The sequence below is a fragment of the Lygodium microphyllum genome, unplaced genomic scaffold, assembly GCF_053477565.2.
Source record: "Lygodium microphyllum isolate KBCC unplaced genomic scaffold, Lygodium_microphyllum_v1.1.10 scaffold_107, whole genome shotgun sequence".
Taxonomy (NCBI): Eukaryota; Viridiplantae; Streptophyta; class Polypodiopsida; order Schizaeales; family Lygodiaceae; genus Lygodium; species Lygodium microphyllum.
In genome coordinates this window covers 145,695-289,873 of record NW_028229590.1, presented here as the reverse complement: position 1 = coordinate 289,873, position 144,179 = coordinate 145,695, and the positions used below count along the sequence as shown (strand labels likewise).

Here is a 144,179-nt window from a genome sequence, read left to right as displayed (position 1 = left end):
TTATTAAGATTAACCTTATTTTTAAATTCCATCCCCTCAAGGTCAGCTAACAAAACTGTGGATTTATTCTTTCCTATTCTAACGATCTTATAGGGCCCATCCCATTTGGGTTCTAGCTTGCCTGGGAATAATTCACGTCGTGCGTCATAATACAGAACAAGCTGTCCTTTCTTGAAGGTGTATTTCTTGGCTTTGAGGTCGTGTAGCTTCTTCATTCGGCGCTTCGCCACTTCTTGGTGCAATAAGCTCTGCAACTTAAGCTCATCTAAATGTGCCAGTGTCGTCAAACGCTCAAAAAGAGCGTCTTCATCGCTCAAAGAATGATTGATGGCAAACCGAATAGTCGGCAGCTCAATCTCTAAAGGCAAGACACACTCCTCCCCATATACTAACTTGAACGGGGTATGGCCAGTGGCTCGTTTGAAAGTCGTATTATAAGCCCACACTGCCACGTATGACTTTTTATCCCAATCCCGTTTCTTTTCCGACACAATTTTGGACAGGATGCCCACAAGCTGCTTGTTGGTGCTTTCGACTTGCCCATTGGCTTGCGGATTATATGGGGTTGTCTTGTTATGCTTGATGTTCCACAACTCTGTCAAACCTTTAATCACCTTATTCAGGAAATGAGTTCCGCGGTCTGACACTAATTCTTTCGGTGGACCAAACCTGCATATTATCTGCTCTAAAAGGAAACTAGCAGTTTCTTTAGCATCATCTTTCCTTGTTGCACGTGCTTCTGACCACTTTGTTAAGTAGTCAGTTGCTACAATGATGTACCTCTTTTGCGTAGTCGATGACGGAGTAATAGGACCCACAAAGTCTATTCCCCACTTCTCAAATGGAAGTATCGCCATAATAGGGGTGAGTGGTCGTTTCCTATTCTCTCGACTATCATGTCGTTGGCAAATATCGCATCGCTTAACATACGCAAACGCATCCTGGAAGATGGCAGGCCACCAATAACCTGCTCTTAAAGCCTTTTGTGCTGTAAGCCGTCCAGCAAAATGGCCACCGCAAGCAGAATCATGGCACTCTTCCAAAATGAATGGCACCTCGTCAGGCGTCACACATCGGCGATAGATATCATCAACCCCTTGCCGATATAATGTACCTGCGATCAAGGCAAACTTTAACGCTTGCTGCTTAATTTTCCTTTTCTCAGCCTTAGATAGTTCGGATCCCGCCTCTCCCGTTGATAAATAATGCGTTATTGCAGCATACCAGGAGGGAATAGATGCCGTATCTATTTTAAATATCATCTCCATGTCACTACCTTCAGCCACAGATTCTTTCGGCTCCCCAAAGTCCACTAGACATTCCACGATGCCTTGCAACCTTGGTGGCTTACTCTTAATTTCATAATCAAATTCCTGCAAGGTGATCAACCACTTTGCTAGACGATCAGGCGGCTGTAGCTTATTCATCAATAGTCGAAGTCCCTCCGCCTTCGTATAAAGCACGACTTTCTCATAGAGAATGTAATGCCTAAACTTCTTGGTCCCAAAGACCATCGCTAGACACAGCTTCTCCATGTAGGTGTAATTGATTTCGGATACCCCCAGCTTCCGACTAGCAAAAGCAATCGGGTGGTACCACTTCTCTTCCCAAATTTGGGCTAAACAGCAGCTGATACTATACATGGTGGCTGCTGAAAATATATAGAACACCTCACCTCTTTTAGGTGCTTTTAAAACGGGCGCTCTTGCTAGCTCTTGTTTCACATCCTCGAATGCTACCTTACAAGGGTCACCCCATACAAACGAACAGCTAAAGGACAATAAATTTGTAAGTGGCAACGTTCTTTCTGCTAAGGCGTTAATGATCTACGGTAGTAACCAACCGAAGACAGAAAGCTATGAACTTCTTTCGGAGTGCGTGGTGGACCCATGGCAACTATAACTTTGACCTTCTCGGGGTCTGTCGCAATTCCTACCGAACTGACCACATGACCCAGCAATAGCCCATAAGGTACTCCAAAAGCACACTTCCGTGGGTTTAGGGCGATGCAAAATTGTCTACAGCGCTCAAAGCATTTTCTCAAAATGATCAACTGCCTTTCTCTCACGGTGGCGGCCCCTAAGTCATCAATAAACACCCTCAACTCGTCAGGGGATATGTCACCGAATGTCTTATCGGCTGTTCGTTGCCACGAACCAGGCGCATTGCATAAACCAAAGGCCATCACGTGGTAAGCAAAAGTGCCAAATACAGTGATAAAAGTTGTTTTCAACTTGTCCTCTTCTACAATTGCCATTTGGTTGTATCCTGCAAAGCAATCCATAAACGAATATATCTCCCTACCCGCTAATTGATCCAAAATCTGGTCAATAAATGGCAATGGGTAGTAGTCCTTAACTGTCTGCTTATTCAGCTCCCTAAAGTCTACACATAAACGGATCTGATTATTCTTCTTCTTTCTAATCACAACTGGCGAACACCATTCCGTGTGTTGCACAGGAAAAATCAAACCCGCTTTTCGAAGCTTCTCTAACTCCTCAAACAGCCCGTCCCTCAATTCGAAAGGCATACGCCTTACTTTCTGCCGTACAGGACGACTGCCCTCTTTCAACGGAATTGTATGAACAGCAAGACTGGGAGGGATGCCTCTCAACTCATCATAACTCCAGGCAAAGATATCACGGAATTCCTGGATCAAGGCCACATAGTCCTCCCTTTCTGCTGAGCTGAGCATAGAGCCTAATTTGATTGGCGGCGAATCATCAAGCGTACCAAGGTCTAGCTCGATAACATCTGCATCTCTTATACGATCTTGGGCCTCTATCGGCTCGTTCAAAGTGATCTGATAGATGTCCTCCGTGGTGGATCCCTCTTTGGACTCATCGCTCGATGATGTCTCACTAACAGATGAATCTTCTAATGTCTCCAATTCTGTAGAAGATAGAGGAGCCCTCTCACTCTGCGGGGACTCAGGATAAGCATCAACCACCACACGCTGGGCACCTCTGCCGAATAACAGTCGACCGGCGGGTATATCCACTTGGCAATCTGCTTGCAAGATCCAAGGTCGTCCAAGTAATACTTGGTAACTTGGCCGCCCTGCAAAACGAATCACCCTAAAGTCCAACAGGCATTCTACATTTGCAACAGTGACATGGACCTTAGTAATGCAGCCTTCCGGCTGTCTCAAACTGTCATCTGCCATTCTGAGAATTGTGGAAGTATCTTTCTGAATCGCAAGACCCAACCTTTCCATCAGTTCAGAACTCATAATGTTAACAGATGATCCCGTGTCGACAATGGCATAATCTACTAATATCCCATCGACATAGGCTGCAACCCTTGGGCAATGCTTCTCAGCATGCTCAAACCAGTCATCACCAACTCGCGCAATACCCAAAGGTTCTACGATGTACCCGGTACGTAGGATCTTTCTAAATTCCTTGCGTACTCCTGGGGAAAGCTTAATAAGCTGCAAAAGGTTCACATCCGGTTTGACTTCGCAAAGAGAGCCCGCCAAATCGAATTCATGATAGTTCGATAGAGCTCGCTTTTCACGCCAAATCATCCGCTCTTTAGGTCGCTGAACTGGCTTTATTGCCTCTTTCTTAACTTTCACCTTCTTCTTTGGTGCTTCCTTATCGGCTTTACTTTCTACGGGCTTCAAAGGTCCCCCTTCTAGGGCAGGATCCAAAACTTGCGTTCCTTTGTCGCCTTGTTTAGGGTTTCCGTCGACAGGCTTATCCATGTCGGCTTCTCTACCCTTTTTACCTCTTGTAAGGACAGCTCGTATATTAGAGGTTTCAGCATCATTAACGCGTACAGCCTCAATCAAACTAACCCCACTACCACTTGGTAGCTCTTCCACTGTAGTCTTTGGTCGTTGAAGTATTTGTTTAGGCCCACTTTCTGGCTGGGAATCATTTCCTTGGCCACGATGATTGACAGGCCCTGGTTGCCGACTTCCTTGCTGGAGGGAACTAATCTTACTCCAGCAAGTAGCTGCTAAATGGCCAGATTTTCCACAAATGTCGCACTTAACATTTGGGCAATTCCTTGGATAGTGCTGCCCACCACACCATTTGCAACAAAACCTCGAAGGTGCCCCCTCCTCTCGGTATCTACTTCCTATTAAATTTTGTTGTTTTTTAAGGAAGTTGACATCAACGGCTATTTGTCGATACTGCTCCGTAATCATGTCGGTATAATGCTTCATCATGTCCTTAACCTCGCCAAGAACATTGGAAGAACTCGACTCATAACCTTGGTCATTACCGTGTCTTTCAATCGGCCTAACAATTCGATTAGGCACAGGCTGTTGAGTCACAGGCATGGTATTGGAATTGACCGCCTGGCCTCCACCACTTGGAGCCATTTGGCTGCCCGTAGGCATCGACATGCTAGGGGGAGCGGGTAATAAAGGGACACTCGGCATCATGTTCCCTCTCCCATTAGGGTTAGCCATCGCTATCCCTTGGCCACTACTGCCATTGGCTATTGCCATATTGTTTCCCAATACTAAACCCATGTTCGAATTGCCTCTAGAAGCATAGGCTGCTTGTAGTCGGGATTCCACCTCTTGTGCTCGTGTAATGGCAGTATCTATATCCCCCAAGGGAACACTACTCAACTGCAATTGGATATTAAAGTCCAAACCATGTAGGAAATATTGCAATTGGGCAGCTGCGGGGATAGGAATAGAGGTGTCCAACTTACGGAAGACCTCTTTTATCTTCTTCGCATAAGCACGAATATCCTCGTGTGGATCTTGGCGGGTCACGTTGAGTACACGCAACCAATATTGCCCACCCCTTTCAGGGGCAAACTCCCTTCGAAAAGCTCCATAAAATGCATCAATGTTCAATATGGTTCCGGCTTCTAAACCATGATACCATATAGCAGCTCTTCCTTTGAGAGTCATGTTGAAGAACATCATTAAATGTCCTTCTTCTTGGATGCGACAGTTAAACATCAGCTTTTGAAACTCCCTAATGTGGAGTTCCGCATCTTCCTCAACTAGCCCATTAAAAATAGGTAGTGGGTAACCTAGAGCCGGCAAATCCGTCGTTCCTGCTGGAATTGCAATAGGCTGCGCCATGACGCGGATTGGATTTGTACTAGGAATAGGGGACGGTGGGGTTACACCTCCCGTACTTGACGTGGACTGGCTTATAGAAGGAAGGGGAGCACTAGAGCTTCCACCTTCTCCTAACTTACTGCTTGGGGTCCTAAGACCACTAGATCCACTCCCTCGTAAGGGTTCAGCACCGCTACGCTTAGGGGAATATCTCCTAAAAATTTCAGCACGTCGCCTAGCTCTTTCGTCTCTTTCTTGCTTTTGGATTTCTGCTAGACGATGCTTATCAATAAATAACGGATCAAGCTCAGTATCCTCTGGCATAAACTGCTAGTTGGTCCTTAAACAACCAAGATTCGAGAACCGCCACTTTTAAGCAGCTCCCGGCAGACGCACCACTGATGGACCTAAAAACGGGCCGGCACTGGCTCATGCACTAGCCGGACCTCGTCACTATGCGCAAGACAACCCCCTCGGCCTCGCGGCCAGGAGCGTCTATCAAAATCTCTGCCTTCCTAAACATTGCGTTTGTAATACGTTGTAGTCCAACTGATCCTAACCCAATATTGCTCCTCAGAGGGAGTCCCTTTCACATAGCCAAAAGGCTCGAATCACATACACATGGGGTTCCTCCTACGGCTGAATGCCGTCAACCCTCTGCGACTCTCCTACACCTTGGGGATTGGCCCCTCGATGCGCCGCTCAACATTTAGACATTTCGCACAAACGTCACTCAAGGTACCAAATAAACGTATCCAGGAATGTACCATTGTCCTTACTTAATTTCCCCTTTAGGATCCCACGACTAGCCTACAGCATAGGAACCTCACACTCTCAACGGTGGGTCACAGGCCTACTGAAAACAATTGCTATGCATATCCAGGAGCTAACTCTGATACTTTTAATTTCCTCTAAATGATCATGCAAAGAGGTGGATGCCTAGTGCTCAAACATTTTAAAAACCACCAGCGTGCAAGTGCAAAACACCTCTTTCATGCTTTTCTTTCTAACCGCTTTGTGCTTCGTTGCAACACCTAGCACCGAAGTGATCTTCGTGCTACTAGGGTTTAATTTTTATCATTATTATTCCGTCCTAGATGCAATGCATATAAAATCAGCAAATTATTCCTCATGCTCAGCGGCATTTAACCATTTTTTCCACAACTCTACCCTTCCCCGCCGATAGTGCATCATTACATTCATTTCTTTTAGGGTTTCCTTGTCATTTTATGTGGAGAAAGGAAGCGAACACGCACTAAAACAAATAAACAAGGCTGAACTGAAGCACAACTTCATGCCCCAGCCTTGCCATACATCAACAAACATAAATCCTATTTTTCTATATTTTTCGTAGCCCCAAATGTATTTTTCCCCTATTTTTCATGGTGTTTTTATCATTTTTCCCCATTTTCTTCATTTTCTTGTATTTTTTAAATTGCTGAAAATTGAAACCAGTTTGTGGGCTGTGGCCCTTAGTTCATTTGCAACAAAATTGAAAGATTAGTTGATGTGTATCGACGGTTTTCCCCATTTATACGCCCAAAACCCTTGTTTTTCCCCATTTTTCACGGTTTTCGGGTTTCTTGACATTATTTCGAGCCATGAAATGCATGTTTTTCATAATTTCTGGTTATAAACAGTAAGAACTCAGAAGAATCAGCAACATAATCAAATCTCAGTCCATATGAACGGCATTCCATCAATCAAAAGCATAAAACACTAGATTTCCTTTGTAATTTTTAGTTTACCGCTTAAACGCGTGTTTCGGGTTTTGTGTCCATGGCTGTAGATTTGGAAAACAGCAACACTTCATGTCCAGCAACATCCCAAATCACCATTCTCAGCCCGTGTAGCAATCCGGTCCATGCCGGACAAGCCTCCATCATTCTTTCTTCATTGCTCCTTCCCACACATGAACTGCCTCTTAGAAGAGAGAGAGGGAGGAGAGAGAAAGACTAGAATCAGAGATTTCAAACCAGGCCATCATTCCACGGGCGAAGGGCGGCGATAGAGTCTGCATACAGGAGGGAATGAGGGGCAATCATCACTTGCAGGGGTTGTTTGCAGCAGCCATGCTCCATTGATCAACAATGGGGCGCATTTTTCGGCGCCATGTTGATCACGATTCCTTCATCCTCTCTCTCTCCACGTTTTCATGCTATCTTTTATGTTGCATAAAATTTCTTGGGCTCCCAAAGGTCACTTGCCCATTTGGCCAAACTTTGGTCCACCTCTTCGTATCTTGACCGGTTTCTTGGCCATTTCCCCGTCCGGACTCGGAATCGAGCTCTGAAAAATCCTGGGCGTCCGGCTTAGCATCCCGCATTGGCCAGTAGCTTATGTCAACCCGCACGACTGTCTGAAAAATTATGAAAAATCACCAAGTGTCGCTCGGGCGCCTTTAAAGCACTTTGGCGCTTAAAATCGTCTTAGATCGAGCCGCCGCCTTTGACGGTGAATATTTTTCCCTTGATATTCATAATTTTTAGCTATTTTTAAGCACTTCTCGTCACCTAAATTCCGCTCTCATTGGCGACCACGGGATAGGGCGACTCAGCCCGTCGAATCCACGAACATATCTGCACATAAACAACCAAAGAAGCATCAAACTGATACAAAACAATTATCATCATAAACCTCAGCACAATGCTCCCCCTACCCCTAGACAGAACCAAGGCATAACATCCACAAGGAGGAGGCCTAGCATCATCTAAGAGAAGATCCGAAGCAAGTCACTAACCAGCTGCTCCAACACAGCCAAACGAAAAAGAACTGTCAAAGAGGTTGCCCTAAGTGGTAGTCTGAACTACTTACCAACTAAAGACAACACCACTAGGAACTCCTACAAGGCGAGGACTCCTATAGCCTGAGCAAAGGATATTTTCTTTCAGTACATGTCTTCTTTGAAGATTTTTATTGGATGAACAGACTTGGGCATGTAAAAAGGAGGGAGCTGAGCGTTGTGACCCAAGGAGAACAGGGCATCGGTCTCAGGACCTGTCTCGGCACCCAAGAACCTACCAGGCCCTCGCAAGGCGACACTTAATCCTTTTCTAACGCTCACTTTTATTTTCGCTCCAACCTTCCTTGTTTTTATATTATTTTTCCAGCAAGAAGCCACCCCTAGGAAGACAAGGTATCGGCCCCGGGTCTGACTCGTCCCTAGGAACCTACCAGGCCTTCGCAAGGCGATGATCAACTGCTTATATATTTTCATTTCTTTTCTTTTCATTGATAGGGGTTAGAACCCCTTTTTACACACCTTCGTATTTATATTCATCTTTTAGGATATTCAGGATTTCTTGGCATCATTATTAGTATCGCCTAGCAGGCTTCTCTAACTGCCTCACTGCTAACAAGAACTCCTAGAACGGCTGCCTAGCAGGCTAGCAGAACAGAGCCACTAGGCTTCCTTCTAAAACAGATCTTTCAATGTCTAACAATGTCTTTACAGGAGGCAATGACTACTCCGACCTCCCTCAAACATACGTAGCCTAAACCTGGGACTTCATGCCTTGGTCGCCGGTCCCCAACAAAAAGTATCCCCTCAACAAGTACAAATACACATATAACAGGAAAGAGAGGTACTCGTAAAGGAGAAATATCACCTGGATTGGCCCAAAAAAAAGCTCCCATCGCAGCAAAGGCTCCTCCAGGCTCCACAAAATTCCACAACCCGCAAAACCTGTCCAGCACAACACTAAAACAAAAACCCAATTAAACGCACCCGCACTAGACAGGGAAATGGCCCTCTTGGCCTAATGAAATCAGACATGACTTTGCTACAAAACTGAATCGGCCCTCTTGGCCTAATGAAATCAAACAATACTATGCATAACATCCTCCTGGAAACAACCATGATAGACATCAAAGCATACTATTCCCAGGGGAACAAGGGCGCATAGCCCTAAACTAGGTGCATTAAATTATGACCTATCCCTCCTGCGTATATCGCAAGAGGTGTGCGCATCACATGTCGTCGAATCAGTCTGTGGGTCTGAGATAATAAAGGGAGATGAGTCTCGCTTACCCTCTGCATCACCCAAATCAACCATCGTCTGCCAAAGAGGGCATGTTCAGAAAGCATACCCCACAAACGACCAGGTCCTGTCTCACCATCAATAGATATATCGGGACAAGGGCCACAATTAAAGAAGAGGTCCTCTTCATACGCAAGATTAGCCAATGAATCGGCAAACTGATTCCAATTCCGTGGAATCAGCTGAAAAGACACTCTATCGAATTCGTCTAGCAGGGCTATGGCAGTATGATGGTACATACAAAGGATCGGGTTCCGCACCATGTACGTCCCATTGAGTTGATTTAAAACCAACTGAGAGTCCCCTTTCACCAACAACTGGCGGATACCACCCTTTTTTGCAATATTCAAACCCATGATCAGGGCTTTGTATTCTGCCATATTATTAGTAAAATTCGCCCCGAGATAAGCAGCTAACTTCATGACAATGCGTCGGCGGGGGTCTCGGATGACAACTCCTACGCTTCCTTTTTTGCATGGACCCCTGGACGCCCCATCAAAGTACAAGGTATACGTCCATAAAGGGTTTACATATCCCGCCATCCTGAACTCTACTCGTAATTATGGTAATCGAAATTCAGCATATTCAACGGGTGGACTATAGGCTCCATCCCTCCATCATCATTGAATTCAACAGGGATGCTCGTCAAAATTTGTAGGCAGTGATGGCAGAAGACCTTGATTTCCCAAATAAATGTCCCGCCTTCTTGCTCAATCACCTTGTATCCTTTGCTCCACCAAATGAGCTTTCCCTGATGATACCTCTGTTCCAAATATGGGTGTTCTAAATAAGGGATCAGACGACCCATCAACCTCTATCACGATTCCCTTGCAGATGTTTGATCAATCTTGCCTAGACCTGCAAGGCAGTTATAGCATTAGTACAATCAGAAGTAATAAGGTTTAATCTTATTAAGATTAACCTTATTTTTAAATTCCATCCCCTCAAGGTCAGCTAACAAAACTGTGGATTTATTCTTTCCTATTCTAACGATCTTATAGGGCCCATCCCATTTGGGTTCTAGCTTGCCTGGGAATAATTCACGTCGTGCGTCATAATACAGAACAAGCTGTCCTTTCTTGAAGGTGTATTTCTTGGCTTTGAGGTCGTGTAGCTTCTTCATTCGGCGCTTCGCCACTTCTTGGTGCAATAAGCTCTGCAACTTAAGCTCATCTAAATGTGCCAGTGTCGTCAAACGCTCAAAAAGAGCGTCTTCATCGCTCAAAGAATGATTGATGGCAAACCGAATAGTCGGCAGCTCAATCTCTAAAGGCAAGACACACTCCTCCCCATATACTAACTTGAACGGGGTATGGCCAGTGGCTCGTTTGAAAGTCGTATTATAAGCCCACACTGCCACGTATGACTTTTTATCCCAATCCCGTTTCTTTTCCGACACAATTTTGGACAGGATGCCCACAAGCTGCTTGTTGGTGCTTTCGACTTGCCCATTGGCTTGCGGATTATATGGGGTTGTCTTGTTATGCTTGATGTTCCACAACTCTGTCAAACCTTTAATCACCTTATTCAGGAAATGAGTTCCGCGGTCTGACACTAATTCTTTCGGTGGACCAAACCTGCATATTATCTGCTCTAAAAGGAAACTAGCAGTTTCTTTAGCATCATCTTTCCTTGTTGCACGTGCTTCTGACCACTTTGTTAAGTAGTCAGTTGCTACAATGATGTACCTCTTTTGCGTAGTCGATGACGGAGTAATAGGACCCACAAAGTCTATTCCCCACTTCTCAAATGGAAGTATCGCCATAATAGGGGTGAGTGGTCGTTTCCTATTCTCTCGACTATCATGTCGTTGGCAAATATCGCATCGCTTAACATACGCAAACGCATCCTGGAAGATGGCAGGCCACCAATAACCTGCTCTTAAAGCCTTTTGTGCTGTAAGCCGTCCAGCAAAATGGCCACCGCAAGCAGAATCATGGCACTCTTCCAAAATGAATGGCACCTCGTCAGGCGTCACACATCGGCGATAGATATCATCAACCCCTTGCCGATATAATGTACCTGCGATCAAGGCAAACTTTAACGCTTGCTGCTTAATTTTCCTTTTCTCAGCCTTAGATAGTTCGGATCCCGCCTCTCCCGTTGATAAATAATGCGTTATTGCAGCATACCAGGAGGGAATAGATGCCGTATCTATTTTAAATATCATCTCCATGTCACTACCTTCAGCCACAGATTCTTTCGGCTCCCCAAAGTCCACTAGACATTCCACGATGCCTTGCAACCTTGGTGGCTTACTCTTAATTTCATAATCAAATTCCTGCAAGGTGATCAACCACTTTGCTAGACGATCAGGCGGCTGTAGCTTATTCATCAATAGTCGAAGTCCCTCCGCCTTCGTATAAAGCACGACTTTCTCATAGAGAATGTAATGCCTAAACTTCTTGGTCCCAAAGACCATCGCTAGACACAGCTTCTCCATGTAGGTGTAATTGATTTCGGATACCCCCAGCTTCCGACTAGCAAAAGCAATCGGGTGGTACCACTTCTCTTCCCAAATTTGGGCTAAACAGCAGCTGATACTATACATGGTGGCTGCTGAAAATATATAGAACACCTCACCTCTTTTAGGTGCTTTTAAAACGGGCGCTCTTGCTAGCTCTTGTTTCACATCCTCGAATGCTACCTTACAAGGGTCACCCCATACAAACGAACAGCTAAAGGACAATAAATTTGTAAGTGGCAACGTTCTTTCTGCTAAGGCGTTAATGATCTACGGTAGTAACCAACCGAAGACAGAAAGCTATGAACTTCTTTCGGAGTGCGTGGTGGACCCATGGCAACTATAACTTTGACCTTCTCGGGGTCTGTCGCAATTCCTACCGAACTGACCACATGACCCAGCAATAGCCCATAAGGTACTCCAAAAGCACACTTCCGTGGGTTTAGGGCGATGCAAAATTGTCTACAGCGCTCAAAGCATTTTCTCAAAATGATCAACTGCCTTTCTCTCACGGTGGCGGCCCCTAAGTCATCAATAAACACCCTCAACTCGTCAGGGGATATGTCACCGAATGTCTTATCGGCTGTTCGTTGCCACGAACCAGGCGCATTGCATAAACCAAAGGCCATCACGTGGTAAGCAAAAGTGCCAAATACAGTGATAAAAGTTGTTTTCAACTTGTCCTCTTCTACAATTGCCATTTGGTTGTATCCTGCAAAGCAATCCATAAACGAATATATCTCCCTACCCGCTAATTGATCCAAAATCTGGTCAATAAATGGCAATGGGTAGTAGTCCTTAACTGTCTGCTTATTCAGCTCCCTAAAGTCTACACATAAACGGATCTGATTATTCTTCTTCTTTCTAATCACAACTGGCGAACACCATTCCGTGTGTTGCACAGGAAAAATCAAACCCGCTTTTCGAAGCTTCTCTAACTCCTCAAACAGCCCGTCCCTCAATTCGAAAGGCATACGCCTTACTTTCTGCCGTACAGGACGACTGCCCTCTTTCAACGGAATTGTATGAACAGCAAGACTGGGAGGGATGCCTCTCAACTCATCATAACTCCAGGCAAAGATATCACGGAATTCCTGGATCAAGGCCACATAGTCCTCCCTTTCTGCTGAGCTGAGCATAGAGCCTAATTTGATTGGCGGCGAATCATCAAGCGTACCAAGGTCTAGCTCGATAACATCTGCATCTCTTATACGATCTTGGGCCTCTATCGGCTCGTTCAAAGTGATCTGATAGATGTCCTCCGTGGTGGATCCCTCTTTGGACTCATCGCTCGATGATGTCTCACTAACAGATGAATCTTCTAATGTCTCCAATTCTGTAGAAGATAGAGGAGCCCTCTCACTCTGCGGGGACTCAGGATAAGCATCAACCACCACACGCTGGGCACCTCTGCCGAATAACAGTCGACCGGCGGGTATATCCACTTGGCAATCTGCTTGCAAGATCCAAGGTCGTCCAAGTAATACTTGGTAACTTGGCCGCCCTGCAAAACGAATCACCCTAAAGTCCAACAGGCATTCTACATTTGCAACAGTGACATGGACCTTAGTAATGCAGCCTTCCGGCTGTCTCAAACTGTCATCTGCCATTCTGAGAATTGTGGAAGTATCTTTCTGAATCGCAAGACCCAACCTTTCCATCAGTTCAGAACTCATAATGTTAACAGATGATCCCGTGTCGACAATGGCATAATCTACTAATATCCCATCGACATAGGCTGCAACCCTTGGGCAATGCTTCTCAGCATGCTCAAACCAGTCATCACCAACTCGCGCAATACCCAAAGGTTCTACGATGTACCCGGTACGTAGGATCTTTCTAAATTCCTTGCGTACTCCTGGGGAAAGCTTAATAAGCTGCAAAAGGTTCACATCCGGTTTGACTTCGCAAAGAGAGCCCGCCAAATCGAATTCATGATAGTTCGATAGAGCTCGCTTTTCACGCCAAATCATCCGCTCTTTAGGTCGCTGAACTGGCTTTATTGCCTCTTTCTTAACTTTCACCTTCTTCTTTGGTGCTTCCTTATCGGCTTTACTTTCTACGGGCTTCAAAGGTCCCCCTTCTAGGGCAGGATCCAAAACTTGCGTTCCTTTGTCGCCTTGTTTAGGGTTTCCGTCGACAGGCTTATCCATGTCGGCTTCTCTACCCTTTTTACCTCTTGTAAGGACAGCTCGTATATTAGAGGTTTCAGCATCATTAACGCGTACAGCCTCAATCAAACTAACCCCACTACCACTTGGTAGCTCTTCCACTGTAGTCTTTGGTCGTTGAAGTATTTGTTTAGGCCCACTTTCTGGCTGGGAATCATTTCCTTGGCCACGATGATTGACAGGCCCTGGTTGCCGACTTCCTTGCTGGAGGGAACTAATCTTACTCCAGCAAGTAGCTGCTAAATGGCCAGATTTTCCACAAATGTCGCACTTAACATTTGGGCAATTCCTTGGATAGTGCTGCCCACCACACCATTTGCAACAAAACCTCGAAGGTGCCCCCTCCTCTCGGTATCTACTTCCTATTAAATTTTGTTGTTTTTTAAGGAAGTTGACATCAACGGCTATTTGTCGATACTGCTCCGTAATCATGTCGGTATAATGCTTCATCATGTCCTTAACCTCGCCAAGAACATTGGAAGAACTCGACTCATAACCTTGGTCATTACCGTGTCTTTCAATCGGCCTAACAATTCGATTAGGCACAGGCTGTTGAGTCACAGGCATGGTATTGGAATTGACCGCCTGGCCTCCACCACTTGGAGCCATTTGGCTGCCCGTAGGCATCGACATGCTAGGGGGAGCGGGTAATAAAGGGACACTCGGCATCATGTTCCCTCTCCCATTAGGGTTAGCCATCGCTATCCCTTGGCCACTACTGCCATTGGCTATTGCCATATTGTTTCCCAATACTAAACCCATGTTCGAATTGCCTCTAGAAGCATAGGCTGCTTGTAGTCGGGATTCCACCTCTTGTGCTCGTGTAATGGCAGTATCTATATCCCCCAAGGGAACACTACTCAACTGCAATTGGATATTAAAGTCCAAACCATGTAGGAAATATTGCAATTGGGCAGCTGCGGGGATAGGAATAGAGGTGTCCAACTTACGGAAGACCTCTTTTATCTTCTTCGCATAAGCACGAATATCCTCGTGTGGATCTTGGCGGGTCACGTTGAGTACACGCAACCAATATTGCCCACCCCTTTCAGGGGCAAACTCCCTTCGAAAAGCTCCATAAAATGCATCAATGTTCAATATGGTTCCGGCTTCTAAACCATGATACCATATAGCAGCTCTTCCTTTGAGAGTCATGTTGAAGAACATCATTAAATGTCCTTCTTCTTGGATGCGACAGTTAAACATCAGCTTTTGAAACTCCCTAATGTGGAGTTCCGCATCTTCCTCAACTAGCCCATTAAAAATAGGTAGTGGGTAACCTAGAGCCGGCAAATCCGTCGTTCCTGCTGGAATTGCAATAGGCTGCGCCATGACGCGGATTGGATTTGTACTAGGAATAGGGGACGGTGGGGTTACACCTCCCGTACTTGACGTGGACTGGCTTATAGAAGGAAGGGGAGCACTAGAGCTTCCACCTTCTCCTAACTTACTGCTTGGGGTCCTAAGACCACTAGATCCACTCCCTCGTAAGGGTTCAGCACCGCTACGCTTAGGGGAATATCTCCTAAAAATTTCAGCACGTCGCCTAGCTCTTTCGTCTCTTTCTTGCTTTTGGATTTCTGCTAGACGATGCTTATCAATAAATAACGGATCAAGCTCAGTATCCTCTGGCATAAACTGCTAGTTGGTCCTTAAACAACCAAGATTCGAGAACCGCCACTTTTAAGCAGCTCCCGGCAGACGCACCACTGATGGACCTAAAAACGGGCCGGCACTGGCTCATGCACTAGCCGGACCTCGTCACTATGCGCAAGACAACCCCCTCGGCCTCGCGGCCAGGAGCGTCTATCAAAATCTCTGCCTTCCTAAACATTGCGTTTGTAATACGTTGTAGTCCAACTGATCCTAACCCAATATTGCTCCTCAGAGGGAGTCCCTTTCACATAGCCAAAAGGCTCGAATCACATACACATGGGGTTCCTCCTACGGCTGAATGCCGTCAACCCTCTGCGACTCTCCTACACCTTGGGGATTGGCCCCTCGATGCGCCGCTCAACATTTAGACATTTCGCACAAACGTCACTCAAGGTACCAAATAAACGTATCCAGGAATGTACCATTGTCCTTACTTAATTTCCCCTTTAGGATCCCACGACTAGCCTACAGCATAGGAACCTCACACTCTCAACGGTGGGTCACAGGCCTACTGAAAACAATTGCTATGCATATCCAGGAGCTAACTCTGATACTTTTAATTTCCTCTAAATGATCATGCAAAGAGGTGGATGCCTAGTGCTCAAACATTTTAAAAACCACCAGCGTGCAAGTGCAAAACACCTCTTTCATGCTTTTCTTTCTAACCGCTTTGTGCTTCGTTGCAACACCTAGCACCGAAGTGATCTTCGTGCTACTAGGGTTTAATTTTTATCATTATTATTCCGTCCTAGATGCAATGCATATAAAATCAGCAAATTATTCCTCATGCTCAGCGGCATTTAACCATTTTTTCCACAACTCTACCCTTCCCCGCCGATAGTGCATCATTACATTCATTTCTTTTAGGGTTTCCTTGTCATTTTATGTGGAGAAAGGAAGCGAACACGCACTAAAACAAATAAACAAGGCTGAACTGAAGCACAACTTCATGCCCCAGCCTTGCCATACATCAACAAACATAAATCCTATTTTTCTATATTTTTCGTAGCCCCAAATGTATTTTTCCCCTATTTTTCATGGTGTTTTTATCATTTTTCCCCATTTTCTTCATTTTCTTGTATTTTTTAAATTGCTGAAAATTGAAACCAGTTTGTGGGCTGTGGCCCTTAGTTCATTTGCAACAAAATTGAAAGATTAGTTGATGTGTATCGACGGTTTTCCCCATTTATACGCCCAAAACCCTTGTTTTTCCCCATTTTTCACGGTTTTCGGGTTTCTTGACATTATTTCGAGCCATGAAATGCATGTTTTTCATAATTTCTGGTTATAAACAGTAAGAACTCAGAAGAATCAGCAACATAATCAAATCTCAGTCCATATGAACGGCATTCCATCAATCAAAAGCATAAAACACTAGATTTCCTTTGTAATTTTTAGTTTACCGCTTAAACGCGTGTTTCGGGTTTTGTGTCCATGGCTGTAGATTTGGAAAACAGCAACACTTCATGTCCAGCAACATCCCAAATCACCATTCTCAGCCCGTGTAGCAATCCGGTCCATGCCGGACAAGCCTCCATCATTCTTTCTTCATTGCTCCTTCCCACACATGAACTGCCTCTTAGAAGAGAGAGAGGGAGGAGAGAGAAAGACTAGAATCAGAGATTTCAAACCAGGCCATCATTCCACGGGCGAAGGGCGGCGATAGAGTCTGCATACAGGAGGGAATGAGGGGCAATCATCACTTGCAGGGGTTGTTTGCAGCAGCCATGCTCCATTGATCAACAATGGGGCGCATTTTTCGGCGCCATGTTGATCACGATTCCTTCATCCTCTCTCTCTCCACGTTTTCATGCTATCTTTTATGTTGCATAAAATTTCTTGGGCTCCCAAAGGTCACTTGCCCATTTGGCCAAACTTTGGTCCACCTCTTCGTATCTTGACCGGTTTCTTGGCCATTTCCCCGTCCGGACTCGGAATCGAGCTCTGAAAAATCCTGGGCGTCCGGCTTAGCATCCCGCATTGGCCAGTAGCTTATGTCAACCCGCACGACTGTCTGAAAAATTATGAAAAATCACCAAGTGTCGCTCGGGCGCCTTTAAAGCACTTTGGCGCTTAAAATCGTCTTAGATCGAGCCGCCGCCTTTGACGGTGAATATTTTTCCCTTGATATTCATAATTTTTAGCTATTTTTAAGCACTTCTCGTCACCTAAATTCCGCTCTCATTGGCGACCACGGGATAGGGCGACTCAGCCCGTCGAATCCACGAACATATCTGCACATAAACAACCAAAGAAGCATCAAACTGATACAAAACAATTATCATCATAAACCTCAGCACAATGCTCCCCCTACCCCTAGACAGAACCAAGGCATAACATCCACAAGGAGGAGGCCTAGCATCATCTAAGAGAAGATCCGAAGCAAGTCACTAACCAGCTGCTCCAACACAGCCAAACGAAAAAGAACTGTCAAAGAGGTTGCCCTAAGTGGTAGTCTGAACTACTTACCAACTAAAGACAACACCACTAGGAACTCCTACAAGGCGAGGACTCCTATAGCCTGAGCAAAGGATATTTTCTTTCAGTACATGTCTTCTTTGAAGATTTTTATTGGATGAACAGACTTGGGCATGTAAAAAGGAGGGAGCTGAGCGTTGTGACCCAAGGAGAACAGGGCATCGGTCTCAGGACCTGTCTCGGCACCCAAGAACCTACCAGGCCCTCGCAAGGCGACACTTAATCCTTTTCTAACGCTCACTTTTATTTTCGCTCCAACCTTCCTTGTTTTTATATTATTTTTCCAGCAAGAAGCCACCCCTAGGAAGACAAGGTATCGGCCCCGGGTCTGACTCGTCCCTAGGAACCTACCAGGCCTTCGCAAGGCGATGATCAACTGCTTATATATTTTCATTTCTTTTCTTTTCATTGATAGGGGTTAGAACCCCTTTTTACACACCTTCGTATTTATATTCATCTTTTAGGATATTCAGGATTTCTTGGCATCATTATTAGTATCGCCTAGCAGGCTTCTCTAACTGCCTCACTGCTAACAAGAACTCCTAGAACGGCTGCCTAGCAGGCTAGCAGAACAGAGCCACTAGGCTTCCTTCTAAAACAGATCTTTCAATGTCTAACAATGTCTTTACAGGAGGCAATGACTACTCCGACCTCCCTCAAACATACGTAGCCTAAACCTGGGACTTCATGCCTTGGTCGCCGGTCCCCAACAAAAAGTATCCCCTCAACAAGTACAAATACACATATAACAGGAAAGAGAGGTACTCGTAAAGGAGAAATATCACCTGGATTGGCCCAAAAAAAAGCTCCCATCGCAGCAAAGGCTCCTCCAGGCTCCACAAAATTCCACAACCCGCAAAACCTGTCCAGCACAACACTAAAACAAAAACCCAATTAAACGCACCCGCACTAGACAGGGAAATGGCCCTCTTGGCCTAATGAAATCAGACATGACTTTGCTACAAAACTGAATCGGCCCTCTTGGCCTAATGAAATCAAACAATACTATGCATAACATCCTCCTGGAAACAACCATGATAGACATCAAAGCATACTATTCCCAGGGGAACAAGGGCGCATAGCCCTAAACTAGGTGCATTAAATTATGACCTATCCCTCCTGCGTATATCGCAAGAGGTGTGCGCATCACATGTCGTCGAATCAGTCTGTGGGTCTGAGATAATAAAGGGAGATGAGTCTCGCTTACCCTCTGCATCACCCAAATCAACCATCGTCTGCCAAAGAGGGCATGTTCAGAAAGCATACCCCACAAACGACCAGGTCCTGTCTCACCATCAATAGATATATCGGGACAAGGGCCACAATTAAAGAAGAGGTCCTCTTCATACGCAAGATTAGCCAATGAATCGGCAAACTGATTCCAATTCCGTGGAATCAGCTGAAAAGACACTCTATCGAATTCGTCTAGCAGGGCTATGGCAGTATGATGGTACATACAAAGGATCGGGTTCCGCACCATGTACGTCCCATTGAGTTGATTTAAAACCAACTGAGAGTCCCCTTTCACCAACAACTGGCGGATACCACCCTTTTTTGCAATATTCAAACCCATGATCAGGGCTTTGTATTCTGCCATATTATTAGTAAAATTCGCCCCGAGATAAGCAGCTAACTTCATGACAATGCGTCGGCGGGGGTCTCGGATGACAACTCCTACGCTTCCTTTTTTGCATGGACCCCTGGACGCCCCATCAAAGTACAAGGTATACGTCCATAAAGGGTTTACATATCCCGCCATCCTGAACTCTACTCGTAATTATGGTAATCGAAATTCAGCATATTCAACGGGTGGACTATAGGCTCCATCCCTCCATCATCATTGAATTCAACAGGGATGCTCGTCAAAATTTGTAGGCAGTGATGGCAGAAGACCTTGATTTCCCAAATAAATGTCCCGCCTTCTTGCTCAATCACCTTGTATCCTTTGCTCCACCAAATGAGCTTTCCCTGATGATACCTCTGTTCCAAATATGGGTGTTCTAAATAAGGGATCAGACGACCCATCAACCTCTATCACGATTCCCTTGCAGATGTTTGATCAATCTTGCCTAGACCTGCAAGGCAGTTATAGCATTAGTACAATCAGAAGTAATAAGGTTTAATCTTATTAAGATTAACCTTATTTTTAAATTCCATCCCCTCAAGGTCAGCTAACAAAACTGTGGATTTATTCTTTCCTATTCTAACGATCTTATAGGGCCCATCCCATTTGGGTTCTAGCTTGCCTGGGAATAATTCACGTCGTGCGTCATAATACAGAACAAGCTGTCCTTTCTTGAAGGTGTATTTCTTGGCTTTGAGGTCGTGTAGCTTCTTCATTCGGCGCTTCGCCACTTCTTGGTGCAATAAGCTCTGCAACTTAAGCTCATCTAAATGTGCCAGTGTCGTCAAACGCTCAAAAAGAGCGTCTTCATCGCTCAAAGAATGATTGATGGCAAACCGAATAGTCGGCAGCTCAATCTCTAAAGGCAAGACACACTCCTCCCCATATACTAACTTGAACGGGGTATGGCCAGTGGCTCGTTTGAAAGTCGTATTATAAGCCCACACTGCCACGTATGACTTTTTATCCCAATCCCGTTTCTTTTCCGACACAATTTTGGACAGGATGCCCACAAGCTGCTTGTTGGTGCTTTCGACTTGCCCATTGGCTTGCGGATTATATGGGGTTGTCTTGTTATGCTTGATGTTCCACAACTCTGTCAAACCTTTAATCACCTTATTCAGGAAATGAGTTCCGCGGTCTGACACTAATTCTTTCGGTGGACCAAACCTGCATATTATCTGCTCTAAAAGGAAACTAGCAGTTTCTTTAGCATCATCTTTCCTTGTTGCACGTGCTTCTGACCACTTTGTTAAGTAGTCAGTTGCTACAATGATGTACCTCTTTTGCGTAGTCGATGACGGAGTAATAGGACCCACAAAGTCTATTCCCCACTTCTCAAATGGAAGTATCGCCATAATAGGGGTGAGTGGTCGTTTCCTATTCTCTCGACTATCATGTCGTTGGCAAATATCGCATCGCTTAACATACGCAAACGCATCCTGGAAGATGGCAGGCCACCAATAACCTGCTCTTAAAGCCTTTTGTGCTGTAAGCCGTCCAGCAAAATGGCCACCGCAAGCAGAATCATGGCACTCTTCCAAAATGAATGGCACCTCGTCAGGCGTCACACATCGGCGATAGATATCATCAACCCCTTGCCGATATAATGTACCTGCGATCAAGGCAAACTTTAACGCTTGCTGCTTAATTTTCCTTTTCTCAGCCTTAGATAGTTCGGATCCCGCCTCTCCCGTTGATAAATAATGCGTTATTGCAGCATACCAGGAGGGAATAGATGCCGTATCTATTTTAAATATCATCTCCATGTCACTACCTTCAGCCACAGATTCTTTCGGCTCCCCAAAGTCCACTAGACATTCCACGATGCCTTGCAACCTTGGTGGCTTACTCTTAATTTCATAATCAAATTCCTGCAAGGTGATCAACCACTTTGCTAGACGATCAGGCGGCTGTAGCTTATTCATCAATAGTCGAAGTCCCTCCGCCTTCGTATAAAGCACGACTTTCTCATAGAGAATGTAATGCCTAAACTTCTTGGTCCCAAAGACCATCGCTAGACACAGCTTCTCCATGTAGGTGTAATTGATTTCGGATACCCCCAGCTTCCGACTAGCAAAAGCAATCGGGTGGTACCACTTCTCTTCCCAAATTTGGGCTAAACAGCAGCTGATACTATACATGGTGGCTGCTGAAAATATATAGAACACCTCACCTCTTTTAGGTGCTTTTAAAACGGGCGCTCTTGCTAGCTCTTGTTTCACATCCTCGAATGCTACCTTACAAGGGTCACCCCATACAAACGAACAGCTAAAGGACAATAAATTTGTAAGTGGCAACGTTCTTTCTGCTAAGGCGTTAATGATCTACGGTAGTAACCAACCGAAGACAGAAAGCTATGAACTTCTTTCGGAGTGCGTGGTGGACCCATGGCAACTATAACTTTGACCTTCTCGGGGTCTGTCGCAATTCCTACCGAACTGACCACATGACCCAGCAATAGCCCATAAGGTACTCCAAAAGCACACTTCCGTGGGTTTAGGGCGATGCAAAATTGTCTACAGCGCTCAAAGCATTTTCTCAAAATGATCAACTGCCTTTCTCTCACGGTGGCGGCCCCTAAGTCATCAATAAACACCCTCAACTCGTCAGGGGATATGTCACCGAATGTCTTATCGGCTGTTCGTTGCCACGAACCAGGCGCATTGCATAAACCAAAGGCCATCACGTGGTAAGCAAAAGTGCCAAATACAGTGATAAAAGTTGTTTTCAACTTGTCCTCTTCTACAATTGCCATTTGGTTGTATCCTGCAAAGCAATCCATAAACGAATATATCTCCCTACCCGCTAATTGATCCAAAATCTGGTCAATAAATGGCAATGGGTAGTAGTCCTTAACTGTCTGCTTATTCAGCTCCCTAAAGTCTACACATAAACGGATCTGATTATTCTTCTTCTTTCTAATCACAACTGGCGAACACCATTCCGTGTGTTGCACAGGAAAAATCAAACCCGCTTTTCGAAGCTTCTCTAACTCCTCAAACAGCCCGTCCCTCAATTCGAAAGGCATACGCCTTACTTTCTGCCGTACAGGACGACTGCCCTCTTTCAACGGAATTGTATGAACAGCAAGACTGGGAGGGATGCCTCTCAACTCATCATAACTCCAGGCAAAGATATCACGGAATTCCTGGATCAAGGCCACATAGTCCTCCCTTTCTGCTGAGCTGAGCATAGAGCCTAATTTGATTGGCGGCGAATCATCAAGCGTACCAAGGTCTAGCTCGATAACATCTGCATCTCTTATACGATCTTGGGCCTCTATCGGCTCGTTCAAAGTGATCTGATAGATGTCCTCCGTGGTGGATCCCTCTTTGGACTCATCGCTCGATGATGTCTCACTAACAGATGAATCTTCTAATGTCTCCAATTCTGTAGAAGATAGAGGAGCCCTCTCACTCTGCGGGGACTCAGGATAAGCATCAACCACCACACGCTGGGCACCTCTGCCGAATAACAGTCGACCGGCGGGTATATCCACTTGGCAATCTGCTTGCAAGATCCAAGGTCGTCCAAGTAATACTTGGTAACTTGGCCGCCCTGCAAAACGAATCACCCTAAAGTCCAACAGGCATTCTACATTTGCAACAGTGACATGGACCTTAGTAATGCAGCCTTCCGGCTGTCTCAAACTGTCATCTGCCATTCTGAGAATTGTGGAAGTATCTTTCTGAATCGCAAGACCCAACCTTTCCATCAGTTCAGAACTCATAATGTTAACAGATGATCCCGTGTCGACAATGGCATAATCTACTAATATCCCATCGACATAGGCTGCAACCCTTGGGCAATGCTTCTCAGCATGCTCAAACCAGTCATCACCAACTCGCGCAATACCCAAAGGTTCTACGATGTACCCGGTACGTAGGATCTTTCTAAATTCCTTGCGTACTCCTGGGGAAAGCTTAATAAGCTGCAAAAGGTTCACATCCGGTTTGACTTCGCAAAGAGAGCCCGCCAAATCGAATTCATGATAGTTCGATAGAGCTCGCTTTTCACGCCAAATCATCCGCTCTTTAGGTCGCTGAACTGGCTTTATTGCCTCTTTCTTAACTTTCACCTTCTTCTTTGGTGCTTCCTTATCGGCTTTACTTTCTACGGGCTTCAAAGGTCCCCCTTCTAGGGCAGGATCCAAAACTTGCGTTCCTTTGTCGCCTTGTTTAGGGTTTCCGTCGACAGGCTTATCCATGTCGGCTTCTCTACCCTTTTTACCTCTTGTAAGGACAGCTCGTATATTAGAGGTTTCAGCATCATTAACGCGTACAGCCTCAATCAAACTAACCCCACTACCACTTGGTAGCTCTTCCACTGTAGTCTTTGGTCGTTGAAGTATTTGTTTAGGCCCACTTTCTGGCTGGGAATCATTTCCTTGGCCACGATGATTGACAGGCCCTGGTTGCCGACTTCCTTGCTGGAGGGAACTAATCTTACTCCAGCAAGTAGCTGCTAAATGGCCAGATTTTCCACAAATGTCGCACTTAACATTTGGGCAATTCCTTGGATAGTGCTGCCCACCACACCATTTGCAACAAAACCTCGAAGGTGCCCCCTCCTCTCGGTATCTACTTCCTATTAAATTTTGTTGTTTTTTAAGGAAGTTGACATCAACGGCTATTTGTCGATACTGCTCCGTAATCATGTCGGTATAATGCTTCATCATGTCCTTAACCTCGCCAAGAACATTGGAAGAACTCGACTCATAACCTTGGTCATTACCGTGTCTTTCAATCGGCCTAACAATTCGATTAGGCACAGGCTGTTGAGTCACAGGCATGGTATTGGAATTGACCGCCTGGCCTCCACCACTTGGAGCCATTTGGCTGCCCGTAGGCATCGACATGCTAGGGGGAGCGGGTAATAAAGGGACACTCGGCATCATGTTCCCTCTCCCATTAGGGTTAGCCATCGCTATCCCTTGGCCACTACTGCCATTGGCTATTGCCATATTGTTTCCCAATACTAAACCCATGTTCGAATTGCCTCTAGAAGCATAGGCTGCTTGTAGTCGGGATTCCACCTCTTGTGCTCGTGTAATGGCAGTATCTATATCCCCCAAGGGAACACTACTCAACTGCAATTGGATATTAAAGTCCAAACCATGTAGGAAATATTGCAATTGGGCAGCTGCGGGGATAGGAATAGAGGTGTCCAACTTACGGAAGACCTCTTTTATCTTCTTCGCATAAGCACGAATATCCTCGTGTGGATCTTGGCGGGTCACGTTGAGTACACGCAACCAATATTGCCCACCCCTTTCAGGGGCAAACTCCCTTCGAAAAGCTCCATAAAATGCATCAATGTTCAATATGGTTCCGGCTTCTAAACCATGATACCATATAGCAGCTCTTCCTTTGAGAGTCATGTTGAAGAACATCATTAAATGTCCTTCTTCTTGGATGCGACAGTTAAACATCAGCTTTTGAAACTCCCTAATGTGGAGTTCCGCATCTTCCTCAACTAGCCCATTAAAAATAGGTAGTGGGTAACCTAGAGCCGGCAAATCCGTCGTTCCTGCTGGAATTGCAATAGGCTGCGCCATGACGCGGATTGGATTTGTACTAGGAATAGGGGACGGTGGGGTTACACCTCCCGTACTTGACGTGGACTGGCTTATAGAAGGAAGGGGAGCACTAGAGCTTCCACCTTCTCCTAACTTACTGCTTGGGGTCCTAAGACCACTAGATCCACTCCCTCGTAAGGGTTCAGCACCGCTACGCTTAGGGGAATATCTCCTAAAAATTTCAGCACGTCGCCTAGCTCTTTCGTCTCTTTCTTGCTTTTGGATTTCTGCTAGACGATGCTTATCAATAAATAACGGATCAAGCTCAGTATCCTCTGGCATAAACTGCTAGTTGGTCCTTAAACAACCAAGATTCGAGAACCGCCACTTTTAAGCAGCTCCCGGCAGACGCACCACTGATGGACCTAAAAACGGGCCGGCACTGGCTCATGCACTAGCCGGACCTCGTCACTATGCGCAAGACAACCCCCTCGGCCTCGCGGCCAGGAGCGTCTATCAAAATCTCTGCCTTCCTAAACATTGCGTTTGTAATACGTTGTAGTCCAACTGATCCTAACCCAATATTGCTCCTCAGAGGGAGTCCCTTTCACATAGCCAAAAGGCTCGAATCACATACACATGGGGTTCCTCCTACGGCTGAATGCCGTCAACCCTCTGCGACTCTCCTACACCTTGGGGATTGGCCCCTCGATGCGCCGCTCAACATTTAGACATTTCGCACAAACGTCACTCAAGGTACCAAATAAACGTATCCAGGAATGTACCATTGTCCTTACTTAATTTCCCCTTTAGGATCCCACGACTAGCCTACAGCATAGGAACCTCACACTCTCAACGGTGGGTCACAGGCCTACTGAAAACAATTGCTATGCATATCCAGGAGCTAACTCTGATACTTTTAATTTCCTCTAAATGATCATGCAAAGAGGTGGATGCCTAGTGCTCAAACATTTTAAAAACCACCAGCGTGCAAGTGCAAAACACCTCTTTCATGCTTTTCTTTCTAACCGCTTTGTGCTTCGTTGCAACACCTAGCACCGAAGTGATCTTCGTGCTACTAGGGTTTAATTTTTATCATTATTATTCCGTCCTAGATGCAATGCATATAAAATCAGCAAATTATTCCTCATGCTCAGCGGCATTTAACCATTTTTTCCACAACTCTACCCTTCCCCGCCGATAGTGCATCATTACATTCATTTCTTTTAGGGTTTCCTTGTCATTTTATGTGGAGAAAGGAAGCGAACACGCACTAAAACAAATAAACAAGGCTGAACTGAAGCACAACTTCATGCCCCAGCCTTGCCATACATCAACAAACATAAATCCTATTTTTCTATATTTTTCGTAGCCCCAAATGTATTTTTCCCCTATTTTTCATGGTGTTTTTATCATTTTTCCCCATTTTCTTCATTTTCTTGTATTTTTTAAATTGCTGAAAATTGAAACCAGTTTGTGGGCTGTGGCCCTTAGTTCATTTGCAACAAAATTGAAAGATTAGTTGATGTGTATCGACGGTTTTCCCCATTTATACGCCCAAAACCCTTGTTTTTCCCCATTTTTCACGGTTTTCGGGTTTCTTGACATTATTTCGAGCCATGAAATGCATGTTTTTCATAATTTCTGGTTATAAACAGTAAGAACTCAGAAGAATCAGCAACATAATCAAATCTCAGTCCATATGAACGGCATTCCATCAATCAAAAGCATAAAACACTAGATTTCCTTTGTAATTTTTAGTTTACCGCTTAAACGCGTGTTTCGGGTTTTGTGTCCATGGCTGTAGATTTGGAAAACAGCAACACTTCATGTCCAGCAACATCCCAAATCACCATTCTCAGCCCGTGTAGCAATCCGGTCCATGCCGGACAAGCCTCCATCATTCTTTCTTCATTGCTCCTTCCCACACATGAACTGCCTCTTAGAAGAGAGAGAGGGAGGAGAGAGAAAGACTAGAATCAGAGATTTCAAACCAGGCCATCATTCCACGGGCGAAGGGCGGCGATAGAGTCTGCATACAGGAGGGAATGAGGGGCAATCATCACTTGCAGGGGTTGTTTGCAGCAGCCATGCTCCATTGATCAACAATGGGGCGCATTTTTCGGCGCCATGTTGATCACGATTCCTTCATCCTCTCTCTCTCCACGTTTTCATGCTATCTTTTATGTTGCATAAAATTTCTTGGGCTCCCAAAGGTCACTTGCCCATTTGGCCAAACTTTGGTCCACCTCTTCGTATCTTGACCGGTTTCTTGGCCATTTCCCCGTCCGGACTCGGAATCGAGCTCTGAAAAATCCTGGGCGTCCGGCTTAGCATCCCGCATTGGCCAGTAGCTTATGTCAACCCGCACGACTGTCTGAAAAATTATGAAAAATCACCAAGTGTCGCTCGGGCGCCTTTAAAGCACTTTGGCGCTTAAAATCGTCTTAGATCGAGCCGCCGCCTTTGACGGTGAATATTTTTCCCTTGATATTCATAATTTTTAGCTATTTTTAAGCACTTCTCGTCACCTAAATTCCGCTCTCATTGGCGACCACGGGATAGGGCGACTCAGCCCGTCGAATCCACGAACATATCTGCACATAAACAACCAAAGAAGCATCAAACTGATACAAAACAATTATCATCATAAACCTCAGCACAATGCTCCCCCTACCCCTAGACAGAACCAAGGCATAACATCCACAAGGAGGAGGCCTAGCATCATCTAAGAGAAGATCCGAAGCAAGTCACTAACCAGCTGCTCCAACACAGCCAAATGAAAAAGAACTGTCAAAGAGGTTGCCCTAAGTGGTAGTCTGAACTACTTACCAACTAAAGACAACACCACTAGGAACTCCTACAAGGCGAGGACTCCTATAGCCTGAGCAAAGGATATTTTCTTTCAGTACATGTCTTCTTTGAAGATTTTTATTGGATGAACAGACTTGGGCATGTAAAAAGGAGGGAGCTGAGCGTTGTGACCCAAGGAGAACAGGGCATCGGTCTCAGGACCTGTCTCGGCACCCAAGAACCTACCAGGCCCTCGCAAGGCGACACTTAATCCTTTTCTAACGCTCACTTTTATTTTCGCTCCAACCTTCCTTGTTTTTATATTATTTTTCCAGCAAGAAGCCACCCCTAGGAAGACAAGGTATCGGCCCCGGGTCTGACTCGTCCCTAGGAACCTACCAGGCCTGTACCATTGGCATCCTCGAAGTGAGCAAGGACATCACAATCTTGGGTATTTCTCTTTTCATCTATACATTGAGTTCGAAGATGTTTACCCTCACACCAAAGTGCATTGAATAATGTGCACTAGTAGTAAAAGATAAAAGATCAAACATGTCAATTATTTATATAAAATAAAACTTATAGAAACAAATTAATTGATACTATGTCTCACCTTTGATAAGAAACCTCGTGCGTATTCCCACTCTTCTTGAGATATATTAATTTCCTCCTATTTTTCCATTCTCTCCATTTCCTCATGTAACCAATCTATATCAATATGACGTGGGAGCGCATTTAGATGATTTGGAAATGAGACATTACGTCCATATCTAGTTCGAAATTCTTATCTTTCGCTTTTTCTTCTTGCCCTTGCTTCATTATATAGTGTCACCCATTTGCTCATTACATCACTATTGAGCACACAAAAACTATTTAACTTACGAAGTTCTTCTTTTGTTAGCACTTTACTCATTCCTTTTCCTTGAGGTACTATAGAGGTCATCCTCAATTCTACATCATCTTTCCATAGTCGTGGTTGAGAGGGATCGACTTTAGCAAGATATTCAAAGATATAAACAAGGGATGATTGCACTAACCAACCCTCAGCCATGCTTTCCTCAGGCCGTGCTTTTTGCCTCACAAAATCTTTCAAGGTTTTCATGAAGCGTTCAAGAAAAAACATCCACCTTACATGAACTGCCCCATAAAGTGCGATCTCATCAATCAAATGTACAAGTAAATGTAATTGAGTAGTCAAAATGGATCGAGGAAAAATTTCCTCCACCAAACAAACCACCTCAACAGATAATACTCGAGCATCTTGCAATGTGTTTGGATCAATTTCCTTCGAGCTCATGTATCTGTCAAGATGTATTTGAGAATTGTTTATTTTTGTGTAGAAATTCAAAGATATATAATGAAAAAATACAATGTATACACACCTCACAAGCTCTCCCATCTTGTAAATGATATCACGTACATCTTTGGATACACAATGGGATATGCTAGTAAGAAGTACGAACTGAATGTAAACAATATTTATAGATCAAATGATTAGTTGAGGAAAAAGTCATCATACCCCAAAGTTTACACATAGTTACTCCACTAATTACTATATTCATGGTTAGAGATACCCTTACTTGAATCATTTTGTGCCAATCGTGGGACTTCAAACCAGATAGTTGCTCCACACCTCTTTTCTTTTTCTTTATGAAGGCTCCCTTGAGACATCTCATACATCCTGTGGGTGTTTGAAAGCTAGATATTTGTTCCTTCACTATTTTTTCCTCGTTCTTTGACAACATCCAAGGTGCATGGGGTAGCTCAATCTTTCCGCTGGGTCCAATGCGTGGCCAGGCTCGTCTCATGCGACCAATGTTACGTAAATCCTCCCTTACATTAACTGAATCACGAGCCCCTATCAAGTGATCCCATTATCTAGATACAACATTTTTGAATATGTGCATGGGGTCCAACAGATGATTGATCTTGAGTTCAGTCCAGTATGGTAGACAAAAAAATATAGAGAACCTAACAAACAAACAATATATTATGTAAACAATTCATCATGCTAAATACTTTAAAGTCAATCGAGAGAAATGCACTTCTTATCGACTCATGCCGAGTGGAGGGTGGCTGTCGGCATTAATCCATCTCTCCTTCCAATCTCGAATGGTTAGAGATTGTGGAGTCATTCCATTAGTAGGGAGAACATATTTGGGATGGTCAATAGGAAGAAATCGATGATGATTGTCATAGATAACCTTCTTTACATGTGTCGGCCTAGAGGAAACTAGAGAGGGACCGCAAATAGGACATGCATGATATCCTGACGTGGTTAAACCTGGAAAAAACAAGTGAATTAATAAAATGCAATTGATTCAAGTCTTGAATTTCAAATATAGAGTTATATACATGTACCTGAATACTCTCCGTATCTTGGAAAGTCGTGCATGGTCCACAACAACATGGCCTTCAATGTGAAATCTCTAGAGGATGCAGATGCACTTGTATCTTGCACCTCAATACCTTCCCATAACATTTCTAACTCTTCAATCAAAGGCTCTAAGTAAATGTCCATGTTTTTTACCTTGTGCTTTCCAGGAATCAGAAGGGACAACATCACACGTCCCTTTTTAATTTCCATGGATGGAGGAATATTATAGTTCACCAATACCACTGGCCATACACTGTATGATGTGCTTTTGATGCCAAATGGATTGATTCCATCCATACCTAAACCAAATCTCAAATTTCTTGGCTCTTCTTTGAAAATGGGCCACAAATTATCTATATGTTGCCATGTCGATGTGTCTGCAGGGATCCTCCATTTTCCATTACTTGAACGATGACTAGCATGCCATGACATGAGCTTTCCAATAGACTTACACTTGAACATAAGTTTTATATGTGGAACAATTGAAAAATGTCGCAAAGCCTTACGAGACACATCCATTGACTTCATCTCCACTTCGTATCTTGATTCGCCACAAATAGGACACTCTCGTGCGAACTCATGAATCCCATGAAATAAGACACAATCATTGACACATGCATGGATCTTGACATAATCGAGGCCTCCTAGAGATGTCAAATAATGTCTTGCTTGCTCTCTCTTAGTTGGCAGTTTGTTTCCTTTTGGAAGCATTTGTGATAATAACCTACATATGTTTTTAAAAGTGAGTTAAAAAACCACCAACATATATTTCTGTCTGATTTCAAAATAGAACAATTAATATTATGATTCATAAGCCAAACTTAATTGATACCTACTTCAATAACGCATCCAAACTAACATTACTCCATCCATAAATTGTTTTTAAGTTAAGTATCTCGAGGGACGAACGAAAAATGGAGTACGTACAACCTTCATACAACGGAGTAGATGATGCTACATATAGTGGATCATCTGGCTTCATAGAGTGACCTTCTCCCTGAACCGGTTGCGAAAATAGATGGTGTACCATGTTGTCCAAAATCTCATCCTCTACGACTTGATGGGGCATTTCATGAGGGCTACTATCATGGTCGTCAGTCTCTACTCTTCTTGAAGACTCTGCCTCCTCGTGTCGACGTTTTGCAGCCTCTCGACGCCCGGGAGGGAGCATCTGAGGATGTGGCACCGTATCCTGCTCAACCACAAAAGGGAGTTTCATGTATGTTGATATATAATTCCCGTAACATAGACATGCAATCTTAGTGGTAAAAAAATGCAATGAATACCGGTGATTTTTCTCGGTTCCATTCTCCATACAAGCTGAGGTGTGACATTGCAATTCGACATGCTCAAAAAATACACCCTTCACAATGATCACACATGCATTTAATTTTTCGTCGTAGCCATGTATCTCGATTATGAAGACGCAATGTTTCATCCTCACTTGAGGATATACTTATTGACTCATCAACTTGCACCGCACTAGGTGATGAGGACGCCGACATGATTAAACCTAATTCATGACAATATCAAAATATTTGTCATTCATATGTTTACATAAGATCTCAATTTTAAATATACAAAAATCATCATAAATACATTAAAACTTATGATAAGAATTCACTATCAAAACTTATCTTAAAAACAAAAAATTATGATAAAGCCCAAATGCGCGTCTATATCCACGTTTACCTATGCGTCTATATTGGTGTCTATATTCACGTCTATACTCGCGTCTATCTGAACAATAGATACATATATACACGCGAAAATAGACGCACACATCAAAATTCAAACCATACTTAAATCATTTCTTTTCAAACTGCACCTTTCCTTTCTTGCGTTTTTTGCGGTTCTGAAGCTTGAGTTTAGCCGACATGCAGTCTCTTCATGCCTCACCTAATCTCTTCCCTTACCCCTCATGACTCACCTCTTCTTTCATTTCAAACACACAAGAAGGGAAAAAGGAAAGCCAAGGAGAGGAAGAAAGAGAGAACAAGAAAGAGGAGAACAAGAAGAAGCAGCAAGCAAGCAAGCAAGCATCAAGGGAGGGTAACTTACCAAGGAGAGGAAGAAGGAGAAGGAAGAAGCACCACCACCCGCCACACCAAACACCCAAGGTGAGTCTCTCTCTCTCTCTCTCTCTCTCTTTGTATGTGTCTCTCTCTTTATTTCTCTCTTCCTCTCTCTGCATTATCTGTGTATTTAGGATTTGTGATTTCATTATGTATTGCATTTTGTAAATCATCAATGGCAGTCGTCAGCATAAAATCGGCCGACCGAGCGCGTCTGATAGCGCGTCTACATCTCAGTGTAGACACAGACATAGACGCGAAATTTTTTTCCTCTTAGAGCGTCTGAGAGCGCGTCTTAGTGCGTGTGTGCTGACGCATGTGCTCTACAGTGTACACGCGATGATACACGCGCTGCACAGAAGGTTGACTTGCAGTCTACATGCTATTATACATGCGCATTGACCTGGGATGCACGTCTGACAGCGCGTATGTGTTGCATCTTAGATGCATAGATAGACGCACTGGACAGAAGGTTCACTCTCGAGCACGTTTGAGGGTGCATCCAACATGCAATTTAGACGCGCGGATACACGCGTGAGGTCTCCCAGTTCTGATAATAAACAATATATTTTTGCAATGATAAATGTGACCAATCCCATGTTTGTGTTTATCAGTTTTCTTGTTTAAGAGAAGCATTAGCACTTAAGTGTTATGCTCAATGTTTAATAAAAGCTCTTTGAAAATGTAGGTAATATATGATTTTTTGTATGCAAATAAATTTATCTTTTTTCTGTGTTTTTTTTGCAGATGTCATATCCTGGTTCATCTAGCAGTGACCCGGATGTGGATCGATGAATGATACATTGGCCTGCTTTGGCAGGGGGGTCAATGCATTTTTTGGAGGTTTTCCTAGTAGAGAAGACTTCATGAAGAGATGACCAAACACCTTGGCCGCTCTCCCACAGTGGACGAGGTGTTCAGTGTCATGTCTGGGATGCCTCTGGCGTCTTTGCCTGGCACTACTTCCCAGACTCCACATGCAGGTACTCCATATGCAGGTACCCCATATGCAGGTACTCCACGTGCTCCACGTGCATCGGTTGAAGCACAAGCATCTATAGTAGTCGACAGAGAGGGAGGAGGGAGAGTCGAGGGGGAGGACGAGGCTTGTGTGGGGGTTGCCTAGGAGTTGGCGAGCGATCACCCTCACCAGTAGATCACGTAGAGGAGGTTGTACGCCAGTACTATAGAGTTACAGATGCTGGTGGCATCTTTCATGATGATGAGGGAAGGGATGTAATGGCGTACATGAGGAGCGTCGTGCATACGACGTATAAAGATTGTTTCATTGCCTTCAAAAAATAGAAAAGCAGCTTGTGGGCAGGAGGTGTTGAGGCCGGTAGTCCATAGGAGGTACCCAAATCCTGAGGATCAGTGATTCTCACATGATTGGGGATGTAATATTTCCATCATGAGAATATTTCTAAACCCACGTGATAGTCATGCAAGGAATTCCATCATCCAAAAATTACGCCAATGATGTGATTTTCGAATGTCACACTATGTATCTTAATCTCTGCTTGCATAAACGAGTTAATCAAATTTACATGGGAACCTCCTCCTAAAGCCAAAAGGATAACCTTTAGATTAAAGGAATTTTTTTTTATTACTTCCTTTTTTCTTTTCTTTTCCCCCAGCGACTGTCATGCTGGAGGGGAGGGAAATAGCAAGGATGACTAAGCATCCTTGCTGGGGATCATAGGATGGGTTAGGCCCATGCACGAGCCGCGTGGAGGAGGGAAGGCACCTCTCCCCCTCCCATATAAACCCTGTGCGATGAAGGGAAGGGGGCTTCTTGAGGGTAGTGTGACGCCTGTAACCCGAGGAAGGGAGAAAGAGTGAGTGACAACAGCCTTCGTTCTGTGGAAACCAGAGCCGCGAGAAGGGGACGAACTAAATTGGTTGCCGGGAAGATCAGGAAAGAGGGCAAGCAAGGCGTAAGGCCACGTCGTCCACCAAGAGTGGAGGGAGGAGACGCCAATTTCCTGGCGGCTGCTGTGGGCCAGGAAAGTCGCAGCCAGCTTCAGCTCGTCATTCGCCGCCTGACTAAGGAGACGCCAGGCTGGACGACAGCCGATTCGTCCTTTAATTTGCCCACCACGTACCTTAGCAAAACCTCTAGAAGGCCTTGGAAGCTTCCAAGGGACCTTGTTGAGGCCTTTCCCACACCTTTACTTATTAACCCCCGGGACTCTAAATTCCCCTCTAAGCCCTATCCTATTGCCCTCAAACGGGTTATAGAAAAACCCCCTTCCCTTTCCCGGAGTTTAGGCCTTTCCCAAACTTGTCCTACACCCTTTTTTCCGTCACAATTTAAGGCCTTTCCCCATTAAGACCCCTTTCCCTAGTGGAACCCAAACCCCGTGATTTAAAGCATTATATACTCTTCCCCATTGGGTTCGGAATCATTTCCCCCTTTACGTGTGTAAACCCTCATGAGCCTAAATTGCCTAAAGGTCCTTAGACCCTTACTTATAACCTTTACGGTTATTAATTTCCCTTAAAGCTCTCCTATACCTTGCGTCTTTTTCCACACCTTGATATTCCCGTTCGTGCAAGCTTAGTAAGGCCATTAAGCTTGTCCCATGGCTTTAATGTGTCTTAGTGGTAAAAGTTTCTAAAACACCCTTTTCAATTCCCGAATCCAAGGAGGGAGCCTTCCAAAACTACTTTTGACGAACGGTGCAAGGAGCGACGGTGGAGTTCTAAGGAGAAGTTATAAACCTGCTTCCACGTTCGACGGACACACTTGCGATGCCTCCTAAGAAAGTCCAAGGCGTAGCCGCGGGAGGGTCATCTCCCGGTATCCATGTGGATATCTCACCTCAAAGCCAGGTTTTCTTCTTGATGTTAATTTGGGTTTTAGTCAATCATGCAAAGAAAAATTATTAAGGAAATATATATATTTGTTCGAATCAATTCTAACGAAGGAGTTAGCTTATGAATGACAATGTATTCAAATTAGCTTCCATCAAATTGCATCAAGCATTATAAAATAATAGGCAATACTATCCATTTACTATAGTATTATAGTCCTAAAATGAAGAAATTATATCTTGCTCCATTAGTCTTATTCTTCTCGCAACGGATCATGGAAAAATGGCTAAATTCACGAAAAGTTTCCTTCAATGCTCAAATTATTAGAGAGTTATCTTTGCTAGTTGCAAGGCAACTGTTGTTAATTGGCATGAGTTTATCTTAAAGAAAACGGAAGTTAAAAGTTAGAAATTAACAAGTATAAAAATTAGACATACGAAATCATTTGGAAAGAAAATGTAATGGGGAATTGCTGGATGATACTTTATTAACACTTTTTCCCCTTCAAATTGAGGACTTGGAACAAATAAAGTGTGTATTCACCAATTCCTTAGCTAGGTATTTAGGAGTATCGTCACTCTTTGTATCATCATGGCATTATGCTATATGCCAAATCAAACTGTATTGATTGAGAAAGTAATCAAAGATAGTAAAAATCGTGACAAGACGAGTAAGATTACCTTCCTAAAGTTGACAAAACCAATCTTTCCAAAAGATAACCAGACCAATCTAAACATAGAAACATTCATACCCTAAAACACTGGACTACTTATCTTACCGCAAGGACAATAAACTCATAAAAATAAGAAATTAGGGTCGTCCCTAAGGCTCTCAAATAAAGAAACCCTAGGCCTGACATACGTCAGATTATGGAGTCTAAACAGACTATTCCATCATCTGACTTGCGCAACATATATGAAATCATTTTGTGATTAAGTCACAAAAAGAAAAGGGAAAAACCCTTTTCGAAGACGGCAGATCCTTACACAAGTTATCTTGCAAAAAGACGTAGTTTTTGGATATCCTTCAAAATAAGAAAAGTTGTAAAATAGAAACTAGCATATCTAAGGTACCTTAGGGTAAACCAAACTAGGTATACCCTACATCCGAATGTAAGGAATCTTGCCAAAGTTACAAGACATCTTAAAAAACGACTGCCGATACACTCAAAAAGGAAAGAACACTTCTTTAGCAGTTTGCCATACAACTGGGTTGGTTAATGGAAATGTTTGTGCTTGCTAGAGATTTTAGAGCTCTGTTTGATTTATGAATTACAAATTAAATAAGTATCTATACTTCAGGTTAAAAACCTGAAGGGAGAGGCAGCTTCAGTTACCCCCGACTGCCTGCCTGACCCTAACCAAGGGGGTTGTTTGACCGTGCCGGGAACGTGGACCGAACCCGCCGCGAGAGGTCTCTCCATTGAGTTCTACTTGGAGCAGAAGGACGCTTAGGTGCCAGGGGGGCTCTGGCCGTAAATCCCTCGCCTTCCGGGTCCTGCACAAGGGGCTAACGCGACTCGGGATTGGATCCCGAAGCCCGTATACTAGTTGACGGGTGGAAGCTTGGAATAGTGATCCTTGGAGATTACTTGTTAGCCTCCGGGCAGATTATGGATAAGCCTATGGGCGGAACTTCTTGTAATTCAAAGATAAAATGATGAGATGTTGAAAGAACTTGCTTGATATTGTTTTTATATGTCACGTGATAAAATTACGTGAAGGAACCAGTGCTTAAACAAGATTAATTAAAGATGTTGATTGTTATATGTCAAATTAATGTGTTAGATAATTACATAACTAAAACAAACCGAGGAAAGTGCGGAGGATGGACCATGGGTCCGTCCTATGGTTGCGTGGTCCCGGTTAGCCGAGAACTTTTCTCATAAATCTCGAAAGACAGCGGAATGATCATCGTCATAAAAAAGAATAACAAGAACGATGACCTAGAGTTACGTCTTACCCAATTTACGTTGTTTTAGGGGAACGGAATGGGACTATGCCTTATGGCAGAGAGGTTGAGCTTTGCATCCCTCTCATTTCCCATTCTCCTTGAACCAAGTGCAGCGTGAATCCGCTTCGGACCTGGCGTTTCTGCGTAAAGTAGTTCGCTCGGGTCTGACGCTAGTTGCTGTTAGCTAGTAACCTATTAGGAAAACCCTAATTCCAGTCGATCCTAAGTGGAAATGGCCAGGATACTTCCGCTACGTGGCAGACGCGGGAAGAACTAGATCACAAAACCCGTAACATTCCATGGAGTGTCGGGTGGAGCTTTCTAGACATCCTTTCCGATGGACTGCTAAGACGTGTCCTGGATGATACTAGGGGACACGTTATAGTTGGTATCAGAGCCGACCAACAACGGAATTGTTTTTATGAGATCTCAATAAAATGAAGTAAAGAAATTATTGTTGTCCAAACATTTCCTCATCTTCAATACTGTCTTGCAGAACTATGAAGCGTGGAACAAGTTTTTGATGTTCCGGGTCATGTTTATGACTGCAATGCATTCTTCGCATTATAGACAAAGAGTTGGGATGATGAACATCCTGGAGAAGATTTATAATCCATCACCTTTATATATAGAACGAAGATGGACTGGGTCTTCAGGAATCTACTACATAGCTACCCACCGGTTCGCTTATCTATAGACCAACCTAAAGAGGATCAAGTGGTTGGAAGACTTGAAAGTCGTGAAGCTATTCATTTTTATGGAAGCTCACGTAAATTCGACTTTACACATTTAAGGTCGGAGGGTTGAAATGAACTCATATGTATATGAGGAAGTAACCCGTGTAATCCCAGTCGACAGGATTAAGGTGTTGGGCCGTCATGAGAAGTATGGATTCCAACGAAAAGGATATCCTGAACTTCCAATGAATTATCGATTCCTAAAGATCCATGACCCAAAACCCTACTATTACACAGTTCCTGTAGACAAATGCAATACAACGTTGTTCTCCCCAAACTGAATGTAATGATTGGATTATCATCACACGAGATGTTGTATAAGGCTACGCCCATGTAAATACAAATAAGGACTTCTTTTATCAATATCCGACTGTGCACCAGAGTTGTTAAAAAAAGTTAAGTAGCTTCATGATTTACGAGATAGCTGAACTAAAGATAAGCTAATGTCAATTATCATATAATAACGTTAAGAAAACTTTTATCCAGGCACAACCCCAGGTACAGGTTCCAAATTCGCCCCCTACATCAAGTACTGCTGTGATCCAGGAGAAGAAGTTCCTTCTCAAACAGATAAAGCCACCCGAGTTTTACGGGAGAGGCAGATTCGTCCAATCTGATGCTGAAATTTGGATTGAATCTATGGAGGATTACTTTGAAGTAGTTGGTACTGCACCTACCAATCAGGCCATGCTCGCCAAATTAAAACTCACCGGCGAAGCTAGACTATGGTGGAAACAATGGTGCAGGGATCAAGGGACTTCAGAGGGGTCCGTTACTTGGGAGAAGTTAAAGAAAGCCGTGCAGGGGAGGTATTTGCCACCTGCATATCGTACACAGAAAATGAATGAGTTCTATGAGCTAAAACAGCTAGGACTCACCCTTGACGCATACTACTCTAAATTTGTCTCACTTTTAAAGTATGCACTACAAATGGACATGAGGCAGCAGGTGTCCAAATTTTGTGCGGGCTTAAATCCACCCGTAAATACCCGTCTCGAATCTATGCGTCCGTCAGATCTTCAGGATGCACTCATTCGAGCGGCGCCTATAATTCAGGAAGTGCAAGCTAGACCAAGGGTAACAAAAATTGGTCCTATAGCAAACCGAACAGAGGAGCATTCAGACCCCAAGTGAAGAGAGTTCAAGGTCACAATCAGGGACAAAGGAAGAAAGCAAGGACAAATAACGTCAACAACTTTGTTCCTACTCACAGTAATGGCCGAGACCTCCAATGTTTCCACTGCAACGAACTCGGTCACTTCAAAAGGCAATGTCCCAAGCTCAGCAAGGGACATCGTCAAGGTGCAGGCCGCGGTCAAGGAGCCGCCACCCGTGGAAGAGGAAGAACTGCCTGCATTACCAATAGGCAAAGATGCGAAGCAGTAGAAGAGGAAGATCCGACTATGGAAGCAGAATTCGAAAGAGCGACAGTCCATGCCGCTTTACACAAGAAGGGGCCGAATCGCCAGTTCTCAATGATTCAAACACCGTCGGACTATCAAGGTAAAGGTTTCAAAACCTTGATTGATTGTGGCAGTACACATTCCTTTATCTCACCAGCATGTGCAAAAAGATTAGGAATAGCCACAGTAGAAGCACCTACCCTACTTGTGGAATTGGCAAACGGTCATGAGGTAACTTGTACTAGGCAAACTGCTAAGGAAGAATTCTTTCTGGGAGGAAAGAAAACCTCAGTCAAATTCAGAGTCATGAATTTAGGTATCCATGAGTGTCTACTCGGGATGGACTGGGTTAAGCCTAATGACGCCCACATCCACTGCGGAAAGGGTCAAGTTTCCTTTCGAAACTCTGAAAGGGAGTTTGTTACAACTCAAGGTGAGGCAGGAGTGCCAAGAATCCAGTTAGCCAAAGTATCACGGATCATAAAAGGAGTCAGAAAAGGATTACCCGTTTACCTGATCAAACTCAACAAGTTAGATCAAAAGCAAGAGTCTCATGAAGGACCTTCTTGGCTAAAGGAATACGCTGACGTATTCCCTGAGGAATTGACTGAACTTCCGCCTCCAAGAGAAGTTGATCATGAAATAAGGCTAGTGCCTAGAGCTGCTCCAATTGCAAAGAGACCTTATAGAATGTCCATACCGGAAACTATTGAGTTGAAGGAACAACTCAAGCAACTGTTAGATCAGGGTTACATTCGGCCTAGCAACTCACCATGGGGAGCTCCAATACTATTCCAGAAAAAGAAAGATGGGACACTTCGACTATGTATTGATTACCGTGGGTTGAATCAATCAATAGTCAAGAACAAGTATCCTATTCCTAGAATAGATGAGCTTCTTGATCGCCTTCAAGGTGCAAAGATCTTCTCCAAGATTGATCTCAGATCAGATTACTATCAAATAAGGATCAAGGAAGAAGATATTCCAAAAACGGCCTTCAATACAAGATATGGGCACTTTGAGTTCTTGGTTATGTCATTTGGGCTTACTAATGCACCTCTCACCTTCAATAGATTAATGCAGGATATTTTTAGACCATATCTTGATGATTTCGTGCTTGTCTTCTTCGATGACACTTTAGTCTATTCTAAACAGGAAGAAGATCATGAACCTCAACTACGGATTGTCCTTGAGACAATGAGGTCTCATAAGCTGTAGGCAAAAATGAAGAAGTGTGCATTCTTCAAGTGTCAGATTGAATATCTGGGATTCATAGTATCATCAGAGGGAATATCAGTAGACCCAGCCAAAGTCAAGGATGTGCTTGAATGGCAATACCAATATCCGTTAAAGAAATACGTAGCTTTCTTGGCTTGACAGGATGGTATAGGGTCTTTATCAAAAACTATGCTTTGATTGCAGCACCTCTTACAGACTTACTAAAGAAGCAGACTTCTATTACATGGTCAACTCCTGAACAAAATAGTTTCGACAAATTAAAGCAAAGTTTGGTATCAGCACCTATTCTAAAACTCCCTGACCTCAATAAGGAGTTCGAGGTAGAAACTGATGCCAGCATTCTTGCTTTGGGGTGTGTACTTATGCAGGAAGTTCATCCAGTAGCATACTCTTCAAGGAAATTGAAGAGTCATGAAAAGAATTATGCCACGCATGATCTGGAATTATTAGCTGTCATCCATGCTCTAAAGCTTTGGAGACACTACCTGTTGGGTAACAAGTTTACTTTAGTAACCGATCATAAGAGTCTCAAATGGATTTTTACCCAAAACGAGCTCAACATGAGGCAACGTCGATGGATTGAAGTATTGGAGGAGTATGATTTTGAAATCAAGTATCGGCCAGGAAAAGAAAATGTAGTTGCCGATGCACTCAGTCGCAAGGCATTCCTAAATTCCCTAATCTTGCAGAATCCATCAACGGCCAGATCTCTGGCTACAAAGGTATCTATGCCAAGCAACCCTATACTGGAACTAGCTAGAGAGGAGGCATGCCATGATTTGGCCTACCAAACAATGATAAAAGAAATATCTACCAAGGAGCAGAATCTAAAGTCACAAGCTAAGTATCGGGAGTTTTCCATTGATAATGGACTTGTCTACTACAGAACAAGGCTGTGTATACCAACAAGCCAGTCACTTAAGTAGAAGATATTATGGGAAGCTCATGATTCCCCTTTCACAGGACATCCTGGCTATGCAAAAACTCTTAATGAAGTTAGGAAAAGTTACCACTGGGAGAGGCTCAAAGGTGACGTTCTCAAGTATGTCACTGAATGTTTGTCTTGCCAACATATCAAGGCCGAACATGTCATGATGCCAGGGAAACTGCAACCGCTTGACATTCCCCAAATGAAATGGGAATTCATCAGTATGGATTTTGTTGTGGGCTTACCCCAAGTCCAAGGAGGATACAATTCCATTATGGTTGTGGTTGACATGCTTACTAAGGTTGCACACCTGATTCCAGTAAAGACAAACTATAAAGCCTCTGACATTGCAAGATTGTTTATCAAGGAAATATTCAAGCTACATGGGTTACCTAAAAGAATCATTAGTGATCGAGATTCTCTCTTCACATCACACTTCTGGAGAGCTATCTTTGAAGCTATTGGGACTCAACTCTGTTTTAGCACCGCCTACCATCCCCAAACGGATGGACAAACAGAGCAAGTGAATCAAATCATTGAGGATATGCTTAGGGCATACTGCTGTCGAGAGCCGAAGAGGTGGATTCAATACTTGCCATAAGTAGAATTTGCCTACAATGCTTCTTACCAGCAGAGCACTCAAATGACCCCTTTCCAGGCATTGTATGGTCATGATTGTCGAAGTCCCCTAAACTTTTCTGATCCAACCCTAAGAGTTGAAGCTTCAAGACAAATGTTGGAGGACATGGATGACCAAATAAGGTCAATAAGACAAGACATACAAGCAGCCAAGGATAGAATAAAGGCATATGCGGATTTGAAACGTCAAGAGAGGGTCTTCGGAGAAGGAGACATGGTCTTCATTCGTGTACGCCCCAAAAGGAGTTCGCTATCTCTAGGAAAATGCAGGAAGCTAAGTCCAAGGTATTGTGGGCCATATAAAATCCTCAAATGCCTAGGACCCAATGCTTATAAATTGCAACTTCTTGATAACCTAAAAGTTCACAATGTATTCCATATTAGTCTCTTAAAAAAATATGTACCCAACCCTAATCATGTACTTGATGACCAACAAATTGTAATGCCTAGTCAAGGAGTCCTTGAACTAAGACCGGATAAGATTTTAGATGTTAGGGAGAGACAGTTAAGATCTAGAACCTTGAAAGAATGCCTCGTCCAGTGGAAAGATTATCCCGAAGAGGATGCTACCTGGATAGATGAAAGCTCTCTCAACCATTAATATCCCCAGCTTACTTCGAGATGAGGACATCTCGATTCTTCTAAGGGGGAGAGAATGTAATATTTCCATTATGAGAATATTTCTAAACCCACGTGATAGTCATGCAAGGAATTCCATCATCCAAAAATTACGCCAATGATGTGATTTTCGAATGTCACACTACGTATCTTAATCTCTGCTTGCATAAACGAGTTAATCAAATTTACATGGGAACCTCCTCCTAAAGCCAAAAGGATAACCTTTAGATTAAAGGAATTTTTTTTTATTACTTCCTTTTTTCTTTTCTTTTCCCCCAGCGACTGTCATGCTGGAGGGGAGGGAAATAGCAAGGATGACTAAGCATCCTTGCTGGGGATCATAGGATGGGTTAGGCCCATGCACGAGCCGCGTGGGGGAGGGAAGGCACCTCTCCCCCTCCCATATAAACCCTGTGCGATGAAGGGAAGGGGGCTTCTTGAGGGTAGTGTGACGCCTGTAACCCGAGGAAGGGAGAAAGAGTGAGTGACGGCAGCCTTCGTTCTGTGGAAACCAGAGCCGCGAGAAGGGGACGAACTAAATTGGTTGCCGGGAAGATCAGGAAAGAGGGCAAGCAAGGCGTAAGGCCACGTCGTCCACCAAGAGTGGAGGGAGGAGACGCCAATTTCCAGGCGGCTGCTGTGGGCCAAGAAAGTCGCCGCCAGCTTCAGCTCGTCATTCGCCTCCTGACTAAGGAGACGCCAGGCTGGACGACAGCCGATTCGTCCTTTAATTTGCCCACCACGTACCTTAGCAAAACCTCTAGAAGGCCTTGGAAGCTTCCAAGGGACCTTATTGAGGCCTTTCCCACACCTTTACTTATTAACCCTCGGGACTCTAAATTCCCCTCTAAGCCCTATCCTATTGCCCTCAAACGGGTTATAGAAAAACCCCCTTCCCTTTCCCGGAGTTTAGGCCTTTCCCAAACTTGTCCTACACCCTTTTTTCTGTCACAATTTAAGGCCTTTCCCCATTAAGACCCCTTTCCCTAGTGGAACCCAAACCCTGTGATTTAAAGCATTATATACTCTTCCCCATTGGGTTCGGAATCATTTCCCCCTTTACGTGTGTAAACCCTCATGAGCCTAAATTGCCTAAAGGTCCTTAGACCCTTACTTATAACCTTTACGGTTATTAATTTCCCTTAAAGCTCTCCTATACCTTGCGTCTTTTTCCACACCTTGATATTCCCGTTCGTGCAAGCTTACTAAGGCCATTAAGCTTGTCCCATGGCTTTAATGTGTCTTAGTGGTAAAAGTTTCTAAAACACCCTTTTCAATTCCCGAATCCAAGGAGGGAGCCTTCCAAAACTACTTTTGACGAACGGTGCAAGGAGCGACGGTGGAGTTCTAAGGAGAAGTTATAAACCTGCTTCCACGTTCGACGGACACACTTGCGATGCCTCCTAAGAAAGTCCAAGGCGTAGCCGTGGGAGGGTCATCTCCCGGTATCCATGTGGATATCTCACCTCAAAGCCAGGTTTTCTTCTTGATGTTAATTTGGGTTTTAGTCAATCATGCAAAGAAAAATTATTAAGGAAATATATATATTTGTTCGAATCAATTCTAACGAAGGAGTTAGCTTATGAATGACAATGTATTCAAATTAGCTTTCATCAAATTGCATCAAGCATTATAAAATAATAGGCAATACTATCCATTTACTATAGTATTATAGTCCTAAAATGAAGAAATTATATCTTGCTCCATTAGTCTTATTCTTCTCGCAACGGATCATGGCAAAATGGCTAAATTCATGAAAAGTTTCCTTCAATGCTCAAATTATTAGAGAGTTATCTTTGCTAGTTGCAAGGCAACTGTTGTTAATTGGCATGAGTTTATCTTAAAGAAAACGGAAGTTAAAAGTTAGAAATTAACAAGTATAAAAATTAGACATACGAAATCATTTGGAAAGAAAATGTAATGGGGAATTGCTGGATGATACTTTATTAACACTTTTTCCCCTTCAAATTGAGGACTTGGAACAAATAAAGTGTGTATTCACCAATTCCTTAGCTAGGTATTTAGGAGTATCGTCACTCTTTGTATCATCATGGCATTATGCTATATGCCAAATCAAACTGTATTGATTGAGAAAGTAATCAAAGATAGTAAAACCGTGACAAGACGAGTAAGATTACCTTCCTAAAGTTGACAAAACCAATCTTTCCAAAAGATAACCGGACCAATCTAAACATAGAAACATTCATATCCTAAAACACTGGACTACTTATCTTACCGCAAGGACAATAAACTCATAAAAATAAGAAATTAGGGTCGTCCCTAAGGCTCTCAAATAAAGAAACCCTAGGCCTGACATACGTCAGATTATGGAGTCTAAACAGACTATTCCATCATCTGACTTGCGCAACATATATGAAATCATTTTGTGATTAAGTCACAAAAAGAAAAGGGAAAAACCCTTTTCGAAGACGGCAGATCCTTACACAAGTTATCTTGCAAAAAGACGTAGTTTTTGGATATCCTTCAAAATAAGAAAAGTTGTAAAATAGAAACTAGCATATCTAAGGTACCTTAGGGTAAACCAAACTAGGTATACCCCACATCCGAATGTAAGGAATCTTGCCAAAGTTACAAGACATCTTAAGAACGACTGCCGATATACTAAAAAAGGAAAGAACACTTCTGTAGCAGTTTGCCATACAACTGGGTTGGTTAATGGAAATGTTTGTGCTTGCTAGAGATTTTAGAGCTCTGTTTGATTTATGAATTACAAATTAAATAAGTATCTATACTTCAGGTTAAAAACCTGAAGGGAGAGGCAGCTTCAGTTACCCCCGACTGCCTGCCTGACCCTAACCAAGGGGGTTGTTTGACCGTGCCGGGAACGTGGACCGAACCCGCCGCGAGAGGTCTCTCCGTTGAGTTCTACTTGGAGCAGGAGGACGCTTGGGTGCCAGGGGGCTCTGGCCGTAAATCCCTCGCCTTCCGGGTCCTGCACAAGGGGCTAACGGGACTCGGGATTGGATCCCGAAGCCCGTATACTAGTTGACGGGTGGAAGCTTGGAATAGTGATCCTTGGAGATTACTTGTTAGCCTCCGGGCAGATTATGGATAAGCCTACGGGCGGAACTTCTTGTAATTCAAAGATAAAATGATGAGATGTTGAAAGAACTTGCTTGATATTGTTTTTATATGTCACGTGATAAAATTACGTGAAGGAACCAGTGCTTAAACAAGATTAATTAAAGAAGCTGATTGTTATATGTCAAATTAATGTGTTAGATAATTACATAACTAAAACAAACCGAGGAAAGTACGGAGGATGGACCATGGGTCCGTCCTACGGTTGCGTGGTCCCGGTTAGCCGGGAACTTTTCTCATAAATCTCGAAAGACAGCGGAATGATCATCATCATCAAAAAGAATAACAAGAACGATGACCTAGAGTTACGTCTTACCCGATTTACGTTGTTGTAGGGGAACAGAATGGGACTATGCCTTATGGCAGAGAGGTTGAGCTTTGCATCCCTCTCATTTCCCATTCTCCTTGAACCAAGTGTAGCGTGAATCTGCTTCGGACCTGGCGTTTCTGCGTAAAGTAGTTTGCTCGGGTCTGACGCTAGTTGCTGTTAGCTAGTAACCTATTAGGAAAACCCTAATTCCAGTCGATCCTAAGTGGAAACGGCCAGGATACTTCCGCTACGTGGCAGACGCGGGAAGAACTAGATCACAAAACCCGTAACATTCCATGGAGTGTTGGGTGGAGCTTTCTAGACATCCTTTCCGATGGACTGCTAAGACGTGTCCTGGATGATACTAGGGGACACGTTACAGGGGATATACTAAAGTGAGGGATATGCTTCACAACAAAAGATCCCACCTCAAGACACGGGCCAGGGACTCACTGCGGAGGCTGGAGGAGGGGCGTGGAGCCTATAGCCAACCACCTATGTGCCACCGCATAGAGTGGAAGAAAGCCATGAAGAAAGCAGTTGAGAAAGTAAAGAGTCGCTAGCTGCACGCAGAGGCGCGACGGATCCAAATGGAAACCATGGGATCGTCGCATTACGGATCGGGCGGCAGAGAGTCATGGGAGGCAGAGTTTGTAGGTATATTTTGATTTCTAGTTTTTTTAAATTTATATTTCTTTCAATTCTTTATATATTTTAGTCTAATATATTGTGACTCATAATTGTTTTTATATCTCTAAATGTTTTGCAGACTACCATCGTTGGTAGGACACCTACTCCTAGAGAGGTAGGTTACCATCGAGGCCATAACCACGCAGCGACATGGCTTCACTTTTATGAGGAGGGTCTCATCACTGAGGAACAATACAACCGGGCCATGAGGATTCGACAGCCAGAGGAGGTATGTTTTTCTTACTTTCCTATTAAAAGTATAGCTAATTATAACTTTTTCTCCACCTTGTCTATGTAAGCAACCCTGATCTTTTGTATATGTAGGCAAACCCGGATGTGGAGCATAGCGAGGAGGGGCATAGTGACGCTAGTAGCCATGGTGGTACTAGCAAAGATGTTTCCTCTTCAAATTCGTAGAGGAGCACCATACCTCCTCATGAGGCCTTCTTTTCTTGTATATATATGATATCTCTTTGAGCCTACTGCTTGCGGCCACACTTTAGGTCGCAAGCACTTAAACTTCCCTTGTAAATGCTTTTGATATATAATGAATACATGGACTTTTATTTTCAATTCTCGTGCTTGTAAGATACATTGTCTTTTTCCCAAATACACAATCTAATGTATGGGAGGGGAAAAAAACATCGAGTTCTGTTTTGCGCGTCTATCAACGCGTCTAAATTGCAGATAATTCGCGTTTATACGCGCGTCTATAATGCAGACTACACACGCATATACATGAGCTTCATAATTCAAATTTAAAAAAGAAATTAAATATCGTTTTTTTAAAAATGACATTTTCTGTTTTCCATTTGCATCTATCAGTGCTTGTAAAAGCGCGTCTACCAGTGTGTCTAGATGGGCGTGTATATGTGCGTCTATTGCGCGTCTATTTGTGCGTGTAAATTCGTTGATACATGCGATTATAGACGCAAAATGGTAGACGCACAAATAAACGGGCGGATAGACACGCCCGTAAGAATTTCTCTATATTCAAAAATCGCGTCTAAATGTGAGTCTATGAGGCCTTTTTGTTGTAGTGGGCAGAGCATATTGTTTCTCATAAGATTTGAGTCTTGATGTTCAAGATCATGAGGTGTATCTTAATCAGCGTGTCCCATGTCCTTGCTCTCAATACAAGCTAGCAATTTGACGAAAACGTCGATTGTCTATAGAACATGTATGACACTTCAGCGAGTTTCAATCTGAGATCATTGATTAAGCAATCTTGGATTTTCAACAAACGGTAAGAAAAGTTAATATCATTCATTCATTGTACTTGCAAGCTAATTGAATACCATATATAAAAAGATTAGGTGTGACTGGCAAATTTTCTATCCAGGGAGGTGACATCTTGTCCTAAGGAGGAGTGCACCACTTTGTGGCAAATTAGAAGAGTTTGTGGGCGTGTGATGGATGGAGTGCCTGAGCCAATCCACCACTTGGAAGGTACTATCCAATCTATACCGTCAATACCAGAGGAGGAGATAGACAGCCTTGGAGACTTACCTACAATCTTGGAGCCTGAGATGGAGACAATGATTGATGCATTGATTCCCATGGATATTGAGACTTCTGATCCGTTTAGAGAGGAAGCATCTATACCACTATATGATGGGTGCCAGGTATCTCCCCTTGCACTCCTAAGTGTGCAAGCAAAATATGGGTGGAGCAATGTGAGTGTAACTGAGTTGATCAAGTACCTTATACGTACGCTTTGTTGATTTCTTTTCGGCATTATCATTAAAAACATTTGTGCTTTTTCAAGGTGTTTTCTAATTTTTTTCAGGTTACTAAAGTATAATATATTACAACTTTCAAATACCATGCCTGAATCTCGTGATGATGCACGACATGTTTTACGAAAGCTTAGCATAGACTACAACTGCATCCATGCATGTATCAATGATTGCATACTGTTTCGAGGAGAATACGAGACTATGGAGACATGTCCAAAGTGTGGTTCTCACAAGTATTGATAGGACTTGCAAGGGCAAACCATCTCTCAAAAAGTTTTAGAAACTTTCCGCTTATCCCCCGCATAAAATACATGTTTTTACGTCCAGCATGGTGAGCTTGACAATGTGGCATGCGCAGAATAGGTCCACAAATGGAGTTCAATGAATATCAGCGGATTCACACGCTTGGAGCCACATTGTCTCTACCTTCCAAGGCTTTTCCCAAGAGCCAAGGAATCTTTGGCTCAGTCTTGCAATGGATGGCATGAACCCATTAAGTCTGCGCTCAACTTCTTCCAGTGTGTGGCCTATAGTCCTTGTCAACTACAACATCCCTCCATGGCTTTCTACGAAGAAAGGACATCTCATCCTTAGCTTACTTGTCCCCGGCCGCTAAAAAGTCAAAAATATGGACATGTATCTTCGTCCATTAATCAATGAGATTAAGATTTTGTGGGAGGAGGGGGTCACCGTACAATATATGGGCAATCGTGATGGTCAATGGTCCACTAATATTCGAGCCATTCTCATGTGGATGATGCATGACATTCCGGGATTCGGAGAGTGCTCAAGTAAATAGGCTTTCGTTCTCGTTGGTAATATCTATCATAGCTCATTCAAGTTTGTATTCACTAGATAGAGGTATTGGGATAGGTCTGGTTACCTAAGGCTATCATGCACATCCATTGTACGGGTCACAGTTATACTCCCAATGGTCACGAACCATAAAGAAGATGGGCGAGGGATCCCAATCCCACTCTCACTCTCAATCTCATTTATAATCACAATCTTGAATTGTTGTATGAATATGAAGAACTAGGATTAGCTTAAATACATGAGTCTTAATCCTATTTTTTATCTCAATTCTCATAATAAAATTCATTAACATAATAGAAAGGAATCATACATAACTCAATATATGAAAATAAGAAAGTAACGTAAACTCCCTATATCTATCTAGTTTGAACTATCCTAAAGCAGTCTTAACTTGTTTTTGTTATGACTTTCTTCCACAAATTCAAAATATAGACGTACGAGTATTCAAATTAATCGAAACAGACTTGTCGACAAGGCAACACACACAAAATTACATATTAGGTCTTTTGTAAGTGACTCATACATACTATTTTAGACTATTTTATATATTTTATTATTTAAAAACATAATATTATCTATTAAAAAATAATTTATAACCAATATAACTTTGTTTAATCTCTATAGACTATCGAGTTTGAACAATACTACCTATTAACAAGTTCATGGATATGTATTTTGATAGTAGTACTATTTATTTATTATATTAAAACCACTAAATAATGTAATATACATAAAATTTCACATAAAAGAATCATAAAGTTAATATGTTTGATAGTTCTATGGATAAGATCATTACATTCGATCCCTCTTCAAAAGCTTTGTCCTCAAAGCTTAGCATCCAATCCCTCTTCAAAAACTATTTCTCTAAGTCTTATTTATTATTATCAAATAAAAGTTCGGCTCATTAAGCTAAAATATCAAAGAAAAAGATGTAAAAGAAGTGACCTTTTATTTTGCCTCCATGTTTGTTGTCATAACTTAAATGTGGTTGTAGATCTTGAGCATCACCTGCATTTATATTCGAATCCATATATATCTCCATAAGAGTAGTCTTCAAATCAAAGACTATTATAATTTATCCAGAAAGAGTCTTTCTAACAGCTTGCATCGTCTTCATAAAGTCTTCTCCGTAGCTAGATATCTTCTTGATGGTCCCTCACATATAGTCTTCATAAAGTGAGCATCAAAATCTTCAAGTCAATCCTTTTTGTTTCTTAAAGAATCACCTTTACAATAGAGTTGAGTCCAATCATACTAATTGGTTTAAATTAATCTCTCTCACTTGGAGATTATATCTAAGCATGTCTAGTTAGAAATACTAATGGCCATATTTTTTCTTATTCAAATTCTCCTTCTCATTCTCATTTAGAGTTACATCTTTTGCAAGAGACTTATATGATCTCCCTCCTAAAGAGGCTCAATAATCTTAAGATCTTTGAAAAGAAATATTCAATTAGTGTCAATAATATAATATCATATATATATCCCATAGATTCTCGTCCTTGTGTTTCTATTGTATCCATATTAAGGTTTATATATAAGAGAATGTCATAAAATATGAATCAACACATCCAAAATACATATGTTTTACATATCTATATCACAATATGTATTATGTTTGCATCTATCGATTGAAATATCTTTGATATTCATTAGTAAGAGAATAGAAATCTTTGTTAAATACATCACTTACAAACTCAAAATCACTCTGAGTTTTCCTCCCTCTCTCTCTCTCTCTCTCCCTCTCTCTCTCATAGTTATATATATATTCTCTCATTTAGTCCATACTCAATAACAACTACATTATTTAGCCAATAAGATAATTCTAATTTACACCTATATGCAATGATATTTTAAAATAATAATATACTAGAGAATTTTTGTACATATGTAACTAAATACACCACCTTATAATGTAGATTTCAGACTATGTAATTACAAAATTAGCTCATGAGGCAATCAATTTACTCAAAGTATTTAATCAGAATACCTAGCATTTATAAACCAATAACTCATTCTTAAAAACCACAAAATGATAACTCTATGAAATTTAACATGCTCTAATATATACAAATTTTTTACTCTACGTTATATATTATTTGTATCATTTATAAAAGAATGAAAAGCCCATTCTAGCTTGTGTGATATACCAAGTTAGATTTGTATGCATGACTCTTAGTCCCACTTTCAATCTCTATTCTCAAAATAAAATTCAATCACATAAGAGAAAGTAATCATATATAACTCAAAAAGAAAAGAAGGAACATGAATTTCATGTATCTATGTAGTCTGAATTGTCCTAAAGTAGTCTACAACTTGTTTTTGTTGCAAGTTTCTCCCATAAACTTAGAATATAGATATAGGGGTACGCAAATCGACTAGAACAGATATGATCAACAAGGCAATGCACACATAATTATGAAACTAGATTTTTTGTAAGCAAAAGTGACGATTTTGGATTGAGTATCATAAAAAGTATATTTTTTATTTTTTACAAATCATACATACAATTTTAGGATCTCTTATATATTTAATTATTAAGAAAAATAGTATTATCTATTAAAATATTAAAAATACCATTTATAACTAATCTAACAATGTTTTATCTTTATAAACTATAGAGTTTAAACAAGACTACCTATTAATAATTTTGTGGATATACATATATTATTATAGTACTATTTATTTAATATATTAAAATTAATTAATATACATAAATTTTCACATGAAAGGATCATAAAATTAATAGGTTTGATAGTTTGACAAAGAAGATCGTAAACAAATGAATAACAATTTGAAAGGATTTACCTTATACTCTTGAGATACTTAAAAGATGGTGAATTGGTATTTGGTCTCTTGATTATTAATGGTCGCATGGAAAGTGCATCTCTTAAACTCCTTGTAGATGGCAAGATTCCCTTTTTCTTCTTATCTCACTAGTAAGGAAACAAAATCAACCACCAGTCTCTCGTCCCACTCCCCACTCTTGCTCTCAATTGTTGAAGTTTTCCCTAGTTGGAGAGTTATAAGAAGGGTTAGCATTGATTGTTTGAATCAAACATTGGGCTCTAAAGTGGAATGACAGGTTGCATATGAAGGAATGGGGTTCAAGCTCTTGATTGGTATTTATAGGGTAAGGGTTATTATTATTGTTGGGTTGGCAATTGAGCCATTATAAATAAGGTCCAAATACTTCCAATTTTGATTTTCCATTTGAAGATTAACCCATGGTCTCTTTGGGGGGTGGGAAAACCTATTGTTTGAATAGTGTTGAGTAACCCAAAAATTCCTTTTGGGGAGGGAATCTATCAATGGTTGAGCTTGTAGGAGCCCATCCTCAAGTTTAGAGGATTGCATAGCCTTTAATTATCCATTCAGTGGTGTACTTAGGCCTTGATAGAAGCGCGCTACTTGCTTTGTCATCATTATTTTTAGGCACACTTTAGGAGGTAGAAAAAAATGGGAGAAGTAACCCTCCAAGGTTAGGCCTTTTTGTTTCAAGTTGAAAATCTCATATATTTTACCAATTTGGTATACTAGGAATAAGTATCTCCCTTGGATAGCTATCTTAATCTGCTCCTAGGTTTGGGATATTTCCATAATAGTTTTATCACGATATCATTGCTTCTACCATAGACAAGCCTCTTTGGTGAGACATTGGTGTGCTGCTATGCGGATACAATGTGAAAAATCCTAGAGTGCATCATCATCCAACTTTCTTAAAGAACTAGAGAGTCATTGCCATATTAGTGATTAGTGTCAATGTCCATAGTATGGGTGGTAAAAAATATAGGATTTTTAGATAAATTTAGCTTATTTTTTATATTTTAGATATAATTTCTTGTAAATATCCTAAAAAGGTATAGAAAACTTCTAGAATAGGGTGACATGCAAAAAGCAAGTTACTTTTTAACCAATGCGGGAGATCTCATGTAAAAAGAGGGGCTTCGGAATTCACACAACATGCAATCGTAGTTGTTCCGCATTAAACAACACTTCAAAGAAGAGGAAGAAGAAGGAGTGATGTGGATGAATTTTGAGCAGATGTTATAGGATTTTACCCCTCTTTTGAAGCCAATGGAACCATCAAATTTTCCATTTGGTGCGCATTCTTTATCTACTAGGGAGCGCTAGGAGATCTAATGCTTAGAGATTGCTTCCTAGTAGTCCCATACAAGGATTATGTTTATCTTCTAAGGCTCTATCAGTACATAGTGCTTTGAATCATTGAGCTTTGTCTTTATATTGTGTAAAGGATTTGATAGATTTGAATCCCTGGCCTATTCTTTCTTTTCTTTTCTATCTCCTATTCGCTACTTCCTGCTCTCTTTGATCCTGGGTGGATACAACCTTTCAACTAAAGCTGCTCCAACATTGGTGAACCGGATGTGGAAGGTCACAAGAAGGAAAGATAGGATGGGAGAACCCCTTAAGTATGATTTCTAGTGATGTTTTGTATCAATTAGTGCACAATAGGAACATGCTTATGTCTATACAACAACAACAAGTAATGTAGGCTTTTGCTCAAATAGAAAATGTTGTGATGAATGCTTTGTAGGCAGTAGAGCCTGCAATGAAGTTGCTTAATGGCATGAATGTATCTATATATTTGCATACCTATGCTCAATATATAGAGTTTCTTGGAGTGACTCAACTTGCATGGAGCTCGTATATTGTATGGCGTTGGACCTTTTGGGGTCGAAAGTTTACCGCAGGGGTAAGAAAGTCTACTGCAGGGGTAAGAGACAGTAGGGTAAATGGAGATTTAGGGAGAGAAGTAGATAGAAGAGGAGGGGCTTAAAGAAATAGAAGATGTAGAAGAATACTCATAGAGGTGAAGCTTGTCAATTTATTTATGCATCATGATGAGAAGATAAATCTCTTATACACAAAAAAGGTGCATAAAACAATAGCTTCCTCTCTGTTACTCAGACAGCCAATCTCATGCTTTCGTTGACTCTGAAAGGGGGGTAAAATAGGACTCCTGATGAGAATAGTCCTCGATCACTCCTTCTTCTTCTCCAAGTTTCGAGTGTTGTTTGCTGCTAGTAAACAACAATCACGCTGTTCGTGTGATTTCGCCAATCTTTCTTTTTGCATACAATCCCCCAAAAATGGCTGAAAAACACTTGTTTTTTTTACATGTCATCCTATTCTAGAAGTTGTCTAAAACTTTTGGATATTTCACTAAAAAAAAACTAAAATATCAAAAATAGGGTAACTTTTTCTAAAAATCTAGTATTTATGAACCATACTACGGACACTGAGACTAATGACTAATAATATGGCATTGACTCTCTAGATTAAAAAGAAAGCCAAATGGCGATGCATTTTAGAGTTTTTCACAATGTGTCTGCATAGTAGCATGACATCCACCCCCTCTTAACCTGCACATCCTCTGGTATGTATCAAAGTCTTAAGGATTTGGAGTGTCAAAAGAAGTATCCTATACCATGCCAATGTCTTCATCTTCTACCTCTTCTTCTTCCATATTCTCATGTTCATGCTCAGTATCCAACTCATATGTTAAAGACTCCCTATGTTTAAAGAGCTCGATACATTTTCTAGCCACTGGAATCCTTAGAGTTGTTCCATCCATCTCATTTAATGAATAGGTAACATTGTCAAAAAGAAACCTTACCACATATGGCCCAAACCACCGCTTTGCCATCTTCCGACTGGTAGTATGCTGATTTTTCAAGTTGTTGTCATAAACTAACACCCAATCCCCTTCCTCTATAGCTTCTGATGGTCGAAGTCTGCGTTGCTTATCAAACCTCTTCTTGTTGTTGGTCCTTGTAGTCTTTAGCTTTTTCATGGTTGTTTAAATGTCTTCAGGCCTTCTTTCTAACTATCTAATGCATAGGACTAGTAACTCTTCTCTATTCAAACCCTCTTCCCATGGTAGATCACTCCAAGTAGTAAATGTTTCCTTACAATAGGCATGATTGGCTATTGTCCATACATTAATTCAGTAGGCATATACCCTGTAATTGGACTATGAGTGGTCCTATCAGCCCATAAATCAAAGGGCAACATTTTTGGCTACTCTTTTATCCTGCCCTTGCATAATTTGCTAGTGTCTTAATGATAGGATAATGACATCTTTCACTTTTTCCATTTGCTTTGCGATTGTAGGCTAAAGTTAAAGCTAGCTTGGTACCCAATTATGAAAAGAAGTAACAAGCCTCATCCACATCCAATTCTCCTCTATCTGCAACCACTTTACCAACACAACCATACCTGCAAAAGACTTCTTCCAATAAGAACCTGCAAACTGCATGAGTAGTCTTTGTACTAAGAGCTCGACCTTCCACTTGATTTGTCAAGTCTTTTAGTGCAAGCACAAGATATCTTATATTCCATGGTAACCAAATCAACTACCCATTTGTAATGCATAGACAATGGATAAGTCAGTTGCAACCCATCTCTATGCTTTACCATGGAATACATCTTACAATCACTGCATGATTCCACATAATGCTCCACATCTTTATACATGTTTTGCCACCAATACTTCTCTTTCATCTTGGAAAATCTGCCCCAAACTCCTCTATGTCAACTAAGGGATATACTCCCTCAAAACTTTATGCATAGCATTTATCATATGCGCCATTGAATTGGTTGCTCCCTGTGAAGGTGTACAGATTCTAACCAATCCAAGCAGCGATACTACTAAGAATCACACAAGGTTTGCTGCCTAGGCTCTCTCGAACCCACTTCACAAAGAGAGGATTCTAGCCATAAACCATAGGGATCAAGGGCTCTTAATTCCATAATAAGACCACTAATAGATTAATTAGCAGGGATCCTTGAGCCAGTACATTTGCAAGTTAATCCAAAAGGAAGTATGTCAATGTTACACTTGGTTCATAGTGAGTGAGAAATGAGGGGGAGTGATACACATGAAGCCCTCTACGCATAGGATATAATATCCATTCTGTTCTCTTAAAATGACATTGAACTAAGTTTAATATAGCATACTAGATAGTCACACATTTAACCACTTCTTAAATCTAGCACCTTAAAGGAAAACTATTAGCTCACCAAGACCACCCATTCATAGAATGAATCCATCAAGGATCTTGCCCTCGTGCTTTCCTCTAGGTTTGTTATACTTATCTAGTTACCCTAACATATTTATGTTTGACATGCAAAAACAACATTCTTCATTAGCCATTAAACACTTGTTCCTTTGCGTAAATTATGAACATAGATACAAAGAATATTAAAGAAATCTTTTAAAAGAAATTATAAAGCAATATACTTATCCTGCATCTTCTCGAAGATACAATGCCAACTCAACATTTTATCCCTTAATCTGGGACTTGTGTCTAATCTAAGACATACGATCTACCAATCCACCCTTCTCTATCAGCAAGGTATTCTAGAAAGTCTATCATCCTTGGACATGTAGGGGTTGGGCAATTCCAACGAGTATAAGGGGTTTATTAGCTAGATCCCCCCTGGCCCTCTCATCTCCTCCTACCCAAAGGCTACCTATGAAGAGACCTTTCATACCTAGGGTTGGTCTGAACCTCTAGTGCAGTTAATATAGCCCCTTTCTAAAGGGCTCCCATCACTAATCTTGGGAAGATTTAGTGTGTAATAAAAAACCCACCCATAAGAGCACAAGATATTTGTATAAATACACAATCAAGTAATCAATTGATCAATAACAACTAGGAAGTCAATTATTTTCCATTGCATCAATCTAAATAATCTATTTGAATATTCCATAAAAGTTAGCATTTCTTAAAAGGATAAATTCAACAACCCAAACAACATCTTTAGGATACTTTGCAAAAGAAGATGCAATTTTCAATAACTTATCCATCCTTAGAGTGAAAGCATATAAGTGATACATACCATTGTACCAATACTTAAGTCACATGTTAACATAATATGTCTCTAATCCTTTTCTTACATTGCAAGCTATTTTTCTACATGCTCAACACTTTATCGTGTATAGTCTTTGTACAATATTTCTTCATTCCATTCCCATGCATAATCTTTACTTCAATGAACACTCATCCCATTAGTTCCACACAAGTCTATATAAACTTTTGTACTAATGAACTTGAGCTAAGGTTCAGAGATAAAAGATTCTTGAGAGAGCACCATAGCTTGTTTATAATCTCAACTCCAAGAAGTAAGATCCATTACAATTAGTCTAAGAGAAGTAGAAAAAAAAATAGGAAAGCACTTAGAGCCCTTTTTAATCGTACATTTGATGTACTCCCGTATTTGTAGCAATAACAAAATGAAGGTGGGATCAAGGAACCACCCTCTATCTTGGTATTTCAACTTAGAGGTGTTGCCTCTTGCCAAGATTTGGTAGTTGGACCAATTGATGCACAAGAACTGATGGAAGAACTTGCAATGCAATGGAACTTGCTATTGAGCCCTTGAACAAAAAATCTCTTATCCTCTCCTTCTTTCTACCATCATCCCTCTATCTTCTCTTGTTTTTCTTCTTCTCTGTATTCTTCTCTTCTTCTTCTCTATAGCCGATGGTCATGCCGGAGGAGAGGGAGAGAGGTGCGTATGACTAAGCATCTAGCCGGAGCCATGGGCAGAGTTAATGCCCATGCAACAGGCCCGCGTGCGCCGTGAGGGAGCTCCCCTCCCTAGCCTATAAAAACCTTGTGGGGGGGAGTGAAAGAAAGGAAGAGGAAAATAGGAACGTAAAGCCGTCAGAGAGAAGGAAGAGGCTAAAGTCGTGAGGAGGGAATGCTTGCACAGAACCTCCACCAGCTGCCGTCATGAGAACGTGAAGAGGTGGGGACGCCGCTGTTGCTACCAGACCGCCATCTGCCGCCGCAGCTCCGCCACGGCCATCACTCGGCCCTGCCACCAACAAGCCGCCATTCTAAATCACCTTCTCTCTCATCCACGTGGTTCCACCACATTTTTCAGAAGCTTCTTGAAGCTTCTAAGGGCTCTTCCAAGCCTCCCTTCCTGTGGGTTCCGCCCCCCCCACAAAAATTCTTTAAAATCATTTAAACCCCCTTCCTTTCAGGCTTTCATAAGGCCTTCCCTTGTGGGTTTTTATATAACCCCCGAAGTTTAAGCCCTTTCCAAGCTTGCTTTACACCCCTTCCCCATTGGAATTTAAGCCCTTTTGCCCACCTTAGGCCGGGTTTTCAAAGCTCTCCCCTTAGAACTTCCACAAAACCATTTGAAAACCTTTATGTGGATTCCCCCCCACCCCCCCACAAGTTATCTTAAAAGCCCTTCCTAGGGACTTTTATAAACCCTTTCTAAAGGGGTCTTTATAACCCCAGAATTTAAGCTACCTTTCCCCCTTTGCATATTACAAAGCTATTTTTTCTTCTTTCCGTGGATTCCCACACCAGACGGTTAAGCCCCTTTTCGTGAAGAACACTTGTATTCCCGGAACTTCTACAAAAAGAAGGGGAGTTCATAGGTTTCTATTTCTAAGGGCGGTTCCAAAAGATGGAGAAATTAATCAAGGAAGCGGAATCTCAAAGGAAGTTTCGCTTGTGAAGGAGACGGCCAAGATCATAAATCTACGTCCAAGGCAAAAATGCCGAATTTGCGATGGTCCCTAAGAAGGCACAAGGTGCAACCGTAGGAGGATCATCTCGTAACATCCATGTGGACATTTCACCACAAGTCGAGGTTTTTCTTCCTAATTTTGATTAACACTGTAATATTTCGATTGTGCATGGATCATTTATGGAATTAGGATGCACTTTTTTAATTAAAATACCTTGGCTAAATTAAAGGAAATAGCTTACGATCAAAGAATCGGTCATTTGTATTTTTCAAATAAACGAATGAAAAAAAGAGCATAAGATCTTTATGCATTCCTAGCAAGTGGTTTTTTAGGCTTTGCAAAGTTACGAAATTAGATCAACTAGTGATCATCTTTACAAAGTCGAGTTTATTGTTGTATACTTCGATTATGCATGGAAAGTATGAATCACATGTCGCATTATTAGACATCTCTTCTTCGCAATGATTCATTAACGAAAGTTGCTAATAATCTATAGGAATTTGCAAGGCATGGAAATGGTTCTTGAGCTGCATGAAGTAGATTAAACTCTAGTCAATTCACATAAATTTCAATCAATTACCTAGGTAGTTACGAAAGGTTGTGTGATGCTCATTCAGCATACGAATAATTCATTCCGAAATGAAATTAGGAAAATTATGCATGGTTCGTTTTAGCATAAGCCCTAAAAGCTTAGTAGCATAAATCGTGAATGCATCAATAGGAATTATGCCATAACTCAGCATATGCTTTGATCTTAACCAAAAAAGTTAGGGTTTGTAAAATCTACTCATACTTAGGCAATGAATCATGTGGTTATGAGAATGGTAACATAATTATCTTCAAGAATAGACATGTAAATTGGTTTAACCTAAACACCTAAACTGCAAGGGACTCGTTTAGGAATGGTTAAATTGATGCAACATATCCCAAGTGCTAACTAGGAGTTAGCACGTTGAGGACGTGACCTAGTCGCTCTTATTGCCAAAGTTGAAACTCTTATACCCTAAAGACTTGCCCACATTCACGAAATGTAGGGACAATAGGACGTACCTGCAAGAGGCGATCTAGGGTTTTTACCCTAAGGATCGCTCGCTAAAAGGATGAAACTCGATTTGAAATTGGAACCCTAGGATCGACAATGTCGACCTAGTGCAATCAAGAACGGATTATTATATCTAATCATGATTTCGTGATTAGAAGACTCCATTCGATGGGTAAATAGTTCCATAGTTTTTGATGCGACACTTGTGCAACAAGTTGCAGAGTCGCATGATCTTGTGATTTGATCACAAGGGAATGGCCAATTCCTCGGAATGAGATTGGCAGTTTTTTGTGCAAGTTTTTCTTGCAAGAGGATGAGTAGTCATCCTAACATGGCACCTTTGGGGGCTCTGGCCGTAAATCCCTCGCCTTCCGGGCCCTGCACAAGAGGCCAACGTGACTAGGGATTGGATCTTGAGGCCCGCATACTAGTCTACGGGCGGAATCTTGGATTAGTAATCCTTGTGGATTGCTAGATAGCCTTTGGGCGGATAAGCCTATGGGATGGACTTTATAAATGTATTCCAAAGATAAATATGATAACCTGTTGAAAAGGAACTTGTTTGACACTGCTTTTCTATGTCAAGTGCTATGATTACGTGAAGGAATCGATGCCTAATGGGCTAATTGAGAAAGCTGATTGATGCATGTCCAACTAAATGTGATAGGTAATTAGACAACTAAAAAAACCTAAGGAAAGTGCGAAGGATGTGGCCATGGGTCCGTCCTACGGATGGGTGGTCCCGGTTGGCCGAGAACGTTTCTCAATCATGAAGGACAGCAAGAAGATCCTTTCAAAAGACACGAACAACAAGGGCGCTGACCTAGAGTCTAGATTATATTAATTCTGATTTATACTGTTTTAGGGGAACGGAATGGGAGTATGCCTTATGGCAGAGAGGTTGAGCTTTGCATCCCTCTCGTTTCCCATTCTCCTTGAACCAAGTGCAACGTAAATCTGCTTCGGCCTTGGCGTTTCTGCGAAAGTAGTTTGCTTGGGGTTCGACGCTAGTTGTCGTTTAGGAAATGACCATTAGGGAAATCCCTGATTCAAGTCAGTCCTAAGTAGAAACGACTAGAATACTTCCGTTATGTGTGGCACACATGGAAATTCCTAGATTGCAAACCCCGTGACATTCCATGGGAGTGTCGGTGGAGCTTTCTAGACATCCTTTCCAATGGACGACTAAGACGTGTCCTAAAGATAACAGGTGGACACGTTACAGTTAGTATCAGAGCGAACCAACAAATGATTTGTTGTAAGAAATCTTCATAAAAAGAAGTAAATAAAATGTTTCAGTTCCAAACATTTTCTTACTTTCGATACTGTCTTGCAGAATTATGAAGCATGGAACATGTTCTTAGTGTTCCGAGTCATGTTTATGACCGCGATGCATTCCCGAGTTTATCGACAAAGGGTTGAGATGATGAACATCCTAGAGTGTATCTATAATCCATTGCCTTTGTACGTGGAATGAAGATGGACAGGTTCCTCAGGAATCTACTATATAGCTGCCCACCAGTTTGCATATCTTCAAACCAACCTAAAGAGAATCAAGTGGTTGGAAGACCTGAAGATCATGAAGCTATTCATTTTTGTGGAGGCTCATGTAAACTCAACTTTATATATTCGAGGTCAGAGGGTTGAGCTGAACTCATATGTATATGAGGAAGTGACCCGTGTAATCCCCGTCGACAGGATCAGGTGTTGGGGCGCTATGAAAAGAATGGGTTCCAAAGGAAAGGATACCCTAATTTTTCGATGACTTTCCGATTCCTGAAAAGTCATGATCGGAAACCATACTATTATCCAGTTCTCATAAATAAATGTAATACAACATTATTCTCCCCAAACTAAATGTAAACAGTTGCCCTATCATCCCGAGAAATGTTGTATTCCGAAAGGGCTATGCCCATATAAATGCAATAAGACTTGTTTTTATCAATGTCTGTTTTGTTTATGAGAATTGATAAGAAGTTAAGTGGTTAGATTACTTGGTTGATAGCAGAAATGGAGATGAAATATAAATCATAACGATTAACGAGTAAAAACTTTAAGAAACCTTTATCCAGGCACAACCCCAGGTACAGATTCCTAGTTCGCCTCCTACATCAAGTACTGCCGTAATCCAGGAGAAGAAGTTTCTTCTCAAGCAGATTAAGCCGCCTGAATTTGACGGGAAATTCAGGTCCGTCCAAGTGGATGCTAAAATTTGGATTGAATCCATAGAGGATTTTTTTGAAGCAGTCGGTATTGCACCTGCCAATCAAGCTATGCTCGCCAAGCTGAAGCTTAGCAGTAAAGCCAAGCTTTGGTGGACGCAATGGTGCAGAGATCAAGGGATCGTAGAAGGATCAGTTACCTGGGAAAATTTGAAGAAGGTTGTGCAAGGAAGATACTTACCACCTGCGTATCGCATACAGAAAATGAATGAGTTCTACGAGCTGAAATAGCTGGGACTCACTCTTGACGCATACTACTCTAAATTCGTCTCACTTCTTAAGTATGCACCATAGATGGACATGACACAGCAGGTGTCAAAATTCTGTGCTGATTTAAACCCACCAGTGAATAACCGTCTCGAATCTATGTGCCCATCATATCTTCAGGACGCACTCATTTGAGCTGTGCCTATAATCCAGGAGGTGCAGGCTAGGCCAAGAAGTAACAAAACTTGGTCTTATAATGACCCGAACAGAGGAGCATATAGGCCTCAAATGAAGAGAGTTCAAGGTCAGAATCGAGGACAAAGAAAGAAAGCAAGGACTAATAATGTCAAGAACTTTGTTTCTACTCAAAGCAATGGCCGAAACCTCTGTTGTTTCCATTGCAACGAGCCTGGTCATTTCAAGAGGCAATGTCCCAAGCTTGGAGGAGGACATCGCCAGGCACCTTTCCAAGGAACTGGCCATGATGGCCAAGGAGCCGCTACCCAAGGCAGAGAATGAACCGCCTGCATTGCCAACAGGGAAATGTGCGAAGAAGAAGATCCGACCATGGAAGCAGAGTTTGAAAGGGCGACAGTCCATGCCGCTCTACACAAGAAAGGCCCGAATTGCCAATTCTCGGTGATTCAGACACCGTCAGACTATCAATGTAAAGGTTTCAAAACCTTGATTGATTGCGGCAGTACACATTCCTTTATCTCACCAGCTTTGCAAGAAGATTAGGAATAGCCATAGTAGAAGCACCTACCTTGCTTGTGGAATTAGCAAATGGTCGTGAGGTCACTTGTACCAAGCAAACTGCTAAGGTGGAATTCTTTCTGGGAGGAAAGATGACTTCGGTCAAATTCAGAGTCATGAACCTAGGTATCCATGAGTGTCTACTCGGAATGGATTGGCTTAAACCTAATGACGCCCACATTCATTGTAGAAAGGGCCAAGTTTCCTTTCGAAACTCTGAAGGGGATTTAGTCACAACTCAAGGTGAGGCTAGAGTGCCAAAAATTCAATTGGCCAAAGCATCTCGGATTATAAAGGGAGTCGGAAAAGGACTACATGTCTACTTGATTAAGCTCAACAAGTTAGATCAGAAACATGAGTCTAGTGAAGAACCTTCATGGCTAAAGGAATACACGGATGTATTTCCTGAAGAGTTGACGGAACTCCCGCCCCAAAGAGAAGTGGATCATGAGATCAAGCTAGTACCAGGAGCTGCGCCAATTGCAAAGAGATCTTATAGAATGTCCATCCCGGAAGTAATCGAGCTAAAGGAACAACTCAAGCAACTGCTAGATCAGGGCTACATCTGTCCTAACAGTTCACCATGGGGAGCTCCAGTACTGTTCCAGAAAAAGAAAGATGCAACACTTCCACTGTGTATTGATTACAGAGGGTTAAATCAATCAACTATCAAGAACAAGTACCCTATTCCTAGAATAGATGAGCTTCTTGATTGTCTTCAGGGTGCGAAGATCTTCTCCAAGTTTGATCTCAGGTCTAGTTATTATCAGATAAGGATCAAGGATGAAGATATCCCACAGATGGCCTTCAACACAAGATATGGACACTTTGAGTTTCTAGTTATGTCATTCGGGCTTACGAATGCGCCTGCCACCTTCAACAGGTTAATGGAGGATATATTTAGGCCATACCTTGATGACTTCATACTCGTCTTCTTCGACAATACTTTAGTCTATTCCAAACAGGAAGAAGATCATGAACCCCAACTTTGGATTGTCCTTGAGACAATGAGGTCATACAAGCTGTATGCTAAGATGAAGAAGTGTGCATTCTTCAAGCGTCAAATTGAATATCTGGGATTCATTGTATCAGTGGAAAGAATCTCAGTGGATCCGACCAAAGTTAGAGATGTGCTAGAATGGCCAATACCAACAATTGTCAAAGAAATACACAGTTTTCTTGGATTGACAGGATGGTATAGGGTCTTCATAAAAAACTATGCCTTGATTGCAGCACCTCTGACAGACTTACTGAAGAAGCAAACATCCATTGCATGGTCAGCTACCGAAAAAACTAGCTTTGATAGATTGAAGCAAAGTTTGGTATTAGCTCCTATCCTAAAACTTTTAGACCTCAGTATGGAGTTCCAGGTAGTAACTGATGCTAGCATGCTTGCCTTAGGATGTGTGCTCATGCAGGAAGGTCATCCTGTAGCATTCTCTTCAAGGAAACTGAAGAGCCATGAGAAGAATTATGCTACCAATGATCTAGAATTGTTAGCTATCATCCATGCTCTAAAGCTTTGGAGACACTATCTATTGGGTAACAAGTTTACTCTAGTGAGTGATCATAAAAGTCTCAAGTGGATTTTTACCCAGAACGAGCTCAACATGAGGTAAGGTCAGTGGATTGAAGTGCTGGAGGAGTATGACTTTGAAATCAAGTACCGACTTGGAAAGGAGAATGTAGTTGCCGATGAACTCAGTCGCAAGGCATTCCTTAATCCCCTAATTTTGCAAAACCCATCAACAGCTAGATCTCTAGCCACAAGGGTATCCATGCCAAACAATCCAATACTTGAGCTAGCTAGAGACGAAGCATGCCATGATTTATCCTATCAAAAGATGATAAGGGAGATCTCTATCAAGGACTAGGACCAAAAGTTACAGGCTAAGTATCATGAATTCTCTATCAATAGTGGACTTGTCTACTATAGAACGAGAGCATATGTACCGGCAAGCAAGTCACTTAAGCAGAAGATATTGTGGGAAGCTCATGATTCCCCTTTCTCAGGACATCCTGGCTATGCTAAGACTCTCAATGCAGTTAGGAAGAGCTACTATTGGGAGAGGTCTAAAGGTGACGTTCTCAAATATGTCACAGAGTGTTTGTCTTGTCAACATATCAAAGCCGAACATGTCAAAATGCCATGAAAGTTACAACCACTCGACATTCCCCAAATGAAATGGGAATTCATCAGTATGGACTTTGTTGTTGGCCTACCCCAAGTTCAGGGAGGATACAACTCCATCATGGTTGTGGTTGAAATGCTTACTAAGGTTGCACACCTTATTCCAGTAAGGACAAACTATAAAGCCTCAGACATTGCAAGGTTGTTTATCAAGGAGATATTCAAGCTACATGGGCTACCTAGAAGAATCATTAGTGATCGTGATTCTCTCTTCACATCACACTTCTGAATAGCTATCTTTGAAGCCATTGGGACTCAACTCTGTTTTAGTACAGCTTACCATCCCCAAACTGATGGCCAAACAGAGCAAGTAAATCAAGTCATCGAAGATATGCTAAGGGTACATTGTTGTCGTGAACCAAAAAGGTGGATTCAATACTTGCGTTTGGTGGAATTTTCCTACAATGCTTCTTACCAAGAGAGCATTCAGATGACCCCTTTCCAAGCATTGTATGGTCATGACTGTCGAAGTCCCCTAAACTTCTCAGATCCAACCTTGAGGGTTGAAGCTTCAAGGTAGATGTTGGAAGAGATGGATGACCAAATAAAGTCAATAAGAGAGGACATACAAGCCGCCAAGGATAGACAGAAGGCATACGCGGATTTGAAGCATCAAGATAGAATCTTCCAGGAAGGAGATATGGTCTTCATTTGCGTACGTCCAAAGAAGAGTTCCCTTAGGGGATTGCAAGAAGCTAAGTCCAAGGTATTGTGGACCATAAAAGATTCTTAAGTGCCTAGGACCTAATGCTTATAGACTGCAAGTCCCTGAGAACCTAAAGGTTCATAATGTATTTCATATCAGCCTATTGAAGAAGTATGTACCTAATCCTAACCATGTACTTGATGACCAACAAGTTGTAATGCCTAGTCAAGGAGTCCTTGAACTATGGCCTGACCGGATCTTAGATGTTAGGGAGAGACAACTGAGATCCAAAACCTTGAGAGAATGCCTCATCCAGTGGAAAGATTATCCTGAGGAGGATGCCACTTGGATAGATGAAAGCACTCTCAACCATCAATATCCCCAGTTTATCTCAAGATGAGGATATCTCGATTCCTCCAAGTGGGAGAGAATGTAATATTTCCTGCTGAAAAATATTACGTACTCGTGAGTCTCACGCAATGACGATGCCGGCATTGAAAATATGGACGGTGCGACCATTTACTCGATGTATCCTAATCTTCATTGGCAAAAATGAGACCAAAGGCTTAAAGAAACCCGCATATCCTCGTATGAACCTCCTCTTGGGAGGAGGTCATGAGGATAATATTGGAATTATGGCACATTCTTTTAATTATCCCCTCTTTCCCCCAGTCAACGGTCGTGCTGGAGGAGAGGGAGAGAGGTGCTTATGACTAAGCATCTAGCTGGAGCCATGGGGGGAGTTAATGCCCATGCAACAGGCCCGCGTGTGCCGTGAGGGAGCTCCCCCTCCCTAGCCTATAAAAACCTTCTGGGGGGGAGTGAAAAAAAGGAAGAGGAAAATAGGAACGTAAAGCCGTCAAAGGGAAGCAAGAGGTTAAAGTCGTGAGGAGGGAATGCTTGCGCAGAACGTTCGCCAGGTGCCGTCATGAGAAGGTGAAGAGGAGGGGATGTCGCCGCCGCTATTAGACCACCATCTGCCGCCAAACCCCTCCCCACAAAAATTCTTTAAAATCATTTAAGCCCCCTTCCTTTGAGGCTTTCATAAGGCCTTCCCTTGTGGGTTTTTATATAACCCCCAGAGTTTAAGCCCTTTCCAAGCTTGCTTTACACCCCTTCCCTATTAGAATTTAAGCCCTTTTGCCCACCTTAGGCCGGGTTTTCAAAGCTCTCCCCTTAGAACTTCCAGAAAACCATTTGAAAACCTTTCCGTGGATTCCCCCCCCCCCCCCTCACAAGTTATCTTAAAAGCCCTTCTTAGGGACGTTTATAAACCCTTTCCAAAGGGGTCTTTATAACCCCTTTCTAAAGGGGTCTTTATAACCCCGGAATTTAAGCTACCTTTCCCCCTTTGCATACTATAAAGCTATGTTTTCTTCTGGCACAGTTGGCTAGCGCGTAGGTCTCATAGCTCTATGAGAAATCGCCATGGGGGGAGTTAATGCCCATGCAACAGGCCGTGTGCACCGTGAGGGAGCTCCCCCTCCCTAGCCTATAAAAACCTTGTGGGGGGGGAGTGGAAAAAAGGAAGAGGAAAATAGGAACGTAAAGCCGTCAGAGGGAAGGAAGAGGCTAAAGTCATGAGGAGGGAATGCTTGCGCAAAACGTTCGCCAGCTTCCGTCGTGAGAACCTGAAGAGGAGGGGTCCTCGCCGCCTCTATCAGACCACCATCTGTCGCCGAAGCTCCACCACGGCCATCACTCGGCCCTGCCACCAACAAGTGGCCATTATAAATCACCTTCTCTCTCATCCACGTGGTTCCACCACGTTTTTCAGAAGCTTCAAGAAGCTTCTTGAAGCTTCTAAGGGCTCTTCCAAGCCGCCCTTCCCGTGGTTCCCCCCCCACAAAAATTCTTTAAAATCATTTAAGCCCCCTTCCTTTAAGGCTTTCATAAGGCCTTCCCTTGTGGGTTTTTATATAACCCCCGGAGTTTAAGCCCTTTCCAAGCTTGCTTTACACCCCTTCCCCATTGGAATTTAAGCCCTTTTGCCCACCTTAGGCCGGGTTTTCAAAGCTCTCCCCTTAGAACTTCCAGAAAACCATTTGAAAACCTTTCCATGGATTTTTCCCTCCCCTCACAAGTTATCTTAAAATCCCTTCCTAGGGACTTTTATAAACCCTTTCTAGAGGGGTCTTTATAACCCTAGAATTTAAGCTACCTTTTCCCCTTTGCATACTACAGAGTTATTTTTTCTTCTTTCCATGGATTCCCACACTAGACGGTTAAGCCCCTTTTCGTGAAGAACACTTGTATTCCCAGAACTTCTACGAAAAGAAGGGGAGTTCATAGGTTTCTATTTCTAAGGGCCGGTTCCAAAAGGCTGAGAAATTAATCAAGGAAGCCGAATCTTAAAGGAAGTTTCGCGTGCGAAGGAGACGGCAAAGATCATAAATCTATGTCCAAGGCAAAAAGGTCGAATTCGCGATGGCCCCTAAGAAGGCACAAGGCACAACCACAGGAGGATCATCTCCTAACATCCATGTGGACATTTCACCAAAAGTCCACGTTTTTCTTCCTTATTTTGATTAACGTCGAAATATTTCGATTGTGCATGGATCATTTATGGAATTAGGATGCACTTTTTTTATTAAAATACCTTAGCTAAATAAAAGGAAATAGCTTACGATCAAAGAATCGGCCATTTGTATTTAAAATAAATGAATGAAAAAAAGAAGATAAGATCTTTATGCATTCCTAGCAAGTGGTTTTTTAGGCATTGCAAAGTTACGAAATTAGATCAACTAATGATAATCTTTACAAAGTCGAGTTTATTGTTGTACACTTCGATTATGCATGGAAAGTATGAATCGCATGTCCCATTATTAGACATCTCTTCTTCGCAATGATTCATTAACGAAAGTTGCTAATAATCCGTAGGAATTTACATGGCATGGAAATGGTTCTTAAGCTGCATGAAGTAGATTAGACTTTAGGCAATCCGCATAAATTTCAATCAATTACGTAGGTAGTTACGAAAGGTTGTGTGATGCTCATTCAGCATACGAATAATTCATTCAAAAATAAAATTAGGAAAAGGCTGCATGGTTCATTTTAGCATAAGCCCTAAAAGCTTAGTAGCATAAATCGTGAATGCATCAATAGGAATTATGCCGTAACTCAACATATGCTTTGATCTTAACCAGAAAAGTTAGGGTTTGTAAAATCTACTCATACTTAGGAAATGAATCATGTGGTTATGAGAATGGTAGCATAATTATCTTCAAGAATAGACAAGTAAATTGGTTTAACCTAAACACCTAAACCGCGAGGGACTCGTTTAGGAATAGTTAAATCGATGCAACATATCCCAAGTGCTAACTAGGATTTAGCACATTGAGGACGTGACCTAGTTGCTCTTATTGCCAAAGTTGAAACTCTTATACCCTAAAGACTTGCCCACATTCACGAAATGTAGGGACAATAGGACGTACCTGCGAGAGACGATCTAGGGTTTTTACCCTAAGGATCGCTCGCTAAAAGGATGAAAATCGATTTGAAATTGGAACCCTAGGACCAACAATATCGGGCTAGTCCAATCCGAAACGGATTGTTATATCTAATCATGATTTCGTGATTAGAAGACTCCATTCGATGGGTAAATAGTCCCATAGTTTTGGATACGACCCTGTGCAACAAGTTCCAGAGTCGCATGATCTCGTGATTTGATCACAAGGGAATGGCCAATTCCTCGGAATGAGATTGGCAGTTTTTTGCACAAGTTTTTCTTGCAAGAGGATGAGTATTCATGCTGACATGACACCTTTCTTGGGAAAAGTGACCAAGATAAGGAAATTAGATAATTGCTTGGAAGCAAAAGACAAATCAGTAAATTGGAATAACATATTTATTGCTAATAGAACTTAAGGTATTGGTTTAGTTGGGTTAATAGGGTATGGCCCTAACCCAAGGATATAAGGGTTAACAAACAAACCCTTGAGAATCTTGCCAAGTCACACCCGGAATTGAATGCTGAATGCATTCAGAAACCTTAGCAGTTGCCCAAAAATAACAACCACTGGAAATGATTGTACTTGTGATAGTTGTATAGAGCACTATTTGCTTTGTTTGATCAAAGAAATAAGGATGAAAAGATATCTATTGCTTCAGGTTGAAGGCTTGAAGGGAGAGGCAGCTTCAGTTACCCCCGATTGCCTGCCTGACCCTAACCAAGGGGGTTGTTAACCGCGCCAGGAAGGTGGACCTAACCCACTGCAAGAGGTCTCTCTGTTGAGCGCTACTTGGAGCAAGAGGATGCTTGGGTGCCAGGGGGGCTCTAGCTGTAAATCCCTCACCTTCTAGGCCCTACACAAGAGGCCAATGTGACTCAGGATTGGATCTCAAGGCCTGCATACTAGTCTATGAGCAGAATCTTGGATTAGTAATCCCTGTGGATTGCTGGATAGCCTTCAAGCGGATAAGCCTATGGGATGGAATTTATAAATGTATTCCAAAGATAAATATGATAACCTGTTGAAAAGAAACTTGTTTGACACTGCTTTTCTATATCAAGTGCTATGATTACGTGAAGGAACCATTGCCTAACGGGCTAATTAAGGAAGTTGATTGATGCATATCCAACTAAATGTGGTAGATAATTAGACAACTAAAACAACCTGAGGAAAGTACGGAGGATGTGGCCATGGGTCTGTCCTATGGATGGGTGGTCCCGATTAGCCAGGAACTTTTCTCAATCATGAAGAACAGCAAGAAGATCGTTTCAAAAGACAAGAACAGCAAGGGCGCTGACCTAGAGTCTAGGTTATAGTAATTCCAATTTACGTTATTTTAGGGGAACGGAATGGGACTATGCCTTATGGCAGAGAGATTGAGCTTTGCATCCCTCTCGTTTCCCATTCTCCTTGAACCAAGTGCAACGTAAATCCACTTCGGCCCTGGCGTTTCTGTGTAAAGTAGTTTGCTTGGGGTTCGACGCTAGTTGCCGTTTAGGAAATGACCGTTAGCGAAATCCTTGATTGAGGTCGGTCCTAAGTAGGAATGGCCAGAATACTTCTGCTACGTGGCAAACACAGAAAGTCCTAGATCGCAAACCCCGTGACATTCCATGGGAGTGCCTGATGCCAGGAGGCATATTTCACGGTGGATTTTGTGCCACGGTGGATCTCGTGAGGTTTTATGGTGGATTCTGTAAACTTAGATGATCGGGGCTCATACACAAGGTGGATTTTTTGTGCGAGAAGTTGATGGGGACGCCTGTCCTTTTCGGGCGTTTCATTAATTTAGTGTGTACATGGGTGATTCCATAGCGGGTGATTCCGCAAAATACATATTAAATTAATAAACGTTTATGAGTTTAGAGTGCGCACTCGTAATAAATTAAGGTTAGGATTTATTTCTAACCAGTTGATTTATTTATGTAGCTGAAGATTGCTAGGTATTGACTTTTGTCGGTTTAATTGTATTATTTTACTAACGATTGTGAATGCTTCAGTTGATGTGTAGAGATAACAGCAGTGGCAGAGGAAAGCATTGGAGTCTAGCGAGTATTCGACCTATGGATTATATTTTGATAGGCGCCACGCCTATATTTTGTCATGTCTATTGAGGCATCGATTATTTATTATTATTTTGTATGCGCCTATGCGCACGGATATGTTATTTCTATTTGGGACATTGTGTTGGGCGTGCCAGACTCTATGGGCACCGTCCATTAGCTTTATTTCCTATTTTTGTAAAAAGCAAACTCAAAAGCTAAAAGCTTGTCATATTTTTGTAAATTGGGCTATTATTGAGCATGAAGATGGAAATATACATAAAATACATACTTTGTGAAGCGCTCACATAAGGCATGGGGGGAGATTGAACCCAATTGGTCTCTTGCTTCTTGTCGTTCATGCTTTTACATTGTTTTATGTGCAAAAAGGTAGAGTTCATTGTTCTTGGGGACCTTCCGGGATTCACTACGTGAGTATATTGCGACCGATCTGCGCACCAATAGTATCAGAGCAGAGCTGAGATCAAGAGCTTCCAATCGCTACCCATCTCGTGCGAAGGCGGAGCTCCTGGAACGATCGGGCTCTACAGTCAATCTCGTCGCGAACCGTCGATACAGGCAGACTTCTGGCGATCAAGAACCCCTGTTTCTACTGTCAGATCGTGAAGGACCAGGCTGTATAGGCGGAGGACCACACAATCATCTCCTTTACCAAAATCGTGGATAACAAACAAAAAGAGTAACTTTTTCCTTCATTAAGCTTCCAAGCTTCAAGTTAATACTTAATCCACTTGATTAGAAGCTTAACAAGGCTTCTCTCCACCAAATTGTCAACGAGGTATCTTAATATGTGTCCGCGTTTTTCGCCGTGAAGAAAAACGCCCCCCCCCCACGATTCGCGCCGTTGCTGCCCATTACCCTCCCTATTAAGCTTAAACTATTAAGCTTAAAACATTAAGCTTTCATCAAGTTGGACAAGATAAACAAGTCAACAAACTTCAGGTCATGCACTTCCGAAGTCAAGTCCTGCAAGTCGACTGTAATCAAGTTCTGCAAGTTCACTAAGTTTTGTAAGTCTGCAACTCTGCAAGTCGACTAAGTCTGCAACTCTGCAAGTCAGACTAGTCAACTGGAGTCAGAACTGACTTGTGCTCAAAACTCCTAGAAGGGCTGTTCCTACGCAAAAACTCTGAACTGCAAAGTTATTCGTGGCAAGGTATTCTACCCATACGCAGGTCCGCTGAAGTATTTTCAGCATACGAAGAAGGAAATATCGCAAATTTTTTGAAAATTGAGAAAGAAAGGAAGTACAAGATTTAGAGATTCAAATTGGTTCATACACTGAAAGAAGAAATTTCTTAGTTGTTCCATTACAGTTGAGTGACATTATTTTAGGAATGCCTTGGCGACACCAGCATAATCCAGATATAGATTATTCCACACACACAATGCATATTAATTTTCAAGGAAAATCTATTACATTATATGGTATGCATGCATCTAATGTTTTTCCACTGCTTTCGCATACTCAAGCAAAACGTGCATTACGCAAAAGTACTAAATCATATCTCATTTGGGTGAATGAATTGCAAGCAAAGGAAAATCATATGCACCCTAGGCATAAGGAATTTCTTACATATTTTAAGGACTGTTTTGCAGAAGACCTACCACCAGGTTTATCTTCTTCACGTCCAGAAGACCATAAGATTGATTTAATCCCTGGCACACAACCACCTTGCAAAGCACCATATAGGCACAATCAGATAGAGCAAAAAGAAATCAAAAGTCAAGTTGAATAATTACTAAATAGAGGTTTAATTCGACCTAGCAGTTCTCCATTCGGTGCACCTGTACTCTTAGTCAAGAAAAAGAATAATACCTATCGTATGTGTATTGACTATCAAGCCTTAAATAAGATCACTGTAAAGAATAGGTATCCTATACCTAGAGTTGATGACCTTATGGACAAACTGCAAGGATCTTCTATATTTAGTAAAATTGACCTTAAGTCTGGATATCATCACGTGAGGCTAGATAAATCTGACATATTTAAGACTGCATTCAGAACACAGTTTGGCCATTACGAATTCTTAGTCATGCCATTCGGATTGACTAATGCACCTGCCACCTTCAATAGAATGATGAACCATATCTTTTTAAAATATCAGTACTGTGTGATTGTTTTCTTTGATGATATTTTGGTGTTTAGTCAAAATGAGAAAGAGCATTATGAGCATTTGTCATTAGTTTTTCAATTATTGAAAGAAAATCAACTGTTTGCAAATCCTGAAAAGAGTGAATTCTTTAAGACAGAAATTGAGTATTTAGGTCATATTGTATCATCTGAAGGAATTAAAGTTGATCCTAAGAAAATTGATGTAATATTGAATTGGCCTGTTCCTAAAAACGTGCATGAGTTACGCTCATTCCTTGGTCTTGCTAGTTTCTATAGGAAGTTTGTACGTAATTTCTCATTACTTGCTTTACCATTAACCAAACTTCTCAAGAAAGGAATCGTTTATCAATGGACCGAAAATCAGCAGAAATCCTTTGACTTACTGAAACATGCATTAACCAATGCCCCTGTTTTACAGTTGCCTGACTTTAATAGACCATTCTTTCTAGTTGTGACTGATGCTAGCGGATCAGGAATAAGAGCCGTACTAATGCAAGACAACCATCCTATAGCATATTCTAGTTGTAAGCTGAAACCCTCTGAGCTGAAATATTCCACTTATGACAAAGAACTATTAGCAGTTGTACGAGCATTAAGACAGTGGAAACACTACTTAATGGGTTCAGAATTCATGATAAAGACCGACCAGCAAAGCATTAGAAATTTACTTAGCCAACCCCAAATTTCTGACCGTCATATCAAATGGGATTCCTTCATTCAAAGTTTTCATCCTATCATTCAATACCAACTTGGAAAAGAAAATGTAGTTGCTGATGCATTGAGTAGAAGACCTGCAATTCATAATATTTATGTCATATCTTTTCATTCTTTGATTGCTATGAAAGATACGTATCACCAGGATATTACTTTTCATTCTGATTGGAATGAATTAGTTCAAAATAATTTCATTCCTGTTGATTCATTGTCATATAATGATGGATTTATGTTTTATGAAAAGAGACTGTGTGTTACTATTCCATTCCGATCTTTTGTTTTGAATGAAATTCATTGTCCCCCATATCAAGGTCATAGAGGTATCATATCTACATTACGTATGTTAACTGAAGATTTTTATTGGCCGCATATGGATGCAGATGTATCTAATTTCGTTTCTGAATGTTTGATTTGTCAACGAGTTAAGAGACATCATGGTAAACAGTATGGATTACTAATGCCTTTGTCTATTCCATCTAAACCTTGGGAACAAATTTCTATGGATTTCATTACTGGTTTACCAAATACTAAATCTAACCATGATATGATTTGGACAGTTGTAGATAGATTTAGTAAGCAAGCATATTTCATTCCATGTAAGAAAACTTTAACAGCATCACAAGCAGCACAGTTATTTTTGAAAACTGTTTTTACTAACCATGGATTCCCAAAAGTGATTATTTCAGATCGTGATTCTAGATTTTGTAACAATTTTTGGATTACACTGTTTGCTAATCTAGGCACAAAGATTGATTTCTCATCTGCATTTCATCCAGAAACAAATGGACAAACAGAAGCCACAAACAGCACCATTCTAGATCTTTTACGTGCATATACTATCTCTAAACCTCAGACAATGATGACTATGTGGTCACAGGTTCTCTTTGTTGAACTCAAAGGAAGGAGGTGGCATTGATCATGAGGTAACAAGGTGCACTGATTATGGCACACACACTTAAGTAATTCTTTATCCTTAAAAAATAAAACATGTAAAGATTTATAACCTTTAGAGACCGCCCCCCTAAAGGCCTTTTCATATGCAAGGCGGGGACATTATATCCTTGGCCCCTTAGAGAAATCAAGATGTTCTCATTTGAAATCTAGGGAGTAACTTAGATTATAGGATGTGTGTGTTAGGGCTCACCATGCTTTTGCTACGTACACCACTCTGATTATGCATAAGTATTTAACTTCAAGATAACTTAGTGAACTGAAGGGAAAATTTAGTGCAATAATAGGAAATCATTCCAAGTATAGGGCTTATTACATCTCAAAAAGATCTTTTTTTTGGATTTATAATCATCTTTCAGAATCTTAAGGCGAACTAGCCCTTCATCAATATGTAATTCTTGAGGGAAGCAGAATGCTATACTTGTGGGGCATTGCTTTGTTGCGAGTTCCTTATCTTCTAGATCCTATTTAGGGAAATTATCTTAGATGTGCCCTAGCTCATTAGAAAGGAAGGATCGATGATCATCTTTCAGGATCTTAAGGCGAACTAGCCCTTCATCAATATGTAATTCTTGAGGGAAGCAGAATGCTATACTTGTGGGGCATTGCTTTGTTGCGAGTTCCTTATCTTCTAGATCCTATTTAGGGAAATTATCTTAGATGTGCCCTAGCTCATTAGAAAGGAAGGATCGATGATTAGGGTATCTCCCTTAGATGTGCCCGAGCTTACCAAACTCATTATACTTTTTTCTTGGTCCTTTGAGTCATCATAGCCTTTTTTGGTATCTAAAGCTAAAACTATCAAGGGCACTACTCAAGTGGAACCCTCAAATCTATCCATGCAAGATTGAATAGCAGTTAAGGAAGCAAAGGCCCCAAGAGACCCTCATACCCAAGCTAGCAAAGCCCACCACTACTAAAACCATAGAACCTAAGATCACTAAGCCCTCGGCACTATGAAAATCCATTGATCAAAACTGTAGCCGACTCCCATTGACTCGACCGCCCCCAAGGAGCCTAGTGACCCAGCTACTTCTCAAGCTAATTGTAGCACATCCTCTAAGTTGCAAGCTCAACCCATGGTCCCTAAGGATGCCATTACTCCTAAGGACCCACCTGAGGATGAGCCACTAGAAGCTCCCTTTTCTAGCTCAAATTGAGCCTACTCGCTGTGCCAATAGGTCTTAATCCATCCTAGGAATAAGGATCATTGGCTAAAGACCTAGCTGAACACATAGAGACGACCTGGTCACCTGCATCAACCAACTTGCATCAACCAAGCACTTAGATGCCACTCATTAGGAGAAATATGGACTCTCTTTTTTGCCCCTTAAGGAGTGAATAAAGAAATATTGACCTAACTAATGAGAGAGTTGGGATTTCAGATTCATGTAACATGAATCTTTTAGCCATATCTTGGCCCAAATCTTCCCTCAGCAGTAAACTAAGGGGAAATATGGGGAATACAATGTTGACACTTCTTGGAAGTTTGGGACTTTAATTTTTATTTTATTATCTTTTCCATGTTTGACTTTTCATTTCTCCCCTTTTCAGTTTCCCCCTCTTTCTTAGGCGGATCTCAATTTTATCATATCTCTTTCCTTGCTTCTTGTTTCTTGACGAAATCTTACAATCTCATTATTGCTTGCCCTATCTGTAACCTTGTGAAATTTAATTTTCTCTACACAAACACAGAGTGAGTTTCACATGTTTTATGAGAGCAAAGCTTGTTCTATCAAAGCCCTCAGATTTTCTTCACAAAACTTTATAGGTATATTGTTCTCTTCCATGGATGTTCTATGGTAAAGTTTTATCTCGTTTGGACAAAACCTATGCAAGTTATATGCATTCTATGACATATAATTTGTTTTGTTTTGTTACTCTAGGAGTCTCTTACAGTCAAGAACAATGATCTTTTTGAACACTCAACAACATCTTACAGTTTCTTTGCAAACAAATTTACAAGTACGTTGTCTTGTTTTTTTGCTGCTCCATGATTAAATTTTATCTCGTTTGGACAAAATGTATGCAAGCTATATGCATATTGAGTTTTCCTTTGTTTTTTTACTCCCAGAGTCTTTGAGGGTGGAGAACAATGATTTTTTAAAACTCAACTTCATCAACATCATTGGGCTTCTTTGCAAAGAGAGCCACATATATATTGCAACTTTTTTCTGTTGCTCTATGGTTAAGTTTCAACTCATTTGGACAAAGCGTATGTAGGTTATATGTATGCTTTGACTCAATATTTCTTTTGTTTTTGTACTCTAGGAATTTGTCAGTGAAGGAACAATAGTCTTGCTATAAGTCAACTTCTTGTTCAACATCTCTAGGCTTCTTTGTGAAAATAATTGCAGGTACAATGCTTTTTTTAAATTGCTCCATTTAAATTTCATTTCATTTAGAGAGAACATTTGCAAATTATACACATGTTGATAGGTAACTTTTCTATTTAGTTATCATAGATGTCTTCATGGAGGAAAAACATCAATAACATACTTGCAGTGGATTCCTCTTCAATAGGAAAGATAGTGGCGGTAATTGGATTTGTGACAAGTACTATAAGTTGTATTGGATTTTGATGCATCCAAGTACTGGAGGGAGTTTCAAGGTCAAGTGTAAGGATGTTGCAAACCCTAGTAAACATTGGAAAGGTAGAATTTTAGAGTTTAAAAAAGTGTTCAATGGAACAAGTACAGTAATAGAAGTGTTGATCCAACATGTTTATACGCACAAATAAATCTTTGTACACGACAAGAACTACATTGCAAATTATAAACAAAATAGTCAGTTTTTAAATTTTAACATTGTTTATTCTTTTGCATCAGAGTTGCTTTTAAAAATCTTTGCAATGTTCGAATTTAATATTGTTTTACTGACAGCTCTATATCCATCAACTTTGCATGAATGGAAGAATGTGGAATGCTTGAGCGGTAAGATACATGTTTGGCATGAAGACGTAGATTCTTTGATCTATGATAATAACTCTGCAAGTCAACTTGCAACTCAAAATATCTTTTTGTATAATTCATTGTATATAGTACAAAGCCAGAGATTGCAACATGTCCCATTACTGCCACTATCTAGTGGTGAATGGTTGATTGGTAGCTTGGAGTTGGCAATAGCATGTAAGTCCAAGATAAAATCTGACGTCAATAGTGCTATGAAACCCACCACAAGCTCCAAAGATGTGCATCTTAGTTAGTTTATTCCATTCTCATTGTTTTCACATTTGTTTGGTTCATATGATGTTCTGAAGAAAACAAAGATTACTTATCAATGCAAGTGTCCATCCGAGGAATGGATGAGTCAGCTATTGGGTGAGTCTTTGCAAGTCAAAAGAACACATTTTGATGAGATGATTGAATGACGGTCAACCAATCTGATCTCGCATTCAGGTAATTCTTTTTTACTACTTTGAATGCATTGATTTAATTGATATAGGTATTGCTTAGATGAATTGTTGTGTTATTCGCATTTACTTACCATTATTTTTGTTTTTATTACACGTATTTTATCGCTAGACAAACTTTGTGCATTCATTTTTTATATAGAAGATGGCAACTTGAGGGGAGTGGATTAGCTTGGATCAAGATACTTGAGACGAGACACATACAACTCTCATGGATGTGGTTATCTTGTGGAATAGTCATAATCCTTTTGTGGTCAGCCCAGAGAACCATTGGCCCATTTCTTTTCTGAGACAAGAAATCCAATTAATGTCCAATGAGCCCCTCTACAACATCTATTTCAAGTTAGATAATAGAAAAGTTAGGACTCGTAGTGAGCAATCCATGACATGTAAATAATGTGCTTCTCTAAATATCCTTGAGATAGTGGAATCCTTGTTTTTTTTTAAAAAAGAATGAATATAAACTTTTTTTAATTTTCTGAGTACTTTCAATTTAGATAATATTAGTTTACTATGATCCAAGCATACGATAATACATATTGTAATTAGTCAATCGTCCTAGTTAAAATCATAATTAAACTGAATGTTGGAGGCCCTACTGGTAAATTTTGATGCAAATCCAATGCATATATGTTTACCACACTCCATGCATAGTGAGTTTGACATAGTGAGTCTGACACTGAACTTGTGTGATGTAGGACATTGTCTATATAGATGAACTTTCATCTAGACAAGATGGACAATCTGGTAGCCAAGGAAGGGTGCAGGACTCAGCATTGAAGGAGTACATCGGCCATCTTGTGAGTGACATTTTAGTATTACATAAGACATGCTATTTAGTTTTTTCTGAGAACTGCTTGAAGTTGAGGGCACTAACGAAGGATGGGCACTTCAAGACAATCCCAAAAAACTTTAGCTTGGAGAAAGTAATGTTGCTTCGATGTTCAAAGCTCCTCTACTTATTCTCTAGTACTAGGTCTGGGCCACTTTTTTCCATGGTGTCCGGTGGCATGGTTGTTGGTACCCCAATGTCATTAGGCAAGAACTACTAGGAAAAAATGTGTTGCTACCTATGATCAAGAATAGCTCTAACCATGGGAAGTCTAGCTCAAAGAAGCCTAGGAGAGAGTAGATGTACTTAGTGCTAAATCATATCTTATCACCAATGTAATGTAATTTGTAATCTTCTCTTGAAGTAATGAAAACCGATATTTGTTGGATTTTCCTACAATGTAGTTTTTTGTATGTGTCATTTATTATTGTTTTTTACTTGAATATTACGTTTATTTATCGAATTTGTACGCAACAGGATTCGTACCCTAAATTTAATACGTAGTACTTTATTGAATTCGTGCGCAATATGTATTCGTTCAAACGCATGTAACGATAACTCAAAGACATAAATAAAACAAATAACAAGAAAATAAACAAAACTAAGATGCGCCAAAAAATTTGTATTCATATGCATAACATTTTACATGGGATCCATTATAACCAGGGTTTTAGAAAATCTCTTTAGAAGCTACATTCCGTATATGTTTTGATAGTACACCCCTATCATTGTTGATCTTCGTGAGACTATTCTTCCATTTTGGGAAGAACCTCACTATCCATAAATCCCTATCGGTTATGGTGACTCTCCTTGCATGTATTGCTACATAGACCAAGTCTCCGAACAAGTCAATGATGTAATCTTGGACAGCTTCTTGTAGTGCAAGGAGGGCTTGGGTAGTTCAATGATCAGGTTGTTGCAAGCGTGTTCCATCTAGAAACTGCCTCTTGCTGCTCTTAATGAGTATGCCATCCATAATCTTACGCACTAGCTTTTGGAATGGAGCCTTTGGTATCAGGGGGTGCGTGGTCTTTTAGTAATGGTGGATCTCACAAAGAGCCACTATGCTAGGATTTCATCGATGCTTACAATGCTGGCGTGGTGGTGGTGGAGCCGGGGGAGGTGGCCTTTGCACACAATTTCTAGGGGGGTATCTCTGAGCTGCTTGCTTGGTGCGTGCCATGTCTTCTATGAGAGAAAAACCCAAAACTCAAAAGTGAAATGTGTAAAATGAGGTGAAACTTTAAACTTATACCAAAACTTTCAAAAACCCCTTAAGCTTGAATTAATGTATCCAGGATTTGGAAAAATATGACCAGTGATCCGATTGACGTGAAATTTTACTTGTGGACTCCTTTAGCATACATCAACTACCAAAAAAAATTTGGCCTCATTAGAAGTGTCTAGGACACCTGTCCGGAGGCTGGCATCTGGGGCCTTGAATCCCCAAATTCAAGGCCCCAGACGCAAGTCTTTCTGGATAGGTGTCCTAGAGACTTCTGATGGGGCTAATTTTTTAATATTCATGAGTTTTTATGATGCCTTGTATGTGGCTGAAGTTACACCAAATTTTGATTTATAAAATTGACTATTTAATCATTTTTTAAAAATACATTAACTAGATTATACTTCACTAATAACCAAAAAACTCACCACTGCACCGAGTGTACGCAACTACATATTAAATGTGTTGTCAACCAAACTATGTGAAATATTAGAAACTTAAAAATTCACAAAAAATAATTCATGGATCTAATGGAGTATCGCATATTGGATATAGTGTTGCCAAATCACTAAATACAGTAAAGATATAGTGCATCGGCCCATGTACAACTGATCACTGATGTGTGCATGATTGTTCATTGAATTTATCCTTAACAAAACTACTTTCAAAATTAGAAACTTAGAAATACGCACAATGCAAATCATGGCAAAATAGAATATCAAATATTTGATTCGGCATTACAAAACCATGAAATACACGATAAATAGTGTAGTGCACGAAGTACAACTAGAGCTAGGCAAAATTTTGCTCCATTTTGTAGACCAATGCTATCAAATACTTGAAGGTCTACTGGAAAGATAAACCAAAACTAAGCTCCTTACAATCTACAACCAAACTTGAGCTAAAAACATAGATCCAATTACAAGGTAGCTTCTCAAAGCATATTGTTGATATTAAGATTAAATGCATTCTTGTTGTTGCGGATCCTACGAACAAGAACCATATCTATGGGCTTAATAGTGATATGTCGGGCATGAATGGCTAGAACTTCCATTAGATCAATCAAGTAACTTTTAGCTACTTCTTCGAGAGCAAGTAAGGCTTGGCTTGACCATCTCCCCACATTCCTTGCCTGGTTCCTTGAAAAGAACTTGTGATGATGCCCTAACTGCAGATCTTGCACTATTTCTCACACCCACCTAGAGAATGGTGCCTTAGGAATAATCAAGTTGACACTCTTCTAGAAATTCCTTATCTCACATTGTCGTGATGTTATGAGGACACAATGTGAAAAAGTATAGAATGCATCATCATCCGACTTCTCTATTGATCTAGAGAGTTAATTTGATCTGATCCATTAGTACTAGTGTGAGCTGCATGGATTATCCAAAAATACTAGATTTTTGGATAATTTTAGTCTATTTTTTATATTATTTATTATAAAATCTGAAAAAGTTAGAAAAAAGCTTCTAGATTAGGATGGCATGCAAAAAGCTAGTTACTTTTTTAACCAATTAGGAGATTTTTCATAAAAAAGACAGATTGATGAAATCACGAGCGACGCGATCACTGTAAACAGGCTGAAAACTAGAGATTTAACTGAAAGAAGAAGGAGTGATCTGGGAGATTCGTGAGCAAGTATCCTGCGGTTTTACCTCTCTTTTGGAGCCAAGGGAGCCATCAGATTTGGGTTCCAGGCAGCAGAGAAAGAGCTAATTTTTTTATCCACGTTTTTTGTCTACGAAGGAGCTCCAGGAGAACTAATGCTTGGAGATTGCTTTTGAGTAGAGCAAAGATTCTAGGTTTTTTCAATACATATTGATTCAATTCATTGTGATTTGTTTTTGTCGTGTTTACCACTTGGGTATTCTCTATCTTCTCTTCCATCTCCTATCTCTACTTCCTTCTACTTTTGATTCCTGGTGGATTCGACCTTTCGACAAAAACCCCTCTGACAATGTAGTGCAGTTGTGCGTGGTCTCCATCTTTTCTTATGTGTTGGAGGACGTGTATTACTAGCTGGAGCAGTAGTGGGAGGTCGAGCAATTGGAACATGTGGACCATCATTTCTGGACAATGGTGAACCAACATTATTGACCACACTAGGGCCACCATTGTTGGACACACTAGCACCACCATTATTAGCTGCAGTAGGGCCACCGTTGTCGGCTACGAAGGGATCTTTGTCACTCACAGTACACACTAGATTCAGAAGAGTATTGAGCCCTTGCTCTTGCAGGTGCCTTATTGATAGGAAGCTTGAAACATGCCATGGTTGTGATAATGAAGGATAGAAAGGTGGGGGGTAGAGTGAAGAGTAATAGGAAAAAATGAAATGAGAGACTTGAATTAAGTACCAAAATTTTAAACTTATTATGATGTAAATAAACTTTAAAATTAATTAACATAGTTAAAAATTTACTTTGAAAAATATAGTGACAAACCTTCCAAATTTTAAACAAAATTTGCAATACATCTCATGTTAAAGATAGAAGTATTGATGTGCCATATCCTAGATACCTATGCTCTCTCATGGACTCTAAATGCATCAAAAGTATTATCTTTATCTAGGTCTCCATTTGTTGCCATCTCTCTCTTGGGTTGCCAACCATTCTGCATGGTGTTTTCTAGCTCTGCTATTTTCATATCTTGCTTTTCTCACTTCATATATTGCCCTACTTATAAATTCTACTTTATAGATTTTGTACTTCTTTTCTTTTTCCTCGTATCGTATCTCTAAACTCCTATACTGCCATTGTAATAATTGCCTCATAGAATTGGAATCATTGATGCCACCTCCATGATCAATCGCCTTTTGAAAAGCACGGTGAGCTTGCTAATGAGATCGTTCCATGCCTTGAGTTGACCATATTGCCAAACTTCCTTAATCTGCAAAGTATGGACCATGTGCTTCAAGTATATGCTAAACAAGAAGAGAGATTAGAAACACAAAATAATTTGAAATGATTATATTTTTTTGTAATGGTGATAATACTGGCCATGTAGTGTGTTATACTATTTCTAGTCCATGCCTCCAACATGGACTTATGAAATTTAGCAACTATCTCTTTAAATGTATTGGCATCACCATCCCTAAACCTCAACTTTTGTAAGAGAGCTGCTAATATATCTAGGAATATCCACACTTCTACCTTTGCAATCCTCGTTTGTCCCCCATTGCTTCAATCTGGAACAACAAGGTGCAACTTTTTCCATGCTTCATACTTCTCTGGTTGTTTTACAAGTATATTTTCTTCCTCATCTCGAGGTGGAGATATAAGCTTTCTAGCCTTGGGTCCACCAAATCATGGTTTACAAGGGATATTTCTACTCTTTCCCGATTTTTTCTCATCCTTTTCTATTTCTACTTGGCCCCTGTGCAATCCAACTTTAGAGAGGACTTGTTCTACCTTCTTGCATGTAGCATCAACTTCTAACATAGATTGCATCTTGTATGCAAAGCATATATATTCATATACTATACTAGCTTCTCAATTATTCTAACCAAAAAATTCAATGTGCAAAAGTGAACCCTTGTTAGTGGTATTTCCAAAATAGGGCACCAGTTTGGATCCACTGGAACTAGCATTCCATTTCTCATGACTTTTTGATCACGTGTTGGAGCAACTTGTTATCCTTCCTTGGCAAGCCATTCTTTCTTTTCATCTTTCCCTTTCTTCCTAGTTTGCATGCAGAATATGCACTAAAATTTTTCATTCGTTGTATTTGATAAACCAAACATACACTTCAATGTTTTTAAATAACCTGCAAGATGCCATTCAACTTGATAGTCCCCAAACCCCTCGATGTGTAAAATTGCTCCATTATTTTGCTGTTGAATAACACTGGGTGTATTAGTGAGGTTTAAAAAAATGTTCGGTACTTCATGATCCTCCTTTAGTATTTTAAATGCTACAAGCCACCATATTTCATTCTCTGACTATACACTGAAGTATAAATGATGGTTTTCATCAATGTTGAGATCCATTGCTCGATTCATAAGTGTTATACCCACATGTTCAAGTTTTTGCCCCTTAATAATCTCACTCTCATCAAGTTGAGGACAAACTTAAGCTTTCCTCTACATTCTTCCATTTTTATGGTTCTCCTTTAGTACTTCAAATGCTGCACGTCACCATATTTCATTCTCTAGTTGTACATTAAAGTATAAAGAATGGTTTTCATTGATGTTGGGGTATCCTATATGACTCAGAACTCATTCCCACCTTGTCAAATAATACCTAAGCATCTATAGCAGTAAACAAGTTGCTATAGGAATCTATAGCAATTGTTGATAGAGCATACTATATGACTTAGAACTCATTCCCACCTTGTCAAATAATCCCTAAGCATCTATAACAGTAAACAAGTTGCTCATATCCCTAAGATGTTCACTTGCGATACCATTTATAATGTCCCTGAATTTACGATTTTCTAATGCATTTTTGACAATATCCTTGCTTAGGACTTTGGCAATAGTACCATTCTTTGCATGAGGGAATATATTTCTCATTGTAGCAGATTGCGTCTATGATATTGTTCACTTCCTTTGGTTAATTAGTGAATTGGTTTAACTAATCAAATGTGCCAACGTGCTTCTTTGGTTTTTAAAGTGGGCCCAATCTCCAAAGTTTTTGTGAGCTTCCTCTTTATGTTTCGATTCTCCTTCTCCAAGTCCATAACTTTAGATTGTAACTCCATATTTTGCACATGTGTAGCATGCATAGCATCTTTAATGACAGACATTGCTTGTTGTAGGCTCTAGTTCTCCTTATCCTTCTCAGCCAATAATCTATCATTTTCCATCAAAGACTACATATTCCCTTGTAATCTTGTCTACAAATTTGTTAAGGCTTGATGAACCCCGGCTAATCCTTGTGTGACAAGTCTGCATGTGTATCCATACAATCCTTCATTGCCTTCACAAACAAACTTTACAAATGATGTAAGCCCTTCAAATTGTGGTAGCCTTTGAGTGATTGGATCGGGTGGATAAATGCACCCATCAACCCAAAGGTCCACATTTCTTTTCCCTACATTTCTTTCTTGTTGCATCTTGTATCTTATTGCATCATCCCTTTCCATAGTTATTTGAACATTGGTGCATATTCATCCTCCAATTGAAAGTAAATATCTCTCTTTCTCTTGATACATCTTACACTTGCATCCTGTAAAGAAAAATATATGCCAATTTTAACATTACACAATTACACCTCTTTGATTAATAGTAAGCTAAGGAGTTGATGCCAATTTTCTGATCAATAGCAAGAACGTCTAAATATTTGGGAGCAGCAGGTCAGCATCAATCCAGCAGCATGCAGCTAATTCTGGATTGCCTCAAATCACACAATTACACCCCTTTGATTTACTATATCTGTGTTCTCTTTTACCCAGTTGGATCTTGTCTCTTTCTCTTGATTTCAGTCATGATAGACCCTAATCAACCCCTAATCTTCTTGTAATCTTAGCTTTTAATCTACCTCTAATCAGCAACCAATCTTAACTTCTATTCTTTTCAAAATATTCTATCTCTCTCTCTCTCTCTCTTCCTCAAGAAGAATTGATCAAAGATATTTAAACACATTTATACAAGAACCTTGGCTAGTGGAGAATAATAACATCCTCTTATCTTCTACCCTAATTAACTCTTTTTCACTCTATCACTTATTTTCTTAGTTCATCTCACACAGTCCTCTCTCTTCCCCCCTCCCTTCGCCCTCTCTCTCTCTCTCTCTCTCTCTCTCTCTCTCTCTCTCTCTCTTATAGCTACTAGAAAGTGGTATAGAACTATGGAAAAGAAATGACCAAGGAGGACCCAACATTTCTAAAGGTGTCCTAAAAGTATTGACACCTTTTGAGTATGTGAAAGACAAGGAGAAGCTTAATGCTCAAGGCTAAAGAGAGTCTAAACTAGATCAACAAGTCAAGGCTCTCTCAAATGTAAGTAATGAGAAGAAGAGACGATTGACTAGCCTTGTTAAAAAATGCACACACACAAGCTTATAGCAATGATTTGCAAAAAATCATGGAAAATGTAATATTTACTAATGTTATGGAATTTCCTTTTCAATTTATTGAAGAACTTTAAGCCACTTAAACTATGTTTCTTGTTCAAGAAGTCATCGTAGTCACTCTCTTAATGAGCACATCTCATCACAAGTTAAAGGAATGTATATTTCCATTTATGTGAGCTACTCTAGGGTGTGTACAAATTTCATCATGGGTGTATGTGTATGTGTTTTGTATACTACAATGTGCATATAGATGAGAGTTTGAAATGTTGAAACAAATAATACTAGTTCTTTTATATACATTAACATCTACTAAAGGAAGCGTCACAAACTCCTTATGTGCAACAACCTAGCACAATGCAACCTCTCCTCAACAACTTGCAGCACACATTTATTTAGACTTTGTGAAATTTTCCCGGAATTCCTATATATGTCTTCACATCCAAAGTCTAAAAATGATATACACAATAGATATTCAGAGTGATGCTTCAGTTTGAGTTAAAGGAGATAACTCGAAGATAATAGTGAAAAAGAAGGAGTTCCAAGAATATTTTGAGCTTGGTAGTAGATGCTTATCTTTGCAATCCTATTATGCAAGTGTTCCTATATTTTGACAAGTAAGTGGTGGGTTTGTATTTCAATTAACCTCTACCATGCAAAGGGGTTGTATTATCTCTAGCCCTACTAACAACACACCAAACATAGACCTAGATAGCACTGTAGATAAGTGACCCTTAAGAACTACAACTACCTCTCGTTTGTCATTTTGAGGATCCTCCAGAATAGTACCCTTACTCTCCTCAAAAAATTGCATTTGAATTACTCTCTAGTTGTTGAAACGATGAATGCCTCGACTATTATGCAAGCTAGTGAATTGCCTTCTCAATGTGATGGAGACATCATCTTTGAGCTAGCTACATCCCCAAAGGGCAAGTTAATTTTAGGAATGGAGAAAATGCATGATAGTCATCTTTCGATGGAGAATAAAATTAGCATCCAAGATTTAAATGCATGGTTTGATGTAGCTCTTGTGCGAGAGATTTGAGATGTTTTAATCTAGAGTATCCATACTATGGATGTACTAAGTAATACAACCAAACACAATGTAAGGGTAAGTGAATGGAAGTGCTTGCTATCGATATTTTAAGGCAAGATATTGGGACTTTGGTGTGTCAATATTGTTCCACTATCGTAGCATGCTTAGTTCTTTGTGAGTGTTGCATATACTATTACTATCCTACCAACACAGCCAATACCACCAAGTGTGCCATACACCAAAGATATTATAATCACCACATCTCTAATGGGGTTTGTAGGAATAACATATCAACTACAAAAGTCTTGGTGAAGCAAAAGGCTATTCTCTTTAATTTCTAAAAAACTTTAGCCTATACAAAAGAGTAGGAAGAATTCCTAACTTTTTGATTGACATGATTTGTAGAAAATGAGCAACGTACAAATTGTTTTATTATATGTTATTCATGTGCTTCTCTTGTTACTATGTCTTAAACAAATTTTTAATGTTTGCACCTGGTTTACCATTATTGAGATCATTAGATATTATTGTGATTAAGCTATTGGGATGATTAAATATTATCATGGTTGTTGAATGTGGAAAGCACTTATGTGATTTTATATATTAGTATTTGCTCCTTCACAAAAAAAAATTATTTGTGTACCATTGTAGTCAGAGCTTTCTTTGAAAACATAAACTATCAAAGTGTGTCTAACTAAGCGGTTCGAGCTTTTTCTTCATGGCAGTATTGTTTATTAAGCTCTTCGAGATCACTTTGATTAGATTTTAGTTAATTGTTTGTGACACGGTAATTATAGTTAGTGATTCGTACTACCCTTGCATGAGAACATAACACAAATTAACTAATGAGAAACGCTCTCTTAATATTGGTCACACATTAAAATGCAATATTAAATGGGTATGAAATAAACAATACTTGAGATACAAAAATAAGCATTTGCAAGCAACCAAAATCAAACTTCTCCAAACACACTGTCAAGATTTTGAAAAAACAAAAGGCGATGCTATTGCGCGCCCTTGTTGATAAGCCGTTATAGCACGAACAAAAAGTGCCGGGAGACACTTGCTAAGTTCTAACTTTGAGCTTCACACAATCAGCGCCACACGAATGTTTTTCCAACCGGGCTATTCAATAAAACAGAAATGAACGTTAGGGTTGCCCGCCAAGAGGACTAATAATAACGAGGTGCTTATACGCTGATTTAGTATCAGCGGCAGCTGCGCAGGACGGAGACGCTGCTTGTTGGACGACAGAAAATGGAAAAGTAAAATCTCTCTCTCTTTCTCTCTCTCTCTCTCATTCATTATGTTGCAAGACGCCGCATGTCGTATGCAGCGTCTATTTAAGTTGGGTCGACGCTCAGGATTCTGCATGCAGCTATATTGCCCACTGCAACTGCTGATGCGCGCACTAGTACAGACTATTAACTTGTCTCCTGCTGCAACACTAGCAGGAGCTGATGGCTCTCCTTCCAATAGTTGTGTGCTAGTATCCCCCCCACCGGCCATAATATAATACATCTCATCAGCCCCGATCATTAACCGTGCTAGCTTCTGAATCAGCTAACTACTGGCGGCTGTACCACAAGATCAGGAGTGAGTCATCAGTTGATCGGGTACATGTTTTTCATATAGCCATCAAGAGGAGTACTATAGTGGCAGCGCTGCTAGCACAATTGTCGATCAGGATGATGATGAAGATGATGCTGATGGCGGCTATGATGCTAGCATTGAATGATGCCCATAATATTATCAATATCCGAGCGCAAACAATGACGGACTCGCCGTCGGCTTATCTGGACCCTCAGAATGAGGCGCGGGGCGCGCTGGGGCTGAGTCCACTGACATGGGACGCCAAGCTGGCCAGCTACGCCTACAACTTCGCGGTGCAGGTGCAGTGTCAGATGGTGCACTCGGGCGGGCCGTACGGCGAGAACCTATTCTGGGGCGGTGCTGGCGGAAACTGGACGCCGGGGGACGCCGTGAGCATGTGGCTGGCGGAGCAGCCTCATTACCACTACGACAGCAACACCTGCGACGGCGGCTCCATGTGCGGCCACTACACCCAGATCGTGTGGCGCACCACGACATCCGTGGGCTGCGCCTCCTATACCTGCCCCGCCAGCGGCGACACCCTTGCCGTCTGCGAGTACTACCCCCCGGGCAACGTGATCGGCGAGCGTCCCTACTAACTAGCTAGTTTCTAGAAGTAGGGCCGCCTGATTAAAGTCTTAATTACAAGCATGAGCAGCACCCACCAGAATTTCTTTAATTTGATTTCCACTGCGATAACCAACTATTGGCCTGATTCACTGATCCTACTGTGTATGGTCTCATCAGCGGTTAATATCGGCATAATTCATTCGCCTTAGAGTCGTTTTTATATTAATTTTGTTCGAGAGTCTCTCTGGATTCCCTGCACTCTCCCTACCTCCTCTTTTAGTTGCGCTCATATGCCTTGATCTTGGCCGTACTGGCAATCCGATTATCGTCTCAGTCGATTGAAGTGGCGCACAACATGCTCATAAATCCCCACCCACGGCTTAATGTGATTTTATATCTCCTCATAGCTTACGTGTTTTGGTTTCTACGCACGCATGTGCTTGTGTCCTCGCAGGTCTGCCAGATTCACCTTTGAGAGGGGCCACGCGCGGACGTGTCCACCAAATTCTGTGAGTCGAACAACGCACACCGCCAATACTCCAACTGATAACTTTTGACGTCAATCCTTGCAGCCAATGGATGGATGCTTGGCGGCTACCCCGCTCATCACGCAGTAGCTAGTCGGTAGTAGTACTTCTTTCATAGACTCATCAACTAGTTCGTCCAAAGTAAGCATAGACTCAGGTTTTATCGTTCAAAAGACCCCAGGCAAAGGACTGGCTGTCAAAAATGATCAAAATAGCACATAGGCTATACATATTCATGCTTGTCGCGTACATTCTTGAAATCGTGGGATATTTTGAAACCCTACAGCCCGCAATTACGAAACTTAGTTACCAGGTTATACTGCAATTTTTGACGAACGTTCATGCGCTCATATGTTTGCTTAGAAGTTTGTATTATACTCCAACGTCAAGATAAAGAGGTTGGCAACAATAAAGATGTTGTTCAATATGCTTGTAGCTTCTTGGCCTTTCTTCTTTCTAATCAGAGATCAACCTCAAAAGGTTGGTTATAAAGATGTGGCTCAAGACAAATAGCCCAAGTAAGAATGCTGCCAATTGGAACCATGATCAAAACCCTAAAATCTTGTGAGTAGAATAATTTGATAGCATTCTCAAACTATTTTGGACTGATGTGGCAAAAATCCATAAAACCAATGAGAGAGGTCTAATCAAACTACACCACCAATGTGCATTAACCATATCCTTTAAAATGGAAAATTTAATACAACTTACGTGGCTTTCATGGGATTTTAATGGCCACATCTTGACAATCCTTTTCTAGGAGAATTGGGATGCACCACTATATGGAGTCCACATCCTTTGATTGAGTAAGATTGTGTGACGCTTTACTTTATCAAGGAACATGATCACTATATATAATACATAACAATTTAGAATATCAAGACTCTAAGTTTTTAATGAATTATCATCTAGCATTCTTTCCAAATATTTGTTGTACTTCCAACCTTCTGATACAGCCATATTAATCACTCCTAGTACCGTTATCACTCTTGCAAGAAGGTTGCAAGTCTCCTTGTAGGCTATTACCACAAAACTAGGCATAAGCCTTGGCAGCTAGTCTTTTGTTATTCTTCATTATTGAATGTTGCTAATTATGATTTATTATACACCTATTGACATCCAACTCGCTTCTAACCTTCTAACAACAGAACCAAATTTGTATACCATTTACATCTAAAGCATCCATCTTTTCATCCATAGCTACAATCCCATTCAACTTTACAAACTAGCTCATCAAAGCATCTGGCCTCTTTCTCTTGTATCCCCTTAAGAATATATGTATAAAGACCAGTAAAAAAGCTATCATATCTCAAATTTTCCACTAGATACTTTATATGACTTGAAATTCATACTTGTATATTACTATCTGATGTATAGTTTACAATGTGTTGTTTCTACATATGTATGCTATTTTGAGAGTAGCTATTTTGATCCAAGCGACTCATCCATGGATTCATTTTTGTAGGAATAGAATAGTCACCAACACTACAAGAGAAATGCCATATAGACACGCATTGTACACGCGAAAAAGTTGGCGCGTTTATAAGCGCGTGTATCAAAGCGCCTATTTATGCTAGTATACAGAATACGTCTATATATCCGAGTTTATAAACGCGCCTATAGATGCGAAAATAAACGCACATATTTTTCATTTCTCATAAAGTCCCTAAATATGACCAAACCTCTTAACAGCTAGTATTTGTTTGAATACATTACCAACTTTACTTCTTTCTAAGTATTACAAATATACATCCAATCATTCAAAGCTAATTATATATATGTGATTTCATGCCCTATATACATCCAATCATGCCCTATACAAATGTGATTGGATAGGGCATGATTGGATGTATATACGACATAATTATCAGAGAAGTGATTGATACATGTACATATTGCATCCATTGTGCACTTAACCTAGCCATGCCTAACTTATAGATCAAAGGTTGACTTATGCATGTGCAATAGAGAGAGAGAGAGAGAGAGAGAGAGAGGGGGGAAGAGGGAGGGAGGGAGGGAGAGACACAAAGAGAGAGAAAGAGAGAGAGAGAGCAAGAGCGAGAGAGAGAGAGAGAGAGAGAGATAAGTGATCGATACATGCACATGTCGCATCTGTTGTGCACTTAACCTAGCCATGCATAAACTTATAGATCAAAGGTTAGTTGGTGATTTAAGAGAGTATTCTAACTTTTTAGGGTAGTCCCTTGACTCTCATTAGTCTCAACAAGTATGCAGCACATTCAATACAATCAAAGCAAAAGCAAGACATGCATGCCAATTCATAGTGTGAGTAGAATGATGCAAATAAATTGACTTGTGCATGTGCAATAGAGAGAGAGAGAGAAGTGATCGATACATGCACATGTCACATATGTTGTGCACTTAACCTAGCCATGACTAAAACTTATAGATCAAAGGTTAACTTATGCATGTGCAATATATATATATATATATATATATATATAGAGAGAGAGAGAGAGAACTGATCAATACACTCACATGTCTCATTTGTTGTGCACTTAACCTAGCCATGCATAAACTTATAGATAAAAGCTTAATCAATGATACTTACAACATGGAGGCAAACATTTTGATATTGAAAGACTAGGAAAGTCATGTCATGTTGATCCAAAAACAACCAAAAGCTAGCATCTAATCAGTTTAATTGTTACTGCGCGTCTGTCAGCGCGTGTAATAAGTATTATCCGCGTATATACACGTGCAATTACACGCGCTTACGGATGCGCTATGCAAATATAAAAAAATTTAAAAAAAGTTATGGCTTTCTTTTCAAACCAGTGCTTTCCTGCATTTTTTACGCGTTTTCTACAATTCGAGCTCGACATCACTAATCATGTCTATCTATCACTTCATTAAGACAATGAGGGAAGGAAATGAGAGTAAAAAGAGGACAGGAGGAAGGAAGAGCCAAAGAGTAAAGAATAAGAACCAAAAAGCAACGAAGAGAAGAAGATTCAAGCAACTTACCAAGGGAAGGGAGAAGAAGGACAAGGAGCTTGTAACCTAGCCGCCACCCGTCAGAACAGGCAAAGAAGGTGAGTTCTTATTCTCTCTCTCAATCTTGTTTGCTCTCTCTGTCTGTTTGTCTCTCTCTCTCTCTCTCTCTCTCTCTCTACATACTATAGACTGTCATCTATGGAGGTTTTTTTGTGCGTTTTTTAACCAAGTTTGAAAAAAATGGTCCGACTATGCGCGTCTGTCAGCACGTCCAGATGACAGTGTAAACGCAGGTATAGACACGGAAATAGACGCGCTGACAGACGCACACAGAGACGGAGATATAGACGTAGCATGTAATATGTTTTATCTGCACAGGGTAATATGATTTTTCTTGTGTAGATGTAGAATCATGGATTTTCCAGCACTGATCCTGAGTTGGAATATATGAACAACACCTTAGCGGAGTTTTCTAGAGGTATTAGTAGCTTTTTTGGAGGTTTTCCAAACAAGGAGCAATTCATGGGGGAGATAACCAATTATCTTGGTCGCCCTGCCATTGCAGAGGAGGTTTTCAATGTGATGTCTGGGACACCTATGACATCTTTGCCTAGCATTGCCGCACAAACACCAAACCTTGGCACACCTCTACTAATAGGTACTCCACACATTATGCATACACACAGATCAGCTGATACACAGGGATCGGCCGAAGCACGTGCATCTGCAAAAGCACGTGCATCGAGTGAGGGAGAGGGTAGTGCCCATCGAGGGAGGAGGGAGAGTCGTGCGGGAGGACGAGGAGGTCGAGGGCTATTTGGGGGTTGCCTAGGAGGTGGCTCTCGATCACCCTCACCGAGAAATGAGAGAGGTGAGCCTCCACAAATGTACTACTCTATCACTGATGTTGGTGGTATCTTACATGACTTTGAGGGGAGGGAAGTGATAGCCTACTTGAGGAGTGTCATGCATGCCACATATAAAGATTGCATGATTCCCTTCAAGCACCAAAAAAATGGTTTGTGGCAAGAGGTGCTGTGGGCAGTACATAGAAGGTATTCTAATCCCGAGAATTCACGATTCTCAAATGATTAGGGACGGTCAAAGGTGATAGATGCGCTTTATAATAAGAGGTCTCACCTTATGACGCGCGCCAAGGAGTCACTGCGGAGACAAGAGCAGGGGCGCCCTGGATATGGCCAATCACCCAATTGCCACCGCAGGGAGTGGAAAGAGGCCAAGAAGAGAACAACAGAGAAAATGACAAATCGCCAGCATGCAGAGGCGCGACGTATTGAGATGGCAACCATGGGATCGTCACATTATGGATCGGGTGGTAGGGAGTCATGGGAGGCTAAGTTTGTAAGTATTATTTGATTTTTTAAAAAAATTAAATTTTGTAATTTGTTTCACTTCATTATGTAGTGTGTTCTAATATGTTATATGTTCAAATTGTTTTGTAGTATCATATCGTTGGTAGGATGCCTACTCCTAGAGAGAAAGGCTACCATTGAGGTCATAATCATGCGTCCACTTGGCAACATTTCTACGAGGAGGGACTCATCACGGAGGAGCAATATAATTGTGCCATGAGGATTCCACAACCAGAAGAGGTATGTTTTATTTTTTTACATGAAAAGTATAGGTAACTCTAATTTATTGTTTGTAATGGTATTTATATACCTTAATCCTTTATGTAGGTGAACCCTGATGCAGTTGAGGATAGCAAAGGGGGGACTAGCAGTAGCGGTGGCGGCAACGACAGTGGCACAGGCAGCGGTGGTGGTAGCAATGATGATGCCTCTTCTGAGGAGATGTAGAGAAGCCCCATGCATGCATGCCTCCCCTTGGCTTATAGTTTTCATTTTTTGTATGTATTACTTTTAGCTAGTGCTTGTGACCATGACCATGCTTGAGGTCACAAGCACAACATGAATATATCCTGCAATGCACGTCTATCTGTGTGTATAAATTGCAGGATAAATGCGTGTCTATTCTCGTCAAAAACTTGCAGAGTAAACGCTTTTTTACATGCGCAGATACACGCATGTATAGATGCACAATATGAATATATCCACTTTTTTATAAATATGATTATATATTTGCATAGCGCGTCAATATGCGCATCTATATTCACATTTATATGGGCGTATAACTCTGACTATAAGCGCGATTTTAGACGCAAAAATTTAGACGCAGCAGAAGACGCGGTAATAAACGCGCCCGACATTTTTTAACACAGTTCAAATATTGCATCTACAAGCGTGTCTATGGATTATTTTTGTTGTAGTGCAAGATCACTTCACGTACATGAATTAGGCTACACTTCTTTCATAGAATTTACCTCTTTTTTGGACATAAAAAGCTACACTTTTATGTTTTCCATACCAACTTCTCATCTCATAAAAAGTAATGCCTCTTCTCACTATGACCTCAAGTGTTGTGATACCCTTGCTACTCATAAAAGTAGTGAATAAAAACATAGCTTTTAACCTCTGGATCCAATGTGGTTCTTTGCTCATTTGGTTGTGCACATGTGTAATATATCCAAAGAGTTTTAAAATTTGACAAATCACAATTTGAACCTATAAATGTTTGCCAACATTGAATGCCATGAATGGCAATCAAAGTCTCATTTGTTATATACATCCCTATATATGCAGCATCAATCCAAGACTGCTCTAGCTTTCATATATGAGACCTATTCCATTCTTCACAAGCCTCTTGTAACAACTCCAAAAAGGATAAATAGACCATTCGCATAGGAAACCCTCTTAAGGGTAGGATAATTATGCGGATAATTCCTTTTAAAGAAATAATGGCAGAAAAAAATTTATTCCCCTCCCCAGCTGACTATCGTGCTGGAAGGGGAGGGGAATAGAAAGCATGACAAAGCTCCTTGGTGGAGCTCGATGCTTCCAGCTGCCATGGTGCGTCGACACATTAGGGGAGGGAGGATCCCTCCCCTATTTAAACAGGCGATGCTGCTGTGATGAGGCACGCGGGACGGCACTCTGCAAGCATCGTGAGGTGAGAGGGGGGCATTCTGAAATACGGTGGGTTGAAGAGAGGAAAGGCAGACGATGCTGAAATACGACGGGATGTGAGAAGGGAAGGCCTTGAGAGAGGGGAGGATGTCCGAGAGCTGCTGCAGAGCGTGAACCAACCGCCGCCATGGAGACGCCCCACCGTTGAGGGCCTACGTCAATGCCGACTGTACTCCCCCCTTGGAAACGTAGAAGTTTCCAAAAGCTTGTAGAAGGGAGCTTCATAAGCCCCCTTTCACCCCCCCCTTCATGTGCCTTGTAAAAACCTTTCATTAACCCCCCCCCCCGGATTTAGCCTTTGAGCCCTTTCTTATGGGCTTCAAAACCTTAGCCCCTTTCACCCCCCTTCTTGTGGGTTTTAAAACCCTTTGTATTACTACCCACATATTTTAAGCCCCCTCTCCCATGGGTGTTGGAACCTTGGTTTAACCCTTAAGCCCTTCTTTTGGGCTTATTACCCCCATTATTTAAACCTTTAAGGCCCTTCTTATGGGCTTTGAACCCTCTTTTTTTCCCCCCTGTGTTTTATCCCTTGAACCTTTAAGGCCCTTCTTATGGGCTTTGAACCCTCTTTTCTTTCCCCCCGTGTCTTGTCCCTTTGAACCTTAAAGGCCCTTCTTATGGGCTTTGAACCCTCTTTTCTTTCCCCTCGTGTTTTATCCCTTGAACCTTTAAGGCCCTTCTTATGGGCTTTGAACCCTCTCTTTTTTCCCCCCATGTCTTATCCCTTTGAATCTTTAAGGCCCTTCTTATGGGCTTTGAACCCTCTTTTTTTTCCCCCCGTGTTTTATCTCTTGAAACCCCTTTCACCCCCGTATCGTAAAACCCTCCAAGGGCCCTAATTGTGCCTATTATCACCCCCCCTCCGAGTTTAAACCTTAAGCCCTTTCACCCCCCGTGCTTAAACTGTTTCACCTCCCCGTGCTTTAACCACCTATAAGCCCTTTTTCTTGGGCTTTAAAAGTCCATTTTCCCCCCAAAAGTACTAAGGCTTTAAAAGGTCTTACTACCCCCTCCTCGTGGTTAAACCCCTTAGCCATTCCTTGCCCTTTTCAAAATACCCCAAAATTCGGCCCCCCCCCCCCCCCCTCAACACACACCACACCACCCCACCCCTCCCCCCCCTCAAAAATTCGCCCCCCCCCTCAAAAATTCGGCACCCCCCCCTCAAATATTCGGACCCCCCCCTCAAAAATTCGGCACCCCCCCCATCAAAAATTTGGCCCCCCCCCTCCCCCCCCCCTTCAAAATTCGGCCACCCCCCATGACATGACACGACGTGACGCGCCCCCCCCCCCCATGAGACGACACGATGCAATGCGCCCCCCCCCCTTCCCTCCTCAACACACACCACACCATGTTGCGACGTGCCGCCCCCCCCCCCCTCCCCATGACATCCCCAGCCCACCCCCCCATCCATGACACGACACGATGCGACGCGCCCCCCCCCCATGACATCCCCCCCACCCCCCATGACACGACACGACGCGACGCGCCCTGCCCCATGACATCCCCACCCCACCCCCCCTCCCATGACACAACACGACGCGATGCGCCCCCCCATGACACGACACGACGCGGCGTGCCCCCTCCCCTTAACACACACACCCACCCACCGCGATCCCCCCCCAACACACACCACACCATGTCGCGACGCTCCCCCCCCCCCCCCCCCCCCCGACCCATGACATGACACGACGTGACGTGCTCCCCTCCCCTTAACACACACACCCACCTACCATGACACCTTCTCAAAAATTCTGCCCCCCCCCCCCCCCCCCCCCCGCCCCCCCAACACACACCACCCCACCCCTCCCCCCCCCCTCAAAAATTCGGCCCCCCCCCTTCAAAATTCGGCCCCCCCCCCTTCCCCCCCCCTCAACACACACCACACCACCCCACCCCTCCCCCCCCCCCCCCCTCAACACACACCACACCACACCACCCCTCCCCCCCCCCCCTCAAAAATTCACCCCCCCCCCCCTCAACACACACCACACCACCCCACCCCTCCCCCCCCTCAAAAATTCGCCCCCCCCCTCAAAAATTCGGGACCACCCCCCCTCAAAAATTCGAACCCCCCCTCAAAAGTTCGCCCCCCTCCCCCCCCCCCCTTCAAAATTCGCCCCCCCCCCATGACATGACACGACACGACGCGCCCCCCCCCCATGACACGACACAACGCAATGCGCCCCCCCCTTCCCTCCTCAACACACACCACACCATGTCGCGACGTGCCGCCCCCCCCCCCCTCCCCATGACATCCCCACCCCACCCCCCCCCATCCATGACACAACACGACGCGACGCGCCCCCCCCCATGACATCCCCCCCCACCCCCATGACACGACACGACGCGCCCCGCCCCGCCCCATGACATCCCCACCCCACCCCCCCTCCCATGACACAACACGATGCGACGCGCCCCCCCATGACACGACACGACGCGACGTGCCCCCCTCCCCTTAACACACACACCCACCCACCGCGATCCCCCCCCCAACACACACCACACCATGTCGCGACGCCCCCCCCCCCCCCCCCGACCCATGACATGACACGACGTGACGTGCTCCCCTCCCCTTAACACACACACCCACCTACCATGACACCTTCTTAAAAATTTGATAACCAGGAAATCAGTGCAAATAAAGGCACAAAAATGTGCTCAACATGGAAACATCATTTGCAAATTAACACTTTGCTTTTGTACTCCTTTGTCAAAAATCAAATATGAAGCAATGTAAAATGTGTAGTCCAAAAGAGACACACTATAAAATATTCCTAGGAAAGGAAAGGTCAAACCCTTTTGTCTCATGCTAAAAATTGAAGGGTCTTTAGACCTTAGCCAATGTATGCAAATTTGAATTTCATAATTCAAGAAAGGAAAAGGAGGTGGTTGTAGTCGTGGGATTTGGGGAGGTGGGAGGTTGAGGTGGTTACACCCTCTCTCTTCCTTTATCTTCTCCTCTCACGGTTCACGTTTCCCTCTCTCATTTTGGCACAACTCTTGCCTTCTTGTTCTTGTTTCCCTCTCTTGTGCTTCATGCTCATTTCTCATGGAGAGTGAGGAAGAGGAAGAGGGTGAGGATGGAAGAATTGTCAAATTTCTTGTGTGTCCCTCTCTTGTGTGTTTGGAGAGCATGGTTCTTGGTGAGAAAGAAGAGGTTTCTTGCAGGTTTTGTGTCCAGCAATGTATTTGCAGCCTCTACCTAGCCGGTTCGTGGTTCTATTTGTGCCGTGGCAGGGTGCTCTTCATTTGGTGCACTGGCCGGGAAATAGAGGTGGTTTCAAAATCTGCAAGAAGCATACCATGAGAAGATGTGTATATTGCACTGGTCTCAACAATGGGGGTATGGTTTTTTCTTCATTTTCTTAAGTTTAAACATATCTAAGGAGAAGAATGGTGTGTCTGTCGTCCATCATAGAAGAAGGAGGAGCAAGAATAGAATTATGAAGAGGAAGAGGACAAAACGGAGACAAGGCCTACAAAGCCATGAGCAAATTTGCACACGGTCTTCTTTAGAATGGTCTTCTTCAGGATGCGTGAGGATGCAACGAACTTCTCTGATAAACCAATGTCTAAAGCGTGGACACTTCATTCGTGAATGTGAGAAACGTTTTGCATCAAAGAGAGTTCTGAGCCCTTTTGTCACTGCAGAAGATGTCCTGATTCTAGATCCCAATAACTTTGATGTGCTCCTGTTTATTGATCAACTAAAGCGGCAACTTTTTTCTGCAAAGCGACTCAATAAGTAGGAGGATGTGCAAACAAGAGAATTTGGGGCTAATGGGAATGAACAGATGTTATGGACAGATTTCGAGGGATCTACAAAAGATGAACTTCCCTTCTGCTGCGGCGAAGGGCTCTATGTTCCAACCTACTGTGATGGAGGTGCATCCTCACAATTCTTAGCAATTGTGGCTGCCATTATCAACATGGTTCACTCTGTTTTAGCTCTCGTGTTCCTGGATATGTCGAGATGTACACCTCTTCCATTTTCTCTGCCTCCTTTTCGAGATGGCGGCTTGACTCTCCTGTGCCTAACAGTGTCGCCTCACCCTCAACGTTATGACAGTCGCATCAGCAAAGACACAATGGCCATTCCTGCTCTTATCCATCAATGTAAATGTCCTTTGGTGGTGACGAATTCGTCGGCTGCAGTTCCACGATCCTTCTTCTTTCCTTATCCTCCACGTAGGCCTAAAGCTTCAAAAGAAGAAACTAAGGATAATGAGATTAATAATTTAAAGAAGAGACCCTTTGCAACCTATTCATGTGCCTCTTATCTCTATCTTCAAATTTCATTTCCTCTTTGCTAAGACCATCCTCCATACACACAAAAGTTCCTATGGATCTCTCTTTTAGCACTTTGCGTTCTTTCATTCAAAATAAAACCACTTTCCCTTTTCTTTCCAAATGAATCGGGTGGGAGAACTCTATTTTAAAATCCTTCATAAGGGTGTGCTTACATGTAATATCTTTTTCGGGTTTTCTTCATGAGCTTTATAGTGTGGTTATCTTCCATTCTAACTTGAGTGTGACCTTGTTCTTGTTTGCAAATTGTTGAAGAGCCCTATCTTATGGGTTTTGTTTGTGGTTTTAATTGTGTTATTTTCAACCTAGGCTTCAACGTCCTAGTTGTGATTCTATTTTGTGTGTTATTTCCCTCCAAATCCAATGACAATTCAAAGACGATTGAAGAAAAGAAATGAAGACTGAAGACTAATGATGAAGATGAAGATTTGTCCAAGCTGATCGTGGTTCTTCTTCAAGTTTGTTCGCGGGGACGCTTCACACTTAAGCGTGGGAGGAATGATAACCAGGAAATCAGTGCAAATAAAGGCACAAAAATGTGCTCAACATGGAAACATCATTTGCAAATTAACACTTTGCTTTTGTACTCCTTTGTCAAAAATCAAATATGAAGCAATGTAAAATGTGTAGTCCAAAAGAGACACACTATAAAATATTCCTAGGAAAGGAAAGGTCAAACCCTTTTGTCTCATGCTAAAAATTGAAGGGTCTTTAGACCTTAGCCAATGTATGCAAATTTGAATTTCATAATTCAAGAAAGGAAAAGGAGGTGGTTGTAGTCGTGGGATTTGGGGAGGTGGGAGGTTGAGGTGGTTACACCCTCTCTCTTCCTTTATCTTCTCCTCTCACGGTTCACGTTTCCCTCTCTCATTTTGGCACAACTCTTGCCTTCTTGTTCTTGTTTCCCTCTCTTGTGCTTCATGCTCATTTCTCATGGAGAGTGAGGAAGAGGAAGAGGGTGAGGATGGAAGAATTGTCAAATTTCTTGTGTGTCCCTCTCTTGTGTGTTTGGAGAGCATGGTTCTTGGTGAGAAAGAAGAGGTTTCTTGCAGGTTTTGTGTCCAGCAATGTATTTGCAGCCTCTACCTAGCCGGTTCGTGGTTCTATTTGTGCCGTGGCAGGGTGCTCTTCAAAATTCTCCCCCCCCCCGAACACACACCACCCCACCCCTCCCCCCCCCCCTCAAAAATTCGCCCCCCCCCCCCCCTCAACACACACCACACCACCCCACCCCTCCCCCCCCCTCAAAAGTTCACCCCCCCCCCCCTCAACGCACACCACACCACCCCACCCCTCCCCCCCCCCTCAAAAATTCGCCCCCCCCCCAAAAATTCGCCCCCCCCCCCTTCAAAATTCGGCGCCCCCTTCCCCCCTCAACATGCCATGTCGTGACGCGCCCTCCCCCCCCCCCCCCCCCCCAATGAAATTTCGGGCTTTGTAGGTATGCCTTGCCGTTGGAGCCGAAAACACCTATGAGGGTAGTGGTGCTTGCTCCATCGAAACACTCCTTGGAGATCCAAGGGAGGGTGAGGTGAGGCGTATGGTCCCCGCATCCGTCTTGTCCGCGAGGAGTGTCTTGTCCGCGAGGAGGGGGGGGGGGCGGGGGGGGGGGGCCGAATTTTTGAGGGGGGGGAGAGGGGTGGGGTGGTGTGGTGTGTGTTGAGGGGGGGGGCGGGGGGGAGGGGTGGGGTGGTGTGGCGTGTGTTGAGGGGGGGGGGCAGAGGGGTGGGGTGGTGTGTGTTGGGGGGGGGGGCAGAATTTTCGAGAAGGTGTCATGGTAGGTGGGTGTGTGTGTTAAGGGGAGGGGAGCACGTCACGTCGTGTCTTGTCATGGGTCGGGGGGGGAAGGGGGCGTCGCGACATGGTGTGGTGTGTGTTGGGGGGGGGATCGCGGTGGGTGGGTGTGTGTGTTAAGGGGAGGGGGGCACGCCGCGTCGTGTCGTGTCATGGGGGGTGCGTCGCGTCGTGTTGTGTCATGGGAAGGGGAGTGGGGTGGGGATGTCATGGGGCGGGGCGCGTCGCGTCGTGTCGTGTCATGGGGGGTGGGGGGGGATGTCATGGGGGGGGGGCGCGTCGGGTCGTGTCATGTCATGGATGGGGGGGGGTGGGGTGGGGATGTCATGGGGCGGGGCGCGTCGCATCGTGTCGTGTCATGGGGGGTGGGGGGGATGTCATGGGGGGGGGGGCGCGTCGCGTCGTGTCGTGTCATGGATGGGGGGGGTGGGGTGGGGATGTCATGGGGAGGGGGGGCGGCACGTCGCGACATGGTGTGGTGTGTGTTGAGGAGGGAAGGGGGGGGCACATTGCGTCGTGTCGTGTCATGGGGGGGGCGCGTCGCGTCGTGTCATGTCATGGGGGGGCCGAATTTTTTTTGGGGGGGGGGGAAGGGGGGTGGGGGGGGCGAATTTTTGAGGGGGGGGTGCCAAATTTTTGAGGGGGGGGGGCGAATTTTTGAGGGGGGGGAGGGGTGGGGTGGTGTGGTGTGTGTTGAGGGGGGGGGGGGGGGGGGCGAATTTTTGAGGGGGCGGGGAGGGGTGGGGTGGTGTGGTGTGTGTTGAGGGGGGGGGGGGGGCGAATTTTGGGGGGGATCCCTTTTCAAAAAGAAGTGTATTGAAGTGCAAGGGAGCGACGGTGGAATTCCGAAAAGGAGTGTAGAGCTGCTTCCACGTCCGAAGGACTACAATTGCGATGCCTCCTAAGAAAGTCCAAGGCGCAACCGCGGAAGGGTCATCTCCCGGTATCCATGTGGATATCTCACCCCAAACCCAGGTTTTCCTTCCTAATTTTTATTTGATATGGTTGTAATTCAATCATGCAAGGTTAATTGTTAGAAATAGAATATATTCTCGTCCTAGTTGTTCACGAGGAAGGAACTTAGTCATCAATATGTTTAAATGAAACAAGCGAATTAAGAAAGCATAAAAGCATTTCTAGCAAATAGCTTATGCATTGAAATGAATTATAAGATTAGATTATTACCCATTGAAATAGTATACTTTGATTAAGCCTAGAATTATAAACTGCAACTCGTACTATTAATCCATATCCTCTTTGCAATGAACCATCATGGAAAGTGCAAGCATAAAATGATTCTTATGATGCATAAACTCTAGGAAAATATCGTTTGTCAACAGCATAAATTATTAAGTAAAAGGTTGCTTGTTTAGCATGAATTTTGTTCGCAAAGTGTAGGAAGATTATTTGGAATTAACCTAACCTCAAATCGATAAAATTTAGGATTGAAAAATCAACTTACGCATAGACCACAAATCATATGGAAGTAATCTCGAAATTATCTTCTAGAGTTAACCAAATTGATATAAACTTAAAACACCTAAGCTGCAAAATATTCGTTGGGAATGAGTTAAATTCCAAGAAACGCCTATAACTTTAATACTTGCCCACATTCATCGAATGTAGGGACAGTGAATAGTAATCGTAAAAGGAACTAGGGTTTGTCCCTGAGAATCTTACAAAGATGAAGCTTGGAAACCCTAGGTCTAACAGGGTCAGTGTAAAGAACCAGAAACAGATTGTTTCATGACTCCATAGTCTCATAGTTCAATGCAGTACTTGCGCAACAAGTGCGAAGTCATATGATCTTGTGATTGGATCACAAGGGAATGGCCAAGTTCTCACAATGAAGTTGGCATGTCCTTACGCAAGTTACCTTGCAAGAGGATGAATAATCATCCTAATTTAGCAACCTTCTTGAGTAAGGAAGATTGTTTGGAAACTAACGACCAAACAATAAACTTAAGGTTTGACCAAGTCGGGTTAATAGGGTACGCCCTAACCCAGGGTATAGGGGATTTTGCCAAGTGCAAGTTATCCCGGATCGAGTGCTGGACGCATTCGAAAGGAAGGATTCATTCCTTAGTAGTTTGCCAACAAAAACGACCAATGGAAATGTTTGTGCTTGCTACAAATTTTAGAGCATTGTTTGGCTTTGTTTGATCAATGAATTAAAAGATAAATGGATATCTATACTTCAGGTTGAAGTCCTGAAGGGAGAGGCAGCTTCCGTTACCCCCGACTGCCTGCATGACCCTAACCAAGGGGGTTGTTGACTGCGCCGAGAAAGTGGACCGAACCCGCTATGAGAGGTCTCTCCGTTGAGCGCTACTTGGAGCAGGAGGACGCTTGGGTGCCAGGGGGGCTCTGACCGTAAATCACTTGCCTTTCGAGTCCTACACAAGAGGCTAACGTGACTCAGGATTAGATCTCGAGGTCTGCATACTATTCTACGGGCGGAAACTTGGAATAGTGATCCCTGTGGATTGTTGAATAGCCTTCGGGCGGATTGTGGATAAGCCTACGAGTTGGATTCTTTGTATTTCAAAGATAAATATGATAACTTGTTAATAAGGAACTTGTCTGACATTGATTTTCTTTGTCGAGTGATAAGATTACGTAAAGGAACCAGTGCCTAACGGGTTAATTAAAAAAGCTGGTTGTTACATGTCCAACTAATGTGTTAGGTAATTAAATAACTCAAACAACCAAGGAAAGTGTGGAGTATGGGCCATAGGTCCATCCTACAGATGGGTGGTCCTGGTTGGCCGAGAACTTTTCTCAAATCACGAGGAACAGCGGGATGATCATCAAAGCACATGAACAACAAGAGCGTTGACCTAGGAATCCGCTTCAGACCTGGCATTTCTATGTAAAGTAGTTCGCTTGGGTCCGACGCTAGTTACTGTTAGGAAATGACCAATAAGGAAAACCCTAATTCAAGTCGATCCTAAGTGGAAACGGCCGGAATACTTCCGCTACGTGGCAGACGTGGAAAGCCCTAGATCGCAAACCCCGTAATATTCCATGGGAGTGCCGGGCGGATCTTTCTAGACACCCTTTCCGATGGACTGCTAAGACGTGACTTGAAGATATAAGTGGACACATTACACCTCTTGAATCGCTAAAATTTTTAGATACTTCATCTTGTGATTTTATGAATTACATCTATATTTTCTACTATCATTATGAGTAAAATCGGCAAGCCAATGAGTTTGGTGATAATTTACCTCAAACCAAATTAACTTCACTACAAGATATAGGTCTTATATCGACATTCAAAGCGATAAAAATAATCATAATATTTTTTTTCATCGTCGCAAAAAAGTCAGTATTAACAACACCATAGAATAGTCACTATGAACGCCGCTATTTGTGTCGCTATCAGCGTCGCAAATGTGACGTTGATAGCGACGATGATAGCAACGCTTTGCCATGCTAATAGCAATGCGTGCAGTAAATTTGCGATGCTAATAGCGATGATAAGAGGGAAATTTTATTTTTTTTATGGTAGGGCTGCCCTGCCATAAATAGCACTATGTGCTTTATTTAGGCCATACAAAAGAGTTTTAATAATGTGTACAATGATCGTCTAAATGAAGGAAAAGTGTACTTGAATCATAAGACTAATACATAAAATAAATACAAGATCACGTAGTAATGAAAGCAACGGTACAATCATGGCAAGATACATACTGCATAGAAAATGCCTACACAAATCACATGACAAAAAAAGAAGAGCATGTGTGCTCCATGGAGCCAAGGGCGAGCTATAGATCCTCGCCATTTGAAAGCTCATCCCGCCGCAAAGGAGCATCGAATGGACTCTGCAAGAAAAGAAACAACTACACATCAATCCATCATACAATAATGCATTTTAATTAAAATTAGTAACTACCAACAAGAAAGATGAGTGACTTACAGGACCGCATTGTCCATACAATCGGTCAATCAATGCAGTGAGACCGTGTTTCTCTACATATCGAGTCTTTAGGCCGATGGGATCGCAGTTTGTAATGGAATGCTGTAAAGAAAAAAAATACAATTATTAGAAACACGATTGTTAGTACAAGGGATATTGCAAAAAAATAAGTAAGCAAAATAAAAGAAAAAATTACAAAGGACTCCATATATGTCCTGTGGCCACCATTCCCAAGATGATGGACCACTCCTGCCTCCAGTCGTGCCCTGGCCTCCTCGTACTGATGTCTCCAACGTCCTGGAGAATCTATAGCCTCCTCCCTGAGTCGGCGCTAGTCATTCGCATCTAGCCACTCTCTCGGGCTTTGAGGCCGCACTCTTAAGTGCCTTGTGTGCATCCATTGTCTGTGTCACATATACACACGCATGCACTTCGGGGAGCTGAAGGTATAACATATCACCATCGAGGTTATCAGAGGTTTTGATAGAAATTTACCTGTTCAAAATTAAGTACAAGAGAGATTTAACTTTTGTGAGATGTACCATCTCGTAATACAATTAAAAAAAATATGAGCTTTTACACTTGTTCACAATGGACCGACAACACAAACGTGTCATGCAAATCCATCCATCTTTTTTTTGAATCTATTTTGAGAAATCTAGATGGACCTCGTGGAACTGTTACTCCAGCTCCTTAAGTACCACTTTGAACCATTGCACATCGAATAGGATCATGGAGAAGCTATGGTAATCCATCGTGATAATACTTTGCAAGTTCCCAAAATACTCAATCTCATCTTTAACCGTGTTTGGATCCATTGCTTGTCGTCGGCTCTCTTACTCGAACTTTGCCATGATACCACAATCTGTTGTGGAGCACATTTTATTGATACACTCCACGCACCGAAAATGACGTTCGTGCGACCATGCCACACTATATATTTTTTCTTGTACATTGAAACACTCAATTAGTTGTCGCATATAAAATATAGATACAACAAACCCTAAACACCTCATCACCTTTGGACTATATCTCCTTGAGAATTCCCACTCCTCGGTTGAGACCTCTGCTCCTTCACGAGATACTGCGGTCAAAGTTCCATGCAACCATCGAGTTGACATAAACCACGGCATCTCCTCCATGCCCTCGGGATATCGAATTGGTCGATGGCACGTACTACAATGAAATTCAGATCACGTTTCTTCCCAATCTTTCCTAGCTTGCTCGTATCTAGTGAGCCATATCTCCATGGAGACATGATACAACATACAAAAGCGATTCACTTTCTCCTCCATTGTAGCATCCATTATTTTTTCTATCCCTTTTCCAACCACCACATCTTCGGTAAATCTATCATCCTCCTTCAACGACCATAGCATACTATTTTTCGAATCCAGTGTTGGTAGCCATTCTGAAATATGCACTAACTCCTCAGAAACCAAGTAACCTTCAACCATGCTACCTTCTAGCCGAGCTCGTTGTCTCACAAAGCCTTTCACGGTTTTCATGAAGAGCTCCAGGAAGAATATCCATTGCGTATGGACAGGTCCAGCAATCTCCACTTCATCTAGAAGATGCACAAGAAGGTGGATTTGTATCGTGAGCATGTTTGTGGGTAGATATTTCTCAAAATATCATGCATGGTCCACATGAGAATGGCTCGAATATTGGTGGACCATCCACCATCGCCCTTGCTCATATCTTCCACGGTGACCCGCCTCCTCCCACCAAATCTAAAGCTCATTGCCTAATGGATGAAGATACATGTACATATTTTTGACTTTGTAGCGGCCGGGAATGAGCAAGCTAAGGATGAGATGTCCTTTCTTTGTAAAAATCCATGGAGGGATATTGTAGTTGACAAGGACTATACGCCACACATTGTAAGAAGTTGAGCATAGATCGAACACTACAACAAAAAGGCCTCTTAGATGCACTTTTAGATGCGATTTTTGAATTGACAGAAAATCTTACGGGCGCATCTATAAGCTCGTCTATTTGTGCGTCTACCATTTTGCGTCTATAGTTGCATGTATGAGGAAATCCACACGCACCAATAGTAGACGCACTTTAGATGAGCATATACACGCATGAATACAAGCACATAAGAAAACAAAATTTTTTATTTATAACCACATGCTCTGTGGTTTCTTTTCTCCCCTTCCATACATCAAATTGTGCATTTGGGAAAAACACAATGGATGTGAAGGCACGAGAATTGAAAACAAAAATCCATGTATTCATTATATATAAAACGCACTTACATGGGGAGTTTAAGTGCTTGCGACCTAAAGCATGGCCGCAAGCAGTAGGCTCAAAGATGGATAATAGATATACAAGGAAACAAGGCCATAGAGGAGGTATGGTGCTCCTCTAAGAATCTGAAGAAGAAACATCTTCGCTAGCACCACCATCGCTACTAGCGTCGCTATCCCCGTTCTCTCTATGCTCCACATCGGGGTTCGCCTACACACACAAAAGATCAAGGTTGCTTACATACAATTACAAAGAAAAAGTTATAATTAGCTATACTTTTAATAAGAAAGTAAGAAAAACATACCTCCTTTGGCTGTCGAATCCTCATAGCCCGGTTGTATTGCTCCTCAGTGATGAGACCCTCCTCATAGAAGTGAAGCCATGTGGCTACACGGTTATGGCCTCGATGGTAACCTACCTCTCTAGGAGTAGGTATTCTACTAACGATAGTAGTCTGCAAAATAATTATGATATATACAAGTAATTATGAGACACAATGTATTAGAATAAATTATATAAAGAATTGAAAAAAATATAAATTTTAAAAAACTAGAAATCAAAATATACTTACAAACTCTACCTCCCACAACTCTCTGCCACCCGATCTGTAATGTAATGATCCCATGGTTTCCATTTGGATGCGTCACACCTCTGCATGCTAGCGACTCTTCACTTTCTCTGCTCCTTTCTTCTTGGTTTTCTTCCACTCTATGTAATGGCACATAGGTGGTTGGCTATAGGCTCCACGCCCCTCCTCCTGTCTCAGTAGTGACTCCTTGGCACGTGTCATGAGGTGGGATCTTTTGTTGTGAAGCAAATCTCTCACTTTTGTGTGTCCCCAATCATTCGAGAATCGCTGACCCTCGGGATTTGGGTACCTCTTGTGGACTGTCCTCAACACCTCCTGCCACAAGCCACTTTTCTGATTCTTGAAGTAAATGAAACAATCTTTATACGTCGCATGCACGATGCTCATCATGTACGCCATTACATCCCTTCCTTCATAATCATGGAAGATGCCACAAGTATCTGTAACTCTATAGTACTGGTGTACTGGCTCCTCTACATGATCTTCTAGTGAGGGTGATCACTCGCCACCTCCTAAGCAACCCCCACACAAGCCTCGTCCTCCCCCTCGATTCTCCCTCTTCCCTCTCTATCGACTACCCTTTGCCTCACTGGATGCACGTGCTTTTGCAAATGCACGTGCGTCGGCTGACGCTTATGCTTCAGTCGATGCATGTACAGGCGCTGCACGTGGAGTACCTGCAATTGGAGTTTGGACATTTGGTGTTTGGCAAGCAGTGCTAGGCAAAGACGTCAAAGGTGTTCCAGACATGACGCTGAACACCTCGTCTACTGTGGGAGAAGTCTTTCTTACTAGAAAAACCTCCAAAAAAAACATTGACCCCTCCGCTGAACAAGCCCAATCTATCATTCATGCAGTCCAAATCTGGGTCATTGCTAGATGAACCAGGATGTTACATCTGCAAATAAAAGATAGGAATAAGATAAATTTGCTAAACTGCAGTATTGTGTAAACTGTACTATTGTGTAACATATTCATACAATTTAAGAAATATATATATATATTTTTTATCAGAGCTGGTGCGTGTATAATCGCGTTTGAGATGTAGAATAGATGCGCTCTAAGACGCTTCCCTGAAGTCAAACCTTCTGGTTAGAGCGCGTATATATTCGCGTCTGAGATGCAAAATAGATGTACTCTCAAACGCATCCCAAAAGTCAAAGCTTCTAGGCGAGCACGTGTATATTCGCGTCTCAAATGCAGAATAGACGCGCTCTCAGACGCGTCTTTGAAGTCAAAGCTTCTGGGCAGAGCGCATGTATTCTCGCGTCTCAGATTCAGAATACACACGATTGGAGACGCGACTACAGACGCGGTGACAATAAACATAGCTTCGCGTCTATGTCTGCGTCTGCACTGAAATCTACACGCGCTATCAAATGCGCTAAGTCGACTGTTCTCAATCCGACAATCGCCATCCATGATTTATTTGTGATATAAGAACTTCAATCATAGATCCTAATACAGAAAAAGAGAGAGAGAGGGAGGGAGGGAGGGAGGGAGAGAGAGAGAGAGAGAGAGAGAGAGAGAGAGGACTCACCTTGGGTCTTTGGTGTGAACGGGTAGTAGCGCTGCTTCCTTCCCCTTCTTCCTCTCCTTGGTGAGTTGTTCTCCCTTCATGCTTGCTGCTTGTTGTCTCCTCTCTTTGCCTCTTGTTCCTCTTGTTCTCTCTTTCTTCCTCTCCTTGGCTTTTTTCTTTCCCCTCTTGTCTCTTTGAAGTGAAAGAAGAGGCGAGTCATGAGGAGGTGAGTCATGGAGAGATTAGTGGAGGTAGAGTGCATGTCGGCTGAACTCGAGCTTTAGAACACACAAAAAACGTAGAGAATGCACAGTTTGAAAAGAAATGATTCAAGTATATTTTGAATTTTGACTTTTGCATCTATTTTTGCATGTATATGTGCATCTAAGTTTACATAAACGCGCTTATAGACGCAGATTTAGACGCGCAGATAGACACACATTTAGACGCGTAGTTAGACGCAGGTATAGACACACATTTAGTACGCTTGCGTTTTTATCATAAGTTTTTGTATTTAAGATAAGTTTTGATAGTAAGTTCTTATCATAAGTTTTTATGTATTTAGGATAAGTTTTGTGATTTAAAATTGAGATCTTAGAATAATTAATACGCCTTGAAGTTTTTATGTAAACATATTAATAACAAATTTGATGTTGTCATGAATTAGGTTTAATCATGTCATCGTCATGACCTAGTGCGGTGCATGCTGATGAGTCAATGAGCACATCCTCAAGTGCGGATGAAACATTACGTCTTCATAATCAAGATACATGGCTACGACGAAAAATTAAATGCATGTGTGATCGTTGTCCAGGGTGTGTTTTTCGAGCACGTTGAGTTGCAATGTCACACCTCAACATGTATAGAGAATGGGACCGAGAAAAATCACCAGTATTCATTGTTTTTAACACTTAGATTGTTAGTCTATGTTACTCAATATATATCAACGTACATGTAACTCCCTTTTGTGGTTGAGCAGGATGCGATGCCACATCCTCAGATGCTCCCTCCCGAGTGTCAAGAGGCTGCAAAATCTCGACGGGAGGAGGCAGAGTCTTCAAGAAGAGTGGAGACTGATGACCATGATAGTAGGCCTCATGAAATGCCCCATCAAGTTGTAGAGGATGAGATTTTGGACAACACGGTACATGATCTATTTTCGCAACCGGTTCGGGGAGAAGGTCACTCTACGAAGCTAGATGACCCACTATACGTAGCGTCATCTACTACGTTGTATGAAGGTTGTACGTACTCCGTTCTTCATGCGTCCCTCGAGATACTTAACTTGCAAACAATTTATGGATGGAGTAATGTTAGTTTGAATGCGTTATTGAAGTAGATATCAATTAAGTTTGGCTTATGAATCATAATATTAATTATTCTATTTTGAAATCAGACACAAATATATATTGGTGGTTTTTTAACTCAATTTTAAAAATACATGTAGGTTATTATCACAAATGCTTCCAAAAGGAAATAAATTGCCAACTAAGAGAGAGCAAGCAAGATATTACTTGACATCTCTGGGAGGCCTCGATTATGTGAAGATCCATGAGAGAGCAAGCAAGATATTACTTGACATCTCTAGGAGGCCTCAATTATGTCAAGATCCATGCATGTGTCAATGATTGTGTCTTATTTCGTGGGATTCATGAGTTCGCACGAGAGTGTCCTGTTTGTGGTGAATCAAGATACGAAGTGGAGATGAAGTCAATGGATATGCCGCGTAAGATTTTGCGACATTTTCTGATTGTTCCACGTATTCAACTTATGTTCCAGTGTAACTCTATTGGAAAGCTCATGTCATGGCATGCTAATCATCGTTCAAGTGATGGAAAATGGAGGATCCCTGTAGACACACTGGCATGGCAACATATAGACAATTTGTGGCCCGTTTTCAAAGAACAGCCAAGAAATTTGAGATTTGGTTTAGGTACGGATGGAATCAATCCATTTGGCATCAAAAGCACATCATACAGTGCATGGCTAGTGGTATTGGTGAACTATAATATTCCTCCATCATCCATGGTAATTAAAAAGGGACATGTAATGTTGTCCCTTCTGACTCTTGGAAGGAAAAAGGTAAAAAACATGGACATTTACTTAGAGTCTTTGATTGAAGATTTGGAAATGTTATGGGAAGGTATTAAGGTGCAAGATACAAGCGCATCAGCATCCTCTAGAGATTTCACATTGAAGGCCATGTTGTTGTGGACCATGCATGGCTTTCCAAGATATTGAGAGTGTTCAGGTACATGTATATAACTCTATATTTGAAATTCAAGACTTGAATCAATTGCATGTTATTAATTCACTTATTTGTTCAGGCTTAACCACATCAAGATATCATACATGTCCTATTTGCGGTCCCTCTCTAGTTTCCTCTAGGCAGGCACGTTTAAAGAAGGTTATCTATGACAATCATCATCGATTTCTTCCTATTGACCATCCCAAATATCTTCTCCCTACTAATGGAATGACTCCACCATCTCTAACCATTCGAGATTGAAACGAGAGATGGATTAATGCCGACAGCCACCCTCCACTCGGCATGAGTCGGTAAGAAGTATATTTCTCTCGTTTGACTTTAAAGTATTTAGCATGATGAATTGTTTACATAATATATTGTTTATTTGTTAGGTTCTCTATATTTTTTCATCTTTCGTATTGGACTGAACTCAAGATCAATCACCTGTTCAACCCCATGCACATATTCAAAAATGTTGTATCTACATTATGGGATCACTTGATAGGGGCTCATGATTCAGTCAATGTAAGGGAGGATTTACGTAACATTGGTCGCATGAGATGAGCCTGGTCACGCATTGGACCCAGAGGAAAGATTGAGCTATCCCATGCACCTTGGATGTTGTCAAAGAACGGGGAAAAAATAGTGAAGGAACAAATATCTTTTTGTATAATTCATTGTATATAGTACAAAGCCAGAGATTGCAGCATGTCCCATTACTGCCACTATCTAGTGGTGAATGGTTGATTGGTAGCTTGGAGTTGTCAATAGCATGTAAGTCCAAGATAAAATCTGACATCAATAGTGCTATGAAACCCACCACAAGCTCCAAAGATGTGCATCTTAGTTAGTTTATTTCATTCTCATTGTTTGCACATTTGTTTGGTTCATATGATGTTCTGAAGAAAACAAAGATTACTTATCAATGCAAGTTTCCATACGAGGAATGGATGAGTCAGCTATTGGGTGAGTCTTGGCAAGTCAAAATAACACATTTTGATGAGATGATTGAATGCACGGTCAACCAATCTGATCTCGCATTCAGGTAAATCTTTTTTACTACTTTGAATGCCTTGATTTAATTGATATAGGTCTTGCTTAGATGAATTGTTGTGTTATTCGCATTTACTTACCATTATTTTTGTTTTTATTACACGTATTTTATCGCTAGACAAACTTTGTGCATTCATTTTCGATATAGAAGATGGCGACTTGAGGGGAGTGGATTAGCTTGGATCAAGATACTTGAGACGAGACACATACAACTCTCATAGATGTGGTTATCTTGTGGAATAGTTATAATCCTTTTGTGGTCATCCCAGAGAACCATTGGCCCATTTCTTTTTTGAGACAAGAAATCCAATTAATGTCCAATGAGCCCCTCTACAACATCTATTTCAAGTTAGATAATAGAAAAGTTAGGACTCTGTAGTGAGCAATCCATGACATGTAAACAATGTGCTTCTCTACATATCCTTGAGATAGTGGAATCCTTGTTTTTTCTTTTTTTTAAAAGAATGAATATAAACTTTTTTTAAACTTCTGAGTACTTTCAATTTAGATAATCTTAGTTTACTATGATCCAAGTATACGATAATACATACTGTAATTAGTCAATCGTCCTAGTTAAAATCATAATTAAATTGCACATTGGAGTTCTATAATCTATTCAATATTATCTTTCCATAATGATATATTATAGCTCATCTCTTCTACTTATTTTTAAAAATAAAATATTAAATTTGATCCAAGGGATTTTGATGGTCTTTCAGATTTCTTTTATTAAAAGTTTTCTATATTTTCTGTGGTTGGACTTGAATATACTTAGCGATCCAAGTATATTCGAGGATATAATAATGTAGAATGAAGCATTTGTTTGTATGAGTAATTTTAACGCTTACTTTAAAGTATTAAAATAAAGAAACTAAGGTAAGATTTTAAATTTGAGACTTTAGGGTTAAAAAAAAACCTTTATTAAAAACCCTAAATACATAAAAGCTATAACTCTAAACTCATTTTCACGTTCATTATCTACTTCCCTACACTTGTGCTCTCCTCCCTTCTCTCTTTGTGTGCCATGGCTACCACTCTTGCCTTCGCCCCATGCATTAGCTCCACATGCTATGCACACATAGGAGACCAGATATACCCTAGGTTTTGTGTGACCTTGAGTCTAGAGAGCTCACTTTCTACGGTAGACCCTAGCTCTAGTATACTAGCATCATTTTGTGATGGGGCGAATCCTCTCACCTACTCTATTCCGGACTCTACTCTCAAATGGGTTCCCACATATTCCCTATATAGTTTATGTGCTCAATCAAGCTATTCAAAGGTAATAAATGGAGCCCTCATGCATGTGGGACAATATCTGCATGCCAAAGGAGTGCCCATCTCATCCTAGGGCCATGCCATGATGGATCTCATTGAGCGCAATGCAGCATTCGCCATATATTTTTTGTGCACTGAGGTGCAAGAGGACAGTGAGGAAGACATCGACACACCCTCTTGACCACAGCTAGAGTATTTTGAGAGGGAGCCTAAAGAGATCACACTCAATCCAACAGTAGAGGCAGCACAAAGCTTAGCCATTGTGCACCCACCTCCTTGCCTTGTTGAGATGCCGACAACCGATGAGCCATCCCTCGCTTCTCTCCATGCTATCATCATCGAGGGGGTGGAATATTTACTTATACAAGATATACTAGAAATTTTGGAGCTAAGGGAAGAAGAGCTATATTGTATCATGGTGCATGATGCACCTAATGATTTTATAGATTTTGATATACAAGATGTGCTAGCACATGTTGATGAGGTGGCTTGATATGATGGCATGAGTGTCAATGACATCTCTGTCATTTTGAGCATCCAAGAGCAGATTGAGAATGCGGCACCATAGTATGAGATCTTACACGAGGAGTTCGAGCGGTTGTAAGAAAGAAGAGTTCCCTATCCTTAGGGGATTGCAAGAAGCTAAGTCAAAGGTATTGTGGACCATATAAGATTCTCAAGTGCCTAGGACCTACTACTTATAGACTGCAACTCCCTGAGAACTTAAAAGTTCATAATGTATTCCATATCACACTATTGAAGAAGTATGTACCTAATCCTAACCATGTACTTGATGACCAACAAGTTGTAATGCCTAGTCAAGGAGTCCTTGAACTACGGCCTGACAGGATCTTAGATGTTAGGCAGAGACAACTAAGATCCAGAACCTTGAGAGAATACCTCGTCTAGTGGAAAGATTATCCTGAGGAGGATGCTACTTGGATAGATGAAAGCCTCAACCATCAATATCCCCAGTTTATCTCGAGATGAGGATATCTCGATTCCTCCAAGGGGGAGAGAATCTAATATTTCCTGCTAAAAAATATTACGTACTCGTGCGTCTCATGTAATGACGCATGTGCTTGTGTCCTCACACATCTGCCAAATTCACCTTTGAGAGGGGCCACGTGCAGACGCGTCCACCAAATTCTGTGAGTCGAACAACGTGCACCACCAATACTCCAACTGATAACTTTTGACGTCAATCCTTGCAGCCAATGGATGGATATTTGGCGGCTACCCCGCTCATCACGCAGTAGCTAGTCGGTACTAGTACTTCTTTCATAGACTCATCAACTAGTTCGTCCAAAGTAAGCATAGACTCAGGTTTTATCGTTCAAAAGACCCCAGGCAAAGGAGTGGCTGTCAAAAATGATCAAAATAGCACATAGGCTATACACATTCATGCTTGTCGCGTACATTCTTGAAATCGTGGGATATTTGGAAACCCTACAGCCTACAATTACGAAACTTAGTTACCAGGTTATACTGCAATTTTTTACGAACGTTCATGTGCTCATATGTTTGCTTAGAAGTTTGTATTATACTCCAACGTCAAGATAAAGAGGTTGGCAACAATAAAGATGTTGTTCAATATGCATGTAGCTTCTTGGACTTTCTTCTTTCTAATTAGAGATCAACCTAAAAAGGTTGGTTATAAAGATGTGGCTCAAGACAAATAGCCCAAGTAAGAATGATGCCAATTGGAACCATGATCGAAACCCTAAAATCTTGTGAGTAGAAGAATTTGATAGCATTCTCAAACTATTTTGGACTGATGTGGCAAAAATCCATAAAACCAATGAGAGAGGTCTAATCAAACTACACCACCAATGTGCATTAACCATATCCTTTAAAATGGAAAATTTAATACAATTTACGTGGCTTTCATGGGATTTTAATGGCCACATCTTGACAATCCTTTTCTAGGAGAATTGGGATGCACCACTATATGAAGTCCACATCCTTTGATTGAGTAAGATTGTGTGACCATTTACTTTATCAAGGAACATGATCACTATATATAATACATAACAATTTAGAATATCAAGACTCTAAGTTTTTAATGAATTATCATCTACCATTCTTTCCACATATTTGTTGTACTTCCAACCTTCTGATACAGCCATATTAATCACTCCTAGTATCATTATCACTCTTGCAAGAAGGTTGCAAGTCTCCTTGTAGGCTATTACCACAAAACTAGGCATAAGCCTTGGCAGCTAGTCTTTTGTTATGCTTCATTATTGAATGGTGCTAATTATGATTTATTATACACCTATTGACATCCAACTCGCTTCTAACCTTCTAACAACAGAACCAAATTTGTATACCATTTACATCTAAAGCATCCATCTTCTCATCCATAGCTACAATCCCATTCAACTTTAGAAACTAGCTCATCAAAGCATCTGGCCTCTTTCTCTTGTATCCCCTTAAGAATATATGTATAAAGACCAGTAAAAAAGCTATCATATCTCAAATTTTCCACTAGATACTTTATATGACTTGAAATGCATACTTGTATATTACTATCTAGTGTATAGTTTACAATGCGTTGTTTCTACATATGTATGCTATTTTGAGAGTAGCTATTTTGATCCAAGCGACTCATCCATGGATTCATTTTTGTAGGAATAGAATAGTCACCAAAACTATAAGAGAAAGGCCATATAGACGCGCATTGTACACGCAAAAAAGCGGGCACGTTTATAAGCGCGTGTATCAAAGCGTCTATTTACGCTAGTATACAGAACGCGTCTATATATCCGCTTTTATAAACGCGCCTATAGATGCGAAAATAAATGCACATATTTTTCATTTCTCATAAAGTCCCTAAATATGACCAAACCTCTTAACATCTAGTATTTGTTTGAATACATTACCAACTTTACTTCTTTCTGAGTATTACAAATATACATCCAATCATTCAAAGTTAATTATATATATGTGATTTCATGCCCTATATACATCCAATCATGCCCTATACAAATGTGATTGGATAGGGCATGATTGGATGTATATACGACATAATTACACCTGGATCATAAGGACATGATATACATGTATAGGATCATAAGGACATGATATACATGTATATACGACATGATATACATGCATGTATAGGGCATACATTTATAGGACATGATATACATTACCAACTTTATTTCTTTCTAAGTATTAAAAATATACATCCAATCATTCAAAGCTAATTATATATATGTGATTTCATGCCCTATATACATCCAATCATGCCCTATACAAATGTGATTGGATAGGGCATGATTGGATGTATATACGACATAATTATCAGAGAAGTGATTGATACATGCACATGTTGCATCTATTGTGTACTTAACCTAGCCATGCCTAACTTATAGATCAAAGGTTGACTTATGCAGTGTAATAGAGAGAGAGAGAGAGAGAGAGAGAGAGGGGGGGAGGGAGGGAGAGACACACAGAGAGAGAGAGAGAGAGAGAGAGAGAGAGAGAGAGAGAGAGAGAGAGAGAGAGTGATCGATACATGCACATGTCGCATCTCTTGTGCACTTAACCTAGCCATGCATGAACTTGTAGATCAAAGGTTACTTGGTGATTTAAGAGAGTATTCTAACTTTTTAGGGTAGTCCCTTGACTCTCATTAGTTTCAACAAATATGCAGCACATTCAATACAATCAAAGCCTGAAAACAGCCTGAAAACAGCGATCACTGCCTGAAAACAGCGATCACTGCCTGAAAACAGCGATCACGTGTCGCGCGATTTTGCTAATCTTTTTTTTACATTAAATCCTCTCAAAATATCTAAAAGCTACATGTTTTCTTTTACATGTTATCTTAATCTAGAAGTTGTCTACAATTTTATGGATTTTTTCAAGTGATAATATCTAAAATATCAAAAATTGTCTAAAACTTGTCAAAAAATCTAATATTTTTGAACCATGGACACTAACACTAATGTCTAAAGTGGTATTGTCTCTCTAGATCTATAAGGAAGCCACACTCTAGAATTTTTTACACGATGTGCGTGTAGCGCCATGATAAGGTGAGCAGCAAAATTCTAAAGAAAGAGTACTGGTCTAGGATAGGAGAGACTCACAATCGCCATAGAAAGTGTATTGGTCTTGATCTTTAGTAGTTCATGACTCATTCATCCTATTTCTTCCTTATTCTGATATGAACATAAGCTAATACATTTATAATCCTTACCATGAGAGCTATCAATACATTTATAATCCTTACCATGATTGCTAGGATTTGACAGGGTCCTTATATCAAACAACTTGAATGACTTGACTTCAAGTTTGAACTCTTATCACTCTTGTGCTATCAAAAGATCTCCAACTGTGATGATAGTCTAGAAGACCCAAAAGTTGCGAGTGAGAGTGTCTCAAATAATCGTAAACCAAAGGCCTTTTTGAGCTATTCATGAAGATTTAAAAAACCATAATTTTGAATGAGTTGACATTGTTTTTTTCCTAGTTTTGGAGATTTATCTTGTTCATGTCTAAAAGGCACACTTTAAGTTTTCTACTATGGGTGTACTTCAGGAAAGAATCTTGAATGCAAGATTGATGATGTGTTAATTATGAAGCTATGCTAACAAAATATGTTTGCACACACCTTGAACTCTCCATACCTAAACGTGAACATGCTCATCTAAGATGAATTGATGTATTGTGATTTATTTTGCTCCACGTTTCTACCTTGAGTTGAGTGTTCTTCATCATCCTTTCCTTCCATCTCGCAAAGCATCCTTGCGGCGAGTGACTTTACGAACTCCCGCATGAGTCCCATGCGACAACGGTGGAGTAGAAAAAAGACATGTGTAAGCATTAAGGTTTCCTGATCTCTCATTGACTAAAATTCAATTTAGAAATAACTACATTCCTCAATAACTACATTCTATTAATTGCTCTCTCTTAGTTGGCAATTTGTTTCCTTTTGGAAGCATTTGTGATAATAACCTACATATATTTTTAAAAGTGAGTTAAAAAACCACCAACATATATTTCTATCTGATTTCAAAATAGAATTAACAATTAATATTATGATTCATATATAAGCCAAACTGAATTGATACCTACTTCATTAACGCATCCAAACTGACATTACTCCATCCATAAATTGTTTGCAAGTTAAGTATCTCGAGGGATGCACGAAGAACGGAGTACGTACAACCTTCATACAACGGAGTAGATGATGCTACATATAGTGGATCATCTGGCTTCGTAGAGTGACTCCCTGAACCGGTTGCGAAAATAGATGGTGTACCATGTTGTCCAAAATCTCATCCTCTACGACTTGATGGGGAATTTCATGAGGGCTACTATCATGATCGTCAGTCTCTACTCTTCTTGAAGAATCTACCTCCTCGCGTTGACGTTTTGCAGCCTCTCGACGCCCGGGAGGGAGCATCTAAGGATATGGCACTGCATCGTGCTCAACCACAAAAGGGAGTTTCATGTACGTTTATATATAATTCCCGTAACATAGACATGCAATCTTAGTGGTAAAAAAAAACAATAAATACCGGTGATTTTTCTCGGTCCCATTCTCCATACAAGCTGAGGTGTGACATTGCAATTCGACGTGCTTGAAAAATACACCCTCCACAACGATCACACATGCATTTAATTTTTCGTCGTAGCCATGTATCTCGATTATGAAGACGCAATGTTTCATCCTCACTTGAGGATGTGCTCATTAACTCATCAGCTTGCACCGCACTAGGTGATGACGACATCGACATGATTAAACCTAATTCATAACAACATCAAAATATTTGTCATTCATATGTTTACATAAGATCTCAATTTTAAATACACAAAAATTATCATAAATACATTAAAACTTATGATAAGAATTCACTATCAAAACTTATCTTAAAAACAAAAAATTATGATAAAGCCCAAATGCGCATCTATATCCGTGTTTACCTAGGCGTCTATATTGGCATCTATTTCCGCGTCTATGTTCGTGTCTATACTCGCATCTATCTGAACAATAGACGTGCATATACACGCAAAAATAGACGCACACGTCAAAATTAAAACCATACTTAAATCATTTCTTTTCAAAGTGCGCCTTTCCTTTCCTGCGTTTTTTGCGGTTCTGAAGCTTGAGTTTAGCCGACATGCAGTCTCTTCATGCCTCACCTAGTCTCTTCATGCCTCACCTCCTCATGACTCACCTCTTCTTTCATTTCAAACACACAAGAAGGGAAAAAGGAAAGCCAAGGAGAGGAAGAAAGAGAGAACAAGAAAGAGGAGAACAAGAAGAAGCAGTAAGCAAGCAAGCAAGCATCAAGGGAGGGTAACTTACCAAGGAGAGGAAGAAGGAGAAGGAAGAAGCACCACCACCTGCCACACCAAACACCCAAGGTGAGTCTCTCTCTCTCTCTTTCTCTCTCTCTCTCTTTATTTCTCTCTTCCTCTCTCTGCTCTGTCTGTGTATTTAGGATTTGTGATTCCATTATGTATTGCGTTTTGTAAATCATCAATGGCGGTCGTCGCCCTAAAATCAGCCGACCGAGCACGTCTGATAGCACGTCTACATCTCTGTGTAGACGTAGATATAGACGTGGAAAATGTTTCCTCTCATAGCGTCTGAGGACGTGTCTTAGTGCACGTGTACTGGCGCGTGTGCTCTGCAATGTACACACGATGATACACGCACTGCACAGAAGGTTGACATGTAGTCTACACGCCATTATACATGCGCATTGACCTGGAATGCGCGTCTGACAGCGCGTCTGTGCTGCATCTTAGATGCGCAGATAGACGCGCTGGACAGAAGGTTCACTCTGGAGTGCGTCTGAGGGCGCGTCTAACCTGCAATTTAGACGCGGGGATACACGCGCCAGGTCTCCCAGTTCTGATAGTAAACAATATATTTTTGCAATGATGAATGTGACCAATCCTATGTTTGTGTCTATTAGTTTTCTTGTTTAAGAGAAGCATTAGCACTTAAGTGTTAAGCTCAATGTCTAAAGAAAGCTTTTTGAAAATGTAGGTAATATATGATTTTTTGTATGCAAATAAATTTGTCTTTTTCCTATGTTTTTTCTGTAGATGTCATATCGTGGTTCATCTAGCAATGACCCGGATGTGGATCGCATGAATGATACATTGGCCTCCTTTGGCAGGGGGGTCAATGCGTTTTTTGGAGGTTTTCCTAGTAGGGAAGACTTCATGGGAGAGATGACCAGACACCTTGGCCGCTCTCCCACAGCGGACGAGGTGTTCAGTGTCATGTCTCGGACGCCTCTGACGTCTTTGCCTGGTACTACTTCCCAGACTCCACATGCAGGTACTCCACATGCAGATACTCCACATGCAGGTACTCCACATGCAGATACTCCATATGCAGATACTCCATATGCAGGTACTCCACGTGCTCCACGTGCATTGGTTGAAGCACAAGCATCTGCAGAAGCTCGTGCGTCCAGCGAGGCAGAGGGTAGTCGACAGAGAGGGAGGAGGGAGAGTCGAGGGGGAGGACGAGGCTTGTGTGGGGGTCGCCTAGGAGGTGGCGAGCGATCACCCTCACCAGTAGATCACGTAGAGGATGTTGTACGCCAGTACTATAGAGTTACAGATGCTGGTGGCATCTTTCATGATGATGAGAGAAGGGATGTAATGGCGTACATGAGGAGCGTCGTGCATGCAACATATAAAGATTGTTTCATTGCCTTCAAAAATCAGAAAAGTGGCTTGTGGCAGGAGGTGTTGAGGACGGTCCATAGGAGGTACCCAAATCCTGAGGGTCAGCGATTCTCGGATAATTGGGGATGTACAAAAGTGAGGGATATGCTTCACAAAAAAAGATCCCACCTCATGACACGGGCCAGGGACTCACTGCGGAGGCTGCAGGAGAGGCATGGAGCCTATAGCCAACCACCTATGTGCCACTGCATAGAGTGGAAGAAAGCCAAGAACAAAGCAGCAGAGAAAGTAAAGAGTCGCCAGCACGCAGAGGCGCGACGGATCCAAATGGAAACAACGGGATCGTTGAATTACGGATCGGACGGCAGAGAGTCGTGGGAGGCAGAGTTTGTAAGTATATTTTGATTTCTAGTTTTTTAAATTTATATTTCTTTTAATTCTTTATATATTTTAGTCTAATATATTGTGACTTATCATTGTTTGTATATCTCTAAATGTTTTGCAGATTACCATCGTTGGTAGGACACCTACTCCTAGAGAGGTAGGTTACCATCGAGGCTATAACCGCGCAGCGACATGGCTTCACTTTTATGAGGAGGGTCTCATCACTGAGGACCAATACAATCGGGCCATGAGGATTCGACAGCCAGAGGAGGTATGTTTTTCTTACTTTCCTATTAAAAGTATAGCTAATTATAACTTTTTCTCCACCTTGTCTATGTAAGCAACCCTGATCTTTTGTGTGTGTAGGCGAACCCGGATGTGGAGCATAGCGAGGAGGGGGATAGCGATGCTCGTAGCCATGGTGGTACTAGCGAAGATGTTTCCTCTTCAGATTCGTAGAGGAGCACTATACCTCCTCATGAGGCCTTCTTTTCTTATATATGTATGATATCTCTTTGAGGCTACTGCCTGCAGCCACGCTTTAGGTCACAAGTACTTAAACTTCCCTTGTAAATGCTTTTGATATATAAACACCATATTGGGGAATATGGAAATTTCCCATAAGTTTGGGATACGTGGTCAAATCTTTGGATTTGTCATAACTTGAACACCATAACTCGAAAAGGAGCGCTCTATAGCTCAATAAATTCCATTTTTCAAGCGCTTTCCAATGATAGGTCACATCATATAGTTTTGCGAAACTTATAGACATGTTATCCGGGTGTCACCTTTTTAGTATTCAAAAAATGAGAATTGGGAGATTCCCAAACTCACTAATATTGTGTTTATAATGAATACATGGACTTTTATTTTCAATTCTCGTGCCCGTAAGATACATTGTCTTTTTCCCAAATATACAATCTGATGTATGGGAGGGGGAAAAAAAAACTAGAGAGCAAAGCAACCACATGCTCTCTGGTTTTTTTTTTCCAGTTCTGTTTTGCACATCTATCCGCGTGTCTAAATTGCAGATAATTCGCGTTTATACGCGCGTCTATAATGCAGACTACACACGCTTATACACGTGCTTCATAATTCAAATTTAAAAAAGAAATTAAATATCTTTTTTTTTAAATGACATTTTTTGTTTTTCGTTTGCGTCTACCAGTGCTTGTAAAAGCGCGTCTACTAGCGTGTCTATATGTGCGTGTATATATGCATCTATTGCGCGTCTATTTGTGCATGTAAATTCGTTGATACATGCAATTATAGACGCGAAATGGTAGACGCACAAATAGACGGGCGGATAGACGCGCCCGTAAGAATTTCTCTATATTCAAAAATCGCGTCTAGATGTGCGTCTATGAGGCCTTTTTGTTGTAATGATTCCTACGTGATTCTAATTTTTCTCTAACTAGAAAATATTTTATTTTTCTTAGTTTGTACATTCCTACTTATGTCAATTTCTAAGAAGGAGATTATGCATAAAATTTCCAACTAGAGAATTATATAGATATTATTTTACACAATAAGAGGCTTCACCCCATCAAGCTAAGCATATTATCGCAAAAATGTTTTAGCTATTACTCCACCTCCAAAGGCATAATCCAAGCTACTTGAGACTTTTCTAATGTTGTATTATGATCATGGTGTAAATAGAGGATGGATAATACCAGCAAATGTAGTACTAATACTAAAATCCAAAATGAATAAAGCGTCGTCCTCACTAGCTAGTCATAACAATCCATGCTTAGATGTGCTAAAGAGCACTTCCAAACTCTAGAGTTTAGTTCAAGTATCATTCACCCTTCTTGGACGACAACAAAAGAACTTTTCCTTCTTGTCTCATTTCTCCTATTCTGAAGTTGACAACAAGTATGAGACAAGAACTTGGAACAATACCAAGTGCATGTCTTAATGAACTAAAGCGAGCTTCACTAAGAGATTTTGTGAAGATGTCTACAACCATTTGATCACTCGGACAATGCTCCACCATAATGGAACCTTTCTTGACTTCATGTCAAACATAATGATAATGAATAGCAATATGCTTTGATTTACTATGTTGTATATAGTCTTTGGTAAGACTAATAGCACTTTGTTTGTCGCATCAAAGAGGTGTACTAGATGATGAAGGATGTCCCAAATCTGCAAGTAGTTGTCGAAGCCAAACTAGCTCCCGAGTTGCTAATGATGCAACAACATATTCGGCCTCAATTATAGAATCGAAACTGCAACACATCATTGTTTCTTGCTGAACCAAGAAACCAAACATCCATTTACAAAGAAACAATTCCCACTTGTAGATCGCATGGATAAATGTGAACTTGCCCAATCAGCATTTGTATATCCAATAAGGTCAAGAGAAGTTGAAGAAGATAAAGAAGAATCCTCTCGACGATGATAAATAAGACCAAACTCCTTAGTACCCTTGAGGTACTTAAGAATACGTTTTGCAGCACTCCAATGAATAGTGGAAGGGGAAGAAAGATACTGTCCCAAAAAGTTAACTGCAAATAAAATATCTGGTCTTGTGTTTAAACCAATAAATTGAAGACAACCAACAAGATTAGCAAACGGTTGATGAATGGCTGATTCTTCATTGCTTGTTGCAGATGTACCCTTGGTAGAGCTAGAAAGAATGGGAGTGTTGGTAGAGTGCAATATTATATGGCACAAGAATAGTATCATCAACATATAGAGCAAGAATAATACTACATTTGTCCTCCCTTTTGATGTAAAGATTTGGGTTAGCAAAACACGTAACAAAACCTTTAGATGTGAGGAGCTAATCAATCCTAATATACCAAGCACAAGAGGCTTGCTTCAATCCATATAATGCACGATGAAGCTGGCATACAAGATGCTCCTTTCCTGCAATCATAAAAACTTCAGGTTGCTCCATATAGATTTCTTCTTCAAGATCTCCATTGAGAAAAGCCATTTTAACATCCATTTGGTGAATTTCTAGATCAAATAGTGTTGCAATAGCCAAAAGCATACGAAGAGTTATGGAGCGCACAACTAGAGAATGTTTCTTGATAATCTACTCCTGCAATCTGCGAGTAACCTTTTGCAAAAAGTCGTGCTTTGAACTTATCAAACGAGCCATCAGCTTTGGTCTTGGTTTTATAAACCCATTTACATTTGATAGGAACATGATTTGGGGGGAGTTCAGTAAGAATCCATGTACCTTTGGAGATTAAACAATCATACTCAGCTTGCATAGCTTCTTTCCATTGATCCCTTTGAGATGAATTGATAGCTTCCATATAAGATATTGGATCCTCTTGGACAGACATAGCATCATCAAAAACATCATATTCAATAGAATAGAATCCATGCTCTATCTCAATAGGAAGATCAATCTTCTTTGGAGGTGAAGGAGGTTTATGATCATCAAAATTAGTAGACTCACAAAGTAAGTAAGGAAATGCACTAAGCAAAGACTGTGTATCATTTGAAACATCTGACGACCATGTGCCACCCATAATCTTCTCATAAAATATAGAATCACGACTAATGATAACCTTTTGAATAGAAGGATCATAAAATTTGTAACCTTTGGAATGATCTGAATAACCAAGAAAAATAACCTTCAAACCTGGAGGTTCCAACTTATGTCGAGTGTCCTTGGGCACATGAATATAAGCAATGCAGCCAAATGTGTGAAAGTGAGAGACTGAAGGTGTCTTCCCTGTCCAGATTGTTATAGGAATTTTACCAACAGGTGCAGTTGTTGGAAGACGATTTTGAATAGAAACGGTTGTTAGAAGTGCTTCAGTCCAAAACTTTCGAGACAAACCATTGTATAAGCATGCAACGTATAGCATTACGAATAGTGAGATTTTTGCGCTCAGCAATACCATTTTGCTGAGGAGAATAAGGAACTGTAGCCTCATGATGAATACCTTGATTCTTATAGAAGTCATCAAATAGATTAGATACATATTCACCACCGTTGTCACTGCGAAGAGTTTTTATAGAGAATCCAGTTTGAAGCTCCACACTTATCTTGTATTGTTTAAATATAGATAAAGCCTCAGACTTATGTCGAAGAAGATAGACATGTGTGTACCGTGAGAAATCATCAATGAAAGTTATAAAATATCGATATTAAGAATTTACGGCAGGAAAAGGACCGCAAATATTGGTATGAACCAAATCCAAGAGAGCACAGGAATGTGATGAAGTAGAAGTGTGAAAAGGTGAACGATAGTGTTTTCCAAGTGCACAGTACTCACATATTCCCATACGTGGATGAAATTTAAGATCCATACCTTGCACAAGACCATGACGATGAAGATCAAGAATTTTGGCAAAATCGGAGTGTGCAAATCGTTGATGCCATAATTTGCAATCTACATCTCCAGGGACAGTAACAACATTTGCAACCGTATCATTCAATGATAGCTCAAATAGATTACCATGTCGAGGAGCCACTGCTATAGTATGTCTGTCTTTCTCTATACAACATTGATTATGATCAAAGCCAACAAAAAAACCAAGATCAACTAGACGAGCAACATAAAGAAGTTTTCTTTGCAAATCTGGAACATGAAGAACTCCTCTTAATATTCTAGTGGATGAAAAAGTCCCCAGACATAAATCACCCACTCCTTTGACTTGACAAGTCGTATCATCTGCAAGGTAAACAAACTTCTTGACAGGAAGAGAATGATAATTGTGAAGCCACTGTGATTGGTATGTCATGTTTCCAGTGGCACCTAAATCAACAATGAATAGAGAACCAGCATGAACATGAAGTACCTTTTCTAGAGAGATATCATGATGGACGAATTTGAGCTCCTGATGAGTATGATCATCATCAGTTATAGTTTGTTGAACAATATAAGCTCGAGAACGTTCTTCATCATATATGCATTTATAACAACGATGAGATGGATGATTTGTATGTGCACAATAATCACAAGGAGCAAAACTTTTGGACAAGCGAGGTTGCTTTGTAGTAACTTCATGCTCCTCATCATATTGACGTGCCCAGCAATCAGAAGCCACATGGCCTTTCTTATCACAATAAGAACAATGTTTATTAGGATAAGCAAGACAAAAAGATTTACCACCTTGATTAGGGCGTCCACCCTGCTGAAAACGTGAAGCGGGACGCTTGCGAGCAACAAAAGTAGCATCAAAATCCCTTTGTTCACGAGTGACCAAAACAGCATCAGATTTTTCCAAATGATGCTCATGATGTTGAGAATATTCCATAAGAGATATACATGCTTTGTCAAAGTGGATATCATCCTTGTTAGACAAAATAGTGATGATATTGTCATATAAAGGATCTTTGATGGTATGAAGAAGTTGAGTAACAATCTGATTTTTAGCAATAGGAGCGCCGACAGCACCAAGCTGATTGATAATGTCTTTAAAAGCCTCGATATGAGAGTGCATAGAAGTACCAACCTTATATTGAAGATTCTTCAAACGAGTTTGGAGATATGAAATTTCGGTGATCGATTTCTTCTCAAACGTTAAGATAAGATACTCCCAAAAAACATGAGAGGTTTCCAGATGAAAGACATCCAACATAAGTGAGTCAGGAAGTGTAGACAATATATAACGACGAGCCGCTTTGTCACGACAAATCCAATCAGTATGATCAATTTTCCATTGTTCAAATAACAGGCCATCAGTAATTAGATAATTGTCATTCATCACATCAATAGGTTGAACTGGCCAATACAGGTCGCCTAAACAATATCAAATAATGAAACAACTTATCTTCCTTGTTGTTGCTACACATCCATAGCTCTGATACCATGTGGAGAGAGAGAGAGTACGAGAGAGATATACAAGACATGCTCCCAAAGAATGATTCATATTGATGTAGAGTTAGTATATATAGGTGAGACCCAAGTCAAGTGAGAGATGATATATATATAGTTGTGACACTAATTGGACTCCAATTTCTCGAATCAAAAAACTGTTTCAAATAGAACAAAACCATAACAACATAATAAGCCAAATACAATTCCCATTGCAACTAGTTGTAGCATAAACAATACATCATGCACAAGGACTCACAATTTAAACAATTGCATTTAGTTCCACAACTATAAAAATACATGGTCTAATATACACTACATTATCACATATTAAAGATCCAAACAATCTCTACTTGTTACATCCCATACAACCATCCCAAATAGAACTAGACCAAGAAGTCAACAAAGAAATAGAAAGACTACAATCAAATACAACATGGAAAACCATAAACCAAGATATTACAAATGTAAATCTAGAAAATTTGTTACTTGTGTCCTTAGATATTTGTAGCTTCCAACAACATAAGGAAGATTTCCTTGGTAACCACATGATCATGTAAGATAAAATATTGTCTCCAAGAAGAAAAAACCACAACAACTAATCATTAGGTTCATGTTGATCCGGGTTTTTTACAACCCGGATTATTACCACAAAATTTTGGCCAAAGCCCCTATCAAGAGCTTACCATATCACTTTGGGTTTACTCTTCAAGCACTAGGTATGCTACATTGCTTCTCGATTATGATAACTCTAGTAAATGGGGGAACAAGTTCTTAGAAGGCATGTCAATGTAAAGGGTAAAAGGGATGGTTATCTTGGTGAAGATGAAAATGGACTACACCTAGGAGTTGAGTGAATGCATAGATTTTTCAAAGGACTAGCCTCCAACTACACATGGGCTCCGTCTGCATCACTAAGATTTGGAATCTATCACCATCATTAGAGGACACCTCACCCTAGGACACATGTCAATATCCACATCATGGTGTCATTTGGATCTTGCACAAAAGCTTACAAGCATGGACCCCTTTTGTCACATGCTTATATGTATTTATATACATAGGGGGGACTAAAGTCAAAGCAGCGTTTAGAAGCCATTTTTTATAATCTCAATAACTCCCAAGAAAAAGTGAATTTCAAGAAAATTCTCGCGCAGCCCGATTGGTTTCGACCTGATCTACAAAGTTACAGAAGAAACTTTTTTCAAATTCTTCACGGATTTGAAGTTATGAAGGCGCAGACTGCTGGCTACATGCAATTTTCTTCTCTCTTTCACCACACCAACTTTCCACTCTATCCTTCTTGTAAATATATTATAATAATGTGCTTTGGGCACCCACCTCTTGTAATCTAGCTCCATTTCTCTATTTTGTCTACCACCACCCTTGGCTTCTTGCATGATGACCAAGGTGGGGACTTGTCCCATCCACAATTCTCCATATTTTCAAAGATGCCATACATCATCTAGGATTATGTTAATCAAGAAGATTAGCTTAATCTAATCCCTCATGGAGGCTATATAAAGAGCCCATGGATAATGAAGGGGGAGAGGAAGGACAATGACAAGTCCATGAGAGCACTCTAGAATATCCTCATCTCTTTGAGGTAAGCTATGAGTGAGTTCTTCTATTATGTAGCATAATGGCAAGCTTCCTCTACCTCTTCTCCTATTATCTCCCCCTCTTCTCATCTTCTCATTCCATGTAGCATAATGGCAAGCTTCTTCTACCTCTTCTCCCCTTGTATCCCTCTCCTCTCATCTCTCTCTCCTATATTCCAATATGATGTCTAGTACATATATTCTCTCTTGTAAATTTGTGTCTTGGTTCTCTTGATTCTCTTTGAGAAAAGTGATGTCCTAGCCCATCCTCCCTTTGGCTAGCTGGTGCCCCTCTTTAGTTCTCTTAGTGAGGATTGGAGGTTGGATGGGTAAGAGGCAACCCGTTCATCATTTCAGCCCTCAATGTTAATGGGTATATAGGATACACATCAATAAAAGGCCACAGACTAACAATAAACCACCACCTGAAAATATGTCATAAACATAAAGGAGTACGAAAATATATGAATAAACAAAAAAACTAAGAACTATATATTGTCCATATTTAGAACATTCAACAACATATATTACATTTTATCAAACAAATAAACATAAAAATTCATAAGGTGAGCCCTTGTGATTACATCACCTTTGTTTTTTTGAAAATCTTGATACTGTCTTTAGAGTAGCTTGATTTTGGCTACTTGCAAATGCTTATTTTGTATCTCAAGTATTCTTTATTTCATACCCAAGTAATATTACATTGTGATGTAACCAATATTAAGAGAGTGTATACCATTAGTTTATTTGTGTGATATTCTCATGTGAGGGTAGTAGGAATCACTCACTATTATTATCGTGTCAGAAGAGATTAACTAAAATATAAACAATGTGTTCTCAAAGGACTAAGCAAACAATACTACAATAAAGAAAAATCTTGAACCACTTAATTATGCACACCTTGATGGTTTATGTTTTCAAATAAAAGCTATGAACAGTATAGTATACAAATGAAAATTTTGTTTAAAGAGCAAATACTAGTATAAAATCACATAATGCTTTCCATCACTACAACAAAAAGGCCTCTTAGACGCACTTTTAGACATGATTTTTGAATATAGAGAAAATCTTACGGGCACGTCTACCCGCCCGTCTATTTGCGCGTCTACAAATTTACGTCTATAATCCCATGTATTAAGGAATTTACACGCAGAAATAGACACGCAACAGACGCATATATACATGCGTGAATACAAGCACATAAAAAAACCAAAATTGTTATTTATTCAATTTATTTTGTGCGTCTACTAGCACGTCTACCTGGCAAATTAGACGAGTATATAGACACGCCCGTAGACGCGCTTTTACAAGGGCTCATAGACGTGAACGGAAAACAAAAAATCTCATTTTAAAAAAATATATTTAATTTCTTTTTTAAATTTGAATTATGTAGCGCGTGTATAAGCACATGTACTCTGCATTTTAGATGTGCTTATAAACGCACGTTTCGTGCAATTTAGATGCGCGGATAGATGCGCAAAACAGAACTGGAAAAAAAAAGCTAGAGAGCATGTGGTTGCTTTGCAGCCATATGCTCTCTGGTTTTTTTTCCCCCTCCCATATATCGGATTGTGCATTTGGAAAAAAGACAATGGATCTAAAACACTACAACAAAAAGGCCTCATAGACGCACATTCAGACGCGATTTTTGAATAGAGAGAAAAACTTACGGGTGCGTCTATTCGCTCGTCTATTGGCGCGTGTATCATTTCGCGTCTATAATCGCATGTATCAACGAATTTACATGCACAAACAGACGTGCAATAGACGCACATATACACACGCATATAGACACGCTGGTAAACGCGCTTTTACAAGCACTGATAGATGCGAACGGAAAACAAAAAATGTTATTTAAAAAAAAAGATATTTAATTTCTTTTTTAAATTTGAATTGTGAAGCGCTTGTAGTCTGCATTATAGACGCGCGAATAAACGCGAATTATCTGCAATTTAGACACGCTGATAGACGCGCAAAATAGAACTGGAAAAAAAAAACCAGAGAACATGTGGTGGCAAATAAAATTCCATGTATTCATTATATATCAAAGCATTTACAAGGAAAGTTTAAGTGCTTGCGACCTAAAGTGTAGCCGCAAGCAGTAGGCTCAAAGAGATATCATACATATACAAGAAAAGAAGGCCTCATGAGGAGGTATGGTGCTCCTCTACAAATCTGAAGAGGAAGCATCCTCGCTAGTACCACCATGGCTACTAGCGTCGCTATCCCCCTCCTCGCTATGCTCCATATCCGGGTTCGCCTACACACACAAAAGATCAAGGTTGCTTACATAGACAAGGTGGAGAAAAAGTTATAATTAGTTATACTTTTAATATGAAAGTAAGAAAAACATACCTCCTCTGGCTGTCGAATCCTCATGGCCCAGTTGTATTGGTCCTCAGTGATGACACCCTCCTCATAAAAGTGAAGCCATATCGCTGCGTGGTTATGGCCTCGATGGTAACCTACCTCTCTAGGGGTAGGTGTCCTACCAACGATAGTAGTCTGCAAAACATTTAGAGATATACAAACAATTAGACGTCACAATATATTAGACTAAAATATATAAAGAATTGAAAGAAATATAAATGTTAAAAAACTAGAAATCAAAATATACTTACAAACTCTGCCTCTCACGACTCTCTGCCACCCGATCCGTAATTCGACAATCCCATGGTTTCCATTTGGATCCGTCGCGCCTCTGCGTGCTGGTGACTCTTCACTTTCTCAGCTGCTTTCTTCTTAGCTTTCTTCCACTCTACGCGGTGGCACATAGGTGGTTGGCTATAGGCTCCATGCCTCTCCTCCAGCCTCTGTAGTGAGTCCCTGGCTCGTGTCATGAGGTGGGATCTTTTGCTGTGAAGCATATCTTTCACTTTTGTACGTCCCCAATTATCCAAGAATCGCTGACCCTTAGGATTTGGGTACCTCCTATGGACTGCCCTCAACACCTCCTGCCACAAGCCACTTTTCTGATTTTTGAAGGCAATGAAACAAGCTTTATGCGTTGAGGGTGATCGCTCGCCACCTCCTAGGCAACCCCCACACAACCCTCTTTCTCCCCCTCGACTCTCCCTCCTCCCTCTCTGTCGACTGCCCTCAGCCTCGCTAGACGCACGAGCTTCTGCAGATGCTTATGCTTCAGTCGATGCACGTGGAGCACGTGGAGTACCTGCATGTGGAGTCTGGGAAGTAGTGCCAGGAAAAGACGCCAGAGGCGTCCCAGACATGACACTGAACACCTCGTCTACTGTGGGAGAGCGGCCAAGGTGTCTGGTCATCTCTCCCATGAAGTCTTCCCTACTAGGAAAACCTCCAAAAAATGCATTGACCCCCCTGCCAAAGGAGGCCAATGTATCATTCATGCGATCCACATCTGGGTCATTGCTAGATGAACCAGGATACGACATCTGTAAAAAAAACATAGGAAAAGACAAATTTATTTGCATACAAAAAATCATATATTACCTACATTTTCAAAGAGCTTTCTTTAGACATTGAGCATAACACTTAAGTGCTAATGATTCTCTTAAACAAGAAAACTGATAAACACAAACATGGGATTGGTCACATTCATCATTGCAAAAATATATTGTTTAATATTAGAACTGGGAGACCTGGCGCGTGTATCCCCGCGTCTATTTGCGCATCTAACATGCAGCACAGATGCGCTGCCAGACGCACATCTCAGGTCAATTTCTGTCCAGCGTGTCTATCTATGCATCTAACCTACAGCACAGACGTGCTGCCAGACGCACAATCTAGGTCAATGCGCGTCTATAACCGCATGTAGATTGCAAGTCAGCCTTCTGTTAAGCATGTGTATCATCGCGTGTACATTACAGAGCACACACACCAGCACACGTGCTCTAAGACGCGCCCTCAGACGCTCTGAGAGGAAACATTTTATCGCGTCTATGTCTGCGTCTACACTGAGATGTAGACGCGCTCGCAGACGTGCTCGATCGACCAATATTAGACCGACGACCGCCATTGACGATTTACATAATGCAATACTTAATGGAATCACAAATCCTAAATACACAGATAGAGCAGAGAGAAGAAGAGAGAAACAAAGAGAGAGAGAGAGAGAGAGAGAGAGAGAGAGAGAGAGAGAGAGAGACTCACCTTGGGTGTTTGGTATGGCGGGTGGTGGCGCTTCTCCTTCTCCTTCTTCCTCTCCTTGGTAAGTTACCCTCCCTTGGTGCTTGTTTGCTTGCTTGCTGCTTCTTCTTGTTCTGCTCTTTCTTGTTCTCTCTTTCTTCATCTCCTTGGCTTTCCTTTTTCCCTTCTTGTGTGTTTGAAATGAAAGAAGAGGTGAGTCATGAGGAGGTGAGGCATGAAGAGACTAGGTGAGGCATGAAGAGACTGCATGTCGGCTAAACTCAAGCTTCAGAACCACAAAAAATGCAGAAAAGGAAAGGTGCAGTTTGAAAAGAAATGATTTAAGTATGGTTTGAATTTTGACGTGTGCGTCTATTTTCGCGTGTATGTGTGCGTCTATTTTTCAGATAGACGCATAGTTAAACGCAGATATAGACGCACATTTGGGATTTATCATAATTTTTTTTTAAAAGATAAGTTTTGATAGTGTGTTCTTATCATAAGTTTTAATGTATTTATGATGATTTCTGTGTATTTAAAATTAAGATCTTATGTAAACATATGAATGACAAATATTTTGATGTTGTCATGAATTAGGTTTAATCATGTCGACGTCGTCATCACCTAGTGCGGTGCAAGCTGGTGAGTCAATGAGCACATCCTCCAGTGATGATGAAACATTGCGTCTTCATAATCGAGATGCATGGCTACAACGAAAAATTAAATGCATATGTGATCGTTGTCGAGGGTGTATTTTTCGAGCACGTCGAATTGCAATGTCACACCTCAGCTTGTATGGAGAATGGGACCGAGAAAAATCACCGGTATTCATTGTTTTTTTTTACCACTAAGATTGCATGTCTATGTTACTGGAATTATATATCAGCGTACATGAAACTCCCTTTTGTGGTTGAGCAGGATGCGGTGCCACATCCTCAGATGCTCCCTCCCGGGCATTGAGAGGCTGCAAAACGTCGACGCGAGGAGGCAGAGTCTTCAAGAAGAGTAGAGACTGACGAACATGATAGTAGCCCTCATGAAATGCCCCATCAAGTCGTAGAGGATGAGATTTTGGACAACATGGTACACCATCTATTTTCGCAACCGGTTCAGGGAGAAGGTCACTGTACGAAGCCAGATGATCCACTATATGTAGCATTATCTACTCCGTTGTATGAAGGTTGTACATACTCCGTTCTTCGTGCGTCCCTCGAGATACTTAACTTGCAAACAATTTATGGATGGAGTAATGTCAGTTTGGATGCGTTATTGAAGTAGATATCAATTCAGTTTGGCTTATATATGAATCATAATATTAATTGTCAATTCTATTTTGAAATCAGACAGAAATATATGTTGGTGGTTTTTTAACTCACTTTTAAAAATATATGTAGGTTATTATCACAAATGCTTCCAAAAGGAAACAAATTGCCAACTAAGAGAGAGCAAGCAAGACATTACTTGACATCTCTGGGAGGCCTCGATTATGTCAAGATCCATGCATAAGTCAATGATTGTGTCTTATTTCGTGGGATTCATGAGTTCGCACGAGAGTGTCCTGTTTGTGGCGAATCAAGTGCATCTGCATCCTCTAGAGATTTCACATTGAAGGCCATGTTGTTGTGGACCATGCACGACTTTCCAGGATACGAAGAGTGTTCCAGTACATGTATATAACTCTATATTTGAAATTCAAGACTTGAATCAATTGCATTTTATTAATTCACTTGTTTTTTCAGGTTTAACCACGTCAGGATATCATGCATGTCCTATTTGCGGTCCCTCTCTAGTTTCCTCTAGGCCGGCACATTTAAAGAAGGTTATCTACAACAATCATCATCGATTTCTTCCTATTGACCATCCCAAATATGTTCTCCCTACTAATGTAATGACTCCAGAATCTCTAACCAATTGAGATTGGAAGGAGAGATGGATTAATGCCGACAGCCACCCTCCACTCGGCATGAGTCAGTAAGAAGTGCATTTCTCTCAATTAACTTTAAAGTATTTAGCATGATGAATTGTTTACATAATATATTGTTTGTTTTTTAGGTTCTCTATATTCTTTCGTCTTTCCGTACTAGACTGAACTCAAGATCAATCAACTATTGGACCCCATGCACATATTCAAAAATGTTGTATCTACATTATGGGATCACTTGATAGGGGCTCGTAATTCAGTTAATGTAAGGGAGGATTTACGTAACATTGGTCGCATGAGACGAGCCTGGCCAAGTAGTGGACCAGAGGAAAGATTGAACTACCCCATGCACCTTGGATATTGTCAAAGAACGAGGAAAAAATAGTGAAGGAACAAATATATAGCTTTCGAACACCCACAGGATGTATGAGATGTATCAAGGGAGCCTTCATAAAGAAAAAGAAAAGAGGTGTGGAGCAACTATCTGGTTTGAAGTCCAACGATTGGCACAAAATGATTCAAGTAAGGGTATCTCTAACCATGAATATAGTAATTAGTAGCGTAACTATGTATAAACACATGGGTATAATGACTTTTTCCTCAACTAATCATTTGATCTATGAATATTGTTTACATTCAGTTTGTACTTCCTACTAGCATATCCCATTGTGCCTCCAAAGATGTACGTGATATCATTTACAAGATGCGAGAGCTTGTGAGGTGTGTATACATTGTATTTTTTCATTATATATCTTTGAATTTCTACACAAAAATAAATAATTCTCAAATACATCTTGACAGATGCGTGAGCTCGAAGAAAATTGATCCAAACACATTGCAAGATGCTCGAGTATTATCTGTTGAGGTGGTTTGTTTGGTGGAGGAAATTTTTCCTCGATCCATTTTGACTACTCAATTACATTTACTCGTACATTTGATTGATGAGATCGCACTTTGTGGGGCAGTTTATGTTAGGTGGATGCTTTTTCTTGAGCGCTTTATGAAAACCTTGAAAGATTTTGTGAGGCAAAAAGCACGGTCTGAGGGAAGCATGGCTAAGGGTTGGTTAGTGCAATCATCCCTTGTTTATATCTTTGAATATCTTGCTGAAGTGGATCCCTCTCAACGACGACTATGGAAAGATAATGAAGACTTGAGGATGACCTCTATAGTACCTCAAGGAAAAGGAATGAGTAAAGTGCTAACAAAAGAAGAACTTTGTAAGTTAAATAGTTTTTGTGTGCTCAATAGTGATGTTATGAGCAAATGGGTGACACTATATAATGAAGCAAGGGCAAGAAGAAAAAGCTAAAGACAAGAATTTCGCACTACATATGGATGTAATGTCTCATTTTCAGATCATCTAAATGTGCTCCCACATCATATTGGCATAGATTGGTTACATGAGGAAATGGAGAGAATGGAAAAAGAGGAGGAAATTAATATATCTCAAGAAGAGTGGGAATATGCATGAGGTTGATTATCAGAGGTGAGACATACTATCAATTAATTTGTTTCTATAAGTTTTATTTTATATAAATAATTGACATGTTTTATCTTTTATCTTTTACTACTAGTGCACATTATTCAATGCACTTTGGTGTGAGGGTAAACATCTTCGAACTCAACGTATAGATGAAAAGAGAAATACCCAAGTTTCTGGTGTCCTTGCTCACTTTGAGGCTGCTAATGGTACCATGGAAGGTTATTGTGACTTGATCCAAGATATTCTGAAGCTTGACTTCAGATGATTCTTCATATATGTATTGGATGTGAAGTGGTTTAAAGAAGTGGTAACAAATGGTGAGCATTGCACAATCAGACGTCATCCAAGTGGTTTTGTAATCATTGACTCTAAAAAATTTCACCAAAACAAGAATGACACATTAGTACTACCTCAACAATGTGAGTAGGTATATATGTAAATGTTAATTTTTTAATATATATACATGTGATACATATACACAATATAATAAGTACTTAAGTTTTTTGATTTTGTTTTTCAAATACAGGTTGTGTATCATCCAATGGTAAACAATAACCAATGGTGGTATGTCATCCCTATATCTAATCGTTCAAAACCAATATATAGTAATATTACCGACATGGAGATAGTAGATGACAATCCAACAATTAATGATGATGTGCATGATGACACCATAATGGATGATATGCGTGATATAGTACAAGATGAACCTTGCGAGGATGTTCAAGGAAACGCAGAAGAAGACAATAATGTGATTGTTGATGATATTGATGAAGTTATTGAGAAATATAGCAACACATCTGATAGTGGGATAGACTTATTTGTTTCGATACCTCTTGGTAACATAGAACTAGAAGTAGATAGTTTAGCAAGGGCTGATCTCATTGAAGATGAGATGGATCATTCACTATAGCATACTTAATTTGCTTATTGATTCAATGTGTATTACTAATTCTTTGCTTTTTTATCATGCGCACACGTGCATACTCAAGAATCAATAGTCAATTTTAAAGCAAGCATTGAATTTTCCATAATAAAAAGGAAGTATCTTTTATCATCTTCAAGTACATATTAGAGAAATTGCGAGATACATATTGCAATGCTTGCTACTAATTGTAAGGTTTCTGTCACTTGCCGCTAATTACTTATATCAGGCTTGTCAACTGGAGGAACTTCCATTCTTTAGAGAGCAATAAAAAAGTAATTATTAACTCCATTTTTTTAATTCAATGATTCAATGTGTATTCTTAATTCTATGGTTTTTATCATGCGCACATGTGCATGCTCAAGAATCAATTTCAAGTGGTTAAATAACTATTAACTTTGGTTTTTCAATTATGTGAATTGCTAATTTTAGGTGATTAAATAATTGTGTGTCTGCTGGCGCGTCTATATTAGCGTCTATTTGCGCGGATATATAGACGCAAAATTCGTGTCTATTTACACGCATGTTTACACGCATTTATAGACTCTCTGATAGACACGCCCAACTTTGCGCGTCTAACGTGCGCGTCTATGCCTCGTTTCTATTATAGTGAAAGTACGAGAATTGAAAATAAAAGTCCGTGTATTCATTATAGATCAAAAGCATTTACATGGGGAGTTTAAGTGCTTGTGACCTAAAGCATAGTCGCAAGCAGTAGGCTCAAAGATGGATAATATATATACAAGAAAACAAGGCCATAGAGGAGGTATGGTGCTCCTTTACGAATCTGAAGAAAAAAAAATCTTCACTAGCACCACCATGGCTACTAGCATCGCTATCCCCCTCCTCGCTATGCTCCATATCCGGGTTCTCCTACACACACAAAAGATCAAGATTGCTTACGTAGACATGGTGACCGAGAAAAATTTATAATTAGCTATACTTTTAATAGGAAAGTAAGAAAAGCATACCTCCTCTGGTTGTCGAATCCTCATAGCCCGGCTGTATTGGTCCTCAGTGATTAGACCCTCCTCATAAAAGTGAAGCCATGTGGCTGCGCGATTATGGCCTCGATGGTAACCTACCTCTCTAGGAGTAGGTATCCTACCAACGATAGTAGTCTGCAAAACAATTATGATATATACACACAATTATGAGACACAATGTATTAGAACAAACTATATAAAGAATTGAAAGAAATATAAATTTTAAAAAACTAAAAATCAAAATATACTTACAAACTCTACCTCCCACGACTCTCTGCCGCCCGATCCGTAATGCGACGATCCCATGGTTTCCATTTGGATGCGTCGCGCCTCTGTGTGCTAGCAACTCTTCACTTTCTCTGCTGCTTTGTTCTTGGCTTTCTTCCACTCTATGCGGTGGCACATAGGTGGTTGGCTATAGGCTCCATGCTCCTCCTCTTATCTCCGCAGTGAGTCCCTGGCGCATGTCATGAGGTGGAATCTTTTGTTGTGAAGCAAATCCCTCACTTTTTTGCGTCCCCAATCATTTGAGAATCGCTGACCCTCAAGATTTGGGTACCTCCTATGGACTGCCCTCAACACCTCCTGCCACAAGCTGCTTTTCTGATTTTTGAAGTAGACGAAATAATCTTTATATGTCACATGCACGACGCTCCTCATGTATGCCATTACATCCCTTCCTTCATCATCATGGAAGATGCCACCAGTATCTGTAACTCTATAGTACTGGCATACTGACTCCTCTACGTGATCTACTAGTGAGGTTGATCGCTCGCCACCTCCTAAGCAACCCCCACACAAGCCTCGTCCTCCCCCTCGACTCTCCCTCCTCCCTCTTTGTCGACTACCCTCTGCCTCCCTGGATGCACGTGCTTCTGCAGATGCACGTGCGTCGGCTGATGCTTGTGCTTCAGCCGATGCATGTACACGTGATGCACGTGGAGTACCTGCAATTGGATTTTGGGAAGTAGTGCCAGGCAAAGACGTTAGAGGCATTCCAGACATGACGTCGAACACCTCGTCTACTGTGGGAGAGCGGTCAATGTGTCTGGTCATCTCTCCCATGAAGTCTTCTCTACGAGGAAAACCTCCAAAAAATGCATTGACCCCCTTATCGAACAAGGCCAATGTATCATTCATGTGATCCAAATCCGGGTCATTGCTAGATGAACCAGGATGCGACATCTGCAAAAAAACACAGGAAAAAGACAAATTTATTTGCATACAAAAAATCATATATTACCTTTATCCACACCTAAACATTTTCAAAGAGCCATAATCCTTGATCCAATCCAAGATTAATTATGAAAAATCATTCAGTGAGCCTAGAATCATTATGTAAGAGAAGGCTTTTGAGGCTCACACATTTTCATTTTCTTCAAGTGTATTTTGCAAGCACTTACTAAGGTCCATTTAAGTGAAACAAATGTGTGAAAATCCCATAGAAAAAATATATGGATGCTCATGGTACTTGAAAGTGCTAATAATCTAGCTTTCTTTAGACATTGAGCATAAAACTTAAGTGCTAATGCTTCTCATAAATAAGAAATCTCTGGGAGTCCCACTCTCAAATATGGGGTTAAGATTTAGTCACTTGGTCAAATCTTTACTCCTTATTTGCAAGTGGAGCTTGTAAGATTCCCAAAATCTCTAATATGGTATCGAAAGTATAATGCTACCTAATTCACTACGTTGGACGGCTAAAGCTTCTAAAAATTTGATCATGAATCAAGAAAACTTATAAACACAAACATGGGATTGGTCACATTCATCATTGCAAAAATATATTGTTTAGGCAATGAAAATTATTTTTTATCAGAGCTGGCTGGCGCTTGTATAACTGTGTATAAAATGCAGGATAAACGCACTCTCAGACGCGTCCCTAAAGTCAACCCTTTGTTCAAAGCGCATATATATCCGCATCTGAGATGCAGTATAGATACGCTATCAGATGCGATTTCTAGGTCAATGCCTCTTCTGTGCAGAGCGCGTATATTCTCACATCTTCGACGCAGAATACACACGCTCTGAGACGCGGCCTCAAACGCGGCCATTCATGATTTACAAAATGCAATCATATATCCTAATACACAGACACAGAGAGAGAGAGAGAGAGAGAGAGAGAGAGAGAGAGAGAGGACTCACCTTGGGTGTTTTGTGTGGTGGGTGGTGATGCTTCTTCCTTCTCTTTCTTCCTCTCCTTGGTGAGTTACTCTCCCTTGATGCTTGCTTGCTGCTTGTTGTCTCTTCCCTTTGCTTCTTCTTCCTCTTGTTCTCCTCTCTCTTGTTCTCTCTTTCTTCCTCTCCTTGGCTTTCCTTTTTCCCCTCTTGTGTGTTTGAAATGAAAGAAGAGGTGAGTCATGAGGAGGTGAGGCATGAAGAGACTGCAGGTCGGCTAAACTCAAGCTTCAGAACCGCAAAAAACGCAGGAAAGGAAAGGCGCAGTTTGAAAAGAAATGATTTAAGTATCTTTTGAATTTTGATGTATGCGTCTATTTTGGCATGTATATGCGCGTCTAAGTTTATGTAAATGCGAGTATAGACACGAACTTAGATGCGAAAATAGACGCTTATTTAGACGTGTACGTAAACGCAGATATAGATGCGCATTTAGGTTTTATCATAATTTTTTGATTTTAAGATAAGTTTTGATAGTGAATTATTATTATAAGTTTTAATGTATTTATGATGAGTTTTGTGTATTTAAAATTGAGATCTTAGAATAATTAATACGCCAGCTTGAAGTTTTTATGTAAACATATGAATGACAAATATTTTTATGTTGTCATGAATTAGATTTAATCATGTCGTCGTCATCACCTAGTCCGGTGCATACTAATGATTCAACGAGCACATCCTCAAATGAGGATGAAACATTACGTCTTCATAATCGAGATGCATGGCTACGACGAAAAATTAAATGCATGTGTGATCGTTGTCAAGGGTGTATTTTTCGAGCACATCGAGTTGTAATGTCACACCTCAGCATGTATGGAGAATGGGACTGAGAAAAATCACCAGTATTCATTGTTTTTCTTTAACACTAAGATTACTAGTCTATGTTACTCAATATATATCAACGTACATGAAACTCCCTTTTATGGTTGAGCAGGATGCGGTGCCACATCCTCAGATGCTCCCTCCCGAGTGTCGAGAGGCTGCAAAACGTCGACGCGAGGAGGCAGAGTCTTCAAGAAGAGTGGAGACTGACGACCATGATAGTAGCCCTCATGAAAAGCCCCATCAAGTCGTAGAGGATGAGATTTTGGACAACATGGTACACCATCTATTTTCGCAACCGGTTCAGGGAGAATGTCACTCTACGAAGCCAGATGATCCACTATACGTAGTGTCATCTACTCCATTATATGAAGGTTGTACGTACTCTGTTCTTTGTGCGTTCCTCCAGATACTTAACTTGCAAACAATTTATGGATGGAGTAATGTCAGTTTGGATGCGTTATTGAAGTAGATATCAATTTAGTTTGGCTTATGAATCATAATATTAATTGTTCTATTTTGAAATCAGACAGAAATATATGTTGGTGTTTTTTTAACTCACTTTTAAAAATATATATAGGTTATTATCACAAATGCTTCTAAAAGGAAACAAATTGCCAACTAAGAGAGAGCAAGAAAGACATTACTTGACATCTCTGGGAGGCCTCGATTATGTCAAGATCCATGCATGAGTCAATGATTGTGTCTTATTTCGTGGGATTCATGAGTTCACACAAGAGTGTCCTTTTTGTGGCGAATCAAGATACGAAGTGGAGATGAAGTCAATGGATGTGCCTCGTAAGGTTTTGCGACATTTTCCGATTGTTCCACATATAAAGCTTATGTTCAAGTGTAAGTCTATTGGAAAGCTCATGTCATGGCATGCTAGTCATCCTTCAAGTGATGGAAAATGGAGGATCCCTGCAGACACACCAGCGTGGCAACATATAGATAATTTGTGGCCCGTTTTCAAAGAAGAGCCAAGAAATTTGAGATTTGGTTTAGGTATGGATGGAATCAATC

At 41.3% G+C, this 144,179-nt stretch overlaps 1 protein-coding gene across 1 annotated transcript; it reads left to right on the top strand.

The window, feature by feature from the left end:
* The first annotated feature begins 89,336 nt into the window (after positions 1-89,336).
* Positions 89,337-89,819, top strand: LOC148008630 (pathogenesis-related protein 1-like). The gene has a single exon (XM_087674146.1). It carries the CDS (start codon positions 89,337-89,339, stop codon positions 89,817-89,819), a length of 483 nt encoding a protein of 160 aa, XP_087530272.1.
* The last annotated feature ends 54,360 nt before the right edge of the window (positions 89,820-144,179 follow it).

Coding starts and splice junctions, on each gene's coding strand:
- LOC148008630 (XM_087674146.1), top strand. CDS start 89,337: ATGGCGGCTATGATGCTAGCATTGAATGATGCCCATAATATTATCAAT.